Source organism: Propithecus coquereli, unplaced genomic scaffold (assembly GCF_000956105.1).
Source record: "Propithecus coquereli isolate 6110/MARCELLA unplaced genomic scaffold, Pcoq_1.0 Scaffold91, whole genome shotgun sequence".
NCBI classification, from domain to species: Eukaryota; Metazoa; Chordata; class Mammalia; order Primates; family Indriidae; genus Propithecus; species Propithecus coquereli.
In genome coordinates, this window is record NW_012155396.1 from 3,992,146 (window position 1) to 4,110,155 (window position 118,010).

The following is a 118,010-nucleotide window of genomic DNA, read 5'->3' on the forward strand; positions in this document are numbered from 1 at the left end:
CGATTCCTTAGAAGCACTTAATACTTTTTGTTTACAGTAGACTAAGTTGTTGCCTCAAAATCTACTTTTCTACTGCACCTTACTACATGGAGTCACTCTCTGTTCCCTTCTTAGGTACTCCATTTATTTCATACTACATCATGCTATACTTCCCTGATGGGATAGAGACTAGGTTGTCAGGAGTTTCCAGACAATAAGCCTACCTTTACCTTTGTGCCACCAGAACACAGTAGATTATTTCACTTCTCTTGACCGTCTCAACCTTTGGGCTTTGCAGGTGAGCTGCGGTCTCTGCGGGAGGAGATTTCCTTGTTAGAGCGCGAGAAAGAAAGTGAACTTAAGGAAATAGAACGGGAATTGCATTTGGCCCAGGCTGAGATCCTGACTCTGCGGCAAGCAGCCGAGGATTCCGCAACTGAACATGAGAGTGACATAGCATCCCTGCAGGAGGATCTCTGCCGGATGCAGAAGGAACTCGATGACATGGATCGCATTCGGGGAGATTACGAGATGGAGATCACCTCCCTCCGTGCAGAAATGGAAATGAAAATGTCTGAACAATCCAATAGTTTAAGTCTCTCAGATTTCTCTGGGTTGCAAGGTATGAGAACAAGCCCTCCTCCTTGTCTGTCAGTACTAAGTCAAGCAGAGGAGAGGAGTTAATATATAGGAAAATGGTAAAAGGTGGTATTAGACCATGAACTGGGAACCTCTAGAAAAAACCTGCATATTGAATTCGAGACTGTAAGGGAGAAAAACTTACCCAGATGTTATATAACCAGTAATGGTAGTGTAAGAAATAGCACCATGGAGATGTACTCTGGGAATTCTTCAGAAAGCCATTGGGTCTTTGTTGATTTGACTGGGAGAAAACCCTTCCTGGGAAAGTTTCCAGTTCTGGGATGGGTGTAGAGGGACCTGTCACCTTGGGAAACTCTTCCTGCTTCTCTGGTATCATGGCACTTTGCCTGGACCCACTTTATGGGGAGCCTCTGGTCCTGCTTCCCAGGTCCCAGATGCTAATTCCTAGGCTTCTTTAGCCCTCCCCAAAGTAGAAGCTTTAGGAGGCAACAAATCAGAACACAAGACAGCTGGAGAAGAAGAGAGGTTATTCCTGGTAATACATGAGGTATTCAAAAGCTTAGAGCCCTGCTTTCAGACAGTGAGTCTCCCGGCTAGTTGCTAGGATTCATGACATCAGAGAATTTGCCTTTATTCTGAGGCTAGATTTATGATCTGAGTATAATGGAGGCCCTATATTTGGCCAGGTCAAGCAGAGGCAATCAACAAGGAATCAAAGAACTGCAAGTTTTGCCAGCTGTGTCTAGCCTCTCAGAAGAGCCTTTGAACTGGTGGTGCTAGAAGGAGGAGGCTAGCACAGTGGGAAGGCTTGCCTGGAGCAAAACAGACCTAAGTTCAGGATCTCAGCTCACTAATTGGCAAGATAAACTTAGTCTCACTTTCCATATCTGGAGTATTGAATGAAAATTAGTAAAATCTTACAGATAGATAGGATCCTAGTACAGGAAAAGGATCTTAGGGAAAATGTAGAGAACTGTGGAGTTTATTTAATAATAATGTATCAAAGTTGATTTCTTACTCGTGATAGGTGCACCTGTTGTAATATAAGATGTTAACAATTGGGGAAACTGGATAAGAACTCTTCCAGGGAACTCTCTACTATCTTTGTAACTTTTGTTAAATCTAAAACTATTCTAAAATTAAAAGTTTATTTAAAGAAAAAAAACTTACAGGGCTATTTTCGGGATTAAATGAAATGTGAAGCATACTTGCACACTAACGAAATCTGAGGCTGAAACCGTCAAGTCTAATGCTTAGCGCATGGTTAGTTTTCATTAAAGATTAGTTTCCTTCCTTCCTTATATGGTAATCTGCAGTATTCTAAGGAGTTCTGCTTAGAATTAAGAGGAAACATTAGAAGTCACTTTCAGGGTGTTGAATCTTCCAGCAGGTAAGATAGGTCTTGTGTTCTAATCAGAGCAAGTTAACGTTCCTCAAATATCAGTAGAACTAGTATTCTAAGAGATGTGATTCTTAATCATAAAGAAACAAAACAGATATGGGTGTTTGTATCATCAGAGCATCAAAAAGTGTTGGTGATTGGTGCTTAGGGACATATGCTGGGGCATTTCAGCCAGATCTCTTCTAATGCGTGAGGATAATATGTGGATCTGGTTAGAACAGACTTTTCTATCAGCAGATAAAAGACCATTAGAATTCTTGACCACATCCAGGCCAATGTTTTCCATGTGATGATAAAGGAAGTAAAAGGAAACTCAAAATGCCTGGGTTGTTCCTAAAAGGCAGGAACTGGCAGTGTGACATCTGATAGTTCACATCTCTCAGCTTTTTGTACTAAAAGCATAACAGGAAGGTAATCATAAACAGTTAAATGAAAACTTTAAATACAGTAAACCAAAAAGTTAATTAAACCCTCAAAAGCTCAAGACCCTGCTTTGGTTGAGGCTTTGAAGATGAGCACCCAGGGCAAATCTGGGCAGATGAGAAGAAGGACAGCAATCTGAAAGAGGACAAAGACTTGTTGCACTGTGGAATTTTCTGGGCCCTGTATTCTAAGCCTCTGCATATGGTATCTCTTTTCTGTCTTCAGAAAAAGAGAAGCTATTCAGCCTTCTGCTCTCAGGTTTCTAGATAAAAATTGGGGGCTTGTCATCATTGTTTTCCTTCTGAGGGTCTCATCTCTCTCTGCTTGTCTTCTGCAGAAGAATTGCAGGAACTTCGAGAACGCTACCAATTCCTGAATGAGGAGTACCAGGCCCTGCAGGAAAGCAACAGTAGCCTCACAGGGCAGCTTGCAGATCTGGAGAGCGACAGGTACAGCCAGGATGCTAAATGGGGCTCCGTAGGACGTTTCCTTGCGTTGGACTTTCCTCTGAAGGCAGATGCCAGGGTAAAGAGTGTTCCTCTGCTCCCGGAGGCCCAGTCCTTTTCATGGTATCCAGAGGATACAGATACTGCCTAGAAGCAGACGTGGGCATCCGATCTAGTTGTCTTAGAACTACAGTGAGTGAGTTCTAAAGTTTAATTTTCTCCCATGCTAGGCATTGGCATCTGGTTTGCTCTGCACTAGAGTAGTTCAGAAGAGATTCCTTTGTTGTCCGCACAGATTTGATTCAGTGTAATGGCACAGTGCTTCCAGATTGGAGCTGGCTTGATGCCAGGCCCAGCCTCAAAACCAACTGGACTGGCACTCTTAGGGTCTCTCAGAGCCAAACACACCTTTGCAGACTGAGGTACTGGAGACTTTTTCTGCGATCTTCTAAACATGTTTATTTGAGAGGTGAATCGCAATAAAAGGCCCCTTACTATCTTTGGCCTAAAATGAAGGCATCAGGACTGAGCACACTTGGTTGGTAATACCAGGCAGAGCTCCTTCTCAGCATGGCTCTGGTGTTCCGGATTACAGGACACGAAGAGCAACAGAGAAGTGGCTGGAGTCCCAAACACTAAGGAGTATGATGTCAGCAGAGTCTCAGACTTCAGAAATGGATTTCCTAGAGCCTGATCCTGAAATGCAGTTGTTGCGACAGCAGCTCCTGGGAGCCGAAGAGCAGATGCATGACATGCAGAGCAAGGTAGGAGATAGAGCGAAGCACCTTTCTTTGTCTCTCCTGCACCTTGTCCTGGCCTGTGGTAGAAACATCTCCTTAGGCACAGAGCTGACAGAGGAGGCCTGCCCTGTGATAGGAGATAGTACTCGTGGGGCTTGCTTGTTTGCCTGATGTAATATTCCAAACAAAGGAATGCCATACTTTCCCCAAGCCTGTTCTTGGAGCGCATGTGATACCTGTAGTAAGTCAGCCTTCCTGTTCCATTTCCCACACAGTGTAAGAAACTGTGTTGTGAGTTGCAAGAGCTACAGCATCATCGCCAGGTCAGTGAGGAGGAGCAGAGGCGGCTGCAGAGGGAGCTCAAGTGCGCCCAGAATGAGGTGCTTCGGTTTCAGACTTCCCACAGCGTCATCCAGGTAAATCCTGCTGGGGGAGGCACGTGGGGAGGGCCGAAGGCCTCGTGGAGGCACTGCTCCCGGGGGGATGCTCTGCTGACTCTTACTCTACAACCAGGGGCACAGTCTACTGGAAACCAATTTAGAAGTCATATAGCACTGCATTCTAGAAACAGTAACCATTACTGAGTGTGCGTCTCACAGAAGAAACCAAACCATAGACCGTAATCCACAAGATGTCTGCTTCTGAAAAGGAACCAGGCTGATCTGTAGAGGGATATTCTGTTTCTTGAGAGTAACTGTTCTACTCACATCCTCCCCACCACAGAACGAGGAGCTGAAGACCAAACTCTGTACCCTGCAGAAAAAGTATGATGCTAGCCAGGATGAGCAGAATGAGCTCTTGAAGGTGCAACTACAACTTCAGACTGAGCTCCGGCAGCTCAAAGTCACAAAATCCACAGTCATAGAAAACCAAAGTGAGAAGGTAACAACAACCAGAGGTGAGGGGACAACTTAGGCGCTGAGAGCATCTGTCTGAGGTTTTGGGGGAAGGTGAATAAGACTAGCAAGTTAGATAACTCCAGCTACTACATAGGCAGCACCACAGATTGAGAACTCCAACTCCCCTCAAGTACTGCATTAGATGAGAGGACAACCGGTAAGTGAAGGGCAGGGAGAAGTAAATTCTTAGACTGTCGGTGTCTGACAGTGATTCAGGCAGAAGACTGAGTGGGCTAAGGAATCCAGAGGCACTGCCCAAAGCCCCCTCCACTGTAGGAATTACTGTGCCGGCTGCAGAAGATGCAGCTCCAGTACCAGAACATCATGTGCGAGAAGGAAAAGCTGCTGGAAGTGCAGCGGCAGCTGCAGGAGAAGCTGCAGTGCCATGAGGCAGAGCTGCAGCACTTTAGGGCCATGGTGGCCTGCTTCCAAGAGAGCAAAGAGAAGGTAAAAGATGCCCCAGGTGAGGGAGAATGTAGCCAGGCAGAATATTCTGTGCAGCTGAGTGCACAGAGGAGGAGTGGGAATGGTAGGAGTTCTTTGGAAGGGCTGGTGGTAAGGGGCCAAAGAGGTGCTTAGGAGAAAGGTGATCTCAGGGAGATACCGTGCTCTCAGCTTCCTTTTATTTTAAATCAGAAAAGCAGCCTATAAAAGGGAAGTCCTTTCCCCTACCCACCTCTCAAAAAATGAACCCCGAGAAGATCTGTGTTCCGAGCCTGTTGGGGATGGATCTATCTTGGGTAAATCTGTCTGGGATGAAATTGGGGCTGGGAAGGACAGGGGAAAATGGATCCCCTTAGCCCCTGTCTGGGAGAAGAGAATGCAGCAGCAGGGGCACCTGGGGTGACAGCTGGGCCTGCCTCCCCTGCCCAGAATGCAGAGATGCGTGCCCAGCTTCAGGAGATGAAGCGGCAGTACCAGGCCAGCAAGGAGGAGCTGGAGCAGCAGAAGCACATGTATGACCAGCTCCAGCAGGACCTCCTGCTCAGCCAGATGGAGCTGAAACAGCTCAAGACCACCCAGTCCCTTCCGGAGGACAAGGGGAAATGTGCTGATAAGGTAATTGTAATTCAGAGAGGTGAGAGCTCCTGGGCACTTGATCCGGAGAGAGGTGGTACAGAGGCAAAAGATGAAGTCACCTAACCGAAGGGCTTAATGGGCTTCTTAGGCAGGAAGTAGAGGCAAACCACATGCTATTAACTTTAAAACAGTTTGCCCTGACCTTGAGTTTGAGCCAGAGCCATAGCTTAGTAGGATCAGAACATCTGGATCCCAGTCTGAACACCTGAAGGTTTTACACATGATTCCATATGTGTGGACATTTATACATTGGTATAGAACTACTCATTTGTGGAGAAGAACATACACATAGGCCCATATACACAACTATTATTGTTAGAACTTGAGAGAGGGATCTACGGCCATACCACCCTGAACGCACCCGATCTCATCTGATCTTGGAAGCTAAGCAGGGTCAGGCCTACTTAGTACTTGGATGGGAGAGAGGGGCCATTTTTCTGTGGCAGATAGCAAATGCTCTTATAAGGATATAAGGTCTCATGCCCAGAGTGCTGATTGAGTAGTAGAAGGACATCAGCTTTTCCAGGATATATTCTGTGACTTTGGAGTAGTTAAATCCTCGAAGCTGGAATTGCACCATCTTTAAATTGAACAGATACTACTCTTACCTCATTTCCTTTTAGTAATAAATCCTGGTAGTGATAAATAAGGCCTTATTCCTTTTTCTTTTTACATAGTATGTAAAACACAAACTGTTGTCATATACCCTGTTGAGCACTTTCAGCTCCTGATTACTGATAGGAAGTGGAAAGGTGTTGAAGCATGTTGGAGAAAAGGCGTAAGAGTCTCAAAAGATGGTGGAACTGGTCACCTGCTGCTGGAATACTCAGTAGTTCCTGCCACGGCCAACAGCTGTGTGTCTCTAGGGAAAGGCCTTCAGCAGATAGAAGATTGGGAAGGTTATTTGGGTCACCTCAACAGTCTACTTGCTTTTCTGTGCCCAGGCTCACATTTCCCCCTTCCTCCACTCCCACTAAATTTGGGGATCTCGAGGATCCATGACTTTCTCATCACCTCTTCTCCCAGTGGAAGCAGCTCTGAGAAAGGAGAAGCAAGCTGGTGTACAGAGCCGGCTTTCTCTCTAGTCATAAAACAGCGTTGAGATTCATCTGCTATTAGAAGATTTGGGTTTTGGGGATCATGGGATGATTTAGTCTTCTCAACCCACACTCAGCAATAGCTCATACTTTTCTAAAGATTTTAAGAGATGATTAGGGTAACAAAAATGGGAAAAATTAGGATGAAATTAAGTTGTTATTGGTAAGGAGCACAATTAGGTCCAAAAACAACCGAGGTTAATGAGAGTAACAGGAGTTACCAGCAGGATAGGAAAACGGTGTGCCAAAGGAAAGGCCCAGAGAAAAGGAGGTGGGAAGTGCAAAGGGAGGGGCATTGACAGCACTCCCTCTCGAACTGCCCTCAGAAGGGAATGGGAGTAGAAATTTAGAGCATGGCCAACAACAGTCCAGAGCAACTGCTCTGAAAGAGCAGCCCGCTGGGCTTCCCCTTTCAGCATCTAGCGCTGGTCTGCCTGGGCAGTGTGGCTTGGGGTGATCAGTCCAAGGCCACCGAGAGACACCTTGGTGAATCATAAGAGGCAAGAGAGTGCAGAAGTGCTCTGTTAGCTACCTAGGAAGCTTTCCTTACAGAATAACCACCCCCTCCACACCCCGCCCCCACCCACAGTGTGACACACTGCTGTCCAGACTGACAGAATTGCAGGAGAAGTACCAGGCCAGCCAGAAGGAGATGGGGCAGCTGCAGATGGAGCAGTGTGAGCTCCTGGAGGATCAGAGGAGGTTGCAGGAGGAGCAGGGCCAGCTGCAAGAAGAGCTGCACAAGCTCACGTTCCCGATGCCCAAATGTGGTCTCTTCCATAAGGTAACCCCAGCCAGGGGTGGCTGCTAACTGGGGAAGCTTCTCTGAGGAGCTTCCCAGTGTGACTATACTGGGGACAAATAAAAGGGTGGGGATTGAACTTTGTCTTTTCCTAACCAGCCACTCCTTACTTTCTTACCAACTCCCCAAACCTAAAAGCTCTATAGAGCCAGTTAGGGTTTTTCTTATAAGGGCTTTAAAAAATCTTCAAATACATTTTATACTCTGGAATCTGTGCAGCATTTTATATTTAGATATTTAGTCCATCTAGAGAAAATGCACCTGTTAGCACTTTTAAACTAGAAGATACATCCAAATATAAGAGGTCGTTACCACTTAAGTAGTAGGTCTCCAGAGAAAGAGACCTCCCCCTCCCCCTTGTCCCCTCCCTCTCCTCCCCAGAAGGACTGTGCAAAGCCAACCCAGAGGTTCTTTAGGGACTTGTTCCCAGCAGGAGTGAGGCACGGCAGGAGGCAGGGTCTTTCTGTTTAACCACCACAATCCCTTGCCTCCTTCCTCCATGCCACCTCGCAGAGTCAGGAGCTACTTACAAAGTTACAAGACCTATGTGAACTGCAGCTGCTCTACCAAGGCATGCAGGATGAACAGAAGAAACTGGTACAGAACCAAGAATGTGTAGTAAAAGAACAATTAGAGGCACACGAAGAGCTGCGACGTTTTAAAGAGTCTTGTTTCCAGGAAGTGTTGGAGAATCCCAAGAATTCCAAAAGTGCTCAAAAGCCCTCAAAATCTGATGAGAACAAGGTAACCATAGCAAGAAGTAGGGATACAGTTCTCCTGAGCACAACAGCATCATGGGGAAACAGGGCTCACAGCAGGGTCAGAGTAAGGAAGGCCTGTTTGGCCAGGAGTAAGGATAAGGCTAAAGCCCTGCCCTTCACTAGCCATGACCACACACAAGCTTCATTAAGATGTGCTTCAGATACAGCTTGAGGACCTCGCCCAAATGCATGCCCAAGTGAAGCACAGTGAACACTTAGAGCTGGGATGACCCAGAAGTCTATAACCTCATCATTGGACTCGATCCCTTGAACATATCATATTCAGGATGTATAATATCAATTTAATGTTGGTTTTGATTCCTTTAGACTGACTCTAAACGTGTCATCCTTTTCTTTTGAGTGGAAAAGTATACTTCTCGTTTATCAAAATCTGTAATCTTTTGGTTTTCTATATTAGGCAAATGAGCCCATCCACTTCTAAGGGAAGAATTCCTAGCATATAGGGTTCTTGGTACTGATCACACTGTTTTCATTGGAACTTTGGTGGCAATAACAGAGCCAGGTCGGGGGGATTATACCAGAAAATCAACAGCCTCTTAAACACCAGCAAGGGCTTATGCAGATGAGGTGTCAGAGGTAGAGATTTCTAGCCTGTTTAGGGCTGGGGGATAAATTTGGTCTGAGGTCTTAGTGTGGGCAAGGAAGAGCAGATGGATGGTTTTAGTTTATGCTGAATCTGTTCATTCAGATCATAGCCTGAACAAGGAGAACCAGGGAATAGAAGTCCAAATTGTGAGAATTGATCATATTGCAGGGGCATCAGATATTCAGGCTGAAAGCCTGGGTAACAGAGACTGGGAACCAGGTATAAAATATTTCCTCAACTGATCAGATCTCATCCTGGACATCAGCAGCCAAGAAGCCAGGCCCAGAGGCCAGATTCAGAATTGGGACAGGAGATTCAGGGACTGGTAGTAAGACCTTAATTCCAAGTTCTTATCTTCCAAGGAAAGAATTCTTCATATGGCCACATTCAGGGGTAGGACTGATCTTAGAACCAGGAATGGGGAAGGGGATTGAGCCTAATGGTCAGGATAATGGGTACATCTGACTGAGAAGAGGGTAGGGTAGGGAGCGAGGGTGTTCTTAAAACCCACTCAGCACTGCTCCAAGGAGAGGGATGTACCAGAGTACAGAAATCAGCAGAAATGGGAGCCTGGAAATCAAATCCCCTGGGGAGATTTTCCCCAATGAGCAAGAAACTGACACATGCCACTTATCTATAGGCTAAGTCAAAGACATAGGCTGTGGTGAGGCTGAAGTGTAGGTGTGTGGTTCTCTCAGGTGTGCTCTCAGACAGCTGCACCAGGAGAGGTGCAGCTAGAAGGACTGAAATGTCTTAGAATAACGATAATGTCTCCCTACCCCTACCCTCAGCAGTCCAAGTTGCTCATCGAACAGATGCAGGCACTGCAGGTGCTGTACGACAACAGTCAGGCAGAGCAGGAGCTATTGCAGCAGGAGCAGGGGAGGCTCCTAGAGGAGCGGAAGAGGCTGCAGGCAGACTTGCAGCTCTGTCTGGAAGAAATGCAACTACTCCAACTCCAGTCCCCATCTATAAAAATGAGCCTCGAGTCCTACAAGAAGAGCTATGGTAGCATTGCCCCCAGCAGCGACAACGAGAGCTATCACAAGAGTTACGCCAGCAGCGCCAGCAACACCAGCACGCAGGAAAGCAACGAGAGCTTTCTCAAGAGCTATGACAGCAGCACCAGTGCCAGCGAGGCCTATGAAAAGAGTTACCGCAGCAGCTGCAGCAGCATTACCTATAAGAAGAGTTATGGCAGCACCAGTGGCTCTGACGTTTGTCACAAGAGTTATGTCAGTAGCAGCACTGATGATGAGCCCGCTGAGCCTGAAGACATGGAGGTAACAGTCACCAGATGACAGGTCAGGCAGGGGAAGATGGGCTTTTGTCTCTTTAAGAGAGAAATCACCAGGGGAAGAGCACAAGAAGCGAGGCGGGAATGGGGTCAGAGCTGACCTGGGGAGCCCCTGGAAGTAAGCCAGGCCCTCTCCCCATGGCAGCCCTGTCTCCCCTCAGCCCCTCTCATGTGGAGTGCCCCCATCTGGATGCAGGCCTCAGATTCAGCACTATTCATTAACACAGTCACGGTGCTCTTTTTAGGGAGAAATACAGTATTCCCCCTAGGCAGCTCCAGATCCTTGTGGCCATTGTTTGGTATCCTGGGAAGGGCCCAGCCAAGATAGTGGGGTAGAGGTCAGGTGCTTCTCGAGATGCCATCATTGCTTCCCCGCCCCCACAGCACTTTGAGGAAACGGTTGCCAAGGTGTTGACCAAGCTGCAGGCAGTGCAGGCCATGTACCAGGTGAGCCAGGAGGAGCACAGCCAGCTGCAAGAGCAGATGCAGAAGTTATTAGATAAACAGAAAAAGCTGAAGGTAGAGCTGGACGCCTGCGAAAAGGAATTCAAGGAGTGCATGGATTGCCTCGAGAAGCCCACAGCCCCCCAGAATGACAAGAATGAGGTAACTGCTGTTGGGGATGCACGCTCTCCTCTGGGAGCCCCTAGAGCCAGAGGAGCTCATGGCCATTTCAGAGAGGCTAAAGAGAGAGGGACAGAGGAGAGAGAGTGAATCTCCTAGGAGGCCGGGCAGTCTGCTCCATCACTGATGGACATTTCTTAGGCTGGAGTACATTTCCCAGGTGCCCGTGGTGCTGGGATTTACAGTCGTCAAGACTCTTCTCTTTGAATAAGTTTTCTCTCTTTGCCTTTGCCACTTCACTTCTCTCTTTTGCTTTGTGTCCTAAAGGACTCCTGTAGAGCTGTATATTTTCACTCGCCAATTTTCTTTTGTTATTTTGTGTGTATCTGTCTTGTCTCCCCAGCTAGATTGTAAGCACCTCAAGGACAGGGCCATGTCTCCTTTTTTGGTTCTCTTGTAGTGCCAAGAAGAGTGCTCTGCATCCACTGGGAGTAGGACAGAAGGCGTTGTCTCTGGCCAGGAGTAGCTCACAGGGCAGTGGGGGTCGCTGTGTGTGCATGGGGAGAGATTCAGAGAGCAGTGAACACGTGGGCCTAGGTGGACCAGTATTGGTACCTACTAAAGCACTGAGGGGTTCGTGCTGTGCTGCCATCAGCCAAGAAGACAAAACCAGACATTAGGGCACAGGGTTGTAGCGTGCCTCTGCTTCCAGGGGGAGGTGCAGGAGCCCAGCACACTCAGGAGTATGCGACACAGTTCCTTAAGTAATTGTCCCCATTAGGGAAATGGGTTGGATGAAGTAGGAGTTCCCATAAAAAGAATCATATAATGAATCCCTGAGGTTCAGAAGTGGTGGCAGCCCTATAGTTGTTCCCGAGACACATCACAGTAAAAAAACATAACAAATTATCATTTTTTTGATCCTGTTAGATGTAAATCATCAGGTACCTCAAGTTAGGGAGTTACTTGTAAAACTGTTTAAGAGGCTCAGTTTCCACAGTTTGATGATTTATTTCTTTATTGTCTGCTTCCCATGGGCTCTAGCAGGGAGATTTCTGAGGCAGTGACCCCCAAGCAGGGCCCAGGCTGGTGGCGTGGGCCCAGCTCTGGGTAACTGGCCCTCCACTGCCCACAGATCAAAGAGCTGCAGACCAGGCTGCGGGAGCTGCAGCTGCAGTACCAGGCTAGCATGGACGAGCAGGGGCGGCTCCTGGCAGTGCAGGAGCAGCTAGAGGGGCAGCTGCAGTGCTGCCAGGAAGAGCTCCGCCAGCTCAAGGAGAAGAAGCCCTCTGCTGCCAAAGAACCCCGGGGGAAGAATGTTCATAAGAATATGAACAAGAATGCCAACGGGGTTAAAATGAAAAAGGTGACCAAGCCATGCTCGGACAGTTCTGAGGGCAGCCTTGAGGCTGGAAAGGTGAGTGGTAACCTTAGAAGCCAGATAAGCAGAAAGGTGGAGGAGATCCTGGGAAGAAACATTGTCTCCACCACCCTTTCAGCCAGGTGAGGGATTTGTAGAAAAGCTTCTGGGATCTCGAAAGTGTCTACAGTAGTTTCATCTTAGTGGAAAGTTGATGCTCCCTTTCTCGTGAAGCTGTGAGGAGAGTTGGAATACAGACAGCTCCCGGCTGGAGGTGCAGCCCCAGAGGACCACAGCCCCTCGGGCTGAATGACTGCTTCAATCCGCCCAGCTCCGTTTTCCGGGGCCACTGTTCTTCCTGGGTTACATGCCCAAGAGAGGGACCCAAACAGATAAGAAGAGAGGAATTCATTCAAAGTAGTTGTATACTAATATGAGAAAGAGGATTGGGTAAAGAGAAGTCACCACAGGTGAGAGAAGGAACAGTCAAGGTGCGGGGCCCGAGAGCCTTAGCTCTGGGAGCTGTCTGACAGGGCTTACCGGCCAAATAGAGTACCGGTCCTGAGAGGCAAGGTGTGACTGTCCCTACATGCTCAGGGAGAATGGCCCGCAGTCTCAGAACGCGGTGCTGCATGCTTGCACGGTAACATGCTGGGAGTAGTTTTGTCATGAGAGTAGGAGTCTTCACAGGTAACCGCAGCCCCATCCTGCCCTACCCCACCCCGCAGAGTCTGGAGGTGGTACTGTACTACCAGGCCAGCCAGAGGGAGTTGGAAGAGCTAGAAAAAGAGGAGGAAAAGAAAGAGGAGATGGAAAAGAAAGGAGAGGAAAAGAAAAAGGAGATGGAGAAGGGAAAAAAGGAAGGAACAGAAGAGGGAACAAAGAAGTCCCGGGATGAACTAGCTACTGAGCCATCAGATCTTGGAAAAGTTAAGTCCACGGAAAATCAGGAGGAAGAATATGAAGAGTACAAAGACCAGGAAGATACAGAAGAAGACAACGAAGAGGAGGAGGATGACGATTCTTGCCCTGACACTCTTGAAGAAAACAACCCCCTCAAACTTTCTGAGAGCAAAAAGGTAACCATAGCCAAAGGCTAGATTAAGTGGGAAATGGGCTTGGGCTCAGGCACCCCAGTGTCAGGTGGCCCTGCCAAGAATGAACATGTGCAGGAGTAGAGGCCAGCAGGCTCTGGGGCATGACACGTGGGAGGTGGACGTGGAGAAGGGGTTGGAGAGAGCGGTCTTTGTGGGAAATGGCAGGCTGGGACCAATTTGTTGTGGAGCCATCTCACAAAGACCACCTTTTCTGGGAGCCAAGGTGGGCTCTTTGGAATCCTGTCTCCTTTCATTTACATAGTAGCCCTTGTTACCTTCCCTACGTCAAGAGGGTTTCCTCACTCTCCTTGGCACTGCACGAAGGACATTGACGATGTGAGGCCTTCTTCAGGGTGTTTTTCGGCCTGGGCAAGTCACTCAGTCCTGTTTTCCTATGGTGCCCTGTTAGGTTTAACCTTTGTTGTTGCTGTCAGGAGTGTGGGGAGGGGCATAATCTCTTCTTTGTAGGCTCATGTCACCCACTGGGTTCTGTATGTCACAGAACATGATGGAGCTGGGAGTGATCAGGAGCGATAGTCAAATATTTGACAGTCTGCGCAGCAGAGGTATTGGCTAGTCCAGGGAGACCAGCCCTAGCCCCTAACCCTTTAGTTGCTGGATCTTTGAGAGGTTGAGGTGGAGGTGTCCTGGGGGTATGCCGGGATGGCAGGGGTAGTTTACCGACTGCACAGAAGTAGTTCCATATTTTAACAACTGGTACATCTGTATGGGTATGTACCAGCTAAATTCTGCCATGGGCTTTTAACTGGGGGACCTGATTCCCTGAAGAGTTTGAGTACTTCCTAAGTCCTCAGTTTACAGTACAGGTTCTTTCTGTCCCTCTGAGGGAAAGACAATAAGTCTCTTGTAGGGGGATTACCCAGTCAACTGTAAGGGTATCTGGAATTTCCACAGTTCAGTCCACAGCACTGGCTAAGGATCCAGCATGCGGTTCTCTGCTAACCTGTGCCAGGAGACCATTACTTAGGATGTAAAAAGCAGGAGCGACTGCAGGTCCTTCCCCACTGTTAAAAGTCCTCAAACTCATCAGATTCCACCACGTGCTGGTGCAGAGAGCCTCATAGGTTACTTTACCTTGGGTGCCACATTTCTAAAGCCAGTCCTGATTTTTCTACCTCAAAGTTGAGTACGTTCTTTGTGTCTACATACAGAGATATCCCATTGCCACATCTTTTGCAGGTAGCTCTATGGGCATGTTACTGCATGCAAATTCAGTTTCTGTCTGGAAGATTGTTGCAGTGAAAGAACTAGCCCCTTTCCATTGTTAGCTTGTTTTCGTGCATTCTCTCTCACAGCTGCAGCATTAGACTCTTAGAGGATCACAGGGACCAGAGCCCAAAATACTAAGAAACTTGATGCACAGCAGAACAGAACAAGGGAGTTAACAAAGGGACAGGTGGCCTGGCGGAACACTGGCTCTTCTAGAGTGATCTAAGAAAAGTATTCGCCCTACTTCTCTAAGAATGCCATCTGCTCTCTGGAGCTTCACTTTTCCCGAGTACTGACCCACAGGAAAGGTCTAGATACAGATAAATCCTGCTTGACAAGATATGAGAGGTATATGACAAAACAGAAAACTGGACTCGCCACCTGATTTGGACCTAGCTGCTGCTTAACCCATTCAGTTTTGCAATTTCTGCAGGCTGCCAGTGGAAAGAACCAAGGTCCAGGCAGCAGAAAAGAAATGTTACTACTCTAGCTTACCTGTTTTTTAACCTCTTGATTCCTTTCTCTTTTCCCTTTGTTTTCTCATCTTCATTATCTGTTGGATTCATGTGTTTATGTCTCTCATCTCCTGGTCCTCCTTGTGCTTCTTTCTCATTTGATGTGTTGCAGCCACCCCCTACCCCCAACCCCCCCATCTTCTCCTTGCCTCTTGTAGGCCTGGTGGTCATATCGGCTTTGCTCTGGTGCTGGTGGGCTGAGACGTCGTCTTAACACAGGTACTGGTATTGCTTCCTCTCCTTATGAGGGACAGAGGGAGGGTGCAGGTGTCCTGGCCTCTCCTCTTTCCCTTTTCTCTCAGCTGGTTGCGTCTTGCCTTTGCCATTTTACAGTGAGTGATGCTCAGGCCTGAGTTTAGTCCTCACTTTTCCTTGGGCCACTGCAAAACCTGTAACATCTCTGAGCATGTCTTCATAATGCATAGGAAGTTGGAATGCTTACCAGAGACATGGTTTGAGTTTATGTCCTTGGCTGGGAATAACTTGGATAAGCCCAGCACTGTTGCAAGTGTCAAAGCTGCCTGACTCCTTCTGATGAGCCAATGTTTGTCTGCAACACTGGCCTGGGCTCTCTTTGTCTTTCTTTAACTGCAGACCCAAGTTCTCACTATTGTTGCTTCCCAGGATGGCAAAATAAGGAATCACTAACTCTCCTGTTGGGTGAGAGACGAGGTCTTAAGAGTTCTGATCCTTACAATCCTCCCAAGGACATTTGTATGAGGGCAACCTCAATCAGCCCTTCAACCTTGATGAAAATGGAGTTGAACCCCTACCACATTGTGCACTTTCTGTTGAAAAGTTCTCTGGTTTAGGACCTCTGGTTCCCAGAAAAGTCAAAACAAAATGCCAGGAAATATTTTATTAGTTCTCTGTTTATCTCTTTTGGGGCCAGATTACATTGTAATTGGCTTTCCAAGCTAGGTTTTCTGAAGTGAATGAGATATTGGTGAAAAGTTTCTACTAGCCAGAGATGTACGTGTTCTCAGGAAATCAAGACTGATACATTCCAGGCACTTTCCAGCTGGCCCCTGCCCATGTATTCTGGCCTGTCAACAGGATACCGAATTCAGGAGGCAGAATGTGGTCTCATTCCTAAGGGAGAACCCTAGGATCCCACCTGCCTTCTGGAACCCATAAGCTATTCTCTCTCATTCTGTTCTGGCTCCTTTCTCATCCTCTTCCTGCCACCTGCCCCATCGTCTCTTCTTTTCTCACATCCCTGTAAACGAAGTGTAGTCACTTTCATGCATAGGTTTAGAGTGACAGCTGAGGCATTTGTCGGTGGCACTTCTCACCATTTCCTTTTCTGTCCTCCCACCACCACCGCTTTTTTCCTCCTCTTCAACCCTTCTCCTTTCTTCCTTCTTTTAGGCATTCCAGTTACTCCCCGTGGACAGTCTTTCACTGCTCTGGTGCCCAGGGCCTCTCCCCATACCTGTTCCTCCCCTGTCCACTCCCAGACATCTTAAGTCCCTATGAGTGAGACCCAGAGCATTCGGCTGGGCCTGATCAAAGTGAGAGGGAAGAACTGCTGGTGAAAGGGCCTTTGGAGGAGCCTGTTATTCCAGAGCTCTTGTGGGCGCCGATATGCCACTCCCCACCCAGGAAACGAGGCAGCATAGGTATAGTGGAAAGTGTGGCTGACATGTGGTCAGAAGAACTTGGTTGAGTCTTTGTCTACTTACAGGCTTTGTTCCAGTGAGCAAAATGCATAATCTAAACTTTAGTGTCTTCAAATGTAAACAAAGGGTGATAAAACCTCTGCCCTCCTCACAGGGTTTTTGTGAGGATCAGATGAGTTAATGTATATGAAAGTGCTTTAATAAATTATAAAATACCACATAAATAGGCTGTGCACGGTGGCTCATGCTTGTAATCCTAAAAAACACTCTGGAAAGCCGAGGTGGGAGGATTGCTTGAGCTTAGGAGTTCAAGACCAGCCTGAGCAAGAGTGAAACCCATCTCTACTAAAAATAGAAAAATTAGCCAGGTGTCATGGCATATGCCTATAGTCCCGGCTACTTGGGAGGCCGAGGCAGGAGGATCTCTTGAGCTCAGGAATTTGAGGTTACAATGAGCTACAGTGACACCACCACACTCTATCCAGGGTGACAGAGTGAGACTTTGTCTCAAAAAAATAAATAAATAAAAATAATTAAATAAAATACCACATAAATAATAAATAGAGCATATACTTACATAATGTGTCCTATGTGCCAGGCACTGTTCTAATCAGTGTACATATGTTAACTAATTTAATCCTTGCAACAACCCTATGAGGAAGGGCATATTTTTATGCACTATTATCACTTTATATATGATTAATCTAAGGCATAGCTAGGTTAGGTAAAAGCCAGGATATTGTGAATCAGATTATAAAGACTTAATATTAGCAACAGATAAAATTCCAATCTTGTTTCTCCTTGTCATCTCTCCTGATTTTGAGCAATTTTCCATAGTTAGTTCCAAGGAATTAGAAAGACACCATACTTCTGTTTATGCAACCTCAGATCACATTAGCTCTTTTGGTAACTAATGTATATTGTTAACTTATTTCATTTATTGTTTATAAAACCCTTGTGCATATTACATATACTAAGCATCGTCTCCCCATTCTGTACTTACATTTGATTTTTATGGGTCCAAATGCAGAATTTTCCATTCTTCCCTATTAGATATAGTCTGTTGTTCTTACCTGTGAAGTTTTGTGTGTGTGTGTGTGTGTGTGTGTTAGTATGTGTGTGTTTTTATCTTGACCCTGTGGTTTCAAAATGTTCATTTCCCCTGCCAGCTGCACATCATCCTCAGAAGTGAAAAGCCTACCTTCATGTCTTCGTCCGAGTTACAAGTGAGGACCAAGCCTCTAGAGTATCGTCTCTCCAGGTTCTTTTATTCAGCTCATTGGTCATTTAATAAGCAGTCATACATCTAACTGTGCTGTCATCCTACTCTTATTTCTGCATATTATCTGTAAGGATATCATGGAAAATCTTGTCTATCAACTCAAGTCCAAAAACATGATTTTCTGATTTGTCACTTTGGTAACCCAGTCTAAAAGGAAAGCCTGACATGACTTAACCCTTTGGGACACCTACACCATCCCTTTCCTCATCCAGTCTAGAAGCTTGCCTCTGCCACACGTAAAGTGCGCCAGTTCCCATGTGTGGATTTGAGCTCTTTGCTTTTTTAAGAGCATCAGAGTGACATTTTTAGCATTGCACATCAGGATATAAACATTTGAGCATGTGAATATTTTTTCTAGCTCCCTTCTCAATTTATTTACATGAACTATTCTGTATATCCACCTCTGACATTGTTTTTCTTTCCATTTTATATCTTCTGTTCTTCTATGAAACTATTTCCACAAATTCAGGAGATTTTCTTTGGTCTTTATGGTTGACTTAAAATCCTCTTCTAGATTAATTATTCTCTGAGCAAATGTCTTCTTAGCATTAATGGACTAGCCTCCATTTTTACCTAAAACCATCCTTCTGTTACCTTATGCCATAGCTTATAACAAAATCCAAATTTTGCCTTTCAAGTAATACATAGAGTTAAAAAATAATAAAAATACGAACTATTTCCCCAAGTATGTATTTTCTTGTCTAAGATTTTCATATTCCCTAAAGGATGCTTTTTGGATATCCCCTCATGGTATCATTTGTTGTCCCACAAATCAGCAGAGTTCGCTAGTGGTCAGCAGTGTCGAGAAGCCTCAACACACTGTAGCATATGCACCAGGAAGTGAGCACACCTGGTGATTGGGGTGTTTTAGTGACCCAGGACCAGTGACAGGTTTCTTGGAATTTCCTTGAACCGACATCCTTCTATGCAAAAGGTTTGGCTGTCCAAGAACCTCCTATTTCCCTGCATCCCACGGTGCCCGTTCTTCACATCCCCCTCGGGCTTGTTCCCCCTTCCCATCCTCTTGACTCTTGAGTTCATTTCTCCTCTGTAAAGCTAATGAGGTGCTGCTTTCCCCAGAGGCCCAAACTTAGCGTCTTCTTTCCTGCTATGGCATTCAGTCTTTTCTCATTACAACCATTTGGAGAATCTTTGAAGTCTGGCCCCCCAGCTTGCTTCTACACCCAGGAGCTAGTATCGTCCTCATCCCGTGGGCAGCAATGGAGGCAGGAATACCGGCAGTCACCTAGCTGATGCACATGGTGTTGTGCTGCATGTCTAATGGTGCCAGGACTAAGAGAGCCCATTATCTCTACCGGTCACCCAGGAGATAAGAGTGACTGATCCATGATGTTCCTGGGGTGTCTCTCAGGCACCAGTAGGCAGGTGATTTCTGGCTTAGGGAAGGGTTCAGAAGGCTGGGCACTCACAGTTTTTCTTTGGTCCCCACAGAACATGTTTGGGTTATGGAAGCCTATGGTATTCTTGGCTATTGCAGCTGTGGCTCTGTATGTGTTACCCAACATGCGACCGCAGGAGTCAGAGTTCTGCCTCATGGAGTGATGGCAGACCTGGGCCAGCCGAGAGGGCAGATCCCCAGTGGCTACCACCCTCAGCTTTGGGCAGGACACACTGTGCCAGGACCCCCACCCCCCCCATATGTTCCATGTGTCCCCACCTCCTTAGCCTCAGTCACCCAGGCTGAAAAAGCTCGTGGGGAGCGGCTGGCTCCCATCTCCTGCTTTGTGTAAGAACCTGGGTTCCTTGTAATTAAATGTCAACCTAATTCCATGAGACTTTGTGGCTTTTTATTTGCTGAATGCCTCACAACACAACCAGAACAAAGCAGTTCCCGTTTAACCAAGTACCTCACATAAGGGTCTGGCTCCTAAATATGATTTCTTACCCTACAGATGACCTCAGAAATGAGGCTGGCTCCTTGTGCGGCCAGCTGAATCACAGATGGATTGGTCTGTGCCTCTTACCCCATATCTCAAGGAACTCTCCTGAGCATGGAAAAATGGAATGAACTGGATACCTTGGGGGAGGGGGGACAAAAGACCTCCCCTTAAGTTCTGTGCTTACACCTATCTGTATGAGAAGGATGCCCTATGAAGATCTGCACGTGAGCCTCTGTGGCTTAGTCCTTGTGACTTTTCAAGGGATCTGTCCTCAGAGATGATTTTTATTTAATCAGTCAGGGTCCTGGCAGTAAACAGGTGGCACACTCCAAGCTCTAACTGAAGAGAACTTAATGAAGGGACTATGTACAAAAGGCAGAGTTACAAGAACAAGCAAGGAATAGTGATGCGCCCAGGCACTGGCTGCAGTGGAAGCTGTTACCATCTCAGGCTGAAGGGAAAGGGGAGGAAGCCATGGGGGTTGCAGCCCCTGCCAGAACCATAATGAAGTGGGAAGTTCATTTTTTCCCCTGCCCTCTCCTCCCCGCTACCAGTCTCCTATTGGTACCTCTCCCTGGCTGAACCCAGCAGGGCCCCAGAGAGCAGAGGTGCCCAGGTGATGTAATTTTTCCAGGTCAGCCTCCTGGAGCTCAGAGCAGGACAGTGGCTTGAGAATGGATCTAGATGGGGACAGCAAAATGACTCAGATAACTTCTGTGTGCCCCTGTTTACCTTCATTGCTGTGGAATCCTTTGCGATTGGGTGTTCTCATCATGAGTGTTTAGTATGAAAGATGCCAAGTATGTTCCTCAACCACAGTGGACAGAATGGCCCCCATGACTACTGGTTTCCTTGGGACCCCTCTTACTGCCTCCTCCCCACCTGATGCCAAAGGGCTTTGTTTGTTCCATTCAACCAAACATCCAAAGCAACATGTGTGCAGAGTGTGTACTGTGGAGGCACTGCCAAGCACTGAATGAGTTCACTTCTTCCCCAGCCCTTTCCTCCTCCCTAGGGGGAGTAGTAAGGACATTTAGAATTAGGAGCTTTTCAAATTTTGTGCAGCCCAGAGAAGTGACAAAGCTGAACTGAGAGTCCACCTTAGCAGGCCTGGGTCAGTGCTGAAATTGTGACTAGCTCCCTATAAACATGGCTACAACCAGGCAAATTGAGGACAGTGCCACGTGTCCCCTTTACCTGTGTTGGTGACTACTTTTTGAAAAGAGTCCTGATTCAGGGTGGTCTAGCTCCTTGATATTCCATGTGGCCCATGGACCAGTGACATCAGCATCACTTGGGGCTTATTACAAAGGCGGAATCTCAGGCCCTAACCTAGACCTACTGTAACAGAATCTGCATTTTTAACAAGATCCGCCCCAGCTGGTTAGTAAGCACAATCAAATTTGAGAAGCACTGCCCTAGTCAATTAGGTTGTATGTTCTCAGTTGTAACCTAATTAACGAAATTCTTTCACAACCTACCTGGTGCCACTGGCCACTTGCTTTTGAGTATGGTGAGACCCTAGTATTTATCCACTTTACTTCAGCCACCAGTTGACTGAAGAACATATGCAGTAGAAAGGACTGGAAGATTACCTATAGCCAAGGGCTATGGTCTGACTGTATCCCCCCAAAATTTATATGTTGAAATCTTAATCCTCACGGTGATAATATTAGAAGGGGGGACTTTTGGGGGTGATTAGACCATGAGAGCAGAGGCCTCAGGAGTGAGATTACTGCCCTTGTAAAAGAGACCCCAGAGGGATCTCTCACTCCCTCTGCCATGGGGAGTTACAATGAGACAACAGCTGTCTATGAGAAAGTGAAGCCCCACCAGGCACAGAATCTGCAGGCTTCTTGATCTTGGCCTTCTCAGCCTCCAGAACTGTGAGAAATAAATTCCTGTTATTTATAAGCCACTCAGTCTATTGTATTTTGTTATAGCAGCCCAAATGGATGAAGACACCAAAGATCACTGGTTTAACTTGGAATTACAAGCCAAGGCCAGGTTCTGGCAGGGGACCTGAACCTAGAGCCTGGGTAATGGCAGGAATGTGGGTCTGCTCTTCCCCAGCCTTTTCACTTGGAACATAGAGCTCTTCCCTTTAAGACACTTGTCCCTCTCTGCTCATTTTAGAACAGCAATCCCCAACCTCTTTCCTTTTTGGCACCAGGGACCGATTTCATGGAAGGCAATTTTTCCATGGCCGGGTGAGGGGTGGAAGGGGTTGAGCTCAGGCGGTGATGCCAGCAATGGGGAGCAGCTATAAACACTGATGAAGCTTTGCTCTCCCACCCGCCCCTCACCTCCTACTCTGCAGCCCCCTGTTCCTAATTTTCATGGAAGACAATTTTTCCACAGAGCAGGGGGCAGGGGGTCAGGGGAGGTGGAGCTCAGGTGGTGATGCGTGGCCCAGTTCCTAACAGGCCACGGACTGATACTAAGGTGCAGCCTGTGGGTTAGAGACCACAGTTTTAGAACCTCATCTTCTTCATTTGGTTTGTGCCTCTGTCTTAGTGATACACTGTTACCAAAGTATACTAAAAAGGCTTTTTTTGTTGAATGTGAAACATTGACTTGAGCTAGCTTTAAAAAAAGCCAGGAGGGATTGATTTTAAATCTACTTGGGTGTTTCTTGGAAGCCACAGGCAGGCATGCACACAGGCCTTGGTACAGCTGGAACCAAGGACTCAAAACAACTTCAGGAGCCTCCATTTCTCCTCGTCACTGCCCTCCGCAAACTGCTTCTTCTCTGCTCTCTCCCTGCAGCCAGCCACTCTGCTTTCCCTTCCCAGGCCACAAGGTAGAGTAGCCACCACCTGCCACTCTTGTCAAGGACCAGCTGCCGTTGTGGGCAGGGTGGGTGGTTCACAGGTGCATCACAGGTACTGCTGGTTCTGCTCCTGGCAGGTGGAGTGTTCGGACACAGGGAAGGGGAGCGGGAGCAACGTGGAGATCCAGGCAGCGGTCTCTACAGGGCTGTGGACACGGAGCTTTGGGGAAGAGCCTCACTCACCAGAACCCACTCAGTACCCCAGATACCAGTAGAGGAAGCAAACTGACTGTTTTTGATCACTTATTAGATGCCAGGCACCATGCTAATCATCTTTCATGTTATTTCCTTTCATCTTCACACATTAAAAGAAAATCTCTATGAGGGTATTATTAACTCCATTTTACAGATGAGAAAACTGAGGCCAAAAAGAGTTACATTACCTGCCCAAAGTTACAGAGCCAGCAGTGGAGCAGCTGGAATTTATTCCATGGATCTTTCCACTCTAACACACTGTCCCTGGCACCTGGGTCAGAGCCACAGTCAGTGTCACTGATTGGTCAAACTGCCTGCTATGAGCCTGGCCAGTCCAGTATCATCACAGGTGACCGTGGAAATGTGTCCCTGGTTCCAGAAAAACAGGATTTTCAAACACTGCCCATTGGACCCTGTCACTTGCATTTGGCTCAGCCCAAGTTAAGTATGGCCAGTGTTGGTGGCTGATGAGCAGTGTCCCTTGGTGGGAGAGGCAGGGCCAGGTGAAGAGCCAGGCAACCTGGTCTCCTGAGAGAAGTCAGCGGGTGGTGAGTCAGGGGGCTATAAAAGGCCTGCAGCCCCAGCCAGCACTGCCCCAAATTCTCAGCTGATGAAACCCCCTGTAAGCCCCTCTCTGTGTCCCCACCTGGCTTGGGAAGGGACACGTAGGCTCTCCTCAGGGAGGGGGCCCTACTTGGCAGGCCCCGGGACCAGCATTGCGCACGGTCTGTTCCGGCCTGCCTGGCCGGGCCTGGGGCCTGGGCTCATGGGCTATATTGAGGGCTGAGTCACCAGCCTGCGCCTGGGTCAGGCTGACTGTGACTGGCTGCTGGGGCCTGAGTCAGGCCCCGATTTATCCTGGAGAGCAACAGGCTCGGGTTTCTGGGGGCGGTGGGGGTGAGGGGGCTGTTGGCACTCCGCACCGTTCTCTGCTGAGACCATTCACTTGCTCCCCTAGGGCCCGCACACTGGCCTCTCCTCTGCGGGAGCAGGACAATGAATCAAAGAGAATCAAAGAGGGAGAGCCAGGGAGACCATACTCAGGGTTCTTTCTCCACTTGCTGGCATCCCTCTGAACCCTCCCACCTTAAGAGGGGCCCTCAGCTAACTGGGGGACCTCAGATAACGCCCATAAAGCAGGACTGTGAGCCATTGGGGTTTGTACAGGGGCTGTCAGCTCTGAGCTAACCCACCTTACCCCTGTCCCTCCTCCCCAGCAGCTCAAAGAGAGGAATCCATCCCTTCTCAGATCCGGACTTCAGGTTCTTCCTCAGGGCTTCAGAGGCAATACTGCTGAACCCTGAGGTCCTGGCACCTCAGGTTGGCAGCCAGAAGTCTGCTATTTTATACGCACACACACACACATACATACACATGGAGCTCCCTTGTGAGACCCAGCTATGTGTCCCAGGAGCTGGGCATCTCTCCACAGGAGCACTCAGCCTGTCAAATACATGGACAGCACTAGGCCCTGATGGTGGTTCTGGCCATGGGATGGGGGTGACTTGGGGGGAATGAGAGTTCTAGAGACAGGGCGAGGGGGTTGCCAACAGGAGAGTGGAATTCCTGAGCACCTCGTCACAGGCAGCCGACAGAACATGAGCCGCAGGGCCCAAGCTATTTATACATCGCTGTCACTATCAAGGTCCCCAGAGCTCCCCCCACTCCCAGCCATGCACAGCAGGTCCCTTTTCTGCTTCTGGTCCCTTCTCTACTCCTCCCCCTCCCTACCTAAGGACCAGGCAATCTCATTAAATGAGAAAGGAAAGAAATTATTCATGCACCCCTGTCACTATAAGCACTGCCCCCCACAAAACACATAAGCTTCTTTCTCAGCTCCATAATGGGGACTACCCTCACTCGGCCCTTGGGAAGGGAGCCCCCAAAGGTGGTCGCTTTCCCTTCTTATCCCCCAGGCCTGGGGGAGAAGAGGAATAAGATAGAACGATTCCCCTAAAAGGTCCCAGAAGCTCCCCAAATGGCAATCATCGCATGGCTTGAGTTGCGGACTGGCTTGCAGAAACTTCTCAGGCTCACATATGGCCTCCTACCCAGCTCAGTTAAACTCACGGGGTCTAGACGGAAGGGAAAGCTGAGGAAGCATGGCCTATGGGGGGCGGGCAGGGTGGAGATACAGACACGTATGTTACAGAATTGCAAGACACATCTTCTCTTTATATAAATATATCCTGCAGCTCTTTCTCCTCATCTCAGGCCTGCTTGCCTGTTTGGGTGCCTCAGTTTCCCTGCTGTCCCCATCCCCCAGGCCTCCAGCTGCCTTTGGCATGCCCAGAGCCCAGTCCTGCCTAGGCGTCCTGACTGACTCCCTCCAGCCCTCCCTGACCACTCTGCCCTGGCCCTGCCCACCCGCCCCGGTCACGTTTCCCCCTGGCTGCTCTGGGCCCGGCTCTCCCTGATTCTGTCTGGCTAACCCATCCTTTCCCCGGGAGGATCCACCCTGTGGCCCAAATGGGCATGCTGCCCAGGGGGCTCCCTGGCACTACAGGCCAGAGTCCCTCCCTCCCCTCTCATCACCTTGGCTTAGTCAGACTTGGGGGGAACACATAGTGTGAGTCACTGGGTACCCTTTTCCTGAGCTCAGCTTCATTCTGAGGCAATGAGGCCAAATGGGCTGGTGACAGGGACACTGAGTCAGGGGCAGCAGACTTGGTCTTTCCCCTAGGACACTGGGTTTGGGCTCCGAATTAAGCTTTTCTACCTGTAAACTTGAGCAATGAGGGGAGGCAGCCTCCCCTTCAAGTCTTCTCCCTAATTGGCCTGGGCAATGTCCCTGCTTCCTCTCAGGCCATCTCTGCACAAGTGCACACACTTCCCTTCCCTGTCCACAGGTGGACAATACCCTGGGCTAGGAGCCAGGACTCTCAAGCCCTGTCAACAGCCCTGCCACTAACTCGTCCAGAAAATTCTGTCAACACCAGATCAGTGGGTTTAGCCCTAACCACTAGCCTCAGTTTCCCCATTTACCTCTTTAGTCCCTGCGGGGTGTGGAGGGAGCATATTGCAACCCCGACTGACAGTGCTTAGTTTTGGGGTGTTGGGCCCGGGCGGGCAACTGTCGCCCTCATCCCCCACCTTCCCGCGCCTCAGCACGGCCCCCCACCCCCTCGCTCCGCTCGGGCCGCGTGGGGGAGGGGCGGCGGGAGGCGGGGCCGTGCGGCTCTGCGCGGCCCCCACCCGCGGCCCGGGCGGCATTCCTGGGAGGCCGGCGCTCTGACGTGGACCCGGGGGCCGCGGGCGCGGCGGGGGGGCGGCGGCCCGGGGGCTTCTTAAACCCCCCGCCCCGGCCTGGCCCGCACTTCCCGAGCACCGCTCCGCCCCCGGAGGGAGACAGAGCCGAGGAGCCGAGCAGGCCCGCCGAGCCCCGCCGAGCCCCGCCAGCAGGGCGCGAGAGAAGTTGGACAGGAGCGCCGCGCAGCGCTGCGAGTCCCGCGGTCGCGCCCCGACAGCGCCCGACAGAACCCAGCCCGAGCCGCCCGCCGCCCGCCGCAGCCCGCGCCCCCGCCGGCATGATGAACAGCAGCGGCTACTCGGACGCCGCCGGCTTCGGCCTGGCGGACGAGGCGGACGAGATGCCGTCCACGGAGAAGGACCTGGCGGAGGACGCGCCGTGGAAGAAGATCCAGCAGAACACGTTCACGCGCTGGTGCAACGAGCACCTCAAGTGCGTGGGCAAGCGCCTGACCGACCTGCAGCGCGACCTCAGCGACGGGCTGCGCCTCATCGCGCTGCTGGAGGTGCTCAGCCAGAAGCGCATGTACCGCAAGTTCCACCCGCGCCCCAACTTCCGCCAGATGAAGCTGGAGAATGTGTCCGTGGCCCTCGAGTTCCTGGAGCGCGAGCACATCAAGCTCGTGTCCATCGGTCAGTGCGGGCGGTCAGGGCACGGGCGCGGCGCGGGAGAGGTGTCCCCTGCCCCAGGGGACACAGGTGCGGGGCGGGCGCGCGGGGAGCTGAGAGCTAGGGCTGAGAGTGGCCCACGGCACCCCCGACGCGGGCCACACGGGCGCTGCCTGTACACCCCTCTCGGGACAGCGAGCACCCCCTGGGGGACCAGACCTGACGGTGTCCGAGCCCTCCCGCTACAGCCTCCCCGCACCCTCTCACCCACCCGCTTCCTTCGGGCAAGCCCCCAGCCCATGCGTGAGGGGACGGGGCCAGTGTCAGTGAGTGATTCCTGGGGGCCTCTCCCCCAAGAGAAGCAAATGGCCCCCCAGCTCCCCAGCCCCTCCGCAGGCCAGGGGCGGGCTCGACACAGGTCCCAGCCACCCCGATCCACGGGCTCTGAGGCCGAGGGAGCTGGTGGCCGCAGCTCGCGAGGCCCTCTGCAGGCATGTGCTCAGCAGCTGGGTTCAGGCCCGGGCCGGGGCAGGCAGGGCCCAGCCTCAGAAACCTAAAAAGGCACTGAGCGAGCGCAGGGAGCCTTAACCCCTGCCTGTCCTCCTCGGCTTCAGCCTGCGGGGATGGGGCTCCCCACGTCCAGGCCCTGCCCCAGCCCACCCTCAAAGCCTGGGATTGGCTGCAGCTAACGGTCCTGGCGCAGGGAGGGAGGGGAAGGCCCGTGCAGGGGAGGAAGTCATTGAGTGTAACCAGATTTGGAAGGTGTGTAGTGCTGGGTGGGGGTGGGGAGGCACTCTGGGCTTGGGAGACGGGAACCAAGGGTGGGCTTGGAGTGGCTGGAGGCTGCCCTTCTCCTCGCAGCCATGTAGACCTCTCTCTTAAGAGCCCTGCTGGTATTTACAGGAAGGGGCCCTTTGGTCCCTGCACCCCATCACCTCAGGAGGGGAGTTTCACATGGGGCCAGGTGGGCCCCCACACGGGCTGTCCCAGAGACCTCTCCAGATAATGGGACGTCTGTCCGCCCCCACTGTCCCTCAGGGCCATCTCTAGGCCTCCTGAATTAGCAGCTGAGGTCAGTCCGGGGCCCTTTGCCCTGTCCAGTCCCCTCCCTAGGCCTTACCCCTCCTGGCCTGACACTGCCCCCCCAACTCCACCCGCCTGCCCTGGCCTGGAAATAGCCCTGCCTCCGTGACACAGCAGATGCCTCTGAGCTTTCCAGAAGGACAAGCCTGAGGGCAGGGGGTGGGGGAGGGTGCCGTGGTGTGTAGTGAGGCGGAGGGCCACCGAGGGGGTGGAAGTGGGGGGTCAGACAGGTCAGCCTGGAGTGGGGTGGGCATCGCCCGCACCTGGGATTGGGAAGGCCGGGCTGACTGTCCCAGGTGGGGTGGGGGAGGCCTCCTCTTCCCGTTGTTCCCTCCGGCTGTCAACCCCTCTCCAGGCCTCATCCTTCCTGAGCACACCTCTCCCCTCCCCCACGGTGGAGTCTGGCTCGGGCCCCCTTGGCTCAGCTGGAGGGGCCGGCTCAGAGCAGAGAGGAAGGAGCCAGAGCTGGTTTGGGGGTGGAGGGAAGCGCCCTGGTTCCCGCTGAGAGGAAGGGGAGCACAACCCCAGTCCCGCCAAGTGGCTCACTCATGCTGATGAGATAAGCTGTCAGCAATTTGGCTGCTAGGCCCCAGGCTGAGGGCTCCCCGCACCCCCAGTTAGTGGTGGGAAGGGGCTGTCCAGGGGGCCGCTCCCTGGGCATTGTCTTAGGACTGGGACTGAGCATCTGGACACCTGGTGGGGGGGTGGTGTCAAAAAGATTCCTCACTTCTCTTTCCAGAGGGAAGTCAGTGTCTGGGGTGGGAGCTGGGAGCTGAGAAGTCCCCCTGAAAGAGGGATCGTCAGCCCAGTTGAAGGAGCTGTGTGCCCTGCTTACCCTGACCGCCCCTGTCCTGTCCCCCACCACCCCCTCAGCCCCTCCAAACAAAGGGGCCTATGAGGCAGCTCTGTCCCGCAGCTGTTCCCCAGTTGCTATTCCTTCTCCTGGAGCCAACAGGGAGGGAGGGACTGGAGGGGGCAGCAGCTGTCCCGGCACCTCCCTAGGTCCAGCCTCTCTCCTCCCCCTCCACTTGAGGCTGGGGTGGCCTCAGGGACTAGCTGTCTGGCTCCTCCCACCCCTTTGGGGGTATCCCCAGGCAGGCCAAGAGGTGAGCCCAACATCCTCTGCTGGCCTCTGAAGGGGAGGAGGGAGAGGAGGGTCATTGCTCCCAGAATGGGGCCTGGGCCCCACTGCCCCCCTCCTGCCCCAAGCCTGGACCACTGGCTGGCTGGCCCAGGGCCAGCTGCTGGGGAGAAACGTCTCTCTCCAGCAGACATGAATGACCACCCCCGCAGCCTTAAGGCCTCCTTCCCAGAGGTCTGGCTCCAGTTTGCAAGAAGCACTTCTGAGTGTGTGTGAGCACTGAGGCTGTCAGGGCTGTGAGAGGCGTGAGGCACTGGGGCGTCCAGGCTGTGTGAAAGTGTTGTGGGCCTGTGTGTTTGAGAGAAAGCACGGGGAGGCAGGGAGTGAGTGTGTCATGGAACCCGAAAGCTGCCAAACCATTGTGCTGTAGTGGAGCCAGGGGAAAGGGGCGGGCTGGGAGCTGCTGGGGAAGGAAGGATGAATCAGTGTAGGGTGGGGGGGCCCAGGGGGCCAGAGCCCCAGCCAGAGGGACCAGGAGGCTGAGGTTCCCCTCCCTGGGCAGAAGGGAGGGAGGAGGATGCCTGGGGTTCCCCAGCCCTTGCTCTCCTAATACCCTTCCCAAGATCTGGGGAAGTAGGGGTAGGAAAAGCTGTGTAAGGGGGAGCTTCCAGCCCCACCCTCTCCTATCTCTTGGCAACCTCAGTAAACAAGACTCTTCCGCCCCCTCCAACCTCCTGAAAGCAAGTGCTCAGGGAAGCTGATGGATTTCAGGCCCGCGTTGCCTTTTACAAAGAAACTGGATTCTAAAGATCTGTCTACACACTAGGTCACCCTGGGCTCCTGGATATTTCTCTCTGACCGTTAAAGGGGAACTAGCCCCCAGAATCCCAGGGAAGCAGTTCTGGTCCAAAGTGTTCCTCAGGGAAGGTGATGGGTAGAGTGTGTCTTGGCTCCTGAGACTTGACTCCAGATGGCTGCCCTATCCCCTGGCTCCCGTGATTGCCCATCAGCGCCCAGCATTTGACAACATGACTTTAAGCCTTAACGGAGCATGTGCTGGACCCCCCACCCTCCCCCAGAACCCCTTGATTCCAAAAGCCCTTTATGGCATTTGGGATAGAATGTGGGTGGGACCTGGTTGGTCCTTCTCCTCTCCAACTTCAGTTTTAAAAATGTTCATTCATTCATCCAATGTTTATTGAAACCCTACTAAGTTCAAGTCCCTCAAGGTAGAAAGATAAAAACCCAGTATCTAGAGTGAAAGAAGCCAGACCAAAAAAAGTATACTGTATAATTGCATTTATATAAAACTCTAGAAAACAAACTAATCCATCGTGACAGAGAGCAGCTCAGTTGTTGCCTGGAAGGGGGGACAGGAACAGGCAGGAGGGAGGGCTTACAAAGGGGTATGTACAAGGACACTTTGGAGAGTGAGGAATAGTTTTGTATTTGTGGTGATGGCTTTGTGGATAGATCCACATTGTCAAAGCTTCTCAAACTGTACTCTCTAATATGTGCAGTTTGTAGTATGTCAAATATATCTCAATAAAACCGATCACAAAACAAAATAGCATCTTCCCCCAAGCGGCTTACAGCCCAGGAGGGCCAGACAAATACAGGATAACTGCATGGACAGGAGACAGACTCAAGTGCCATGGCGGAGGTGACAGTACCTGCCACGAGAACATAGAGAGAAGCAGCCTCCGGAAAGAGGGAGAGAATTTGGTAGGCAGAGAAGGGGTGGGCTCCAGGAGCAGGAGGCCTGTGCCCTGGGCCCCAGCAGGTGCCCCAGGAGTGGGGCAGGTGAGGGAGGGCACCCTGGGGCAAAGGGGTCTGGGCAGCAGAGGGTGGGGCCCCTGAGCCAGCTGTTCCCTCCTCTCTACAGACAGCAAGGCCATCGTGGATGGGAACCTGAAGCTGATCCTGGGCCTGATCTGGACGCTGATCCTGCACTACTCCATCTCCATGCCCATGTGGGAGGATGAGGACGATGAGGACGCCCGCAAACAGACACCCAAGCAGCGTCTGCTCGGCTGGATCCAGAACAAGGTGCCGCAGCTGCCCATCACCAACTTCAACCGCGACTGGCAGGACGGCAAAGCTCTGGGCGCCCTGGTGGACAACTGTGCCCCCGGTGAGTGGGCCAGCGGGCACATCGTGGAGCCCTTAGCCCAGAAGGATGGTGGGGACAGGCTGGGGGTGCCTAAGCTCGTGGTTGTCACCTACAGGGTCTGCCTCTCCTCCAGCCAAGAATCGCTGCTGGAGTCAGCCCTGCCTGAGGGTGTGCCCCATTCTGCAGGGGCAAGAAAAGATTTAAAACCCTTCCTTTTACAGACTAGGACACCAAGGGCCAGAGAGGGCCAGAGACTTATCCGGGAGCACACAGCTTATCTGTGGCGCTACTGCCCCTGGAGCCCGGGGCCTTGACTCGCTGCCCATGAACTTTCTGCCTCGCCACATGGCGCTGTTCCCGCGGGGCTGAGAGGAGGGCGCTGTGGCAGGCTGTAGCAAGAAGGCCAGGAGTCAGACCCAGAGAAGGCTCTTCTCTGTGGGACCCTGGGACAGATGTGAGGAGTTGAGGCCTAGGATGGTGTGGGCTGAGGCCAGTGTGGTACTGCTCGGCGGCAGGTGACCTGGCCCTGCCCTGGTCAGGTTGGGCAGCCCAGGGCTCATGAGAAAACTGAGGCATTTCAGGCTAGAGCCCTCCCCCACGGACAGCTTCCTTTCCGACCCTCTTCTCCTGAGAAGACAGGTCTTCCAGCCTGGGTTGGTCAGCCCTGCCCCGGGGAGCCATGGCCCCTTAGGAGAATCCTCCTCCACCCTGGGGTCAGCCACGGAGCAGGGGGTGGGAGGCGGGGGCAGGGCCGCCTGGGAAGCATTCCCAGCTGCTGAGCCCTTGCCCATAGCTGGTGTGGCTGCCAGCAGTGAGCTCAGCTGTTCCAGCCAGTCATGGATTCCAGCCTGTGAGCCGGCCCCCTCCCCGCAAATGTGCGTGGTCCCCTCCTCCAGCTCCAGCCTGGACCAAGCACCCCATCACCCCACATCCCTTCACAGGAGTGATCTGGGGCTGCCTCTGCATTGTTCCCGTGAGGAGGGCTGAGCTGCTGATGGTCTGGAGGAGAACTCATCCTCTCCCAACAGGCCCTTCCATGCCTCGGTTTCCCCAAGTGGGCAGTTAGGGAGGGAGAGCGAGTCTTGTGCCCTGAGGCTGGTGTGGGAAGTGCTTAGAGATCTAGGACTGCAGGGCAGCCGAGGAGACCTTCTAGGGGATGGGTCCAAGGCGAATGTGGGACAGGGACTCTGACCTTCCCCACCCACCCCTGAGGCGTCTAACGAGGCCACATAGGTCTGGAAGGAGGGTCCTCCAAGGGGCTGGCATCCAGGGTCTGTGCTGGGGCCTGGGCAGGCAGGAGGCTGCTGGTAGGGCTGGTGCCAGGCTGCGTCAGCTGGGGCAGAAAGGCCTCATTGTTGGTGGCAGGGAGGGCTGCCGTGCCTCTACATGGTGATGGGCATCCCAGCTGATGGGGGCACTGGGAACCTAGCTGGTCAGGGGCCTAGAGCTGGGTGGAAAGTGGGATGAAACCAGAGCTTCCCAGGGTGTTGCACGAACAAATGCTCTGCATTCTGGCTGGGGGCTCCCCCCTCACCGTCCTCTCCTTCTACCATCTCTCCAGGCCTCTGCCCTGACTGGGAGGCCTGGGACCCCAACCAGCCTGTGGAGAATGCCCGGGAGGCCATGCAGCAGGCCGACGACTGGCTCGGGGTGCCCCAGGTACACGCTGAGATGGGGCAGGGACAGGGGGCCACAAGGACCCCTGGCAGCATGCAGGTGAGAGCGGGCCTGCTGGGGAACGGGAGCACCAGGTAACACCATTCCTTTCCACGGCAGGTAATTGCTCCCGAGGAGATCGTGGACCCCAATGTGGACGAGCATTCTGTCATGACCTACCTGTCCCAGTTCCCCAAGGCTAAGCTCAAACCTGGTGCCCCTGTCCGCTCCAAGCAGCTGAACCCCAAGAAAGCCTTTGCCTATGGGCCAGGTATGTGTGTCCCCTGGTGGCCCTGCTGGGGCGGCTGGCACGTGTGGGATCTCCCTGAGTAACCTGGGCTCTGCTCCCGCCCCCCAGGCATCGAGCCCCAGGGCAACACCGTGCTGCAACCTGCCCACTTCACCGTGCAGACAGTGGACGCCGGCGTGGGTGAGGTGCTGGTCTACATCGAGGATCCTGAGGGCCACACCGAGGAGGTATGGGGAGGCCTCTGGGGACAAAGGGATTTGCTTGGGATTGGAATCAGAGAGCATGGGGCCAGCAACAGGAATGGCTTGGAGGTGGCTGCCAGAGCTACCCCATGCTGTAGAGTCTGGAGAAAGGGTCACTGTGGGCGACTGTGGGGTCAGGAGGAGCTGCAGCCACGATGGCTTCCAATCCTTTCCCTTCCCAACAGGCCAAGGTGGTTCCCAACAATGACAAGGACCGCACCTATGCCGTCTCCTACGTGCCGAAGGTCGCTGGGTTGCACAAGGTACCTCCCTGTGAGCCCCCTGCCCTCCTGCTGTGCACAGCCTTGGCTCTGGCTGAGTGGACCCCTCTCTCAGCCCACACCTCACCCCTGCCTGGTGCCCCAACCTCTCACCTCCTCGGCTCTCCACTCTCTCAGAACTGCTCACCCCTAGAAGCTAACCTTTGACCTCTGACCCTAGGTGACCGTGCTCTTTGCTGGCCAGAACATCGAACGCAGTCCCTTTGAGGTGAATGTGGGCATGGCCCTGGGAGATGCCAACAAGGTGTCAGCTCGTGGCCCTGGCCTGGAACCTGTGGGCAACGTGGCCAACAAACCCACCTACTTTGACATCTACACCGCGGGTAAGGACAGGCCCAGGGGGTATCAGGTGGGCAGCCTCTGACTGTGGCAGGTATGGGTGGGGGCTGGGGCTGAGGTCCCAGCCAGAGGGTGAGTGGTCTCAAGATGAAGGAGCCCTAAGCAGCTGTGTGTGTCCAGAGTGGCACTGATGGCCTTTGTCTGTGGCAGGGGCTGGTACTGGTGATGTTGCCGTGGTGATCGTGGATCCGCAAGGCCGGCGGGACACAGTGGAGGTGGCCCTGGAGGACAAGGGTGACAGCACATTCCGCTGCACATACAGGCCTGTGATGGAGGGGCCACACACGGTGCATGTGGCCTTTGCTGGTGCCCCCATCACCCGTAGTCCCTTCCCCGTCCATGTGTCGGAAGGTAAGGACCCTACACGGATCCCCACGATAGCCCTCACCAAAGCCAGGATGCAGAGAGAATTGCCCCCAAATTCTCTGAGGATTGATGGGAAATGAAGCACTAAATCCACTGGGGGTGCGGCTGGCGGAGGCCTCGGTGGGCGGGAGGAACAGCCGGGGTGAGGGGGTCTGGAGAGAGCTCCTCCTTATCACCCCCACCCCCAAGGTGACTGGAATCCATAGAGGGTCAGGAGACCACAGTGAAGGGTACTGGAGCAGGTGCCACCTTGGAAGGGTTGAGGGGAAGTGACAGGGCTACCAGGGTGGGGGCATATACAGTGAGCCCCTCACTCCACGCCCCAGGTGGTAACTCCCCCACTTGTTCTCTCCCTGCACTCAGTGCCGTCGTGCACCAGGCCGGGAGAGTGGCACCACGTTAGTACTCTCCAGTGGAGGCGGGGCCAGGCATGGCCATAGCTGACTGGCCCACCCTGTGCTGGGTGGCATGACCCAGGCCATGTGGAATTGCCCCATTCCGTGGCATTCCGTGGCAGGCCCTATGTTCCATGCCATTGTCTGTGTTCTGTGGCAGATCTAGTGTCTTTGCCACTTGCCTGATGATTTCTGTGATAAAATCTGGGTTCCGTGCCATCGCCTGTGTTCCGTGGCACGTCCTGGGTGGCGCCATGGCCTGTGTTCATGGTTGTCCTAGATTATGTGTCATTGCCTGTTTTGTGGCACCCTGTGGGTTCCATGCCATTTTATGGGTTCTGTGGCAGGCTGAGATTCTCATTCTTTTGCCTGAGTTCCATGGCAAGGTCAGGGCTCATTGTCACTGGCCATGTTCCTTGACAGACTGATTTCCATGCATTGCCTGTTCAATGGCAAGCTTCATGTTATATGGCATAGCTCTCGTTCCATGGCACTGCTGACTGTTCTGTGGCATGACTTAAATCCTATGGTTGCTCTGGCGGCTCTAAGAAGGCCCAGATGGTTGTAGGTGGATGACCTTGGGGGTGGATAAAGGGTCCTTCCCTGTCTCTCTGAGGCCCCTCCCAGCCCAGGCTCTGCCATGCGTTTCCCCAGCGGCACCGGCTCTGAGAGCCCAGCGAGAAGGCTTTCTCATAACCTGCCTGATCCGGGACCCATAGCCAGTTCTCCACAATAGTCCCAGTCGTGTTGGGGGCACGAGGGTCCCAGAGCAGGGCTGCAGGCCATGGCCTTGTACCTGTGAGGGGGTAGAAGGACTGAGCAGTGATGTTGGGAGCAAGTGTCGAGGGGCTGATGCTCTGTGCGGGCCCCCTGAGTACCCCCAACCTCCTCTGTCCTCCTCCCGCAGCCTGTAACCCCAATGCCTGCCGTGCCTCTGGGCGAGGCCTGCAGCCCAAGGGTGTGCGTGTGAAAGAGGTGGCTGACTTCAAGGTGTTCACCAAGGGCGCTGGCAGCGGGGAGCTCAAGGTCACAGTCAAGGGGCCGAGTGAGTAGCAGAGCCCAGGGCAGCGGGCAGGGGGCAGGGGGAGCAGGGAGGGAATGTGGCTGGTGGTTCTGAGCAGAAGCACCGTGGATCTCAGGTACACCGTCTCCTCTGTGCCTCAGTTTCTCAGTCTGCAAGCTGGGAATGATCCTCTCAGCCCTAAGTGCTACACTGGGCTGCCATGCACAGGGAAGACACACCCCTGCCCCGAGTTTCAGCACCGCCCACTAGTAGCACTGCCCTGAGCTGGGCCTGGGTCCGGGGCTCCTTGAGGGGATTGAGATGGGCCTTGCAGAATGCTGATCCCCCCACCTCTCCCCAGAGGGCACAGAGGAGCCAGTGAAGGTGCGGGAAGCTGGGGATGGTGTGTTCGAGTGCGAGTACTACCCTGTGGTGCCCGGGAAGTATGTAGTGACCATCACGTGGGGCGGCTATGCCATCCCTCGCAGGTAAGCACCTGTGCCCCCGATGCCCTCCTGTCTAGGCCGTCACAGGGAGAGAGGAGAGGAGGGGGTTGCCTGGGAACTGGAGGGACAAGGGGAGGGGCTGCCTCGGCAGAGGCACTTCCCGGCTTGGACACAAGGTCCTTCTCTGCCCAGTCCCTTCGAGGTGCAAGTGAGCCCAGAGGCAGGAGTACAGAAGGTACGGGCCTGGGGTCCTGGTTTGGAGACTGGCCAGGTGGGCAAGTCAGCCGACTTCGTGGTGGAGGCCATTGGCACGGAGGTGGGGACACTGGGTAAGTGGCTGGGTGGCCAAAGGTGGGAATGCTGTGGGGGAGGGGCATGGTGGCAGGACAGGGAGTGACTGAGGATGGGGGTGGGCATGCTGGGGAGTGTTGGGATGAGCAGGGCAGTGGCAAAGAGGGGTGGCTGTGGGGGGTAGGAGGGGGATGGGGACCTGCCTGCGTGTCCAAGCTGCCTCTTGTGCCCCCTGACCCTCCCCACCTTGCCCAGGCTTCTCCATCGAGGGGCCCTCGCAGGCCAAGATCGAGTGTGATGACAAGGGGGACGGCTCCTGCGATGTGCGGTACTGGCCCACGGAGCCTGGGGAGTACGCCGTGCACGTCATCTGTGACGATGAGGACATCCGTGACTCGCCCTTCATTGCCCACATCCAGCCAGCCCCACCCAACTGCTTCCCAGACAGGGTAGGGTCCCAGCTCCTGCACGCCGGCCCAGGAATGGGGTGCACTGGCCTCCTGCAGTCCCCAACCCAGCCCGCCGCTCTTGCCCCCACACAGGTGAAGGCCTTTGGGCCCGGCCTGGAGCCCACTGGCTGCATCGTGGACAAGCCTGCCGAGTTCACCATTGATGCCCGTGCGGCTGGCAAGGGAGACCTGAAGCTCTATGCCCAGGTGGGGCATGGCCCATTCTCTGCTGCCCTCACCACCCAAGGCAGGGACCCCAGGGGGGTGGGGCCAGGCTGGAGGCAGGAGCCTCCAGGAAGGAAGTTGTAGCATCACAGAAGTTCAGGCAAGACTGATTCCCATGGGCCCAAACATGCTATGGATATTTTAAATTTCGTATTTTCTTACTGATGATAGTCTTAAAAACGTGTTTTACCCAAAATTCCTTTTTATAGTGATAATGTGCAATTCAAAGATGATTTCATTGAATAAGACTGGTTTCCCAAGTCAGTTTCTCAGGCTAGAGGTTAATGAACATGTTCTTGAGGGTCCAAGAGGATGATTCTTCTTCAAAAGGCTCGTTATTCAATTTTAGGAACCTTGATTTGGCCCAGTCTCTCCCTGACCAAGGCCTTCCAGAGATGAGGAAACTTAGGCTGGGAGAGCGGGCCACAGAGGTGGCTCCCAGGGTGGGCTCTGGCCACCAGAGCATGTGGCACAAGGCTGGTGTGGCCGGATGTCAGTGGCAGGGGCGGGGCGACCGTGTTGGTGAAGGGAGGGAGGAGGCGCTGAGTTGGCCTGGAGCCAGCAGAGGGCACTCTGAGGAGGCCACAGCTGGGAACTTTCCTTGGACAATGCCCACAGGACGCGGACGGCTGCCCCATCGACATCAAGGTGATCCCCAATGGAGACGGCACCTTCCGCTGTTCCTATGTGCCCACCAAGCCCATCAAGCACACCATCATCATCTCCTGGGGAGGCGTCAACGTGCCCAAGAGCCCCTTCCGGGTGCGTCCTCCAAGCTTGCCCTGTGTCCACTGCTGCAGTCCGAGAGGGAGGGTGGACCCCCATGTGGAAGACGTTGGCTGTCCCTGGTCCCATGCCACTGCCACCCTCCCCACCTCAAGGGCCCCGGGAAGAGGCTAAGGCTGGGGCGGGTGGTGCTAGGGGCAGGAGGAGCCTTGAGGAAAGGCCCGTGCTGAGCATCGACCCGCCCACAGGTGAACGTGGGCGAGGGCAGTCACCCCGAGAGGGTGAAGGTGTATGGGCCAGGCGTGGAGAAGACCGGCCTCAAGGCCAACGAGCCCACCTACTTCACAGTGGACTGCAGCGAGGCAGGGCAAGGTGCGCAGCCACCGGAGCAGGGGGCGGGGGGGCTGGGTGGGGCCCCAGGTCAGGGGTTGTTGAGCCCCCACTCAAGGCCAGGTGCCTACCTCCCCTCAGGCGACGTGAGCATTGGCATCAAGTGCGCCCCCGGCGTGGTGGGCCCCGCAGAGGCTGACATCGACTTCGACATCATCAAGAATGACAACGACACCTTCACAGTCAAGTACACGCCCCCAGGGGCCGGCCGCTACACCATCATGGTGCTGTTTGCCAACCAGGTACCCCAGCCCCTCGGCTTTTGGTAGTCACGGCGACCTGCACTCCCAGGTCTAAGCAGGCAGCTGGAAGTGCGATTCCACAGACACAGGTGGAGTGCTTCCTGTGAGTGGGCAGGGTGCCTCACAGGAAACAAAGGGGGCTCTCTCGAGGCTTCCTGTGTCTACACGGGGTCCCTCGGGGATATCCTGACCCAGCAGCTAGCCCACAACAGGGGTGTGGTCCCCTCTGGAGAGCCCTGACCAAGCCTTTCCACGTCTAGGAGATCCCTGCCAGCCCCTTCCACATCAAGGTGGACCCGTCCCACGACGCCAGCAAGGTCAAGGCTGAGGGCCCTGGGCTGAACCGCACAGGTGAGCGTCCGGGCAGGGGCTGGGGCTGGCGTGAGGTGGGGGCTCAGTGGCTGGCAGGCCCTCACCACTGTCTCTGGGTGGGCTTCCCAGGTGTGGAAGTTGGAAAGCCCACTCACTTCACGGTGCTGACCAAGGGAGCCGGCAAGGCCAAGCTGGACGTGCAGTTTGCAGGGGCAGCCAAGGGCGAGGCTGTGCGGGACTTTGAAATCATAGACAACCACGACTACTCCTACACTGTCAAGTACACCGCCGTCCAGCAGGTGTGCTCTGCCCCCCCACACCCTTCTCCCATCCCAAAGGACCAATTCTGGGTCCTCGGCCCCGTCCCTGCCTCTATCCTCTCGCTGTGGATTTCTGAGCCTCAGAGTCCACGTCGGCCATGCCGATGTTGCCAGGCTGTGTGTTACACCCAGTTCTGGCCTACTGTTGTACCCAATAGGGCAACATGGCAGTGACAGTGACCTATGGTGGGGACCCTGTCCCTAAGAGCCCCTTTGTGGTGAATGTGGCACCCCCACTGGACCTCAGCAAAGTTAAAGTTCAAGGCCTCAACAGCAGTAAGTGGGGCAAGAGCCACCCTGGGAGTGAGGGGTGTTGGGGTGGAGTGGGCTGGAGTCTCTGCTCATGGTGTCACTTGCCCTCCACACAGAGGTGGCCGTGGGGCAGGAACAAGCATTCTCTGTGAACACGAGAGGGGCTGGAGGTCAGGGCCAGCTGGACGTGCGGATGACCTCCCCCTCTCGACGACCCATCCCCTGCAAGCTGGAGCCTGGGGGTGGAGCTGAAGCCCAGGCTGTGCGCTACATGCCCCCTGAGGAGGGGCCCTACAAGGTGGACATCACCTATGATGGTCACCCGGTGCCTGGCAGCCCCTTTGCCGTGGAGGGTGTCCTGCCCCCCGACCCCTCCAAGGTGAGAGAGAGGGGCTGTGGGAGCTGGGAGTTGGGGGCGTGTGGGGAAAATTGATGAGTCTTAGGGGCAGAGGCCAGAGGGACTTATGTGTCTGGAGTGGACACAGTCGAGGACCCACGGCCAAGGCCAGCCCCACCACAGGACCTGCCTTGGAGACAGCTTGGTTTTAAGAGCCTGGCCCCGGAATCAGACCTGGGCTTGAATCCCCAGCCCACCAACTGGGACGAATTACCTAATCTCTCTGCCTCCATGGCCTCAGCTGGAATTGTTATAAGTACTCAGTCCGCAGTAGCAGCTGCAGGTGAAGGTGCTTAGCTGGGTGGGCAGCCATGAAGGCTGGGCTTGGGAGAGGCTGGGTGCGGAGAACCCACATACCTGCTCCTCCCCCTAGGTCTGTGCTTACGGCCCTGGTCTCAAGGGTGGACTAGTAGGCACCCCTGCACCATTCTCCATCGACACCAAGGGGGCTGGCACAGGTGGCCTGGGGCTGACTGTGGAGGGACCCTGCGAGGCCAAGATTGAGTGCCAAGACAATGGGGACGGCTCCTGCGCTGTCAGCTACCTGCCCACGGAGCCCGGCGAGTACACCATCAACATCCTGTTTGCAACCCACATCCCGGGCTCGCCCTTCAAGGCCACCATCCGGCCCGTGTTCGATCCGAGCAAGGTGCGGGCCAGCGGGCCGGGCCTGGAGCGAGGCAAGGCTGGCGAGGCAGCCACCTTCACTGTGGACTGCTCGGAGGCGGGCGAGGCTGAGCTGACCATCGAAATCCTGTCGGATGCCGGCGTCAAGGCTGAGGTGCTGATCCACAACAACGCCGACGGCACCTACCACATCACCTACAGCCCCGCCTTCCCCGGCACCTACACCATTACCATCAAGTACGGCGGGCACCCCGTGCCCAAATTCCCCACCCGCGTCCACGTGCAGCCCGCCATCGATACCAGTGGTGTCAAGGTCTCAGGGCCCGGTGTGGAGCCTCATGGTGAGTGGACAGGAGGAGCCAGGAGGGGTCAAGTTGTGGGTCAGGGAGCTGGGTGGTCAGGAGGAGGGAGGGAGGCAGAGCCAAGGGCCGGGGGGAGCAACCTGGGGTGAAGGGCAGGCCCTCGGGGCAGCCCCGGAGTCCTTAGGAGCCCAGACACCTGAGAGAAGCAGCTGAGGGGAAGCTGGCTCAGAGATCGGCTCTGCTCTTACAGCACAATTGCATCTGTCCCTGGGCATTTTTATGGGGAGAGCCTTTCTCTCATCAGCTCAAGGGATCCCTAATCCAAAAAAGCTAAGAGCCCTGCTCTGGAGGGTGCGGAGGCAAAGCTTCGGGGTAGCGGGTGACAAGAGTCAGGAGATAGTATGTGTGAATGCGCCATCTGCTGGGAGCCAGACCCTGGGCTGGGCATGGGGTGGGGGCAGAGGACACAAGACCCGCCCCGCCCTCAGGGGCCCACAGCCTAGGGAGCGAGGTAAGGTCCTAGGAGACCACCTGGAGCTCGCAGCGGGGCAGAAAAGGGGCTGGGCTCGGCCTGGAGGAGCAGCCTGGGAGTCGCGCAGGGGAGGGGAGGAAGGGGGGCCTGTGTGGAGGCTGCCCCCAGCCCATGCTGACCACGCCCCTCTCGGGATCCAGGTGTCCTCCGGGAGGTGACCACCGAGTTCACTGTGGACGCAAGATCCCTAACAGCCACGGGTGGGAACCATGTGACGGCTCGCGTGCTCAACCCCTCGGGTGCCAAGACAGACACCTACGTGACAGACAATGGGGATGGCACCTACCGAGTGCAGTACACTGCCTATGAAGAGGGTGAGGGGCACAGCGATGACGCCATCTCGGGGCGGGCAGGGGAGGTGGGCGCCACACACCTCTGACTCCCTGTGGCTGGCTTCCAGGTGTGCACTTGGTGGAGGTGCTGTATGACGACGTTGCTGTGCCCAAGAGCCCCTTCCGAGTGGGCGTGACTGAGGGCTGTGACCCCAGCCGCGTGCGGGCCTTTGGGCCTGGCCTGGAGAGTGGCTTGGTCAACAAGGCCAACCGCTTCACTGTGGAGACCAGGTATCCTCCCCTTTCCTAACCTTGACCTGAAGCTGTGGCTACCCTGCTGCCAGCCAGCTTACCCTCCCCGTTTGTCCTTCTAGCTATCTGTGCCTTGGTCCCGCATCCTCTCTCAGGGTGATGCGGGAACACATCCCGACATGGTCCCTCCTCAGCCAGCCCCCAGTGGCCTGCCCTCCTTTTCCTTCCTATTCAGCTGCCCCTCCAACACCACCCCCACCCCCCGGTCCTAGCAGAGCTGATGGGGGTGTCATCTTGCAGGGGAGCCGGTACAGGGGGCCTGGGCCTAGCCATTGAGGGCCCCTCAGAAGCCAAGATGTCCTGCAAGGACAACAAGGATGGCAGCTGCACCGTGGAATACATCCCCTTCACCCCTGGAGACTACGACGTCAACATCACCTTCGGGGGGCGGCCCATCCCAGGTGTGTGTGGGGGGGGCATCAGGGAGGGTAAAGGAGGGCTGCAGGACACGTGCTCCCAGAGGGACACTGGAAGTCGGATGTGAAGATTCACAGAGGGGACCCCCTAGAGCAGGTTGGGGCGGGAGCCCAGGAGCAGGGAGGATGTGGAGGAGGCGGGCAGCAGGTGCTGCTGGTGTGACAGTCCCCGCCAGCTAATCCCCAGAAGCCCGACTCTGGCCTGGAGCGCCAGACCTTGGTCGTGCGGGTCTGCTCACTGTGGGTCCCTCACTCAGACAGTCCGGGCCCCTCAGAGCTCAGCGAGGACAGCCTGTGCCCTCCTGCAGGCTGTGCTGCTTGGACGTGTCATGTTTTCAAATACAGCATGACTTGGGCCTGCTGTGACTGGAAATTTTTTCCCCGTAACTTATCCAATTTTACATATTTTTTATTATATCAGCCACAATGGAAGAAGTACATTTTATTTTTTTTAAATAGTCCATTTTTAACATTTTATTAATTAGGGAGGTCTTCCTCCAGGCCCAAATGAATGAGATTTACCCAGCGTCAGTCTATGGTCAAGTTCATTTATTCTTGTTAACGTTTTCTTAGCAAGTTTCTAAGCATTTTCACGTGTTGGTCTGGCCTCCCTGTGGGCATTTCCAAGGCAGGGAAGGCCTCCTCCTCCTCCGTGGTGTCTCAGTGTCAGGGAGACCCTCCCGGGCAGGTGGGTAAACTGAGGTCATCCTTGCAGGGAGCCCGTTCCGGGTGCCGGTGAAGGATGTGGTAGACCCTGGGAAGGTGAAATGCTCGGGGCCAGGACTGGGAGCTGGTGTCAGGGCCCGGGTACCCCAGACCTTCACGGTGGACTGCAGTCAAGCTGGCCGGGCCCCCCTGCAGGTGGCCGTGCTGGGCCCCACAGGTACAGAATGGCTGGGATAGGGTGGAGCGGGGTGGGTGGGTATCAGGAGGCTCTGCTTACCCTGCTCCCCCTGCCTAGGTGTGGCCGAGCCCGTGGAGGTGCGGGACAAGGGCGATGGCACCCACACCGTCCACTATACCCCAGCCACTGACGGGCCCTACACAGTAGCTGTCAAGTATGCTGACCAAGAGGTGCCACGCAGGTGAGGACCCACCTTGGGCTCCTGTGCTGTGGCTGAGCTCTGGGGTGCTCCTACTTGGGCCATAACTGCAGGGCCACTGCCAGGCCCAGGGGAGAGTCCCCCTACCTGTCTGAGCTTGATCCCTCCGGCTGCCGCATCTTACCCTTCCCCAGGGCTCTGTGCCCGGGAGGCCACACCACCCCAGGGGCTTTTACACCAAAATTACCTCCTTAGGAAAAGCGCAGGAGGCCTGGGCGAGGGGACCCTCCGCTTTAAACAAACCACAGCACTTCCTGGGGAATGGAGAAGTGCTCAGGCTCTGTCGGGGGCTCCCAGGAAGGGGAGTGACCCTCCCCTGACACTCAGGATGTGATACAGCTTCCAGGAACTGGGCCCCCCTCCCTGCCCCACAGTCACTCCTCCTGCCCCTGTCTAGGGAGGACGTCAGGCCCAAAATGACTTGGAGCCCCCCACCCCTGACCCCCAGCCAACTGTCTACCCCTTCTTCCCCCCAAGCCCTTTCAAGATCAAGGTGCTTCCAGCCCATGACGCCAGCAAGGTGCGGGCCAGCGGCCCTGGCCTCAACGCCTCCGGCATCCCTGCCAGCCTGCCCGTGGAGTTCACCATCGACGCTCGGGACGCTGGAGAGGGGCTGCTCACCGTCCAGATCCTGGTGAGTCCCTGTGTAACCCCCCCGCCCCCGCTCAGGCTCCGGGCACAGTAGGCCTTGACCTCTGCTTCGCCCCCCAGGACCCTGAGGGTAAGCCCAAGAAGGCCAATATTCGAGACAATGGGGACGGCACGTACACTGTGTCCTACCTGCCGGACATGAGTGGCCGGTACACCATCACTATCAAGTACGGCGGTGATGAGATCCCTTACTCACCCTTCCGCATCCATGCCCTGCCCACGGGGGACGCCAGCAAGTGCCTTGTCACAGGTAGGTACCCCACTTCCCTGGCCCTGCCCGCCCCTAGCCAACCCCCAGCCCATCCTGAGCATGGCCCAGACTCACACTCTTCTCTCTTTCCAGTGTCCATTGGAGGCCACGGCCTGGGTGAGTGCCCTTCCCCTTCCCTTGCCGTGGGCCAGGGTGGCAGGGGCAGCTGGGAACTGAGACTGCTGGGCCTGGCCCCTGCAGCTGCCTGAGCAGGCTCTTCTGCATGGCAGGTGCCTGCCTGGGCCCCCGAATCCAGATCGGGCAGGAGACGGTGATCACTGTGGACGCCAAGGCAGCTGGCGAGGGGAAGGTGACCTGCACGGTGTCCACGCCGGATGGGGCGGAGCTCGACGTGGACGTGGTTGAGAACCATGATGGTACCTTTGACATTTACTACACAGCGCCCAAGCCCGGCAAGTACGTCATCACCATCCGCTTCGGAGGGGAGCACATCCCCAACAGCCCCTTCCACGTGCTGGTAAGTGCTGTGGCCACAACAGGACTAGACAGATGGGGGAGGTGGACCCACCCTTTACAGCTGCAGGAATCCCAGAAGCTGTCCCCAAGGAATCCCAAACCTATTGGACGGAGCCAGGGGCCATGGTGCTCCACAGTCAAGCCTTTGCTTCCCCATCGCCTCCCCAAGTGGGAGGAGAGCACAGCCCTACTGCTGGCTCGGTGGCCACGGCTCTCTCGAGGAACTGGTGTGTTCCTCTCTGACCCTCAGGCCCACTGTCCCTGGCTCCATTTCCCCAGAGGCGGCCCTGCAGGAGGATGAAGTCCTTCAGAGGATTGGGCACCTGAGATGTCCACCCAGGATTTCAGGTCCCTGGGCTATTCTCTGAGTCACTCCTGGTCCTGTGAGCCTGCCACACCACGCCCCCTGTGCCTTGCCTCCCCAGGCATGTGACCCCCTGCCCCATGTGGAGGAACCCTCTGAAGTGCTGCAGCTGCGCCAGCCCTACGCCCCTCCCCGGCCCGGCACCTGCCCCACACACTGGGTACTGCCGCCTCCCACTGGGCAGACCTCGACCTCCTCTTCTTCCTCCATTTCTTCCTTCTACCTTCTGCAGCCAGGGCTGGGGCATGGTTTGGGGGCCTCTTGGGGAGCAGGTGGGAGCCAGGCGGGGCAGACGGAACCACAGGTGGGCACAGGACCCTTTTCTTGGAGCTGCTGCACCTCTCCTGCCACTCTAGTTTCACCATTGACTATCTTGTTCTTTCCTCACTCTGACTTCAATCTTGGAGCAGGCCATGCTCCCAGGCCTTCCCCAGCTAATGACTGTTCCCTCTCGCCTGCCACAGGCCACAGAGGAGCCGGTGGTGCCCGTGGAGCCAATGGAGTCCATGCTGAGGCCCTTCAACCTGGTCATCCCCTTCGCCGTACAGAAAGGGGAGCTCACAGGTACGTTCCTGGGGCCCCAGGCATGCGGGCTCAGAGATCCTCTTCCGGGCCTAGCCCCTTGTCTTACAGAGGAAAACTGGGGCAGCAGCAGAACCACACAGGATAGCAGGAAGGTTGTAATAGGAAAAACTGGGGCCTCCCTAACTCTGTCTGCCCTGCAGGGGAGGTGCGGATGCCCTCCGGGAAGACGGCAAGACCCAACATCACAGACAACAAGGACGGCACCATCACGGTGAGGTACGCGCCCACGGAGAAAGGCCTGCACCAGATGGGGATCAAGTACGACGGCAACCACATCCCTGGTGAGTTTGGGGCCAGCAGGCTTGGGCTGCTGTGAAAGGAGCCAACAGGCTTCCAGCCTGCCTGCCTTCTTTCAACAAATATTTATTGAGCACCTGCTGTATACAGACACCATGTGAGGCCCTGGCGAGGCTTATGTCCTGTTGGGAGGCAGATGTCCTTCCAGGAGCCAGGTCCTCACAGCTCAGCAGGGAGGCTGCTGGAAGTTGCTGGGGGCCAAGGTGGGCTCAGGCAACCCCTGTCCCTCTGCTGACCCAGCCCCCTCTGTCTACCCTAGGGAGCCCCCTGCAGTTCTACGTGGATGCCATCAACAGCCGCCATGTCAGTGCCTACGGGCCAGGCCTGAGCCATGGCATGGTCAACAAGCCGGCCACCTTCACCATTGTCACCAAGGATGCTGGGGAAGGTGAAGGGTGCTGCAGGCAGGGGCTGGGGTGGGGTCAACCCAGGTACAGGGGCAAGGGCAGGACCTCTGATCTCAGCTCCATCTCCACCTACAGGGGGTCTGTCGCTGGCCGTGGAGGGCCCGTCCAAGGCAGAGATCACCTGCAAGGACAACAAGGATGGCACCTGCACTGTGTCCTACCTGCCCACAGCGCCTGGAGACTACAGCATCATCGTGCGCTTTGATGACAAGCATATCCCGGGCAGCCCCTTCACAGCCAAGATCACAGGTGAGGTGGACACACAGGCATGTGCAACCTACGAGAGACACAGATGCCCCCGACATGTGATGTATGCGCAAGCCCATCCTGGTTAAGTCGCTCAGAACATTAGGGCAGAGGCCCCTCGGGGTGGAGGAGGTCATTTTTGGATAAATGTAAGGAACACCCTGTTCTCCACAGCAGCTAAGAAACATTCAACACCCCCCGCGCCCCGCCCCCGTGCTTCAGAAGACATTATCTCATTTAGTCTTTGAAGTAACTCTTGAGACGTTAGGGCACTGATAACCCTTTTGGTAGATGAGGAAACCTGTCCCAGAGAGGTTAAGCACTTGATTAGCCAGCCAGGAAGGGTCTGTGTGGTCCAGGCTAGTGTTCTGTTTCCACACCACTGTGTGACTCAGGATTCAAAGACACAAAGCTTCCTGTAGGAATTTAGCCCACGAAGACTGAGGCAGCACGGTGAACTGGGGTGCGGGCCCATCGTGGTCTCTGGTAGCTATGGTGTGAATGCGCACTGTGCTTTTCTGGGCCTTGGGTCTCTGGGTGCCTGGGGGTGGTCCCCAGTCTCTGCTGAGTCCAGCAGGGTCTGCCTGGGAAGTTTCCTGAGCCCTGTAGGCAGGGCCTGCCTGGAATCACAACGGCCTGATGCCCTAACTCCCCCTCCAGGCGATGACTCCATGAGGACGTCACAGCTGAACGTGGGCACCTCCACCGACGTGTCGCTGAAGATTACCGAGAGTGATCTGAGCCAGCTGACAGCCAGCATCCGCGCCCCCTCGGGCAACGAGGAGCCTTGCCTGCTAAAGCGCCTGCCCAACCGGCACATCGGTGAGCATGGGGCCTCTCGGGTCTGGGCGTGGGGAGGCCCTGAAGAGAGGCTCTGCCTGCCTGATGCCCCCTCTCCACAGGGATCTCCTTCACCCCCAAGGAGGTTGGGGAGCACGTGGTGAGCGTGCGCAAGAGTGGCAAGCACGTCACCAACAGTCCCTTCAAGATCTTGGTGGGGCCCTCTGAGATCGGGGACGCCAGCAAGGTGCGGGTCTGGGGCAAGGGCCTGTCCGAGGGACACACCTTCCAGGTGGCAGAATTCATCGTGGACACTCGTAATGCAGGTACTTCTTGCCCCAGAGGCCTCCACTGCGCCGGTGCATTCTGTGGGCACTGACCTCCTTTCCTGCCCAGGAGCCTTTGGCCATACCCTCCTCCTGAACTTCCTGGCCCCGTCTCTGTTGGGATTCACATTCTGGGCCCCTCTGGGCGAAAGTGAATGTCCTCATGCCAGTTCTTTTACTTTTAAACTTGTCCCAGAGAGGCTAAGAAAATGAGTTCTGTCTTTCCCTTGCTCACTGGAATCCAAGAGGCCTACCTTAGGGAATTTTCCTGACAGCCTATCCCATGGCCCTCTGGGACGGTGCCTGGCTCCCTGCCAGCCCCCACTGAGGCGTTTTTGCTAGTGGTCACTGTACACATCAGAGGCCCATTCTTGGCGGAGCCTGCAGTTTGGGGAGAGAGCAGAGAGGCTTGGGTGGCACAGGACTAAGGGAGATGTGTCCCTCACTTGCCCCCAGGTTATGGGGGCTTGGGGCTGAGTATTGAAGGCCCTAGCAAGGTGGACATCAACTGCGAGGACATGGAGGATGGCACATGCAAAGTTACCTACTGCCCCACTGAGCCCGGCACCTACATCATCAACATCAAGTTTGCTGACAAGCACGTACCTGGTAAGTCTCTGGGCTGGGGCCCGGCAGGGAGTGGCCAAGAAGCTGGTAGTCCGAGGTGCCTGACCCACCCCTTACTGCCCCTACAGGAAGCCCCTTCACTGTGAAGGTTACCGGCGAGGGCCGCATGAAGGAAAGCATTACCCGGCGTAGACAGGCGCCTTCCATCGCCACCATCGGCAGCACCTGTGACCTCAACCTCAAGATCCCAGGTGTGCAGTGGGGAAGAGCTGGGGTAGGGCAGGGGAGAGGGCTGCCCTGCTGAGTCTGCCCCTGGGGTCTCTGTCCTGCTCACGAGTTCCTCACCTTCCTCCACTCACCCTGGCTTCCTCCGTCACACAGGGAACTGGTTCCAGATGGTATCTGCCCAGGAGCGCCTGACACGCACCTTTACACGCAGCAGCCACACGTACACCCGCACAGAGCGCACAGAGATCAGCAAGACCCGGGGTGGGGAGACCAAGCGTGAGGTGCGGGTGGAGGAGTCCACCCAGGTTGGCGGAGACCCCTTCCCTGCTGTCTTCGGGGATTTCCTGGGCCAGGAACGCCTGGGCTCCTTCGGCAGCATCACCCGGCAGCAGGAGGGTGAGCAGAGACAGCGCCGGCTGGGGCCTGGGTCCTCACAGGGAGGCAGGAGGGGAAGGTGCGGTTGGCCAGGCCCCAGCCAGCCAGGGCTGGTCTGAGCAGAGGAGGGGGTTTTACTTAGGACAGAGGGAAGGGCTGGGACCAGCAAGAGTGCCAGTGTCACCATGACATCCCCAACCCTACAGGTGAGGCCAGCTCTCAGGACATGACCGCGCAGGTGACCAGCCCGTCGGGCAAGATGGAAGCTGCAGAGATCATGGAGGGGGAGGACAGCGCATACAGTGTGCGCTTTGTGCCCCAGGAGATGGGGCCTCACACAGTCACTGTCAAGTACCGTGGCCAGCATGTGCCAGGCAGCCCCTTTCAGTTCACGGTGGGGCCACTGGGCGAAGGTGGTGCCCATAAGGTACGGGCCGGAGGCACGGGGCTGGAGCGAGGAGTGGCAGGAGTGCCAGGTGAGGGGCAGGTGGCCAGGAGGGGAGATGGGTCAGGGAAGCCTGCATGAGACCGATGGTGCTGAAGAGCCCTGCCTGCTTGCCTGTCTGCAGCCGAGTTCAGCATCTGGACCCGAGAAGCAGGTGCTGGGGGCCTGTCCATTGCTGTGGAGGGTCCCAGCAAGGCGGAGATTGCATTTGAGGATCGAAAAGATGGCTCCTGCGGTGTCTCCTATGTTGTCCAGGAACCAGGTAGGTGTCCACCTGGGGGAGGGGCTGGGCCTGCCTGCCCAGATTGGGCTCCTGCTCACTGGCAGGCAAAAGGTCCCTAGGGCTACAGAACTCCCCTCCCCCAGGACCCCTGCCCCTCCTCTGCCCCACAGCCCTGGCAGCATGTGTCTGTCTCCAGAGCTGAGCCCTGATCAGGTAGCCTCTCCAGGGACAAGGCCCGGTGGGGTGGTTCCATCCCAGGCAACCCCCACCCCAGGGGCTGTGCTTACTGGCATCCTTCCCCAGGTGACTATGAGGTCTCCATCAAGTTCAACGATGAGCACATCCCAGACAGCCCCTTTGTGGTGCCTGTGGCCTCCCTCTCGGATGATGCGCGCCGTCTCACGGTCACCAGCCTCCAGGTGTGTACCCAGGGTGGGTCCTTCTGCCATCTGAGAGATGGGCAGAAGTCAAAAACCATAGGCTTGTGGGGCCAGGGACTTAGCAGTGACCGTGGAAGGGCCAGTCAGAAGTCCCCTCTCCCCAGTGTCTGTACCGCATAAGGCAGGGCCCTTGGGGACAGTACGCTCTGTCCCTGGGGGCTTAACCCTGCACTCAGGCACTCCGTGCCTTGTTTCCACCTTTTACAGTTTTGTCTCCCTGTCCTTACTGCCACCTATCATTTCTTGTTCCACCTCCTTCTGAAAATTCTAAACTAACACTAGATGCCAAAATTATGGGAATGAAGCATAAACTCAATAGAAAATAGGAATGAGCTGTTTTGCAGAGCGTACCTGAGGGGCTTGTCTATGAGTGCACGCACATGGCCTTCAGAGCCTGGGCTGGTCCTCTTCAGGCCCTGGGGCCTGCCTTGCTTTCTCCTGTTGATTTCCAGAGAGATGGTACCTTTCTTTCACTCTCTCACAGAGAACGTACGCAAGGCAGGCTCTCAACAAGTCACACTGACACGTGCAAACTGAGGCTGCGTGCTCAGGGGACACACTGGAGCCTGCTATGAAAGGGGCACGGAGCTGGCCTTGTCCCAGACCCTTCCCCCTAACTTTCCAGCTGCTCCTCAGGGTGGTCACATCAGTCCCTGGAGAGCCCCTGTGCATCTCCTCCCCCAACTCCAGGACCAGGTTCCCCCCGCCAGACTCACCTTCCCCTCCCCCAGAGCCCTCACTCTGGTCTCCCCCATTGGCCCACCTCCTCCGGGAAGCCCTCCAGGCCAGGTGGCCACATGCTGCATCCCACATCGGAACACCTGAGGCCCACACAGCACTGTCAGGCACTGGCCCTCCACCGTCAGCCGGCTTTACATAGTGTCAGCCAGGACAGGGCACGTCATCTCTCATCCCCATGTGCCCAGCACAGCTAGGGTGCTGCCCCTCACAGCAAGTGGACACAGAGGGTCTCAGACCAGCTCCTGGCTCCTCCCTGCCCAGGTGTGCTGGCAGCCAGGGGCCGGGCTGGGGAAGGGGCAGTGGGAGCCTCTGGGCTGGGCTTACGGTGACAGCAGCGTGGTGCCCCACCAAGACCACTGCAGTCCCAACCCTCCCAGGAGTCTGAGCATCTCCGTGGCCTTTGCAGGAGACGGGGCTCAAGGTGAACCAGCCAGCGTCCTTTGCAGTGCAGCTGAATGGTGCACGGGGTGTGATCGATGCCAGGGTGCACACGCCTTCGGGAGCCGTGGAGGAGTGCTACGTCTCCGAGCTGGACAGTGGTGAGCTGGCCCTGCCCCTGCCCATCCCCTGCCACACCAGGACCTTCTGGGACGGGGATGGGGAGGATGGAGGCTCACCCACCAACCCTCTACCCACAGACAAGCATACCATCCGCTTCATCCCCCACGAGAATGGTGTCCATTCCATCGATGTCAAGTTCAACGGTGCCCACATCCCTGGAAGTCCCTTCAAGATCCGTGTTGGAGAGCAGAGCCAGGCTGGGGACCCAGGCTTGGTGTCAGCCTATGGTCCTGGGCTTGAGGGAGGCACTACTGGTGAGTGCCTGGAGGTGGGGAGCAGGGTGCCTTAGGGGGTGCTCAGCCACTAGTCCAGGACTACCTTGCTCTGGAGGCCAGGGCAGTACTCCTGAGCCCCGAAGTCCTGGCACAGGCTGCCTGGGGGAGCCGGGGGCCCGGTCTCACTCTGGGCCACAAGCTCTTGCTGCCTACAGCCTTGCTACCTCTGGCCCCCAGGCATGTCGTCAGAATTCATCGTGAATACCCTGAACGCGGGCTCAGGGGCCTTGTCCGTCACCATCGACGGCCCCTCCAAGGTGCAGCTGGACTGTCGGGAGTGTCCTGAGGGCCACGTGGTCACTTACACTCCCATGGCCCCTGGCAACTACCTCATTGCCATCAAGTATGGTGGCCCCCAGCACATCGTGGGCAGCCCCTTCAAGGCCAAGGTCACAGGTGAGTGCCAGGTGGGGGGAGGTCTGCCCAACCTGCAGCCCAGCTCGGATGGTTCCAGTGGCCACTTCCATCTGGGTCACAGTCTGTCCCCAAACATCGTGGCTGGGAATAGAGGTGGGCCTGGCCTTCCGCAGCACCCATCCTATGGAGTCGTGCAGGACCATTTTAAAAATCCAGTCCTTCCTCTTCGTCCTGGTCCCCCACTTGATTCAGCTCTTCCCGCAGGGGCTCCCAAGCTTTAGGTCCACTTCCTTCCCTCCTGGCCACCTGTGGTCCTCGCTTCCAAGAATAAATATTCCTGAGAGTAAATGCTTAGCAAGCTCCCCTTCTTCAGGCTGCTGGAAGGATGAGCCGGGCATGTGTTCCTTCCTAAGCAAGACCCTTGCCCTGCGAATTAGCTGAGCTCCCAGAGCCTGCAAGGATGAGGGACGGAGCCTCAGGGGCCAAGCCCTAAGCCAGGCAGGAACTGGAGCCGGCAGTGTGGGCCTGACTGGGAATGGGCTGTGCTGCCTGGGCGCCCCTGGAGGGAGGCGGGCAGTGAGTTCCACGGGGTGGCAGTCCCACAGGGTGGCAGTGCCACTGAGGGCCCACTGCAGGGGAAGGGCAGGAAGCCCATGTGACTGGGCTCATGGCCACCCGGATCTGCCCCTCAGGTCCCCGGCTGTCTGGAGGCCACAGCCTTCACGAAACATCCACGGTTCTGGTGGAGACTGTGACCAAGTCGTCCTCAAGCCGGGGCTCCAGCTACAGTTCCATCCCCAAGTTCTCCTCAGATGCCAGCAAGGTGGTGACACGGGGCCCCGGACTGTCCCAGGCCTTTGTGGGCCAGAAGAACTCCTTCACCGTCGACTGCAGCAAAGCAGGCAGGCTGGAGGGGGGAGGAGGGCACTGTCCCAGGGTGGGCTTGTCTGCAGGGACGAGGCAGGTGGGAGTGAAAAGCCACTGGGGGGCAGGGGTGGCCCTGTGTGAGCGCGACCCTCTGCCTCCCTCTCCAGGCACCAACATGATGATGGTGGGCGTGCATGGGCCCAAGACCCCCTGTGAGGAGGTGTACGTGAAGCACATGGGGAACCGGGTGTACAACGTCACCTACACTGTCAAGGAAAAAGGAGACTACATCCTCATTGTCAAGTGGGGCGACGAAAGCGTCCCTGGAAGCCCCTTCAAAGTCAACGTGCCCTGAATCCCAGAAGCGCCTCCCCCAGCCTCGGCCCCCACCTCCGGCCAAACACACACACTCACTCGCACACACAGACACGCCACACCCAGATGCACTCGTGCAGAGTCCCCACTACGAACACCTGCCCAGGGCTGAAGTGAATGGCACGGCCTCCCCTCCCCACCGTGCCCTCAGGGGTTGGAGGGCCTTGTCTGTCTCAGGGCAGTGTCCTCCTCCTGGAATGTGACAGGAGGGCAGATTAGGGCCAGGTTCAGGGGCTGGACGGGCCTGGGGGCCAGAGAAGCCCTGAGTTTTCAGGCGGGGCTGAGGCCACTAGGGGAGTATTGTGTTGGGGTGTCTGTGTGTGAGAGATCTCCCTCAAACTGTACTGCCTGCCCGTCGCCTGCCCCTGAGGACTCCTTGTGGCCCCTCTGGTGGCCACACCCCCAAAGTGTTAAGGACTTGGAGAAGCACAGTCAGAGAAGAAAACAGACCCAGAGCATGCGGCAGTGAGTGGCCTGTGGACTGGCCCGAGCAGTGTATACGCCACCCGAGCCAGGCTTCCTGGGGGACTAATTTTTTTTTTTTTTTTTTTTTTTTTTTACCATTGCACAGCTCTGCCCCACGAGGGGCCTTTTTTACACACTGCGAGGCCCAGCTTTCTGGGGGGACTTTTGCACATGTCATGCGGCTCAGCTGGGAGCCGCTTAGGTGGAAAACTCCAAATAAAGTGCGGCCTGTCGCAGAAGTTTGCCTGTTTCTTGTGAGTGTGCTCTCTCTGGCTGGCCGCCTTCTGGCCCATTAACACTAAATGAGACCCTGGGGAGGCAGAGGCTGTATGACTGTCCCCTGGAGGACTGACCCAGGCCTAGTGGAAGGGCCTGGGGCAGAGGTGGGGTCTGGGATGTTGGCAGAGTGCTTGAAAGAGCCAGGGGCGGGGGCTCAGGGGTTGGTCCTCAGACAGCTAGAGGGTTGGTGGATGGTAGAGGGGTGGACACCATGTTCTGCAAGACTGCCCTAGGACCAGAAGAGGGTCAGTTTCAGTGCAGCCTGACCTCAAGGATGTTTTTCAAATTAAGACCTTAAAACAGTGAGCACTGACTCAAACAAGAATGTTCCTCAACCAACAGGCAGGCAAAACTACCTGCAAACCGAGGAACCTCCCCTCCAGCCAGTTCCTGGGCCAACCTGGGCTGCTCTGTCCCCACCTTTAGCACTGATCTTACTCAGGGCCTCCCTTCCAAACTCCTGCACCAGCCTCTTAACTAGTCTCTCTGGCCCTCGCCAGACCCCTCCATTCCACCCTCCATGCTGCAGCTAGAAGGGGTCACATTAAAGCAATGCTGCCCCTCTCCAGTTAGGGTCCTCTGTGGCTCCATCCTGTTCCAGGCTAAAGTCTCCTCTCCCTAATGAGGCCTCCAAGGCCCCCAGGTTCAGATAGCAGCCGTCCCCACCCCTCCCCCATGTGATTTGGGCAGCGCGCCCACTCCCCATCACACCCTCCTCCTCCAACCCCTCTTCACCGCCTCTAGTGTCCGAGGCACCCATGCTTCAGTTTGGGCCTCTGCCCGGAAACACCCTTGCCTCTCCACCCTCAACTTTCCAGCTAACAGGAAGCTTTCCTGGACCTCTCCCTGCCCCTCTTGGACCAGTGCCCCCAGCTCCCATACGGCCCTGGGGCACATCTCTGGCTTCATTTACTATCCTGATCTGTGACCATGTATTCACCATTCCCCTACCAGACTGAGCTCCCTGACCCTGGGAGGCTAATATAGCTGTGAATGAATGAGCAACTGACTAGCCAGAGCAGGGCAAAGAAACATTTCCTTCAATTGATCACCCTAGACCCATCCCCGCATTTCAGCACATACTGTGGGTCCTCGCCACCCCTTCACCCAGCAGCCTATCTCACTCCTCCCTCACACCTCCCTGAACACCCCTCCTCTGCCCTCCCTCCCCCTTGCCTCAGATATGCCCAGTTTTCCCCAGTGGTTTGAAAGGGAAGAGAGAAGAGTGGCCCTTTCTCCTTCAACCTGGTTGTCTCACAGAGCTCACTCCCTTGGGAATGTTACTCCCATCCATCTGCCGCACAGGCTGGAAACCTAGCAGTTACCTGGGTCTCTCTCTACCTCACTCCCCCAACACATCTGATCCAAAAACCAGTTTTATCCATTCTGACTCTAATATCTCCCAGCTCCATCTGCTTCTCCACACTCCCCACTAGCCCTACCCGAGTTCCGGCCACCATCATCTCTCACTACAGTGGCACCCAGTTTGGTTTCTCCTCCTTCAGTCTTGCCTCTGCACATAACATAATCACAGTGACAACTCTAAAACATAAGTCTGGCAATGGCACCCTCTTGCTTGAAGTCCTTCAGTGGCTTCAAAATAACTTCATTCTCACGGTAACTTCTAGATTCTTTAACTTGAGGGCCCATATGCCCTCTAGTCACGAAGGCTTTGCATATGCTGTTCCTCCGCCCAGAACACCCTCTTGTCCTGTTTCCAACCACTTGATCTTCCTGGTCCCGCAGCCCTCAGCTTAGATGCCACGCAACCTTCTCGAGGAAGTGTTGAGCGGCCCCCTCCCCCTGGGTTACTTATCATGCACATGTGCTACACTTTAGCAGTTAACACGTGGCTTTGTAATTGCCTGTTCCCTTGACTCTACCTACTAGTCAGTATCATTAACTTGTTCATGCCTTTATAATTGAACAAATATGTATTGAGTAATTAACTACGTGTCTGTTAGGTTTGTTCTAGGTGGGAACCCAAAAAGTGTGTATACGACAGAATGTCCTAATTAATTGGCTTACATCAAATATTTCATTAAAAACAAAATAGAAAGTAACTTGTGAGTAACAGATGTAAAGAGGCAATGAGTGTGGGAATATATTTTTGGTAAGAAAGGATCTTGTATGGAACTTTTTGTTCTAAATGGTTATTTAAAAAATGGAAAAATTAGGACAAAACAAAGTTTTATACATGTTTGGTAAATGGTCTGTGCAGGTTGGAATAAAGTTTTATAAAGGGAATTTAAGAAGAAATTTAATATATGATAAAACAAAATTTTTTTTAAATATTAATTTGCTCTTATAAATATCTGCCCCAAGGCTGTGTGAAATCCCTAAAGTTCTAGTAAGCCTTGATATATTATCAATAACTATATATACTAAATTATGTGTCACAAAAATAACCAAATCTCCTTTACATCTGTAACCATGACTATTGTGAAATCTTTACCATCCACAGATGGTGGTTGTTTTGCTCCAATTCTTCCTACACAGCAGTTTACGATCAACTGCAGTCCAAGATTTGCTTCTTTGGAAAATGTCATGGAAAAAACTAAAAATTTTAAGACTTTTTAATACATTAATTCTCTTGTTTTGCTTTCCAAAGCCATTGAAGTAGTATTAAATAAATAACAGGGTTATCTCCAGGATTTAAACTATTAAATTCTACCTGGCCCAACCTTATTTATCCTCTCTAGGGCTAAGAGCTATTACAAAAGAGACAGGTGTATAAAATTGTAAAAACTGATTTCAGGAGATAAAAATTAGTAAATTTGTTTTGGTTCCCTGGTCTTTCTCCACTACCCCCATCTGGTGCCTACCTGCCAGCAGTAAAACTCACTGAACTGCTTCTTAAAAGGACCACAGCACTTACAGCCTACAGACTAGATTTTACTCAAGGATTTCCCAGAACAAATTAAACCTCCTTCAACCTTTTAAATAATTCTCACTGCTTCTGCCACCACAACTAAGCTTCTGGAAATCCCGTCTGAGAGTCATCTCTCAGGACTCAAAACTGTAGGCCCTCCAGAACCACCCACTGTGAGCTCCCTGAAAGTCCAGCCCATCATGGATACCAGGCTCTGATAAGATGCTGTGGTATATAAAGATCTCCGCCCGTTTTCCCAACTTCTGAGTTCATTTTACATAATAATTTAATTTTAACCACAAAAAAGGGAGACTGTTAGGGTGGCCTTAAATCTCCCAATTTTCTCATGACAGCTAAAGATCAATTCTGAACTCTCCCTACTCTTTACTATCTCTCTCCCAAACTAGCAGGCAACCTGCTAGGACTCTGTTTTCACAAACATCTAAAAAGAGCCCAGAAAAGAAGTGCAAATCTCTTTACATTTCCCCAGCTCACAGCTTTTAGAATTTGTTTTACAGCCCCAAGGTGTTCCTGAAAATCTCCAGGACAGACTGCAGGGGGGTGAACTCCAGGCCTTTGTTTCCTGCCTAAAACCAAATCTCAGGGGCAAAGATCACACACATCCCCTGTAATGGGCCTGACTGCATTTCAATGACCAAATCTCCAAGAATAGAAAAACAAGCAGTTAGAAAGGCAACGACGCCCACTTCCCAATCTTTCTAATTTGTACCCTTTTCCCACACCTTACCCTTTCTTTTCTTACATATATATATATATACACACACACACACACACACACACACACAAAGTGTGGAATGTTAGGTTTGTTCCAGGTGGGAACCCGAAAAGTATGTATAGGAGAGAATGTGGTTAATGCAAAACTTAGGCTTGAAAAACAATAGCCGCAGGGGTCTGGGGAGTCCCCAGACTTTGTAGATCTAACAGACAGCTGCAGCCAGCACTCCTTCCCCCTCCCTCCCTGATAGAGACGAAGGCTACCCTTCCCTAGCTCTCCTGATAAGGACGATGCCAGAGCAGAAGGATGAAGGTGACTGGGGCAAAGGGGTCATAGGAGTTGGTTGTTTGAAAAAGAATTTACCACAAACAGCTGTTCTGCCCACCGTTCTCTGCCATACGGGAACTGCACGTAGCAGGAAGCAATTCTTCACCTGCCAGTTTGGCCCCAAAACAAAGACCTGAACAAGGCACGTGGGAGGGCGTCGGCTATCCCCGTTTATAAAAACCCTCACTAGACCCCCTTCTGCGCTGACTCTCTTTTCGGACTCAGCCCACTAGAACCCAGGTGAATAAACCAGCCTTGTTGCTCCCACACAGCCTGTGTGTGAAATCTGTCCTTTGAGTCATTCACCCTTTCAGTGTCATAGTTACATACATACATATACAATACAGACCCGGACCTTGCCCTTGAGAGTAGGAACTGCGTCTTTTCTTCTCTGGGGCCTCAGCGTCTAAAACGTTTGTTGAACGAATGAATACCAGGGAGACGCCATGGTGCCGCACAGCCTTCTGGGAATCGTAGCTCCCGGTTCCGGCCTCTCTTTACGGCGCAGGCGTATTCAGATTATCGCCGCCTCGCTGTTAATGCGCATGTCCCGGGAGGCAGTGTGGGAGACCTGCGCATGCTCAAAAGGTGGGGGCGAGGTCGACTAGGCGACGCGCTGCGGGGCGGGGCTTTGGTGACTCCGGGGACTCAGAGTTGAGCTCTGCCTGGCTGCGGGGATGGCGGGGAGGGGAAAGCTAATCGCGGTGATCGGAGACGAGGACACGGTGACTGGTTTCCTACTGGGCGGCATAGGAGAGCTTAACAAGAACCGCCACCCTAATTTCCTGGTGGTAGAGAAGGATACAACCATCAATGAGATCGAAGACACTTTCCGGTACGGAAGCCCGGGAGGCCTGGACGGGCCCTTCTGCTGCCCGGTGGGAGCGCGGGGAGAGGGCGGAGGCGACCTGGGGACCGAGGTGTCAGACGCCCACGGGGGGATTGGGGCGGTCCTGGAAGTCAATCTGCCCTTCCGGAGCAGAGGCCCAACGTTCCATTTTGGAGCTTGGTGGGACCAGGGCTGTGTCAGGTTGATGAGCTCGCCCCTCACATGATCGTGTGTCAGTAAAGAAGGGGAACAGAGCTTGTGACGAGCGTCACCCCTCGGCCCGACCTGTCCCTGCGCATAGCTGGACGCCCAGAGTGCCCAGTCCTCGACGTTGGCCAGCCTCAGTGCCTCTTCAGGGGTTCCCTACGTAGAGCTCTTTTGCCAGGTGCGCCCTGAGGGAACTACACACTCGATTAGCACCAGTGGGCTCAGGCTTTCTTGTGTTGTATCTCCTTTAGAGGCTCACAACCGTCCTATAAGGGAGGGGTTATTTTTCTCACTTACAGGTGAGAAAATTAAAGCTCAGAGAGGTTAAGGCATGTACCCAAAGTCACACCATGCGGGAGAGGCAGAGCTAAGATTAGAACTCAGTCCCTACTCTTTCTGCCTCTCTTAAACCAGGTGCACACTCTGCTTGTGCCACTCTCCTCAGCCTGCCTTGGAATTTCCCTCTCATTTTCAGCACTGTAGGCAAAGCATCAGGACTGTGTCTGGCCTTCTCCTAAGACCTTGCCCTTCAAATCCTTACTTTCTGCCCTGGGTCAAGGGTGATAGCTCCAAAGTGTAGGTGCAGGCATGCCTGTAATGCAGGTGTCCTGGTGACTGGAATTGAGTATGCCAGCCTTTTATTCCTTCCTTAACCTCTTCTGTAGGGCCCCTGTGCCAAGTCTCAGGAATAAAACACTCTCACTTGTTTCCACCTAAACAGCCCAGCCCAGAGCTGCCGGCTGAGACTGGTTCCTGCTGCCTGGGGTATGATAGGCCCTGACCTGGGAGGCTGTTATCTGCTGATCTCTAAACTGTCTGGTAAAGTGACCCAGGTTGTCATGGGAGAAAGACAAATTTTACTTCAAAAATTTTCCATTTTTCCAACCAAAAGGGACATTAGAGATTATCAAGTCTGGCCTACCCTAATGCCTGGCATGGGGTAGGTGCTCAGTAAATAATTGTTTTTTTTTTTTTCACTTTGTTGCCCAGGCTGGAGTACAGTGGCTATTCACAGGTATAATTATAGCACACTGGCCTGGAACTCCTGGCCTCAAGCAATCCTCCAGCCTCGGTCTCCCAAATAGCTAGGACTACACCTGGCTCAGTAAATAGTTTTTTTGTTTTTGGTTTTGGTTTTTTTGGGTTTTTTGAGACAAAAAACCCCTGGCTAGAGTACAGTAGTATGATCATAGCTCACCGCAACCTTGAACTCCTGGGCTCAAGTGATCCTCCTGCCTCAGCCTCCCGAGTAGCTGGGACTTCAGGAGTGAACTGGACGTGCCCTGGACTCCCTTCTCCTCTCTCCCCACAGGCAGTTTCTAAACCGGGATGACATCGGCATCATCCTCATCAACCAGTACATTGCAGAGATGGTACGACACGCCCTCGATGCCCACCAGCGCTCCATTCCGGCCGTCCTGGAGATCCCATCCAAGGAGCACCCCTATGATGCCGCCAAGGACTCCATCCTGCGCAGGGCCAGGGGCATGTTCACTGCTGAAGATCTGCGCTAGGGAACTCCCCACAGCCCTTCAGCCCCTCCGTCATTTCCAGGCTTGCCATCAGCCCTCCTTTAAGTTTTGAGCCTCTGATTTCCAATTCCCTGCCCCTTCCCACTCTATCGAGAGGCTTGGTGAGGCACTTCTAGGTTGCTTGGGCTCTGCCATTAAAATCAAGGCTGGTGAGGGAACAGGAAGCCTGACCATCTCTCTCCACTACCTCTTCCCTGTGCTGTTACACAGTGTCATTGTCAATGTTAAATTAAAGTAATATTCTTTCTTCTCTCCAAACTGAGACTGGGTGCTGGGAAGGACTCGGGTGGGTTGAGGCTGTTGGGGGAGATTAGATTGGCAAGGATGGAAAAGTTTCTGCCAAAGACCCAGGCTTAGAGAGTTGGACCAGGAAGATTGTTCCAGGAGACCATAACTCAGGGACTGTTCCTGTGGATCAAAGAAGACCAGCTCTGCAGTGGAGGGATGGGAGGAAGCTTAAGTCCAGCCCCTGGGTCCCCCACCTCAGACTGCATTGGGCTGGGAAGGGACCTGACCCAACAGACAGAAGCAGGAAACACAGGAAACCTGGAAGGTTCTAGATCCAGCCTGAGTCCTGCAGGAGGTTTGGGGGCCAGGCTCCAGGCTGCCTCAGGAAGCCAGGCATGTGAGGTCTGCTAAGGGAATGGCAAGTAGAACCTGGCCCTGTGTGAGGTGAGGCTTGGTTGCCAGGTAACTGTCCCAGGGCAGCCACCCTGCTGTCTGAAGCACTCTGTTTACTGTGCTGAACCCTCAGCTGCAGCCACCCGGTACCGCTCCTTCCCTTGCCACCATGTTGAGGCAGCTCAACATGGACACACTGCGGCAAAACTTCTGGAAGGAGGAATATCTGAGGGAGAAGATGTTGCGCTGTGAATGGCACCGCAAGTATGGGTCGATGGTGAAGGCCAAGCAGAAGGCTAAGGCTGCAGCCCGCCTGCCCCTCCAGCTGCCCACCCTGTACCCCAAAGCCCCACGCTCACCCCCACCTGCCCCCCAAGCAGTCCCTTCTAAGGCCCCCAGCCCTGTCCCGGAGGCTCCTTTTCAGTCAGAAATGTACCCAGTCCTGCCTACCACCCGGGCCCTGCTGTATGAAGGCATCTCCCACGACCTCCAGGGGCGCTACCGCTACCTTAACACCCGAAAACTGGACATGCCAGAGACGCGCTACCTCTTCCCCATCACCACCAACTTCACATATGGCTGGCAGCTAGGTGAGCCCCGACTCCTGGAATTGGCCTCCTCACAGTCGAGGGCCCAGACCATAAGCATAAGATCAAGGAAATGTCCGAGAAAGATACATTTCCATGGAGCTCGAGAGTGACAGTGGGCAGGGAGGCTGGGGCATGTGCTTCTTTAAGTTGAGTTGTCAGGAAAGGCCTTTCTGAGCACCTAAAGGCTGAGCCAAGTGACAAGAAGGAGGGGTCTGGATTTTATTCCGTGTTGAGGAAGACAGTGGAGAGTTTTAAGCAACCTTTAAGAGTGACACTGATTGACTTTTTGAAAAAGTCACCCTGACCGTCCTGTAAGCAATGGCGTTTTCAGGTTAGACTGGGGTAGGACAGGGCTGGAGGGTGCACGTAGACAGGTCCACATCGGCTATGTTAAGCTTGAGGTGTAAGTCGGGCCCTCAGGAGCAGGTCAGAGCTGAAGGTGCACATTCGGAGGGCATTAGCATATGGGTGCTATTTAAAGGCCCGAGACTGGGCCAGGTCACCTGGGTAGCTCAAGTTGCTGGCAAATGTCAGGAGGGGAGGCAGGCAGGGGTTGGTGCTAGTAGGAAGGCTGTCCATCCGGCTGAGTCCAGGCCCTCAGCGGGAAGGGAGAGCAGCCTTGGCAGTGGAGTAGAGATGTGGAAAAGGAGTATGCCAGCAAGTGTTGCCAGCTTGCTGGGCAATGCTGCGTGTCCCTTTGCTATGTGTGCTCATGAATTTCCAGTGAACTCCAGCTGCTTGAGTGCCTGTGTGGAAAAGGTGGATAGTGGGAGGTGGTCAAGATTTTGCCCCCAAAATTCCCTCATTTCCCCGGGGATCCTGAGGGAGAAGTCAGGGCAGCAACTTTCTAACAAAAGCAGGAGCAAGCCCCAGAAGGGCTGCAGAAGATAGAAGGAAGCCCCATCTCTCCTGTCTGTTCCTGTGACAAGCAAGGCTGGGTGTCCTCATACCCCTGGTAGAGGATCCTGAAGCTAGGAGTGATGGGTAATGATGGCAGACAGCTGACTGTCATTCTGCTGTCACTGCTGTAGCCAGGCTTCCAGCCAACTGCCTGTATTCTCCCACAGCCCTCACACCTCAGAAGCGCTTTTTATTTCTTCCTATAAAGTGGCTACAACATGGGCAGATTCCTAGGGCTGTGCAGACACACAGGGTTCCCGAGCTCTGTTCTTTGTGTGTGCCTTCCCCAGGAACCCATTCCTGGCCTCTGACATCTTTTCCAGGCCCCCCAGTGAAGCAAGAACTGGTCTCCTGCAAGATGTGCCGCATTGACTCCTTCTTCCGCAAGAACGGGGCCTTCGCATTGCTTGACCCGCGGGACCTGGCCCTCTGACCTTGGCCCAGGTGGCGGGCTTGGGGGAGGGAAGCAGAAATAACAGGCCTCCTGTTGGGCGAAGCTTGTGTGTGTATCTGTGCTTCTCTGTTCTCCCAGGCCCCGGGGCTGCACTCAGGCCTTTCTGAAACTACCTCTGACCCACAGGTTGCCCTCTTGCTTTTTCCTTAACCCTGTCTCCTTTGAGGGCCCAGCAATGACCCGAGCGGGGGCAAGCGCTACCTTTCAGATGCAGGCTCCTCGGCACCAGGGGGCCACAGTAGCTGCTGGAAGTTCTGGGTGTTCCTGGGGAGAGAGTGGCCTGTCATCCCAGATGCCAGAGACAGGGGGCCCCTCCCACCACCCACTCCCTCCCTGTCGCCCCTCACCTGGCCCTGAGGGCCTGTAGCCGCCGGGTCCTCTCTCGGTGCATCTGGTCCAGCTGCTCCCGCAAGGCGCGCCGCCTCCCGGCCGGGTCCTCCTGCGATGTCCAGCGCTGAGCGCCTCTACCCAGACCCGCGCCCGCCTTCCCACGCCCGCCTGGGAGTCACTGCGCGAGTGCGGCGCGCGCGCTTCGAAGGGACCCGGGCAGGGTCCTTGGGACCCCACCGCCTTCTCCTGGAGGCCTTGCCTGTGGCGGGAGCTGAGCCGGGCTAGGCGGGAGCCCCAGGGGGTGGACCCGGCAGTGGCGGTTCCTGGCGATGCCGAGGCGTTCCAGTACCTGCGGAGGCGGCCGTCAGCCCCCGGCCGCCCTCGGCGCCCCGCCTGCCGCATGCAGGCCCCGGCCCCGGCCCCGGCCCATCCCGGCGTGGGAACGCACCCGGAGCCGCTGCTGTTCGCGGTCCCGCCGCCGCCGCCGCCTGGCCGCCCGGTGCAGCTCCAGCAGCCGCTGCAGAGCCTCCTGCTGCGCCGCGCTCGCGCCCGCCCGTGCTGTCCCCCTGCCCGCGGGCGCCGGCCACACGGCCTTCGAGGACTCAGGTCCCTCTGGGTCGCCCCTCCGCTCCCCAAGGGCGCCCCGGAGCCTCGCCTCGCCCACCTGCTGCGCCGCCTGGCCCTGGGCTCCCCCCGGGCCCTGCAGTGGGTGCGGGTCGCGGGCCAGCCCCTGGAGAGCCGCAGGGAGCGCCTGCTGCCCGGAGTCCCCTGGGCGTAGTGCCCCGGGCATCATGGCGCCGGGACCTGGAAGCCGCTGCCCGGCCGGGGGCCTCGGGCCCCGAGAAGTAGCCCACGCCCCGTCCCGGGCTACCTGCGGCTTTGCCGAATCTCGTCTCTGGCCCTCGGTCTTGCCCTGCATCAGCCGGGTGCTCCTTCCCCCGGGGCCTGGGCTGTTCCTTTCCCCAGGCTGCGGGATCTGTTCTCCCAGGCACCCGCAGAAGTCCCTCGGATCGCCCGGGGGGCCGCCTTCCTCCAGGGGCTGTACAGTCGCCTCTCCCCGAGCCACCTCCCAGGCTTGCGGGATCCTGCCTTCCACAGACCTAAGGATTTCCATTCCCTGACTCTGAGGACTCGCCTTTCTCTGGCACTTAGGCCTGTTTTCTCTTTGACTTCGAGCAGCCCCTTTATCCTCATCCTGGGCTGCGTCCCTGCTCTGACCGCGATGTGCCTTCCCTCTCTGACAGTGAGTAGCTTCTCTGTCCTCACCCTGGGAGGCTTCCCCCCTCTGAGCATCAGAGTCTGCCCCTCTCTGACTCTGAGGAGTGTCCCTCCCTGGCAGTTTCTGAAGTGCCACTCTCTCCTGGCCCAGGCTTGAGCCCAGCCCCTCGGGGGGATCTTGGGGTGCTGGCAGGTCCCAGGAAGGCAGGCCAGAGGGCACTGGAGCTCCAGGAGTAAGGGGCTCTCTCCCCTGTGGACTCCCAGATAGCAGCTGATGGGGCCTCTGCAGTTGACGGGGCGTCTGTGCTGCAGGCTCCATGCGGCTCCCCTCTTCCTTCTGGGCCAGGGAAGGAAGAGCACTTTGGGCCCAGGCTGGTGAGGGAATACTCACCAGGGCCACTTCCCCGGGGAACCTGTAGGCCCCAGTGGCTGGCCCTTGCCCGATTCCTGAATTTGTTAAGCCCGTTGTGTGTGGTGTGGAAGGTGCTTCCTCCACCTGGCCGGGAAGGTAGCCCCACCTCACCCAGCAGCCTCCTCCCAGACAGCCCACCCCTGCCACCTCCAACCTGAGAGGGCCCTTGCCAGGACCTTGAACTCTGAGCTTCTTGGCTCCCCAAAGCTCCTGCTGGTGATGGGGTTCAGCTCTTGTGAGGAACCTGAGGGAGAAAGACGAGTGTTGGGAGCCCTCTGCTCAGGCCCCAGCCCCCACACATCCCACCTGAACGGGAGCCAAGAAGCCTACGGAGTCCCCAGGGAATGGCGGGGGGGGGGGGCCCTGAGGGCGCTGTTTGAACTTCAAGGCTGTCACAGTTCATCATTCCACCTTTGTTGGCACAGCTGGCCTGCTTGTCAGGTGTGCCTGCCAACGGTGGACTCCATCTCCCACATCCCCCAGCCAAGGCAGACACCCAGAGGGACCTGCACAGCCTCTTCCTCAAGACCCACAGGAGGCCTCGGAGTGGGAAGGGCCCGTGTGCGGGGCTCCTAAGTCCCTCAGCATAGGGACACCCCCACTTTGTCCTGGTGTGCCCGTCAGGCCCAGAGAAGAAACCCACTGTACACGCCTTTCATTTTAGTGTTATTAAGGAAAATCTTCCTTAGGCTTTTGTTTGTTTCTAACGGCAAAATCAAATGAAATTCGAGAGACGAAATTTTAGGCCAGAGCCTGGCCTAAAAACTGCAAGTCTTCATAATTAACAAAAGAAATCTAAAAAAAGAGCTGATATGTTGCTGCTCCCCTGCAGCTGTGGAGGAAGGACAGTTGTTCTGCATCCATAAAACTAAAAAGAAACTGATTTCATAAGGTCTTAAATTGAGAACTTTCACAAGAATATTGCATCTCGTTCTTTTGTGCAATATACAGACGTGTGAATATTCATAACGGTGACCAAATGGGTACGCTCTCTGAACATAAATCTGTTTTTCGAAGAGTTTTTTGAACAAAGGAGTCTCCTAGGACTCCCAGGCCTTTAGAAGTGATTGCCATGAACTGTGAAAACAGCCTCCAACCCCCTCCCTCTGTAATTCTGATCTGTTGTCTTACTAGAGAATGTATTTCTCTGGCAATAATGTCATAATTGATAGCTCTGTCTTCTCAAGAGATAAAATACTAGTAAAAATTTCTCTGTCAATCAGAAATTAATCATCGGCACTTTTCTCTCATGTACATGAGGGAACAATTAAAAGCCTCTGGCTTTGCAAGATCTATTATTTAACAAATAATTTGAGAGTCTGTTTCATTTAAGTGAACAGGCCCAAGGCTCACAGCATCCATCCCACTGAATTCAAATTGCCTGTCGATGGTCATGTTCTCTCACCAGGCTGTGACCTGAAGGCAGGGACTGAGTCTCTCTTGCCCTTGGTGTATCCCCCTTGAGCCTGGCTCAAGGGTGGTAATCGGTGGCCTGGAGTTGCCAGTGATGGTCATTCCTGGAGTCTCTCCCCTGAGCCCCAGTTGAGTGTCAGAATCCTGCTGGACATAGTACGTGAGACAGCTGGGACCAACTAGGCGGAATTGAAACACAAAATACAACCTGCTTGCCATCTCCAGGTGCCCCTGGAGCTCAATAAAAAAGTGTGAGATGAAGAATGAGTTAAGAAGGTCTGAAGTCCTTGGACTTCAGGTGAGGACTTCCTGCCTCATGCCAGTGTGGTCTGGCTGCCCCAGTGCCAGGGGCCCCCTGCTCTCCCGGCTGCCCATCCCATCCCGTCCTGTCCCATCAACCAACATACCAGGTGTGGGCTCTGCAGCCCTGCCAGGGCTCTCCCCGCTTCGGTGCACATCACTCTTGGCTTCACCCAGATCTGGGGCTGACGATGGGTCCACCACCTGCCCCCTGCAGGAGTTCAAAGGCTGCCTCAGCTGCACGTCTAGCGGCCCAGTGCTCTGGAGGGGGGAGGGCACCCGCCTGCCAGTCTCCCTAGCACTCCCCCAGTGCCCAAACTCTGAGTCCCCGGTGGCCACCCCCAGAACCTGCTCCCATCACCAGATCCCAGGAGGTAGAATTTAGGGGTCTCCCTTTCCCAGGGTTCTGGGGCAACCGTGGGTACAACTGAGTGACAGCCTAGGAGGAGCCAGAGGCAAGAGGAGGGGGCACCAGGCAGGACTGCAGGAGGCGATGGGGAAAGGAGCTCTTGGCCACTTTGGCCACACAGAGGAATGGCAGGACTCCCTGGGAGAAAGACTCACCCCTCTGGGAGCTCATGGTTCTGGCTCAGGGAATCCTCAGCCTGGGGTGGAGGGTGCAGCCTGGAACTCTGGAAGGGTTAGGGGTGCCCGAGTCCACAGGGCACCATTGCCCAGTGTGGTCGCAGCCTCTAAGAAGGCCCCCGGTCAGCCATGCCTCCTGGTATTCATGCCCTCGTGTGACCCCCTTCCCTCCACGTGAAGAAGCTTGGAAACAGCTCCCACCTGCCCAGTGGAGCCCTCAGGTAAGATGGCAGTTCTGCCCAATGATGTTGGCTGGTCCCTGCCTTCGTGGTCGCCATGAACGCCCCCTCCTGCTACAGCTGGGGATGCCTTGGCCCAGAGAGGGCTACTAACCTCCCCAAAGTGACTCCGGCAGTTGGGGCTGAGCCGGGACATGCATTCCCAGGTCCCAGCTCTGCTCGGGGCCCAGTCACCACACAGCATCTCCCTCCCCGGGCATCAGTGCCTCGCCCTCTCAGCCCCTGCCAGGCCTCTCTCCTCCCATGCTGCAGCCACCCCGAAAGGCTTCCAGGTGTCACCACACAGTTGATTTGACCAAGACAGTTGTTAACTGTGAAATGATGAGAACAGCCTGCCCAGAACGGGCTTGCACCGTGTCCAGCCCTTTACTGGGACGAGTTCACTGGTCCTCCCAGCAGTCCTTGGGGAAAGATCTATTACCGTCCGCAATTTATAGCTGAGGAAAGGGGGGCTCGCAGTCCACAGGGAGCATCAGAGCAAGGCGTTGACCTGTCCATCTCCAAGGCCCCTGCTTCTCGCTCCTCCCACCTGCCCTCACCCCTGCAGGGCCCCAGTGTCCCGGTACCCTCTGCCTACCCCCGCCTGCTGTGCCCCCGCTCACCCACTCACCAGCTGCTCTGAGTCCCCACCCCTGCTACTCCACGCACGGGCACGCCGGGCCTGGCCCCGCAGACTGCAGAACTGGGCCCGGGATGGGGGCCAGAAGAGGTGCAGCCCAGCCCCCCTCAGCAGCTCCAAGTCCCACAGGAGCTGCAGGAAGATGGGGTGTCAGGGCATGAGGGGGGGCCCACCCTGGCCTCTGCCGCATCCCCTGGCCATCCCTACCTGCTCCTGTGCCTGCTGGCTCCGCTCCATCTCCAGCAGCACGGTGGGCAGCTCCAGCCCCGAGGGGCAGCCCCCGGCCTCTTGCACCTGGGGGCCGAGGTGGAGTCAGGCCCCCGCCTGCCTGTCCCCTCCCCTTCCAAGGCAGTGCCCCTCCCTCACCTTCCAAAGTGCAGCCCAGAGCTGGCCCAGGCCTGCAGGGCGCTGGAAGAGGTGCTGGAAGAGAGCCAAGGCCTGCCTGGGGTTGCAAGGGAGCCCCAAGCCCCCAGGCATGGCTGCCTGCGCCATGGAGCCTGGAGGGAGGTGGAGGACACAGAGCCCAGGACCAGGTGGAGGAGGGTTGAAGGCTCTGATCTCACTAATGCAGCACCCGACACCTGAGCCTGGGCCTGGGCTGCAGCCAAGCCTGACTCTGGCCTGACTCTGACACCGGTTTCTTGGCCATGGGGCGGCAGTGTGGAGTGAGGCATGTGACCCCCAAGAGAGGGGCGTGTGGGTGTGCCTGTCTGCAATCCCCACTGAGTAATGTCTGACATACGCCGTGCGTGCGGACACATGCATGCGAACTTTGCAGCTGCATCGTGCGGACACGTAACACGCCCAGTGAGGGCCGCAACCGCAGCTGCTACCAACAGCTCAGTAAGTGCCAAGACACTTCGTACATTCATCCTTCCTCGCAGCGACTCTGAAGCAGGTGCCATGGTCATCCCCATTTTACACTAGAGGAGACTGACTCAGTTACCTGCCCTAACATGTGGCAATGGTTCCCGCAGTGGGAGATGGGGGGACGTGGTACCCTCCGGGAGCACACGGGGCAGAGCCCATGCATCTCCAAGAGGCTCGTGTGAGCAGCGAGAGGCCAGGCCCTCCGAGTACCGCCCAGTGCTGTCCGCGCCGTCCACCTCCTGACTCTGTCCGTGGGTCACTGTTTATTCCTCCAAACATGCGACACACGTGTTACTATCATCTGCATGTTACACACGAGAGAAGTTTGCATAAACGCCTTCGACAGGCGGCCGTCAAAAGTGCGGTAATGCGGGTCTCCGAAGGCCATGCAGGAAGCCGGCCAGGGCAGACAGCAGGGCAGCAGCTGCCGGGACTCAAGGCAGGGGCCTCGTCCTGGCCTCAGCCCCAGGGCAGCACCGAGTGCAGCAGATGGCCTGCCACCTTTACACCCAGCACCGTCATGAGCAGATTCGCCTGCTCTGTCCCTGCTCCGTGACAGAATGGAGCAAACTCTCCTCTCAGGGCCCCAAGAGAGAACAGCCTGCACGAAAGACGCCTGAGCATGCTGGGCCGGTGACCGATGCTCCGTGGCGTCCTCTCCGGGTCACAGAGCCCTTCACTCCCTGTTGGAATATCGGAGTCCCAGCAATGAGAATGGAGTCCCCTGATCCCTAAAAGCCCTAAAACACCAAGTCCCTAAAACTCTGAGATCACACAGCTAGTACGTGGCAAAGAGAACTCAAATTCTGCACTTTTTCTATCTCAAAACTCGTGTTCTCGGGCACACTCAGTCCCCTCACCATGCGATACCCTGTGCCACCTAGGACTGCCGCCAGCAAGGAGGGTCTCACCAGATGCCCCTTGACCTTGGATTTTTCAGCTTCATGACTGTAAGAAATAAATTCTTTTTCTTTATAAGTTTTTTTTTAAAACCACCATGTTTTCTCCCCTACGATGAAGTCTTCGCAAACTGCACGAGTGTCGACGGCCCACACGCCCACCGGGGGGTGCTGCTGTGAGCACAGGCGGGTTTGCACATGTGTCGCATGTGTCTGTCTGGGGTTCTGAGGGTGTGTGTGTCTATGCGCACATGCACATGTCCACATTGCCTCATGGTCTATTGTCTCTCCTGCCCCCGCCCCTAGGCAGGAGTCCCTGCATCACCAGCTCTTAGAGTGGCCCAGGAGGCGCCCAAGCACTCAGTGCCACCAAACCAAGAGGAAAAGGGAGGCCACGTGCAGATTGAGCCCCTCTCCACCGCTCCTCAGCCCCTGAGGGATCCCACATGGATCCATGGGGGCTCCCACGTGAGGGCCATGGCCATGCCTGCTACACAGAGTGAACACAGGACTGGGACCAGGACACCTGGGTCCTTCTGCCTGTCGCAGGATTTCCCACACAGGGTTTCCCAGGGAGCAGCCAGTTGCGGCAGCCCAGGCATGCAGGCAAAGGAGTGAGCAAGGTCCTCTGATTCTGAGGACACTGACCACTGGACCCCAGGATCCAAGCAGCCCAGCCTCCATCCCAGCACCAGGAGGAAACACATACACACAAGGAAGCCTTCCACAGGCCCAGAGTTTACTGCTTGTGGCTCGACACAGCTGGGGTGTTTGAAGGGCCCAGGCACCCAGTGCCCAATGGGGCACTCTCTTCGCAGCCCTGACCAGGGTAGCAGCTGCTCGCCAAGGGGAGACTTCTGGCCTGATGAGTCCTGTTCAGGTGTCGTCTTGGCTCAGGGTGTCCCCTATGGTTCCCGGCTGGGGCTGGGCAGAGCGCTGAGTGGCTGGTCCCCAGTGATCAGGACTGGAGGGCAGGCCTCGGGTGGGATACAGTGGGCCTCATGCTCCACCAGGCCTGCGGGGCACTGGCAGCCGGGAACGCAGGGCCTCACACAGTGGGCAGCCAGCTCCCCCAGGGGGACGTGCAGGTTGAAGCAGGTGCGGGGACAGGGCGGGCCACACTCATCAAACACAAAGCCACGATCCAGGGGACAGCCCACCGCTGCAGGCAGAGTGGAAGGCAGAGTCACTGGGGCACCTGGACACTGCTCCAGTTGCTGTGCTCACCCCTTGGGGTACTCCCTGTGCCCACCCTGTCCAGACCTGAGCCCCCTGGGCTGCCCTTCCTGTCTGTGCAGCCCCCTGCCCCAACCTGCACCAGGCATCACCCCTCACCACAGAGCGTGGGCCCCCGCCAGGCAGGCGTCACTCCTGCCTGGCGACAGTGACTGGCATAGGCTTCCAGGGCATCACAGAGGCAGGCATCGGCTGAGGAGCCAGGGCCACAGGCACATAGGTCATACACACAGGCGGCAAAGAAGGGCTCTGCTGGCACCACAGCGTGGCAGCGACTGAATGGGGAGGACTTCAGCACCCCACACCGGGCATTGGCCTCACGCCTGGCACGGTAACCTGCTGTCCGGCATGGATCCACCTCTTGGCCCGCGGAACAGGGCCGGCTAGGGCCTGGCCCCTCTGGGACCTAGGGTGGAGAGTGCCCCTGATGTGACAGCACCTCTGGCAGCTGACCTTTGTGTGCTATGTTCTTCAAAGCACTTCCCACCCAATAGTTTCTTTTAGTCTCAAAAATCTGCCTACAAGAACAGCAAAGGAAGCATCACCTGCTTTCTCCTTGTTACTAGTTTACAGATGGACAGATTAAGGCCCAGAGTAGGTAAGTGACTTGACCAAGGTCACACAGCCAGTGAGTGGCTAAGCAGGGCTTGGGGTTTCAGGTGATGAGGCCTCTTTCAACAGCCTCCTTCAGCACCATGACAGGTAAGAAGCCCTCAAACCTCCCTGAAAGCCCAAAAGCCATCTTGTGTGACTCCTCAACTCCCTTTCCAGACCAGGGGCTGCTCTGAGACCCATGCTCAGCTATGCCTCCCACCCCCTAGCCCTGGTTCCTGTGCCACTCACCTGCCAGCTGTTCCCAAACGCAGCCTCCGTGGGCAGGAGCAGCCCCTCAGGGCCCTGCAAATCATCCTGGGCAAAGCCATTGAAGTTCCCACAGAGCCCACACGTCTGGCCCCGGTAGGAGCCGGGCACGCTCACCTCCACCTGGGACTGCCCATCCCACAGCACCTGTGCAGAGAGGCCTGGGACTGGGGCATGGGCAAGGATAGGGACCCCAAAAGCCCAGGGGCCATCACGGCCCCAGGCACTGTGTCAGCACGCTCTGCGCTATAGGGGAGGGGGATGAACGAGGGAGGCTCCCCTTGGAAGGCACCCTGTCCTGGCCAAGGGGCACATGCCGTGCCAGCCCTGGACAAAGACAGATGACAGGAGGAGCTCCCACAGCTCCTGCGCGAGGGCACATTCTCCTATCGGTGTCCCTGAACTGGGCCCCGGGTGAAATGCAAACTCTAGGGATTCCCTTTCTCTTGGGCATTCAGGCCTTACGCAGGACAAAGCACAATGAAAGTCTGGATTAGAAGTGTGGACAAGCCTTATTTTATGAATTTACAATTTCGTTCTTGCTCGGGGCAGGAAGGCAAATTACTCTTCCCCATGAGAGTTGGAAGGAACCTCAGACACCACCTAGGAGACCTTAATTGACATCCTCCCCACCCCCACTAACCCCTCCCCCATTTAACTGATGAGAAAACTGAGGCCCAGAGAAGGTTGGGACCTGCCTAAGAACCCCAGTGTGTGGGTGGCTGAGCCAGGATTAGAAACCAGGCTCAGAACTCCTCTGGCTGCCCCCCAGGTCTCTGCTCCCCGTCTTGGGAATCCAGCAGCACTCCCTCCCCTCCGTGCCTTCTTTTGGCCTGGGAGGTAGCTGGCACCCCCACTCCCTCTGTTTAGATACACAAGCCTAAACAGGACTGAGGTTTCCAGGCCCCCAGCTGCACCTGGAGCCCGGGCTGGGCATGCAGGATCACGGTGCGTCCCCGCAGCTCCACGTACAGCAGCGGCTCCTGCAGGAAGGGCAAGGCCACCCGGAGCCCATCCACCTGGAAGGAAAAGGGAGGCGGGAGGAGGGGCAACGTTGGGGTGGACGCGTCGACAGTGCAGGACCGACCTTTCCCCGGCACTGCTCACCGTGACCGCCTTGCCCTGCAACAGCCGCACCACCACGTCTCCCAGCAGCACCGCCACCTCCTGGGTCCAGGCCACACTGATCCGGCCTCGGTCATCGTTGGTCACATGCACGCTGCGTGCAGGAAAGGCCCAGGTGCCAGTGGTGAGCTGGGCCGGGTGTAGGGGTTAGGGAGGAGGGGATGGGGTGTGCACCTGAAGTCCCCGCCTTGGCAGTCCTTGGCCAGCACGTAGCTGCAGCTGCCCTGGAAGTGCACCAGGCGGCCGTCGAAGGTGCGGTAATGCGGGTCTCCGAAGGCCATGCAGGAAGCCGGCCGGGGCAGACAGCGGGGGCAGCAGCTGCCGGGACTCAGGGCAGGGGCCTCGTCCTGGCCTCAGCCCCAGACACCGTGAGACACACCGCTCTCCCTGCCAGGCCCTTCGCAGACCCTCCCGGACGACTGAGCATCGCCCAGGTGTCTTCAGGGGTCTGGGACTCCGGCTCCCAGGCTCCCTGCGAGCGGGGTCAGGGCACCACCTGGTGGTCGCGCCGGGAACAGCACCAGCTCCGGCCCCGATCGCTCACGGGTCGCTACGGAGCCCAGCCTCCCTCTCCCACGCCTGGTCCCGCGGGACGGCAGTGCCACGTGTCCTCCACCCCGCCCCCACACCTTAGACCACGGCACTCACGGGGCCACACGAGAGCAGCCGGCAGCGCTGGCTTTGGCAGCGCACAGTGCCGGCCACGCAGGAACAGCTGCTGCAGGCGTCCACCGCCCAGCGCTCCCCAGAGGCCACCTCTCGGCCCTGATGCACGCACGACTGGGTGGGGGCTGAGGGGACAGGAGACAGGGAGGGTCAGTTGCCCCCTACCACACTCCACGTCTGGCTTACCCCTCCCCCATGGTCCTGGCCCTAACCTTGGCATCGCTCACAGCAGCTGCCAGCCTGGGGCCCCTTCGCCCAGCCCTGGGGGCAGGAGAGGGCCCGGCACTCCTCCAGGTGGCACTCCACGTGGTCCCGCTGAGGACAGACATCATTGCTCTGGGATTTCCTGAGGTCCCTGGCCTCACACTCCTGGGGGCCTTCTGGGCGTGGTCTGAGGCAGCAGCCCCTTCTGCCCGCCCCAGTCCCACAAGAATACCCACTTAACGGTTCAGGCGGGGAGTGAAACCCAGCCCGCAGCTCCTGCGCCACACCGGCATGCCTCTGCCCCTCAAAGATCCCATATTTGCTGGTGGAGTGTTGGACGCTCCTCCCTTTGCCGTTTTATGAAGTCCTCCACCCTCCCACCCCCACCTCCAGCTCACACAGCAGGTGCAAGCAATGCAGGTGTTGCTAGGGCCCTGCCAGCTCTCACCATCTGCCACTCTCTGGCCATTAGCCTCCACCACGCATTCTAAGGAGGGCGAAATGGGATGGGCAGGCACTATCCTTCCAGCTGCACCCTCCCTCCCTGGAGCTCACCCTGAGCTTCACAGTAGGGAAGCACCTGCCCCATTCCCCTGGCACCCTGATGGTGCTGGCTTCTTCTCCCAGCATCCAGAGGGCCTTGCACCAGTGCTTGGGGTGTCTGCAGGGTCCTAGAAACCTGAAGAGCCAGAGCGTGGGACCCCCCCTCTGGGCCAGCTGACCTACTAGTATACCTGGGGTCCTGATACCCTTGACAAGCGTCAAGCCAGGCCTTGAGAATCCAGGCTTCATCCCTGCCTCCCTCTGCCTCTTGGGTCTCTTCTCCGCCCTGAAGAACAGCCCTCCATTCCTACCACAGAATGAAACCTGCATTCTGAGTGCCGACCTGGGACGCCCACGTGGCCCACGAATGCCTCCCCCTCCGGTCTCCCTCCTGAGCACTTACCCCGGCACATGGGGCAGCAGCTCCCAGGGGGGGTGTGGCGCTCCTGCAGGGGACAGCTGAGCTCAGGACAGGGCCGCTGAATGCAGAGCCATGTCAGGTCCTGTGAACACAGTAAGTGGAGAATAGCAGCTCTCCAGGAGGTGGTTGAGGGAGCAGGGCATGGCTGCAAGTAGGGCCCAGGTGGGATGCGACAGTCAGGACAAGTGGGTAAATGTCGGGGTGAGTGGAGAGCCCTGGAGCTGCTGCAAGAGATCAGCAGCAGCCAGAGCCCAAAGAGGAGGAAGAGGGAGCCCTGAGAGTCCCCAAGGCAGGAGGGCTCACCTGGCACTGGCACGTGTAGCAGGGGTCTGGCGGGACCAGCTCAGACCCCAGTGGGCCCTCTGAGCAGTTTCTCAGAGCCTCTGTGAAGACAAGAACCCAGAGCGGGGACAGAAAGAGGGGGCAGGGGTTGGAATCGCAGCTATCCCCACCCCCTGTGCCCTCAGACTTCTTGGGCCCAGGGCACATCCATATTCCCAGCACCTTGACCTTAGGGAGGAGAGGTCCTCTTTCCCTCCAGTTCAGCAAACAGAAGTTTAGACTTTTAAAAAGAAGCTTTGCTAAGCTACTGGGGGGGGGGGGCCTGGAAACGACAAAGTGTGGCTTCCTCGGCCTGAGGTCACTAAGAACGGCCAGGTGGCCTGGCCTGCTCTCCCTCCCACTTCCCGCAATAGAGTCTGGTAAAACAGCAGGAAGAGCCAGGTGTCCCAGGTTCTAATCCTGGCTCCAGCACTCAGTGCCTGGGCCAATTTGGGCAGATTAATCCACCTCTCTGAGCCTCCATATCTTCACCTGTAAAAATGGAATAACACTTACCTCACTGGGTAACTGTGAAAATTAAATGAGATTCTGTTTATTGAGAACACCAAGCACAGTGTGTGGCATGTATTAGGTGCTTAATAAATGTTAAAGTCTTCTTCCCTTCCCCGAAGCACATTCTAGCAAATGTTGATCACAGCAGCTCTCCCAGGGATGGTGGCAATGGCTGCACCGCATTACGAATATATTTAACACCACCGAGCTGGACACTTAAAAATGGCTAAAATAGTAAATTTTTACGTGTATTTTACTACAATAAAAATTTGAAAAAAAGGAGGATGAGAGTGCGGTTATCATCATACAAAGAATGTTTTTTATATGTGAGAACAACATTAGCCTGCAATGCAAAGTTAGGTGATTATTTCGATGCTGGTGTACGACTAGAAGCTGAAACAATTGCCTCCACAGCAAATGTGAAATGACGTGTTGGGTAAGCCACAAGTATTAAATACAGGAAACAGAAATTGGCTGTCTTTCCATATTTGTACTAAAAAAAATAGCTGTTTCTTTACTCCCTCCCCCCCCACCCCAATCTTAAATCTGTGTTCTAAAATATCAAGAATAGCTTCCCCGCCCTTGCGGCAGGGCCACTCCCGGCCATCTGGTCCTGACATCTCAGCACAACTGCCACCCTGCAGCGCCACCTGCTGGGCAAGATGCTCCACAAACTGCACCCACTTCGGGGAGGCAAGGGGTCCCTGCCTGTGTCCCCAGCTTCCCTCGGGACTGTGCAGGCCTCACCCGCGAGGGATGGGCTTCCAGAACAAGCCGCTGGAGTCAGGAAAGGGCTGGGGCTGGGGAGGAGAGCCGGCTGGGGGTGGCAGCCCCCCCACATATCTATCCCCACACCCCTGGACTCACGAGCACACGTGGGGCAGCAGTGCTGGGGGCCAGGGGGCACGAGCTGGCTTGGGGGGCAGCCCACCAGGCTGGGACACTGACGCCGGTGACAGCGAAGGCTGGGCGGCCCCTCAGGCTGCGGCTACAAGAATGAGTGAGCAGGGGTGGGTCTCGAGCCATGAACCCATGAACACCAAGAGCTGCCCCTTCCCTTCCCTGGGACTCAGGTCCCTCCAGCGGCCTATTGCACCCTCCCAGGATGCGCCTCAGTGTCGCCTAGACTTGCTCCTCACCCGGTGACTTAATCCCCAGAGACGATGTCCCCCTCTTTTCCCACTCACTGGGGCCTAAACCCTCATGTGCCCTTTGACCCTCCTGCACTGTCAGGCCATCCTGCCACATCCCGCTGACTACCCTGACCCATGGCGTCATTCACCTGCTCAAAACCCTTCCGTGGCTCACCCTTACCTTCCAAGTAGAATCTCCACAACGTGACCCCCACCTACACCACCCCATGCTCGGGCCAGGAGGGGCTGTCACCTGTGCCCTCGCACTCTGAACCCCTGCTCCACATCTAAACCCAGACCTCCTGGCCCTGCTGTCTCTGAGCCCCAAGTGCCCGCTCCACGCAGTGCCAGCGTGGCTGGGCCTCACCCCGCGCTGCCTGCCCCCTCCCCATGGCCCAGCCCCCAGCTGGGCGCTCCCCCTACCTCACAGATGCACACTTCACAGGGGTCCGCCCCAGGCTGGAAGCTCTCCCCGGGCTCATACTTCCGCCCCTCGTGCTCGCAGTCTCAGGGGTGGGGAGAGAGCAGAACAGGACCAGTGGCCATCAGGCTGGCACAATGCCTGGGTGGGGCCCTCCGCCCCAGCCTCCCCCTACCCTGGGGTATGTACAAGAATGGAGGCCACTTCTCCTGGACTCTGCCACCCAGTCCAGCTCTAAGGCAGGGACGTGTGGACCTGGGTGTGCCCTGCCCGCCCCAGGCTTCCAGTACCAGAGCATCGAGGGCAGCAGTCACCAGGCCCCTGATGGGGCTGGGCACAGAAGCTGACACACTGGACGCGGGCACAGGTGACAACGCCCTGGTGACATACGCAGGAGGAGCAGGGGCTGTCGGGGGGCACCCAGCTACTGCCTTCAGGGTGCTCGTCGCCATGAGCCAGACAGCCTGTGGGCCAAGGCGGGCAGGGGTGAGCCTGGAGCCTGAGATTGGACATCTGCCCTTGACCCCCCACCCTGGGTGGGCGCCAGGAGGGGGGTCTGTGGGATGTGGCAGGAAGGCGGCAGGGCGGAACTGTCTGTGGAGGGGAAAGACACTGGTTGGGGTCGGAACAGCTAGGTTCTAATCCCGTTCCATGCCTGCCTGCCTGCTAGACCAAGCCCCGGCAGCAGGCACTGTCCATGCTGCCCAGCGCCGGACACAAGACCTGGCCTGCAGCAGGCGTGGAATAAATGCCCGTGGAACGAATGAATGGCTCCATCACTAACCGCCTGCCCAAAGTAACTCAACGTTGCCAAGCCTCAGTCTCCTCAGCTGTTAAATCAGGATTTCATCTGTCCTGCTCCCCTCCCAGGGCAAGTGAGACGCTGAGATGGTTTTGTGGAAGTGACACCATGTGGGGGCGGTGTGCGGGGTGAGGGGCAGCAGGCGGCTGAGAAAGGCTCATGTTCTGGAGCCAGATGGCCTGCATCCCTTCTTGACTCTGCCGCCTTCTAGCTGAGTGACCATAGGCAAGTTACCTTCCCTCCCTGCATCTCTGTGTTCTCATCTGCAAAATGGAAGTGATAGCAGTACTTATCTGATGAGATTGTTGTGCTGATTACATGAGATGATACATGTAAAGTGCTTAGCTTGGGGCCCTGGCATGCTCTGTACTCACTGAATGTTAAGTATTATCGTTATGGATGGGGTGTGGTGAGGAAGAGGGGCAGCTTTGAAGGGACTCTAACCAGCACATGGGAGGGGGCTGGGCAGGGCAGGCGGGGCCGGGAGAAGTAGGAGAAGCTGAAGGCAGGCAGGGGTCAGGAAGGTCGGCAAAATCCGAGTGGGACATGGGGCCCTGGGTCTGAAGGGAGGGGCCACACGGGGGGGCGGGGTGTACCTCTGCAGCGAGGGCAGCAGTTCCCCTGCTCTGTGACCTGCAGCGGGCAGGGCAGGGGTGGGCACCGCAGCCGCACACAGCTGACCTGGCCGGCCTGCAGGAGAGGCAGATGCAGGTCAGTGGCTTGCCACCTAGCCCTGGGCCCAGAGACAATGGGGCCAGCCCTCGCCTCCCCCTCCCCTCCATACCTGACAGCGACACTGCTCACAGCTGCCTGCAGGTCCCTCGAACTCTTCCCCGTCCTGGTGCTCCCGGCCCTGAGAGAGGCAGCCTATGGGGGACAATCCTCCTAGGTGGTGGGGCTGACAGGCCTGGCAGGAAGGGAGGGAAGGAGGGAGGGAGAGGTGGCGAAGGGCTGGGGCTGGGGCACGTGGAAGGTAGCTCACTGTGGCACACAGGGCAGAAGCAGGGGCCTGGAGAGGGGTGGGGGCAGAGAGCTGGGGGACATGGCTTCTTCTGGCAGTGCATGGAACCTTCCTGGGGGAGAGAAGTCATGCTGCCACTTCCGATTCCCAAGTCACTCCATCACACCCTCAAACCAGGCTGCGCACTGCCCCAAGGTGGGCACACCTCCTGGGCCTGCCAGGCCCAAACCTCAGCTCCCTTAGCCCAGGAGGCCTGAACCCAGTCTTGTCCCACAAGATGTCACAGGCAGCATATACCGCTTGGGACCTGGGTGGAAGAGACAGCCCCATTCTGGCCAGAGAGGACGATCAAGAGATGAAAGGTTACCACATTCCCAAAGGGGCCACCTCACCTGGCAGGTACAGAGGGAGCAGGCAGGGTCAAGTGGGTCAGGGAGGGTCTCTCCGGGGGCAGCGGTGACGCCGTGGTACAGGCATCCTGGCAGAATGGGGAACGCAATAGAAGGGCCACCCTCAATGGAGCCCCCACTGTCACATACATACACAGCCATGCCTGGGGACCTCTGCCAAAGCTTAGGGAGTCAGAGATGGAGAGAGAAGCATGGCCTGGCGTGGCAGGGACAGTGAGGGCTGGGAGGAAAGGCAGCGGCCCAGACGGCAAATGAAGGGCAGCTCTCCAGGCAGCAAGAGTGGAAGGAGCAGCGGGGAGGACATGGGGCAGAGACTGCTGGGAACATACTATCCAGGTGGGCTGGTGTGGAGAGAGGAGAGGAAGGGAATGGGCACACCTGGAAACCCAGGCGAGGTGGGCCAAGCCAGGGAGGATGGTGCTGAGGAAGCCAGGAGAGGAAGGAGGTTACCACTCCAGATTGGCGACTCCAGGGCAAGGGGAGTCAGTGAACAGTTTTGAGTATGGGGACATCTTTTAGGAAGGTAGAGAGACAATTTAAGAGCAGGAAGATATGGAAACCAGAGGACCAGTTATTTGGTGAGGTGATAGCGGGGACAGACAAGGGCGTGGATGGGTGTGAGAGGAGTGGGGGTGGGAGCTGGGCAAAGACTAGGGTGTGTGTCTATCTCAAGGGTGGGCCGATGGGGAGCGGGAGGCCCCTGGGAGCCCCAGAAGGGGGACGGAAGGGGACGTGCAGCCCTACCCTGGCAGGTGGGGCAGCAGTGCCCAGACGGGGTGAGGGGGTGGCTGCAGCCCAGAGGCTCACAGGGCCTGTGGCTACAGGTCACAAAGCCTCCAAGGCAGGTACACAGGTTGCAGGGTTCTCGGGGATCCAGGAACTCCTGGCTGCTCAGGTAGGACTCCCCCAGGTACTCACAGCCTTCCAGAGAGGAGCCAGAGGCAGGGAGGAGGGGCAAAAAGGGAGGGACACAGTCATGGCTCTGAGCTGGGACCAGGCATGCCTCCACCACCTCAAAGGTCTAGCACCTGGCAGGAGGGGAGGGCACAGTCCAGGCCCAGGAGGCAAAGGAGTTTCAAGTGGGACAGGGTTTGCACTGGCTAAAGGGCAAACTTTCTCCCCTTCATCCTGCCAAAAAAATCTCCCTGTCCAATCTGTAGGAAGAAACCCACAAGGAATTTGTCCCCAGGCTTAAACACTCAGCAGGCCACTGCCAGAAGGCACCAATTTTCCCAACCCCAGGAGAGCTGGAGTCGTACCAGTGGACTTAGGTGGTGCAGACCCCAGGTATCCCCTTCCCAATGCTCCTTCAAGCCCTCTGATTAATCAAGGAGGGGCGGGGCCCGGGGTGGCGGCAGCTCTCTGACATTTGCTCACCTCTTTGTAAAAAAGAGAGGGCAAGCCTCAGGCGCAAAGCCTTGGCAGGCAAAAGTATATGACTAGAATTTAACAATATGTTTTTAATTGTATTCAATTTTATGGTAATCTGTTCCTGGCAAGTCTAATTTTCCATTTACAGTCTGACATAAAACTCTTTTCTAAATAAATTTAAATTAGCGAGTTAATTTGAAGAAAAATACTAAATGAATAAAATTACAGTTAGCAGAGTGTATATAGCAAATATTGCTAGACAGAACAAGTATGAGAGAAGACTGGGGAACTGGGGCTGGTCAACTCTCTTTTTACAGGAGTTAAAATTAGGCCTACAGAGGTTTTGTAACTTGCCAAAGGCCACACAGCCAAATAGCACCAGAGGCAGGAAAAAATCTAGACTTCAGTTCCAGGCTTTTTTCTTACTGTAATAAATATTTTAGATCCACTCTAGGGCAGTAAAGATGACTCTAACCCAGACCTCTTGTCACCCCACCCCTCAGTCCCCTGGCCCCTGACCCTCACCGTCACAGGATGGGCAGCAGTCGCCCCTGGTGGGGAAGGGGCACTGCGCGGGGGCACAAGCCCTGCGCTCGCAGCTCACGCCGCCCTCCCAGCAGAGGCAGACGTGGCACGCGGCGGCGGGCGAGGGGAAGCGCTCCCCGCTGGCAAACTCCTTCCCCCGGTACAGGCAGCCTGCGGACAAGGGAGGGGCTGGGGGGCCGTGGCGTGGCTCCCAGGCCCGGCTGAGGACACTGTCCCCGCATTTTCAATGAGAACCCCACGTGGGAGGGGCGGGCACGGAGGACGGGGGATCCCGGGCAGGGTGAGCGGGGACTGGGCAGGGGGCTCGGGGTGGGCGGGAGGGGCGCGGCGGGGCGATACCGTCGCAGGAGGGGCAGCAGGGCCCCTGGCGCGGGTGGGCGCAGGGCGCGGGCGGGCAGGGCAGCCTCTGGCAGGACACGGCGCCGTGGAGACAGAGACAGCGGCGGCAAGGGTCGCCGGACGGGGAGAAGTGCTCCTGGTGGCGGGCGGGGACCGCGCCACCCGGCCGCGGGCAGCTGGCGGCAGGAACGGCTGCGGGAGAGCTCGCGTCAAGGAGGCGCAGGAAGAGGCCACCAAGGGGGCTCCGGGGAGGAGCGGCCTGGCTCCGCCCGCCCGAGGGGGCGGCCCCTACCCGGGCACTGCGGGCAGCACTCTCCCGGCAGCAGGACCGGCTCGGGACAGGGCAGCGGCGGGCAGCGGCGGGCCAGGCACTGCGCGTTGCCGCTCTGCGGATGGACAGATGGACCACGCCAGGCCGGGTTGGTGGTGGGAGGCCCAGGAGACCACCCCTCCCACCCGCGTCTCGGTGGCCCTCTCCTGCCTCCCCCGGATTCCACCTCCACTTCCCTGGGCTCCTGCTGTCCAGTTCGCAGACTCACCAGACAGCGACACAGACGGCAGGGGTCAGTGGGGTGGGGGAAGTCCGCTCCGTTGGGGTACTCTTTCCCACCGAAGGCACAGCCTGGGGGAGGGGCAGCTGTGGGCCTGCAGAGAGCCACTCCCTCTCCCACCATGGCCAAGCTGCCATCCCGGGGCCAAGCCACCTCAGGGAGCCACCATCCCGTCCACCTCACCACTGCAGTCGTTCTGGCAGCAGGTCCCAGGCAGCGGGTGGGCACAGGGGGGCCTAGGGCAGGTGCGACGCTGGCAGTGGGCATGGCCGTCCTGGCACTGGCACTCTTGGCAGGGGTCTCCGGGGTGAGAGAACCTCTCGCCGTCCACAAACACCTGTTTCTCCAGGATGCAGTCTGGGCAAGGCCAGTGGGGGCAGGAATGGGTGCACAGCCTGACAGTCCCTCCACCCCGGGAGCCCAGAGACACTGTGAAAGTGTCCGATCGGAAGCTGTCCCTGCAGAGGGAGAGGAGGCGGGGCCTGTGCACACACGTGCGCAGGCGTGCACATGCTTCTAAGCTCATGCCTCTGTGTGTGCATTTGAGGCCATTCACCAGCAGGCAGGTGTGTGTTTCCGAAGGGAAACTGAAGAGTTTACACGTGTGTGTGCCTGTGTGTGTGACATATGGCCTGCACAGACTCCATTCGGGCAGGGATGTGTCCCATGCATCCAGCAGTCTCCTACATGGCAGGCTCAAACTCTGCTGCATGAAGCTGTGTTCTACAGGTAGATATGCGGTGTACGGGGCCAGGGGTGGGTATTGGAAGAGGAAACGGTGGATGGGAGGGGAGGGTGGTGTAGGAACACAAAGGGATAAACAAATCTCTGCTCTCCCACCCACAACCTGTGAGTTCCAGAGAGTTCTCAACTGTGTCATGCTGGATGACCCCCGACTCCCCCATCTTTATTTATTGGTGCAGAGATCAGTTGCCAGTGGGAACAGATTTACATAATAACAGGTAGTTCCTTTAGGTTTAAAGTGTCCCCAAAAGCTTCTAGAGATCCCTTAATTAACTCTATCTATGTGAGCAAATGGTTACAAAATCTTTCTAAGATAAACTTCTAAGTCCTAAGATAGAATTATCACTTAGCAGAAAGGCTAAACAGAAATACAGTGGCTCTATATTTCTTCATCTAGTGTTTTGTTGATTGAGACAAGTAGTCAGGAGTGAAGCAGGAACTGTCCCTTAGGCCAATTGTTTCTAGCCACAGGTGTCTGTCAGGGGTGGGCAGGCACTCTTTGATCAGTTCTCAGCCTGTGACCACATACTGAGCCTTGACCTACAGAGGCGTCAGGCATAAGCAGCCTTCAGGTCTGAGACAGCGTCGCCATGCAAACGCTGACCAGTGAGATGCCCTCCTCAGGTGAGGCAGCTTTTGATCTGTGAACTAACACGTTCACATATTCCTTCAAGGCAAAGCCCTGCAAAACTCCTGAAACCTTTTATGTCTCTTTATAGGCCAACAGTGTCAGACTGAAAATGATTCAGAAGGCCGCTGCTTTCTAAGGTACCTGTTGGCCCACAGGGCCATGGGGCAGCAGGGTCCCGAGCCACCCAGCACAGTAAACCATACCTGGGCACCTGGGGCAGCACTGGCCGGGTCCACTCTGGGGCCTGGCACAGGTCGTGGGAGGGCAGTCGACCAAGGAGCACCTCACAGTCCCATCCTGGAGCAGGGGAGACAGCAATGGGGGTGGGCCCAGGAGGGGCTCAGCAGGGCAGCAGCAAGCCTCGGGAGGTACCTCACAGCGGCAGGTGTGGCAAGGGCTGTCTGCGTCCGTGAAGTTCTGCCCATTGGCATACACTCTGCCGTGGTAGGTGCAGCTCTCACAGCTGGGACAGCAGGCACCTGGGTGAGGCAGGCCGGTCAGGGTGGGCCTGCAAAGCAGGGGAAGGAAGCCAGGATGGGCCAGAGCACTCACCAGGGGGCTGGGTGGGGTGCTGGCAGGGGGCTGGGGGGCAGAGCACAGCTCCACACATGGGCGCCCCATCTTGACAGGAGCAGGCGGTGCAGGGCTGACCATCAGGCTCCCACTGGACGCCCTCGGCAAACTCCTCTCCATCCAGCACGCAGGCTACAGTAAGAGGGGTGTCATAGGGCAACCGAACACCTCCCACCCATCCCTGTCCTTCCCAGACCATGGGGACCCTGGCTTCACCATCCCCGCCAGAGCCTCTGAACACGCTGCACAATGGCTAGTGGACTTAGCAGCCCCCTCCCCCTTACCGGGAAGGGACACCCCTCCACCCCCAGCCCCGTGGAGGCAGCGCTCTCCCCCGCAAACACACACACACCTGGGCAGAGCTGGGGGCCGGAGGCAGGCGGGGCACAGGGGGCGAGTGGGCACTCCTGCTCCTCACAGGACACCTCGCCAGCCTAGGAGGGAGACCCAATGAGAGACCCTCAAGGAACGGGCCAGATCTGGGCATGAGAAGGTGGGACTGCCTACCTGGCAGGAGCAGCGGACGCAGCGGCCACTCTCTTGGAGTCTGAAGGTCTCCTGGCTTTGATACTGGTGTCCCTGGTACTCACAGCCTGGATGGGAGCACAGGACAATGGGGGTACAGGGCTGGAGGCCGAGGGGGAGCCTCACGCCACCCCAAGGCCTCCCCGCAACCCTGACGAGGACCCATCCAAGTCCTCCAGGAGGCCCCACCAGTCCCCCCAACACATCACGGGGTGCAGCCTGCCACGGTGCTGTTTGCCACGAGAAGGTGAGGTGAGGACTCACCTGTGGGACAGGTGCTTAGGTCCAAGGGAAGCAACCCCCCACACCTGGAGACCCTCTCAGGCTGGTGCCTGCCCCTCCCGTGGTGACCCTGACCCCCACTCACCGTCACAGACTGGGCAGCACTGCCCAGGGATCCTGCCTGGGTGTCTGCAGGGCACGGGCGGGCAGGGCAGAGGCTCACACTGGACACTCCCGTTCTACGGGCAGTGGACAGTGAGACGCAGGCCGGGAAGCCACCCCCAGCCCCCGCCAGGCGGCCACACTCACAGCACAGCGGCAGTGGGAGCAGGGGTCCCCGGAGCCCACGGGCTCCCCGCTGCGGTGCTCCCGCCCGTTTAGGAAGCAGCCTGTTGGGAAGAGGTGCTTCAGGTGCTCCCCAGGGGCCCTCACTGCCCACCCCTGCCTTCATGGGAGACCCGAGCTGGGCACCCCTCAGCTCTCTGAGGTGCCAGGTTGCCCTCTGAGCTCAGGACGCTGCTCCACCCACGACTCACCATCACACACGGGGCAGCAGGTGCCCGGGAGGGGCCGGGCAGGATACGGGCACAGGCTGGTGCATTCCCGCTGGCGGCACTGGATGTGGCCCTCCTGGTGGGGGAAGGGGGGGGGCAGGTGAAGGGGTCATCAGGGCTCAGCCAAGGGGCAGAAACAGCGTTCGAATCCCAGCTATCCACTTATTAGATGTTACAGGTTGAATTGCATGCCCCCACAAATTCATATATTGAAGCCCTGACCCCCTAGGACCTCAGAATGTGACTTCATTTGGAAATAAGGTTGTTGCAGATGTAATTAGTTAAAATGAGGTCATACTGGACTAGGGTGGAGCCCTCATCCAATATGACTGGGTCCTTCTAAAAGGGGGAAATCTGGACACAGACACACACACACACACACACACACACACACACACAGGAAGGCAGAAATCTGAGTGTTGCAGAAGCCAAAAGATGCCAGCGATCGCCAGCACGCTGCCGGACACCAGGGCAAAGGCCTGCACCAGCCTCCCTCCCGGCCCTCGGAAGGAACCAGCTCTGTCAACAGCCTGATCTCAGACTTCTGGCCCCCAGAACTGGGAGATAATTGTTCCCAGAATTGGGAACAAGCCACTCCACGGTACTTCGTTACAGCAGCCCTAGGAAGCTAAACAGACCTATAGCCTAGCATGTCACTTCTGCTCGCTGTGGCTCAGTTTACTCATCTGAAAAATGTGGACAATGATAGACCTGCTCTTGTAGGCTTGTTACAGAAATGAAATGAAATAAGGTGTCTGGAAGTTGGTACTTAACACAGTGGCTGCTCCCCCATGGGCTGTCCCAAACAGACCCACCCCTCATATTTGCACCCACATTCCTGCCTCACCAGGGTCTTCTCAGGGGGACGGGGTGTCAGCGTGGACAGGGACGGGGAGGACATGGCTGCAGTGGGGTTGGGTGCCCCATGGCCCTCACAGCAGTGTCCTTAGTCCTTAGCAGGCTGTCGGGAAGCTCCAGGGCGCTGGCTTCAGCCCCCAGGAAGCACAGCCCTCCTCACGTGCCTGCCTGGACATCACGGCCCACATGGCCCTGCCTTCCTCTCCAGGCTTTGCCCTTCCTCGTCCCTGTACCTGGGCATCTTCCCCAGTGCTCCCTGCAAACCCTGCTTGCCCTCAACGGCCTAGGTAAGCACGACTCCGGTGAAGATGTAGTAGATCTGTGCCGCCTGATAGAAATACAATGCAGGCAACTTGTGCCATTTACTTTAGTAAAAAAAACCAGATGAAATTAAATTTTAACAATATATTTTGTTTGACCCAATGTATCGAAAATGTTATTTTGACATGTAATCAACATGGTAGATTCAGGAGATATTTTGCATTCCTTTTTTTGTAGTAAGTCCTTAAAATCCGACATGTATTTTACACTGATAGCACATCTCAGTTTGGACCGGCCACATTTCGAGAGCTCGGCAGCCACGTGCAGTCGTGGCTGCCGATCGCACAGCACAGCTCCAGGTACCGCGAGTCTGGCCGCGTTTCTCCCTCCCTGGAACTTTTGCCGCCCGTCCCATCCTGCCCTGCCTCTCTCCTCCTCCGGCTTGTGAGTGCCTACCGTGCCCAGGGCTGGGCATACAGTGCCCACCCTCACAGCACCCAGGACTAGGTGTCCTCCCTCTGGTCCCCTCCCAGTGCCTATGGCGTGAGTTCAGCGGAATGAAGGCATGAATACGGTGGGCCTGAGGGACCTGGGGGCGGGGGTAGACAGCCCAGCAGCAGCCTCGGAACTCACCAGGCACCGGCAGATCTGGCAGGGGTCCCCAGGTGCGGTCCACTCTTGGCCGTGCTCCCAGTGAGAGCCCCCTTCTGTGCAGCCTGGGGTTGGGGGGGGCAGAGAGGAGGCCTGGTGGGAACGGCCTGGACCCCAGCCTCAGCCCACCCCCACTGTCCTCCTTGGCTCTCTCCTGAGCCGAGACCAGATGGGGTCACACCCTGCCTAAACTCCTCTGTGGCTCCCACTGCCCCAGGCAGGGTGAGGCCCAAACTCCTTAGCCTGCCCTTTCCCAGTACATAGCACAGCCCACCTGCCCCACCTGTCTCTGGCCCCTGTCACCTCTCACTTTAAGCTTTGGCCATTCCATTCATGCCTCCTTGCGTCTTCCCACCTATCCCACCTAACACCACCCACCCCCACTGTGCCGGTTCTAAGCCTTTGCTTGGGCTGTTCCTTTTCCAGGAACGCCCTCCTCCTTCCCTGGCCCTTCACCCGGAGAACTGCTCTTCACCGGTAAGGGCCACCTCGGGAGCACTGTCCCCAAGGCTGCTTTCCCTGCTGTGCCCAAGCTGGATCGGGTCTCCTTCCTCTGAATCTCCCCTGTACCTGGCACCTGCTTCTATTCCAGCCTTTGCCATGTGACAGCATTTTGCACTCATGTGTGACTTAGTATCACACTCTAGTGGTCACCCATGAGGGCTGATCCGTGACTTATGTGTTTAGGGAGCACAAAGCAGATAACGAACATTTACTAAGTAGCACTGTGAGGTATAGGACACCATCACTCACCAGCACCTTACAAATGGGGAAACCAAGGCACAGAGTCACTTAGTTACACACAAGCACAAAGTGACACAGTGGCAAGGGCAGAATGTGAGCTCAGGTGTTCCGGCTCCAGCATAGGCCTAGAAGATGGACCAAACCCCATCAGGGGCCAGCAGGGTGGCTCTGGGGTTTGAGAAATGGTGTGAACAGCCACATGTGGCTCCACTAGGCAAAGGCCAGGGGCTCTCACCTTGGCAGGTTGGGCAGCAGTGCCCAGGCCTCAGGACTGGCTCAGGGCAGGGGCTGGGTGGGCACTTGATGGGCACGCAGTGAACCAGGCTCCTCTGTAATGCACCAGTGGCTGTGATGCCTGCAGGCCTGGCTCCCAGGGAGGGCATGGCAGGTAGGTGTTGGGTACCCTCGGAGGAGTGGGGCGCAGGGCAGAGATGGAGAGAGCGCCTCACTGGCACCAGCTCTCGGGAGGCATGTGAGGAGGCTGGAAGAGTGGCAGGCATGGCCCAGGGCAGAGCAGGGGTGTCCAAGCACGAGCGGGGCCTGGGCAGAGGTGGCAGGTGGACTCACCAGGCAGGAGCATTGGAGACAAGGGTTGGAGCTGGACGGGAAGTTGGCCCCTTCCTCATAAAGCTGCCCCTCATACTCACAGCCTAGGGAGGGTTGCCAGGATGACAGGAGGGTCACCAGAGAGCAGGGTGGGTGGACATTACCCGAGGGAAGGCATGACCCCAAGTAGGTACTGGACCCTCCGGGGCTGAGGCGATGGAGGGGCAGGGCAGAAGGTCACCTGGCCGGCAGATGGGGCAGCACTCCCCAGGTGGAGTATAGCTCTCCAGGCAGTTGAGCTCTGAGCATGAGGGCCCCTGGCACCGCACGGTCCCTGCCTGCGGGGCAGACACTGAGCCCTCCCACCCTTTCTCCCTCCCTCCCTCTCCATGGTCCAGATGCCCAGGCAGCAGCAGCAGCCCTGTCTCACTCCCAGACTGGGCTTGCACGGCCAGACCTGGCCTATGCCAAGCAGCAGGGACGTGGGTGGTGGCTAGGGCCAGCCCCTAATTCCCTTACCTGGCAGGTGCAGATGACACAGGGCTCCGGATGCCATGTTTCTCCAGCCCTGTGGCCCCCAGGGCAGCCTGCAAACCCAGGCCCAGGCCCCCAAGTGAGACTTGGTGCCAGATCAAAGGGGCACCATTCAGATGGCAGTCATGAGATTTTAATATTCATTATACTGCAACTCTCCAGCAGATGGCATTAAAGTGCCTGACTCCAACATAGTATATTTCCATTATTTTACAACAGATGGAAATAAAGTGTCTTCATGAGAGTGGTGCCTTTTTTATTTCGCCAAAGGCAACATACAGGCTAGCAGTGGCCCTGAGGCACCACGTGCCCAGAAAGCTGTGTGTGTGCCTTTCCTCTGAGCTCCGTCAGCTCCCAAGACTTCTCTGGTGCAGACTCCCAGGCTGCACTTCGAGACCTCACTGGTCTGAGTCCTGTCTCACCTTTCTCTCTACCAGCTGAGACTCCTTTCCGGGGGGGGGAGGGTTGCCGCATAAAATACAGGGCGTTCAGTTAAATTTGAATTTCAGATAAATAACGAATCAATTTTTAGTATAAGAATGTCCCAAATATTGCATGGGATATACTTATACTAAAACCTTATGCGTTGTTTATTTGAAATTTAAATTTAACAGGCATCCTGCACTTTTATCTGCCAAATCTGGCACCCCTAGCCCCCTGACTATGAGCGAGTAACAGCCCAGCTCAGCCATGGGCCCCTCTTCCTCCCAGCTCTCTCCACACCCCTGGCACCTCTGCCCTCCTATTTTCCCAACTTGGCCTCCACTATTCCATGGGATTGACCAGCCACCAGCTTCTGCCCATTCTTTAGAAACACCCCCCTTTCTAAAGCCCTCTGCCACCCCTGGCTCCATGCCTAGACAATGCTGTGCCAGCCCCCTAACTGGGCTCTCTGCATCTAGCCCATACCAGATAAATATTCCTAAAACACCTCTTCCACCACGCCATACTCTGGCTCTTCAGCCTTCAATGGCTCCCCATTGCTCACAGAAGAAAGCCCAAACTGCAAGACTTACTGCAGCCTGTTCCCACGGGCCTTCCCAGACTGACTTCCTGCAGCACACCTCTTGCCACCCTGTCCTTGTGCCCAGGGGGCCCTCAAGTATTCCTTCTCCTTCAGCTGGTGAAATTCCACTTTCTCTTGAAGATCAGCTCAAATGAGCCACTGTCTGTAGAGACACCCCGACCACCTGGATGGCCTTCCCTACCCTCCTGTCCCTCCTCTGGCAAAGCACGTACTCTACTGCCTTCTACACCTCCTCTTACTACAGTCATTGCATCTGAAATCTAGAGTTAGACTAGCTATAAATGTATCTTCTCAACTAGACTAGAAGCTCCCTGAGGGCAGGAGAAATCATGTGTCTATTTCCCTTGTAGTCTCTTTTTTTTTTAGAGTGCTGTGGCGTCAGCCTAGCTCACAGCAACCTCAAACTCCTGGGCTCAAGCGATCCTACTGCCTCAGCCTTCCGAGTAGTTGGGACTACAGGCATGCGCCACCATGCCCGGCTAATTTTATATATATATATTTTTAGTTGTCCAGATAATTTCTTTCTATTTTTTTTTAGTAGAGATGGGGGTCTTGCTCTTGCTCAGGCTGGTCTCGAACTCCTGAGCTCAAACGATCCGCCTGCCTCGGCCTCCCAGAGTGCTAGGATTACAGGTGTGAGCCACCATGCCCGGCCTCCTTTGTAGTCTCTGACTCAGTCCCAGGCCAGAGCCAGTGTCTGCTGAGTTGGGCGTGGGCTCTGAACTCCTAGGACTGCCGTCAGAGGCAGTGGGCAGGTGCCCCACACTTGCTCGCTCCCAGGTGGCAGACCATGGCTGTGGGTCCCCAGAGCGCGTGCAGGAGGTGGGGCGGGACTGGCAGGAGGCTGGACCTGGTTCACAGTGTGGGCAGCATGCTCCGGGCTCAGGGCAGGGTCCTCTTGGGCATGGCTTCTGGGTGCAGGCTATGGCTCCCTGCTGTGGGAAGCAGAGGAGGTGGCTGTACAGGCCTCAGAAGAGGTCAGGGCCTCCAGCGTCCAAGCCCCACCCAGGCTGGGACGTGTCAGAGCAGCCAGAGGATGAGTCGGTTCTGGGTTCATGGGCTACCCTCGGAGTAAGGGCAGAATACAGATGTCCTGCCTCTCCCCCCACCCTCCTTCATCTCCTGATGCCCTTGACCCCCGGAAACCATCTCTTCCAGTTGCCAACGAATTCCCTGGAGTGGAGAGAGCCTAGGAAGAGGACCGAGGGCTTTCTTGATGGAGGAGGGAGGAAGGAAAGGCAGGAAGAAGGTGGCCATGGAGCCAGTTGAGAGAGAACAGGCAGGCGGGGTGCTGAGGTAGACGACAGGGGCAGGGGAAGAGTGGGGACAGTGAGAGTCACACAGGTGAGGGAGTGATGTCCAAAGACAAGCAACTACGTCCTCTGCCCTCCATGCCACTGCTTGCCAGATCCAAATCAAGGGGTTTGGGCGCCCCCATAGCGTGCACGGGGGTGTCAGCTGAGGGCCATGGTGGCAAGGTGTGGGGGAGGGGCGGGTAGACCCATTACATGACGTCTAGCACACCAGGCTGTATCAACGGGTGAGGGAGACAGGCATGGGACATCCAGGTGGGTCACAGCAGCTCACCAGGCAGCGGCAGGTGGTGCAGGCGTCTGGGGAGAAGGTCTCCCCATTGCCATAGGTCTGACCACTGTGGCTGCAGCCTGAGGAGACAGTACTGTCATTCAGGCACCAAGAGTGCAGGCCCCGAGGTGGCCCCAGCCAGCGGATGGACTGGCACTTACCCCGGCAGTGGGGCAGGTGGGTCTGGGGGCCACAGCGCGCGGCCCCATCCTGGCAGGTGCAGGCCGTGCAGGCGTCAGGCTCCCAGCGGGCACCCTCAGGCCAGGCACGCCCCAGCCCCCAGCACTGAGGAGAGGCGGGGCGGCACTCGCAGGCCTCCAGCCGCTGCACCCTCGCCTTCAGGTCCTCATTCTGGGGGAGTAGGGCAGGGGGTGGCAGGCACTAGCTCAGCTTCCCCCACCATCTCCCACAGATGTGTGGGTGCAAAACTGAGGCAGGATGAGAAGGAAATCTGACAACTCCAGAGCAGAGGTGGGTCCCCCTCCATCAGAACCCAGCTCACGTGGGGGAGCAATGGGCCCCCAGGCCTCTCCTTTGGACAGAATGGGCACCCAACTCCCTGTCCCAACAGTTAAGGACTTCTTTACTCATCCAAACCTTTCCTTATCTATAATCGCTCTATAACATTTCCCAAACACGGGAAACAATATGAAAATCTGGGTGACAAAACAAATATCCTGGAGGTTCTTCATTTGTGTGAAAGAGTTGATGTTAAGAACTGTTCAGATAAGAGCCTCTCCATGTGCATTTAAAACAAAACGCTGTTTTAGGGCCCTGGGCCCCGCCCCAAGCCCCACCCCTTATCTCCTTCCTCCCCCTGCTCAAGCTGCTTCCATGGTACCTGCTGTCTGAGCTCCATCACCGCAGCCTCCAGCCGCCCAAGCCACTCTCGAAGGGGGTGCCCCTGCTCCTGGGGGCTGCCAGCAGGGGCTGAGGAGTGGGCAGGTGCCTGCTGCTGGTGGGTGTGGGTGTCAGCAGGCCTGGGGGGCTCCCTGGGGACGGCCCCACCTGAAGGGCACGGGAATCCCGTGTGAGCTTAAGGATGAAGGGCTGGCCAGGGTTCCTGGTTCTGTCCTCTGAACTACGTGGGGGAGGAGGGTCATCCTGTGCCCCCACCATGTCCACCTGCCCCCCACCATACAGGGAAGGAGATACGGTCTGTGGGGATGCAGCCATGAAAGCTGGGAGCAGGGGCATGGGAGGAGGAGGAGGAAGCCCTGAGTGGACAAAAGTGGCCCAGACCGGCTTTCTGTCCTTGTTAGGGTGAGCCCCAGGGCCCCCGACCCGCTGGGGACGCAGAGCAGCATCCAGACCAGGGTCCCCTGCAGCCTGCCCCGACTCTGTGAGGGTCCCCAGCCATGGCAGGGTGCATCAGGATCATCCATCCTCTTTTGGGCCAGGGACTTGGCCAGGGATGGCCTGGGGAGCTGACATGCCATGCTGGGAGGGCCCAGACGCCAGCACAGGCTGAAATGCAGGGGAGGGTGATAGACACGTGCAAGGTGGGGCCACATTAAGGTGCCCAGGCTGAGCTGAGGGTCTTTTCAGGGAGCACGTGAGTAGCCCCCACCCTCTACACCTGTCAGAATGGGCACCGCTTCCGGAGAATGTGCTCAGGGAGGGACAACTATTTCTTCTATTCCCATTCCCAAGCCTGACCACTGTTTTCCAGGCCTGGGGTGGAGGGTCCTGGTGGCCCCCATCTTGGGTGGGCTGGGTTCTAGAAAGCAGGACTTGGCTGCATTTCCTGAAGGGTCTGGGGAAAGTGCTGGCAATGTGCCCACTAGCTTTCAGCACACCAGGCGGAGGAAAGACAGCCTGTCCCTGGTTCTAGGTGACAATATGTCCAGGGAAGTGGGGAGCGGCGCCTCTGAGCACAGGCCTGGACTGGGCAAGGCCACTTTCACCTTCTCACTTTGATCCCTCTCTGTAGCCAGGAAAGTAAAGGCAGGAGGGGAACAGGCAGACAGGACCCCTCCCCCAAGTGGGGGTGGCCAGGGCAGGGAGGGCCTGGAGGAGGCGGGCGCACTGGGTCTTTCCCCACAGCAGCAGCTCATTAGTAAGGCTGGGCGTGGGGCGGCTGAAAGGTTTCTCACAGACACTAGGCCTGTGGGGCAGAACAGCGTCACCCACTCCGCTTGCCACTGCCACCACCAAGTGGGGAGGAGATTCTAGTCCAAAACCAAGCTTGCCCTCTTCCAAACCTGCCTTGCCCTGAGCTCCTGGGTTTGGTAATGCCATCCCGTTACCTAGTCACCTAAGCTAGAAATCTGGGGCTCAGCCCCGCTCTTTTGTACCCCTCCCAAATCCCATCAGTCTCTGGTCTCCCTCAGTTGTCCCCTAATGCATTTGTCCCTCTCCAATCGTCTCCCCACTGTCCCCATTCAGGAGACCCAGCCCCCTGCCTCCATCTGCACCTCTTCTCTCTGCCGACCTTTCTGCACAGCACAGCGGAGGCTCCCAGCAGCCACCGCCCTGCTGCACCCCACATCAGGGGTTCTAACCCCCAGGCGTCCAGCGGCATCCAAACCTCTGTGCCTGTCCCCATCTCCGTGCCTTGTGCAGCAATCCTGTCCCCTGGAACAGCACTCTGTCCTGGCACGGCTCCTGTGCCCAGCTCCCTCCCAACCGTGAGGAAAGCGGCCAGGGATGGGGTTTCAGCACCTGAAACCCTCTGCCCAGGCTAGACTCCCGCATCACCTCACCCGGCTCTCCCCGTGAGCCCTGCTCCCTGCCACCGCTCCAGTGCTGCTTAGGCAGACACAAGAAGGGGCAGGGGGAGGCTGGGGAGACCCACACACAGACAGAGCTCCCGAGATTGGCACAAACCTGGTTGCTCCCATGGAACGGTTCTGCTCCCCTCCCAGCGCCTGCACTCGCCCTCCGTGCCTGCCTGTCCCCTCAGGGAAGGGCCAGCCCAGAGACTCGAAGTCGGCTCCCACAGTGGGCCTCCTTATCCCCCCTTTCTCAAGACAAATAATTAACTTCAGACTCCCAGATGTCCGGGCAGCCTCTCTCTTCCCCCACTCCTGGCCGCAGGACTCCCTCCAGAGGCATAGCAGGGGCCCCCTCCCCGCCCTGCACCCCCACTCTGCCCAATCCACCTCCCCGACGGGGAGGACCAGCTGGCCTGGAGGGTGCGCGCGCCGCCCCCCCCCCCCGCGGCTGGAGAAGCAGCGCCCCCCCACCGACCGCCTGGCTGCTCAGACGGCCAGAGCAGGAGGTGGGGGCGCGCCTGGCCTCCCCAAGCCCTCGGCGCCCCGACTCACCTCCCGCGCCCACGGCCAGCGCCAGGGTCCCCAGCCGCAGGAGCAGGGGCAGCAGGGCCCCCGCCATGCTGGCTCCGCCTCGCTGTCTGTCGTCGCGGCTCGGCAGGCGCTGGGGAAGGCGGGGTGGGGAGCCACAGGCCGCTCCCACCCAGCCTTTGTTCAGGGAGGGCTCACCCCCCCTCCGCGCCCCCTCCCCCATGGGCACCGCCACCGCCCGGGGCGCCCGGCCTGACCCCAGAGGGCAGCCCCAGCCTCACAGGAAACCAGGCGGTGCGGCCCTTGTCTCCTGCGCAGGATCCAGGAGGAGACCCTGAAAATAAACCCAAGTCCACCACGCCTGGGCTCGGGGAAAGCCCCTCTCCCTGGCCCTGGGAACGCCTCTTTACAGGACAAGCAGACTGAGCTGGGTTCAAATCCCTGCTTGGCCAATTCCATGTGGCCTTAGATCACTAACCTCTCTCTGCCTCAGTTTACCTGTCTGTAAACTGGGATCCCATGCCTACTTTACAGACTTGTAGTGAGGATTAAATGAGATTATGTACACAAAGAAGTGATGGGAGTGGCAGACACTTGGTAAATACTCAGTAAATAATAATTAGTAACAGCAAGAGCTAATCCTGGTCTCCGAAATCAAGGACACCCAGTATATTCCTCTCTCTTCCTCTGAGTTTCTTTCCTGGACTCCACTCACCACCCCTACCCGCCCCAGCAGCCCCAGGCTTGACCCCAAACACCAAGGCCTCCCTTCCCAGACTGGTCCCAGCCCCGTTTTCCAGCTCCTGAGCTCAGGCCTGGCCTGTGGGGTGAGGCTGGGTAGGGGGCAGTGCTGGGCCCCGGGCTCAGCAGGCAGAGGAAGTGAGGGAAGCTGTCCACGTGGGCTGCAAGGCTGGGACGCTCCTCAGTGCAGCTGGGAAGCAAAGGGCTGCGGCCCCAAGCTCACAGGCAAAGAGGGACATCGAGGGCGGGGCTGTGAATCCTGCCAAGGCAGTCTCCCTCCCGGCCACAAAGACCAGAAATCGGAAGCCGCCACCTCCCCCCAGCCCAAGCAGGGACTAAAGTTCCCCCAGCCCACTCTCCTTGTATCTTAAGGCTTCAGTGAAGAGCAGTTTGCCCCAGGGGGAGGGAAGGCTGTGGTCAGCACTGGACCCTAGCCCCGGTGGCCTGGAGCTGGGTCACAGAGAGCGGAAAGCCAGGGCCAGCCGGCCTGAAAAGGAAGAGGAAGTGGCAGCGCTGTTCCCACCAGGTTTAAGGAAATGGTTTCTGATCGCTGGGTGCCTGGGCTAAGGCAAGCCCTCTGGGAGGCTGAGTGGAGAGGCTCAGAGCAGACTCCGCCCAGGGCTGCCGGGGCAGATCCTGGGTCTCACGCTTACTGCTCTGTGACCTCAGGCAAGTCATTTCACTTTCCCTGGCTAATTTTTCCTAGCTGTGACTGGGGTCTAACAGCACCCACCTCATAGTTTGTGAAGGTTAATGAAGTAATGCCAGGAGAGCACTCAACATGGGGCCCGGCACGGAAGTACCAGCACTTATTATTTCTCTTATGTGATCTCTAATCTTCACCCCAACCATGCACTGGGGGGTGGGGGGAGCCTGTGTCCTCTCAGGAATCTGATAGTATCAGGGTAAGGAGCTCAAAGTGACACCAGGAAGATGCCCAGGGCTTCCCTGGCCCCACAGCTCCCTGTCCACTCGTGTATGGCAGCCTCTGCCCACAGCCTGCCCCAGTCTGCCCTCGAGTCACATTCCAGGAGGAGGACACTGCCCTGAGACAGACAAGGCCCTCCAACCCCTGAGGGCACGGTGGGGACGGGAGGCCGTGCCATTCACTTCAGCCCCGGGCAGGTGTTCGTAGTGCGGACTCTGCACGAGTGCATCTGGGTGTGGCGCATTTGTGTGTGCGAGTGAGTGAGGGTGTTTGGCCGGAGGTGGGGGCCGAGGCTGGAGGAGGCGCTTCTGGAATTCAGGGCACGTTGACTTTGAAGGGGCTTCCAGGGACGCTTTCGTCGCCCCACTTGACGATGAGGATGTAGTCTCCTTTTTCCTTGACGGTGTAGGTGACGTTGTACACCCGGTTCCCCATGTGCTTCACATACACCTCCTCACAGGGGGTCTTGGGCCCATGCACGCCCACCATCATCATGTTGGTGCCTGGAGAGGGAGGCAGAGGGTCGCGCTCACACAGGGCCACCCCCGCCCCCCAATGGCTTTTCACTCCCACCTGCCTCGTCCCTGCAGACAAGCCCACCCTGGGACAGTGCCCTCCTCCCCCCTCCAGCCTGCCTGCTTTGCTGCAGTCAACGGTGAAGGAGTTCTTCTGGCCCACAAAGGCCTGGGACAGTCAGGGGCCCCGTGTCACCACCTTGCTGGCATCTGAGGAGAACTTGGGGATGGAACTGTAGCTGGAGCCCCGGCTTGAGGACGACTTGGTCACAGTCTCCACCAGAACCGTGGATGTTTCATGAAGGCTGTGGCCTCCAGACAGCCAGGGACCTGAGGGGCAGACCTCCCCCCACCTGGCACACACCTGTGACCTTGGCCTTGAAGTGGCTGGCTGCCCACCATGTGCTGGGGGCCACCGTACTTGATGGCAATGAGGTAGTTGTCAGGGACCATGGGAGTGTAAATGACCACGTGGCCCTCCGGACACTCCCGACAGTCCAGCTGCACGTGGGAGGGGCCGTCGATGGTGACACCCAAGTTCAGGGTGTTCACGATGAACAATGATGACACGCCTGGGGGCCAGAGGCAGCAAGGCTGTAGGCAGCAAGGGCTCGTGGCCCAGAGTGAGGCTGGCCCCAGCCTTCCCTGAGCAGCATCTGCCAGGACTTCAGGACTCAGGAGCACTGCCCCGGCCTCCAGAGCAAGGCAGTCCTGGACTAGCGGCTGAGCATCCCCCAAGGCACCCTGCTCCCCAGCTCCAGTGGACACCATTCTCGTGGGGGATGAAGCGGATGGTATGCTTGTCTGTGGGTAGAGGGTTGGTGGGTGAGCCTCCATCCTCCCCATCCCCGTCCCAGAAGGTCCTGGCATGGCAGGGGATGGGCAGGGGCAGGGCCAGCTCACCACTGTCCAGCTCGGAGACGTAGCACTCCTCCACAGCTCCCGAAGGCGTGTGCACCCTGGCATCGATCACACCCTGTGCACCATTCAGCTGCACCGCAAAGGACGCTGGCTGGGTCACCTTGAGCCCCATCTCCTGCAAAGGCCACCAAGATGCTCAGACTCCTGGGAGGGTTGGGACTCAGTGGTCTTGGTGGGGCGCCACGCTGCTGTCACCGTAAGCCCAGCTCCCACTACCCCTTCCCCAGCCCGGCCCCTGCCTGCCAGCACACCTGAGTAGAGAGGAGCCAGGAGCTGGTCCGAGACCCTCTGTGTCCACTTGCTGTGAGGGGCAGCACCCTAGCTGTGCTGGGCACATGGGGATGAGAGATGACGTGCCCTGTCCTGGCTGACACTGTGTAAAGTAGGCTGACGGTGGAGGGCCAGTGCCTGACAGTGCTGTGTGGGCCTCAGGTGTTCCGATGTGGGATGCAGCATGTGGCCACCTGGCCTGGAGGGCTTCCCAGAGGAGGTGGGCCAATGGGGAAGACCAGAGCGAGGGCTCTGGGGAAGGGGAAGGTGAGAGTGATGGGGGGAGCCCAGTCTTGGAGTAGGGAGAGGAGATGCACAAAAGCCTGCTGATGGGCTAATGCAACCCCACAGCTCCCCCCAGGGCACTGTGAGGTCCTGGGAGACAGGCCCCTGAGGAGCCACAACCCTGCGGGCACCGGGGAGCCCCTGGGGAGAAAGCTCCACAGCAGTACTAGGAGGAGCGGCTGAGCAGCAGGACCCCTGCAGCCACCTCCAGGCTCCCCTGGGTCACATGTCTGCCTGCAAATCCCACACCAGCTCAGGGAGAGGGCAAGGGCTTCCCTGCACCAGGCCTGACCCTAAATCCGCCCCCTCCAGTGAGCGGACCACACCCTGCGCCCTGCACCCTCCTGGTCCCGACAGGCTGCGGCTCTGGGGCAGCAGGTGCGGCAGCAAGAGGCAGCAAGAAGCCTCTCTCGCCTTGCTCCCAGGGGCAGGCTGGGGGAAGGCCGGGGGCACAGGGGGAAATCCCCAAAGTGGGGCCTTCAGCCTAGGAAGGTGCTTTCCAGGCCACCTGGACTCCTGCTACCAGCCCCTCGCCCCAGCGCCCCGGGCCCTTCAGCTAAGGGGGGCTGGACTCTGCCTCTGGCCGGGGCGGCCCCTCCTTAGGGCCACCAGCTTCCTCCATCGGCCCAGCCCGCGTCCTTTCTGGTCCTGCTCCCTGATCCCCGCCCTGGGCTGGCCCTCGCGGCCCCTCCTGCAGGCTCGCCTGGGACACCCAGCCCACACCTCCTGGGCCAGCCGCGGAGCCACCCTGGGGCGCTGGCTCAGGCTCTGCCTCTGGCCCGCTCCTCCGCTGGTGGCGCCCCCCCTGCCCCGGCCTGCTGTGCCCAGGGCGGCCACGAGGCCAGGAAAGTCCCCCACACCCACCCCTGCTCCCAGCACCCCTTCTGTCCCTCTCTGGGTCCCCAGACAAGGGCTGTGTGGGTCCTTGCTGTGTCCTCCCCCGCACCGCGGCCACACCAGTCTCACTTTTCCTGCATGTTTTGACTCTTCATTGTATCATTCTGAAGTTCGGGGACAGGACCTAAAGAAACTATCCCAGACAGTACTGCGCCCGGATCCTGCACTGTTAGAAGGACCAGCGTCTAGGGTTCTGGGCCGTGCACGAGCCAAAGACGGCGCCCCTGGCTGGCACCATCTTCCCACTAATCTCTGCCATTGGCCTTAAGATCCTGGGGGCATGAATGCTTTAAGCCTCTTCTTACCTGAAAGGGTGAGGGTGGCTGGGGCAGAGAGAGGGGGAACGCACTGAAAGGGGGGTTGGGGTCTCGCCCCTGGGTGGCCCAAGCCAGACTCCCACCCAGCACCGGGGCGCTCAGCATCCTTGGCGGTGGCAAGACAGAGGGAGGGAAGCCCCAGAACTGGTGTCCAGCAACGGTCTGGCTCTGGCCTCGGGGCTCCTGTGAGACGATGGGACACGGTGCCCGGCACCCCAAGCTGATTGGGGAGTGGGAGATGCCTTTGAGGCCACTGGGCCAGCGGGGGTGGGTGTGGGGGGCGCCCTGCAGTAGGCGCCCACTCGAGCTCGGGCTCTAGTGGAGTTGGACGGGGTCCTGCCCTGCCGCAGTCCCGTTTGCCGCTGGCAGGTGCCTTTCGGTGGGCGGGCGGGGAGGAAACGGTGGAGGCTGCAGAGGGGGGTTGGCAGTAGCTGGGCACCGGTCCTGCCACCCTTGGGGCGCATGGGGTGAGGGCGCGGACAGGAGCGCCCGGCGGCAGGGACCCAACTACCTGCCCGGGGCGCGCCCACATTGCTGCACCTGGGAGCACAGGCTGTGCTCTCCTGAGCTGTCCTGGGACATCCGCATCACCCGACTCCACCCCTGCCCTCAGGACAACCCCAGGGCAGGCACTGACCCAGCCACCGCAGACCTGAGGTGAGCATCTGCCCAGACTCAGGACCTCTGAAGACACACCAGATAGGGCGATGCCCACTGGGCTTCTTTAGCAACCTGGAACTGCGAAATAGGCACTGGACAGCCTCAACTCCCCTTCCCTGCCTGCACCCTTCGGAAGTTCTGGCACCTGGAAGAGATGGTTTCCAGGGGCCAAGGGCATCAGGAGATGAAGGAGGGCGGGGTAATGGTGGGACTTCTCTTTTCTGCCCTTACTCCGAGGGTAGCCAACAGGCCCATAGTCAACACATCCTCTGGCTGCTCTGACACGTCCCAGCCTGGGTGGGGCTTGGACGCTGGAGGCCCTGACCTCTTCTGAGGCCTGTGCAGCCACCTCCTCTGCTTCCCACAGCAGGGAGCCATAGCCTGCACCCAGAAGCCATGCCCAAGAGGACCCTGCCCTGAGCCCGGAGCATGCTGCCCACACTGCGAACCAGGTCAGCCTCCTGCCAGTCCCGCCCCACCTCCTACACGCACTCTGGGGACCCACAGCCATGGTCTGCCACCTGGGAGCGAGCGAGTGTGGGGCACCTGCCCACTGCCTCTGACAGCGGCTCTAGGAGTTCAGAGCCCACGCTCGACTCAGCAGACACTGGCTCTGGCCTGGGACTGAGTCAGAGACTACAGGGAAACACACACGATTTTTCCTGCCCTCAGAGAGCTTCTAGTCTAGTTGAGAAGATACATTTATAGCTAGTCTAACCCTAGATTTCAGATGCAATGACCGTAGTAAGAGGAGGTGTAGACGGCAGTAGAGTACGTGCTTTGCCAGAGGAGGGACAGGAGGGCAGGGAAGGCCATCCAGGTGGTCAGGGTGTCTCTACAGACAGTGGCTCATTTGAGCTGATCTTCAAGGGAAAGTGGGATTTTACCGGCCTAGGGAGAAGGAATACTTGAGGACCCCCTGGGCACAAGGACAGGGTGGCAAGAGGTGTGCTGCAGGAAGTCAGTCTGGGAAGGCCCATGGGAACAGGCTGCAGTAAGCCTTGCAGTTTGGGCTTTCTTCTGTGGGCAATGGGGAGCCACTGAAGACTGAAGAGCCAGAGTGTGGCGTGGTAGAAGAGGCATTTTAGGAATATTTGTCTGGTATGGGCTAGATGCAGAGAGCCCAGTTAGGGGACTGCCACAGCGTTGTCTAGGCATGGAGCCAGGGGTGGCAGAGGGCTTTAGAAAGGGGGGTGTTTCTAAAGAATGGGCAGGAGCTGGTGGCTGATCGATCCCATGGAATAGTGGAAGCCGAGTTGAGAAAGTAGGAGGGCAGAGGTGCCAGGGGTGTGGAGAGAGCTGGGATGAAGAGGGAGCCATGGCTGAGCTGGGGTGTTACTCGCTCATAGTCAGGGGGCTAGGGGTGCCAGATTTGGCAGATAAAAATGCAGGATGCCTGTTAAATTTAAATTTCAAATAAACAACATGTAAGGTATTTGTTTTTGTTTTTGTTTTTGTCTTTTCCCCATGCATAAGGTTTTAGTAGAAGCTCAAAGTCACAGTGGGAATAAGCCAGGAGTCTGGCTTCAATGCTGGGTCCTTAGCACCCTGGGGCCTGCCCAGGCCTGTCCACACTGACCTCTGGCCATGTAGCCTGGCCCATCCTTGGCATGACTCTTCTCAGCCTTGATAGAGGGAGCTCATGTGCCAGCAGCCTTCGGGATTATTCTTTCCTAGAGTCAAAAATTAAGAGCCGGTCAGGAGTTGCATCCTCATACCACTCCCTGGAAAGGTCGCCAGCAGCAGGAGCCCAAGCCTCCCGCCATCCCCGCTCCTGACTCTCAGCCCTTACTGCTTCGTACACCCTGCTCTGGCCGGCCCCACACCCCGCCCTGTCAGAGCTCCTGAGTATTGTGGGAGGACATCTCACCACTTGACAGACTGGTTTCACTACAGATTCATGGCCACAAACCTCAAGGAACACTCAACACCGCCAGAAATCCTAGTCCAATTCCCTGGCAAATTTATTTTCCCACTGCCTGAGAAGAACATTCCCTGCATTCCGGTGGTTCTGCCCCTTACCTGCTGTACAATCTTGGCAAGTTAGTGAACCTTCTAAATCTCAGATCCTCCCCATGAAAGGAGGATAATGAGAATAGCTCTGTCATAGCTCTCATTAGGGATTGTCTTAGCTTGGGTTCCCTGAAGGCGGAGCTGGTTTTGGACTATGATCCCAGGAGCCGGAGTGAGGGATGGGGAGGCTGAAGCAGGGAGGATGGGGTGCCAACATGGAGACGCATTATGGAACCGGCCACTGCCATGGGCGTCTGCGCAGCCGTTCCTGGAGGACTATCTGAGCCATATGAAAGCCGGACGGAAAGTAGAAGCACTCATCCATTGTCATGGGTGCCTCATGGGTCAGGGGTGGCCCCACAGGGCATTAGCTGCTCCCAGTTATGTGTGAGTGAGTGCCGGGGTGGGTCCCCGAGGGTGTTCAGTGCTGTGTATCAGAGAAATTCCAGGGAGAGAAGGGAGAGGTGTGCAGCCAGGGCCTGGGACACTGTCAGGATGCACCTGTGCAGAGCTGCCTGCAAACTGCGTGTACCTGGAACAGGTGTGTCTGAGAGGATTTGCACAAGAGGCGGCCAGTGCAAGGCATTCAGTGGGATAATGCACATAAAAAGCATTTTACAGCGCTCAGCGCGTTTTAAGCTCCTGCAATATATTGTTTTAATTGTCATATCACCTCCTTCTGAGACCCAAACTAAAAAGTCAATATTAACATTTTTTACCTGTAACACAAGGTAAAGAAGCTTCTGGGAAATTCATGCTATGAAAGGAAAGCCCAGGTCCCCGAGGAAAGGGTGTTATGTGGCCAGGAGTTTGAGTTCCACAGCTGAGAGTGATCACCGGGAGCCTGCTTTACGTGTGGCAGGTCCCGTGCCGGATACAGGGACACAGTGATGAATGAGACATGGTCCTGCCTGGAATATTCTGGGAAGTAAGATTCCTGTAAGATTCCTGGCAGAGGGAAGGGCATGGACACAGGACTCAGGTGCACACAAATGTCAGGCTTGGAATAAATGTCTGGTCTGTTTCTCTGCTGGGCCAGTGGACCCAGATGCCACCTTCCTAACCAGAAACAGCCCTTTTATTATTATTATTTATTTTCTTAAAGAAATGAAGTCTCACTTTTTTGCCCAGGCTGCCCTCAAACTCCTGGGCTCAAGCAATCCTCCCACCTTAGTCTCCCAAGTAGCTGGGACCACAGGCATGCGCCACCATGCCCAGCACAGCTCTTTCTTGAGAAGAGGAATACTTTCACTAGAAATAGAAAGAAGAAAGGAACAACTTGGCCCAGGCTTGCGTCCTTACTGGCCCGGGTGCCTCTGCGTGTTGACCGCTGTTGCCCTTACAGCAACGCGTGGGCGCCGGGGACCCAGGTGGGCGCAGTAGCAGGATGTGATGCTCCGGGGCAGCAGACTGGCCCCAGTTCAGAGTCAGTGAGTTCAGAATCCAGTTCCTGCTCCCCCAGTTACTGCCTGTGCTGGTCATTCTTCATTTTCCCCCGTCTCCTGTCCATCCTCTGTCCCTCTTGGTCCCCTACAGACCACATCGCTCTGAGCTTTCACGCCTTCCTGTTGGCTCAGCTGGTAAGAGGCACGGGCAGCGGCCAGAGGGCAGGGGAGGAGAATGGTCACGGCATTTCTTCCGGGGCCGCCTCCTGCTCTCCTGGGCTCCAGTGATAACACTGTCCTGTCCCCTTGCCCCCTCAGCCCAGGAGGTGACAGTGGCTTCCTGCTGTTTTTAGCCTGTGGGTGCCTCAGCATCCGTTGCTGGTCCTCTTAACCATGGCTGCAGATCTGTGAATACGACCTTCTTTAAATTCTCATTAGCTGAATCCTTTTGAGGGGAATTCTTTTCTCTCCCGGGTCCTTAGCTGATAGGCTAACCTTTACTGCGTACTACACCCAGTTATTTAACTTCCCTCGGCCAAAATCTTTCATCTGTAAAACGAACTAATACCTCCTACCTTATGCCGGGAAAATCCAACGAGGCACACACACCTGACATACTGACACCTACGTGGTGCCGGGCACACAGAGACCCCAACATGAGTGACTTCCCGTTCTTACCTCCTTCGGGTTGTACTGTCAACAGCAGCAGGCTGGTTTTCTCTCTGGATTTAGTGGCTAGAAGCAAAAGGTCACTGTGGGGAGGAAGAGAAGGATTAGCAAATGATTAGATTTTTCTACGTCATTTGATTTCTTTCAAAGCACAGCAGCTGTGACAGAAGAAATGAGCCGGCTGGCCAGGTGAGCAGCTGCGGCAGGTGGGGGCTGTGCTGTGCATCATCGACGTGAACCACGCCTGGCTGTGCCTCTCCCAGATTCAGACTAAGCAGCCTTCCAGGAGGGGTCTCCTTTGCCTGTCCTTAAAACACCCCCACGGGTCCACCTCACTGCGTTCCAGGCACAGCGCCCAGCTGCAGCGTGTCCGCTCAAGTACGAAATGTCAGTGACACCCCTGACCGGCACTGCCCTCAGGGTGGTACTCACAGCTGGGACCCGGTACTTCCTTGTCGGATGGAAGCTGCTGGGATTTTAGGAATGTGTGTGGGTTTTCATTTTGTTTCACTTCTGGTATGGAGCGACCGAGGCATTCAGACTGCGTATCTGAACCCACGTCAGAGCCACCTCTGGGGGTGGGCAGAAGGTTTCCAGGTGTTCACCAGGACCTCGAAGCCCGGGCGGAACTTGCCAGTAGAGACGCCCAATCAGCCTTGTGCCTGTTCACACCTGCAGCTTCTCCAATCTCTTTTGATTTTCTTTTCTCAAAGATCAACCCCTGGGGAGCCCATTAGTGCTTGGAGAAGCTAAGAGGCTGGGGGAAGAGGTGAGGGAGCTCGTGTGGCCCCCTGCCTGGGACTCCCTCTTCTTCTCATCCCTCAGCTTCAACAGTGCCTCCCCTGGCGCTCCGGTAGAAGGGCCTGCGAGTGTTCTAGAGCTGCACTGTCCAGTACAACGGCCATGTGAAGCTGTTGAGCACCTGTAATATGTCTAGTGCGGCTGAGCATCTGACATTTTCATTTTAATTACTTTTAATATAAGTAGCCACATATAGCTAGTGGCTACCATACTGGACAGCACATATTTAGACCATAAGGCAACTTTGTGTGAATCAGTAAGAGGTGTTGCTTCTCAAGACAGTTTATTTTCATCGACTGGGAAAGTTTTAGAATAGATCCGCAATGGCTGTGATGTGAACCAGGCTTCGAAGAGTTGTGCGGGCACAGTCCTACATCACAGCCCCCACTCTGGGTCCCCTCTCTCTGACCCCCTGCAGTGATGATGACCCCTGGGCCCGCAGTCCTCCGTGGGAGCCCCGCCCATGCTGGGTGCGTTGCATGGATAACCATAATTCCTGCTCACAGCTGCTCTATGATGCTGTGACGGTGCCCAGGAAACTAGGCGTTGGAGAATTTCAGCAGCTCAGCCAGAGCAGAGGAGCAGGCTCCCCTCCAGCTCTGCTGGCTCCAGACTTCACCACCACAGAGACCCCTGCCTGCTCCTCTCCCACCGCCCAGGGTTTAGACGCAAACAGGACCTTAGATACAGGCTGAGGGGATGCGGATGGCAGCTGCTTCTGCCACATAACACGGAGAAGGAGAGTCCGATATAAGGGGTAGAAGCTGGTGGAGCAAAACTACAGCTGGGGCCATCTCGGGGCACCAGATGTCCTGGCACCCAGTGGTGACCTCAGGCACCCCACCTTTTTTAGTAGCAGCTTTATTGAGATATAACTCACATACCATACAATTTGCTCATTTAAAGTGTGCAATTCACAGAGTTATACAACCCTCGCCGCAATCAACTTTAGAACAATCCATCACCCCCAAAAGAAATTCTATACTCTATCTTGAGCCCTAAGCAAACCATGAATGTACATATTTTTTCTCCATGGATTTGCCTGTTCTGAACATTTCATATAAATGGAATCACACAGGAGCTTCCAGGTGCTTGACTCGGGGAGGTGCTGGGAGGTGGAGCACCCAGAGGGGACATGGAGACTCCATGCCACCCTCCCACGCCCACCCATGCCTGGCCCTGTCCATCTCTTCATCTGGCTGTATGTCTGTATCCTTTGTAATATCCTTTGTAACAGCTGGTAAATAGCATGGAGTTTGTACCTGGAGGTGCAGCAGCCATCTTGTCACTATAAGGCAACCTTGAAGATGGAAGTCACGTGTGGAGACAGAAGAGAACAAAGACCAAAGTTGGCTTGGGCAGGGATGACACCTCCAGCTCCCAGATCAGCGCTTGACGGCTGCCATCCAAATTCATTTACATGAAAGGAAAACAAATCCTTGTTTTTTCAAATAAACAAATAAATAAATAAATGGAATCATACAACATGTGGTCCTTCACGCCTGATTTCTTTCACTTAATGTGTTTTTAAGATTCATCCATGTCGTAGCAGGTAGCAGTACTTCAGTGCTTTTTATTGACAACGAATATTCCATAGTATGTGCCATTTTATTTACCCATTCATCAGTTGATGGACATTTGGGTTGTGTCTACTTTTGAGGTATGGATAATGCTGCCGTGAACATTCATGTACAAGTTTTTGTGTGGACGTTTGCTTTAATTTCTTTTGGGTATAAAAAGAGGAGTAGAATTGTTGCATCATATAGTAAACTCCATTATTTTTTTTTTTTTGAGACAGAGTCTCACTCTGTTGCCCAGGCTGGAGTGCCGTGGCGTCAGCCTAGCTCACAGCAACCTCAGACTCCTGGGCTCCAGCGATCCTCCTGCCTCAGCCTCCTGAGTAGCTGGGACAACAGGCACATACCACAATGCCCAGCTACTTTTTGTAGTTTTGTAGAGACAGGGTCTTGCTCTTGCTCAGGCTGGTCTAGAAACTCCTGGCCTCAAGTGATCCTCCTGCCCCTGCCTCGCAGAGTGCCAGGATACAGGCATGAGCCCCTGCGCCTGGCTTATCTCTGCCTTTTGATTGGATTGTTTAATCCAGTCACGTCACTGATACACATAGTTGGATTTATATCCGGCATTTTACTTGTTTTCTAAATGTTGCGTGCCTTTTTTTTTGCTCTATTCCTCCTTTACTGTTTTCTTTTGCAATTGAATATTTTCTAGTATAACATTTTAATTCCTTTAATGATTTTTTTGAGTGATTTTTTTTAGTGGTTGCTCTAGGGCTCACCTGTGGACAGTGTCCCGTACTGTATTGCTGTCCGTCCAGGTGCGCTGTCCACAGGAAAGGCCCTGGGCAGAGGCTGTGGGCGGGAAAGCTGCCTGAGGGAGGATGATGGCCTTGGACAGACCAGCCCTAGGGAGCAGGACTGAGGCATGGAGATGGCCACAGGGGGCCCCAGTGAGCAATACAGAGGCTGTAGCTTTGATGGGACTTTTTGGGGCTTCGGCCCTGGGGATCACCTCAGATTTTATGAGTAGGGACAGATGTCCAGGCCCCGGGAAACACATGCCCTAAGGCCTGGGCCTGCCTTTTGTTGGGCTCCCCTGGCATCTGTCCCCGCTGCCCCAACCCACACCTCGAACACCTGCGAGTGTGGACCCCTTAGCTGTCCACATTCCCCATTGCCCCAGGGCCCAACAAGGCTGTGGGGGCGGAGTTCAGTGGGAATGGCAGCTGCCCCACCTTGCTTTGCACAGCCTAAAATTGGAGGCCTGAGCTGGAGCCAGCTAGAGGGCAGAGTAGGGCGTCTCAGTGTGGGGAGGCGTGGGAGGCAGAGGCCTGCTCAAGGCTGTGCCTTCTCTGTTCAGCCAGTGGCCCTGCTGGGAAAGTCCAGGATCCTTGTTGGAACCCCACTGTCAGCACATCTGGAAACCTTTGGAAATAGACCCAAGAGCAGGGAGCAAGTGGGCCGTGGGACAAGGCGAAGCCCCAGGGCCACCTACACCACCAGAGATCAGTCCCCTGGCAGGGATAGGGCCTCCTGCTGCTCACTCAGACCCCCACAGGGTCCCCACTAAGGGCTTTCGGGGCCAGAGGTCAGGCCCTGGCTGGAGGCGGGGTGCAGAGCTGAGACATGATGGGAGGGGGCTCTGCCCTTTAACCTTCACCCTGGCCCCTGCTCCTCGTGCCAGCTGGTGCTCAGCTTTCTGGCATTCACCGTGCAGTAGCAGAGGTTGCTATTTGCCAAGATCTGGTCCAGGGTAGATGTGGGGGCTGTGGTGTTTGAGGACCCATGGGAGCACACCCCCAGGAGGAGACCTGCCCTAGGACTCTGACCTCCTACCCTGGCCCTCAGCCCAATCCCAATGCTGGCCCCTGGATCCCAAAGATTCTGAGCCCCTGGCCAGGTGTTCCCCATGAGATTTGGGCCTCACCACCTTTCTGCCCCTGCACCCTTGTGCAGTCAAGGCTGGTGGCCCCACACTACTTCCACCAAGTCCCTGAGCGTCTTGGGAGAGGAGCAGGAGGGGTGATTTACAAGTAGACCAGGTCCCATGTTAGAGTGAAGTATGCGGGTCAAAGAACACACATGCACAGCTGTGCAGGTGCCTAGCACAGTGCCGGCCCCTCCCAGCCCTACCAGGGGCTAAGGGGAAAGTCTCCCACCCCCACCAGCTGCCACCAGCCCTACCTCCCAGGGCACTCTGAGAACATACACAGTCCCCAGGCCAGCCCCTCCCCTCCCACCAGGGGGCAAGAGATAGGAGGGCAAGGAACAGGACAGGGCATCTCTTCCCTCTGCCCCCAGCCATGGCCGCCGCTCCTAAAGGACAGCCCCCTGAAGCTGGGGATGGTTCCCCACTGACGGCAGGCCCTGGACGCTGGAAGTTCCACCCTGGCTTTTGTAATGCTGTCCACACCTCTGCGAATATTCCCTTCACTAAACCTTTCTCTATCCAAAGCCACCTGTCTCCTGCCAGGACCCTGACTCTCACCCAGAGCCACCTACACTGAAGGCAGGCCCTTGTCCTGGGTCCCTGCAGCTGTCAGGGAGCTTGGTGGACGTCACCAAACCCTTGGAGACAGTGCTTAGCCTCCCACGAGCTGTGGGGAAGTGAGGAGAGGGACCAGCAGGACAGCTGGGGATGGCTCAGAAGAGCCCGGCTGGAGAGTAGGTAGGGAGAAGACGAGCTGGGCACTGCCGCTGCCTCTTCAAAGCTCGCTCCTTCTTTCTCTTTCTCTCTTTCTTTCTTTCTGTCTTTCTTTCTTGACAGAGTCTTGCTCTGTCGCCCAGGCTAGAGTGCAGTGGTGTGATCACAGCTCACTGCAACCTCAGACTCCTGGGTTCAAGTGATCCTCCTGCCTCAGCCTCCCAAGTAGCTGGGACTAAAGGCACGGACCATTTGCTAATTTTTCTATTTTTAGTAGAGATGTGGTCTCACTCTTGCTCAGGCTGGTCTCAAACTCCTGACCTTAAGCAATCCTCCTGCCTCAGCCTCCCAGAGTGCTAGGATTGCAGGCACGAACCATGCCCCTGGCCTGGATCTATTTTTCTTTCTTTTTCTTTTCTAATTACTTAGAATTTTTATTTTAGACTAATTTAGAAGAGTTCCATAATACATATTTATCATATATGAATTCTTTGCTTGCATAAAAAGGAAAATAGAAATGAAATAAATTAGTTAAGCTTTTCTTAAAACTTTCTTGACATTTAGAATTTGAATCTCCTCAATCACTTTATAAAAATGTTTATTTATTTTTAATTTACACGCAGTAAAAGTCACTCTTTTTAGTGTGCAGTTCTATGAGTTTTGACAAAGACAGAGAGTCGTGTAACCACTAGCACAGTCGAGATACAGAACTGTTCCCATCACTTCATGTTGTCCCTTCCCCTGCATCCCAGCCCCTCTTCTGTGGTTTCTCCTGGGCCTTTTCCTAAGGTGAGGCAGCTGGGGCAGGCAGGCTCTCCTGGGGGCCACAATCATTCCCTGGGCACATGGGGACAACACCCAGGGCCTGAGTGAGTGAGGAAGGAGGCCGCCAGCAGCCAGCTCCTTTAACTCCTCCCCGCTGGGTCTGACCCAGTGGAGGGAGAGGAGTGTGTGTGTCCCAGGGGGCAGCTTGGGGTGGGGGTAGGAAGTGCTGGGCTGCCAGAGTGTGGGGACTGGCATGCCTCCTTGGCTCTGCCTGCCCCAGGGACTCAGGCCTGTCACAGAGAGGCAGCCGCCCAGAACCAACGGAAGGTAGGATGTTCTCAGGGGAGCAACCATTGCTCTATTTAGTACGATAACTTCTACTGTGTACCAGGTGCTGGGCAGGATGGGATCCCACCACTGTACGGCAGTGCATTGTTGCTAATGGTAAATCATAAATTCCATTTTACGAACGAGGACACCCAGACTCAGAGAGGTTGAACAACTTGTCCAAGGTCATCTGGCTAGAACTTGAACCCAGGTCTGTCTGGCTCCAAAGTGATAAAATGTCACTGATGGTTTAGTCTGGTTCGCAGCCCAGGGCCTCATTTTACTAGTTGCTGTGTGCCTCTGAATTAACTGATGGACCTTTCTGAACCCCAATGTCTTCATCTACAACATGAAGATAATACACACCCCTGCCTTGTGCAGGTATCATGAAAATCAAATATGACCCCAGTGTTTGGTGCAGAGAGGGTTGTTAAAGGCTGTATGGATTGAATTTATATGTTGAAGTCCTAACCCCAGGTACCTCGGAATGTGACTTTATTTGGAAATAGGGTGATAGCAGATGCAATCAGTGAAGTTGAGGTCATTAGGGCAGGCCCTACTCCAGCATGACTGATGTCCTTATAAAAAGGGGAAAGGTGGACACAGATGTGCACAGGGAGAAGCCGTGTGCAGATGAAGGCAGAGACCTGGGAGATGCTTCTACGAGCCAAGGAGCACCAAAGAAAACACTAAGAATACAAAGAAGTAAGCTGAGTGACCTGTGCAAGTTCACAAAGTTAGCAAGTGACTCGGTTTACTTTTTCTAAGTAGGCACGCCGTTGTATTAATAATAACACCTACCTCCTCATGGCTGGCCATGGCAAGTAAACGCAGTAACGTATGAAAAGCTGACAGCGTATCCAGGTCTCATCAGAACTGTCTTGTTGTATTCGCTTCTTCCATCAGCAGCCTGAGAGGGGGGCACCCCTGACTCTCCATAGCTTGCAACGTGCTGCTCATCTGTAAAGGGGCCCCGTGTCCTTACTCCCTCTTCCCTGACCCCGAACCTCAGCTCCGCAGTGAAGACACGGGACTGAGCACACCTCCTCTCTAGATGGCTCAGTTCCAGGTGGGACCCAGGATCCCCACACTCCCTGTCCCTTTGCCCAGCCCTTTGGGGCATGCCTATGAGTTGGGGGCCAGTGAAGGAGCAGGTGCCCCTTTCTTCTTGCCATCTCCCCCCGCACCTCCACTCCCCAGCAATGGCCCCCAGCTGTCGTGGTTTGTCAGTATCCTCGTGGCCTTGGAAGTGCTGCCCAGGAGAGAGGGGAAGAGCACAGGCCAAGAGAAAAGGGAGACTGGACTTCAAGACTGGCACAGGTCGCCAGCACCCTGGTGGCTGGCAACCTGTGGTGCCTGGTGGCACCCCCGTCTGCCTGGCACGGGTCTCTGGGTGGGCACCAGGGTTGCAGCTGGTTCCTGGCTTGGAGAACTGCTTAGCACCACGGTTCTGGGACACTGGCCTGGTAAGAACCCACCTCCAGAACCCCTCCAGTGAGGCCTGACACCTCCTCCTCCTTAGGAGGGCCCTGACCCACGGTCGTCCCTGGGGTGCTTTGGCCCCTAGGACTCTCCCCTCTCTTGACTTTCTGCCCCCAGCATCAGAGGCTACAAGAGCAGGAGAGAGGCTGGGGGGATGCCCCATCCAGATCCCCCCAGGCCTGACCCCACCGTGCCATGGTGTTGGTCCAGGGGTGACCAGCTGGCCAGAGCTGAACACCTGTCCCCACAGCTCTTGGCTATTAGCCCCCCAGGGCTCCCTGTCCCACCACACACCTGAAATTCTCTGCCCACAATCCCCCCCACACCCCACCCCTCAAGAGACCAGAGAGGGACAGCAGGACATCCCCTCCCATGGTTAAGTATTGAGAGGCCACATGGGAGGAATGTCATGCCCCTGACTCCTCCCATGATCTCACACTTCAACAACGATAGCCTGGAGTCTCAGGGCCATCCCTGGAGGAGTCCCCCAAGGGTGGCTCCATCATTGCCCCACCCCTCTGAGGCCCAGACGTGGGCTGAGGAGAGCCCTCACGCCTTTGGGCTGGCCCTGCCTCCTGGGTAGAAGGGAGTCTCTCCTCCTTTCCCACACAGAGCCCACCTCAGAGGGACAGCCATCCTGCCCCAAGGAGGGTCCCCAGCCTTGGTTCTAAGCTGCAGGGGCTCGAGATGGATTAAGCCTGGGGCCCGGGCCCCCCACACCCCACATCAAAGATGGGTGGGCCTCTTGTGTCTGGATGGGATACCTAGGGACTCTGAGCTTCAACCAAGTTCACCTTGGGACAAAAGGGGACACCACAGGTCCTCAGCTGGTTCCTGTGGGGCTGGGCTGGCATCTGTCCCAGCTGCAGGGGCCGGAAGGCTGGGGCTCCCTAGTGGACTTCTTCCTCCTCCTCTCCCCCTCGTGCAGGTGTGTAGTGCTCGGCAGCGACACAGGCAGAAGGCTGGAGGCCCTGACGCCTTCCGTGACAGGGCCCAGGCACGGGAGGGAAGTGGTTTGAGCGTAGTGCTGAGACAAGCAGGTTCAGGAGGCTTGAATAAGACAGTACAGCAGAGGAGGGGGTGTCTGGGGCAGTGTCCTGGTGTCGGCACCAGGGCGAGGAGGATGTTCACGCAGACTCAGGGGGCTGAGCTGGGAGAGGAACCTAGGGGAAGGTGAGATGTCGTCAGCACATGTATTGAAAGGAGATGGTGGGAAATGCAGGAAAGGGTGAAGCCCCAGGATCCGAGAGTGTAACCGAGAAAGAGGCAGGTGCAGGAGGTCAGCAGAGACCGGGGTTTGGGGGTGTTTCCGGGGACTGTGAGGCTTGCTTCAGCTGTGGGTCCGAGGCCCAGAGGAGGAGGTGAAGTCAGAACAGAGTCTGCAGAGGAGGGCAGGAGCCGGGCTGCAGGGCAGCAGGGACAGGAGAAGTGACCAGCCAGGAAAAGGGAAGCCACAAGTGTTCTCAGGGCCTGGGCGGGAGGCGGGTGTCCAGGGCAGCTTCCTCGACCTCAGGCCATGTGAAGAGAGGCAGAGCTGTAGACTGGGACTCAGGTCTAGAGGTGTCCGTGTGACAGTGCTGGCAGAGTGGGGGACTTCCAAGTCATGTCCCAGAAAGCTCTGAGGAGGCAGAAGTTAGTAAGAAACAGGAGGAAGGCCCAGCGGTGGTGTCCTGGGCGATGATCCTAATAACGCCATCGCTTCTACCGTCAGCAACTGCAGGAGCACTTTACAGACTGGAGCCGGGGGTCGTGCTAAGGCCTAAGTCAGGTTACTCCTGTCCCAGGCAGAGCCACAGCCTGGACGATGCCCCACAAGGCCTCATCCAATTTTGTTACTTAAGGATTTACTGTCTGTTTTACCCCAAAGGATGGAAACTCCGGAGGACAGAGGTTTTTAGACAAAGTAGAAATTGTTCACCGCTTTATCCTGGCGGGCACAAGGCACTTGGTAAGCATTTGTGGAATCTAGATCTCACAGTGGACCTGTCACACTGAGGCTACCATTCTCACTTTCAGACAGGAAATGGGGCTTCCAAGAGAGAAAATGGTTTGCTCAAGCGCAAGCAGGTCCCCAGTGGGAGAACTAGGCTTTGACTCAGCCCTGCTGACCTGAGAGCCTGGTGTCCAGCCACCAAGTTCTCAGAAACTTGGGGTATCTGAGAAAGAGGCCAGCCTCGGGAACCCCCAGAGCCCAGGCCTGAGGGGGTGGGAGTTTGGGAGACAAAGGCAGCTGTCATCTGCCCAGGTCTGCAATGAAGGGGCTGGCCCAGGGTTGGCAGGGGGCCTCTGTCCTCCCTCCCTCTCATTCACACTGGGTTTCAGTTCCCTCTGGTGACACGGCTTCCCTCCCTGCCCCGGCTCCACTTACACTCACACACCCTGGCTTCTACCCGAATCAAGGGAGATACCCCAGCCTGAGTAAGTACCAGCCCGGGACCATGCCACACCATTGGAAGTGGGAAGCCTGGGCACATCTCTGCCCAGGCTCCTGGGGCTCTGAGGGCCAAGCTTCCCTGCCCCCTACAGGCCCCTGCCACATCTGGGGAACTGGGAGTGAGCAAAGGGCTCAGGGTGGCCTCACTTCCCCTTTACTCTGCTCCTACCCACAAGGAAGCACCAGGAGGCTGGGGGACCCCTGGATCTGGGGGCTGCTCTCTGCCCTGGCGTGCTGCCTGCCCTCCCTCCCTGTGCTGTCTCTGGCCCAGGTTGGCTCTTGGCTCAAGTTCTCCAGGTCGGGGGAAAGTAGGATGGGAGCCAGGCTGAGCCCCTGCACAGCCCCTATCCCAGGAGCTCCACACCTATGCTGGGAGCCCCGGGGAGACATCAGGTTTGGGTCTGATGTTTAGAGATGAGGGAATGAGGTTCAAGGACCTATCTGAGGTTGCTTAGCTTGAAGGCAGCAGAGCTGATGCCAGCTCATGTGTCGCCCCTTCTGCACACAGGGAGCCCTTGCTGGTTCTTGAAGTTCAGAGACTCTAAGGGTGCGACCTTACCTGAGCAAGGTGGACAGTGGCGGGGGGGACAGGGTGCGGAATCCTAAGGTCTCATGGTCCCTCAGAGTGTGTGGGGGCATTTGACAATAAAAGAAGGCTCTTCTTGGCTATTGCTCCGATATATTTTCTGGATCAACATGGAATATTTTTCTATTAAATATACTGACCTCCAGTGAGAAAGGTCCCCATTTTGTGGGGTGCCACTTTCAATTAAATAGCAGTTTCATTTTTAAAGAAATATAAAACAGTCTACCCATCCACATTTTCCCCATGCATATTTTGAATTTTAAAAATGTGCTGTGAAATACTCAGCAGATACAAATACTAAAATACTTATACACAATAATATAGGGGCTACGAAGGAGGGGAGGAGGGGGAGATACAGAAGAGATGAAAAAAGACAACACACCAGTGTCTTTTCACCCTTCAAAGGTAAAGATCAACTCAGTAGAGGGGAGGGGAAGGTCAAAGTTCTGATTCATCAGCTAATACTACTGTATGTTAAAAATACACGGCTCTAAACTTTGAAGGGCAAATAGTGCTATGTAGAACTTACATGTTCTATTTGCTATCTAAAATTAAACAATTACCTTGGAGATTTTCTTCATTTAAAATATTTTTAATTAAAAATTGCTATAGAAAACGAACAATGAGAAGACAGGAGGAGTCCCTGAGTACGGATTCCAGTGGAAATCAGACATTAAAGTCACAAGGAAACCAATCCTCCTAGGAGGGGAAGTCAAGGCAGACTCTCCACGGAAGGTGATGGGGATATAGCAAATTTGAAGAGCAGGAGTTTCCAAGCGAGAATCTTCCAGGAGAAGTAACAGGACACGTGAAGGAGGAGGCCGGCAAGCAAGACCCCTTTGTGGAACGGAAACCGTTCAAAACGACAGGTGGACAGCCAAGGTAGCAGTGAGGGGGAGAAGAGGTGAGACTGGCGCCCACGCCCCACCCTAGGAGGATCGGAAGGCGACCGTGGAGGGGAGCTGGGGCAAAACAGGTCGGGGGTGAGGATGAGAAAGGCAAAGAGTGGCCCAGCGATCCCCGCAAGCACGTCAAGGAGGGCGTGTCCGGGTCCCAGTGCCAGCGACTGGGAGCTGGGGCTGGGGCCACCCTGGGAAGGCTGCGGGCCGGCGCTCAAGGGGCCTGGGGCGATCGGCCACACCGTGCCCTCATGCGTGTCTCGGCTGATGGCTTGCGTGCAGCCGACCTGGAGCTCCTGGGAGGCGCAGAGCTGGGGAAGCCTCTTGGCCCCACCGAGCACTGCACTGGGGGCTTGGGGAGTTGTCGAATGACTGTTTTACTGTTCCAGATTGCCGAAGGAGCCCAGTGGTCGGTCCAGGGCACCGCGCTATCTGGCGTCTCCCCCGAGGCCCTGGGCTGCTGCTTTGCTCAGCCCGGGTCCGCGGTCGCCGGGTCAGTGCGGGGCCCCGGGGTGGATCCGCGGGGCGGGGCGGGGCGCTGCAGGCACAAGGAGCTCGGCTGCCGCGGCCCGGGGGCGTGGGTGGCGAGATGCGGAAGTGCCGGGCGCCTGGCGGCCTGGCGGGAGGCGCAGCTCGGGGAGAGCGCAGCTCGGCCCCGCCGCCCGGCCCGTGCTCCCGGGCGCAGCCACGCGGGCGCACCGCGGACAGGTAGGTCCCGGCCGCCGCGCGCTCCTCTCCGAGGAACGGTGCCCGCTTACTGCCGACTCCTGTCCCCGACCTCGACCGTGCCCTGCGCCCCCGGGGCACCTGCCGATGGTTGGCGGGGGACTGGAGTAGGGCGGCGTCCGCGTCCAGCTCCGCCTGGCACCTGAGCTCGAGGATGGGGAGCGCCCGGGCAGTCTGGCTTGGGCCACCGAGGGGCGAGGCCCCATCCCCGCTTTCGGTGCTCTCTCCACCCCTCTTTCCCAGCCACCCTCACCCTTTCGGGTAAGAAGAGCTTCAAAGCATTCATGCCCCCAGGATCTTAAGGCCAATGGCAGAGATTAGTGGGAAGATGGTGCCAGCCAGGGGAGCCGTCTTTGGCTCGTGCACGGCGCAGAACCCTAGACGCTGGTCCTTCTAACAGTGCAGGATCCGGGCGCAGTACTGTCTGGGATAGTTTCTTTAGGTCCTGTCCCCGAACTTCAGAACGAAACAACGAAGAGTCAAAAGGTGCAGGAAAAGTGAGACTGGTGTGGCCGCGGTGCGGGGGAGGACACAGCGAGGACGAGCGCAGCCGGGTCTCCTGAACCTCGAGAGGGGCGGGAATGGTGCCGGGAGCAGGGGTGGGTGTGGGGGACTTTCCTGGCCTCGTGGCCGCCCTAGGCACAGCAGGCCGGGGCAGGGAGGGCGCCACCAGCGGAGGAGCGGACCAGAGGCAGAGCCTGAGCCAGCGCCCCAGGGTGGCTCCGCGGCTGGCCCAGGAGGTGCGGGCTGGGTGCCCCGGGCGAGCCTGCGGGAGCGGCCGCGAGGGCCAGCCCAGGGCGGGGATCAGGGAGCAGGACCAGAAAGGACGCGGGCTGGGCCAATGGAGGAAGCTGGTGGCCCTAAGGAGGGGCCGCCCCGGCCAGAGGCAGAGTCCAGCCCCCCTTAGCTGAAGGGCCCGGGGCGCTGGGGCGAGGGGCTGGTGGCAGGAGTCCAGGCGGCCTGGAAAGCACCTTCCTAGGCTGAAGGCCCCACTTTGGGGATTTCCCCCTGTGCCCCCGGCCTTCCCCCAGCCTGCCCCTGGGAGCAAGGCGAGAGAGGCTTCTTGCTGCCTCTTGCTGCCGCACCTGCTGCCCCAGAGCTGCAGCCTGTCGGGACCAGGAGGGTGCAGGGCGCAGGGTGTGGTCCGCTCACTGGAGGGGGCGGATTTAGGGTCAGGCCTGGTGCAGGGAAGGCCTTGCCCTCTCCCTGAGCTGGTGTGGGGTTTGCAGGCAGACATGTGACCCAGGGGAGCCTGGAGGTGGCTGCAGGGGTCCTGCTGCTCAGCCCCTCCTCCTAGTACTGCTGTGGAGCTTCCTCCCCAGGGGCTCCCCGGTGCCCGCAGGGTTGTGGCTCCTCAGGGGCCTGTCTCCTGGGACCTCAGCATGCCCTGGGGGGAGCTGTGGGCTCTCCTGACCCCAGCAGGGGTTCCAGGGCTGCCCTTCTGGATGCCTCATTGCCTGGCCTGCTTGTCCTCAGGTCCTCAGCAGCCCACACTCCTTTTGGCTTTTGGTGGAAATTGCTGGAGGACCTGTTGATTTTCCCCACTTTCCAGGGC

General features: G+C 56.6%; 5 protein-coding genes and 1 pseudogene across 6 annotated transcripts in view; 4 read left to right on the forward strand and 2 right to left on the reverse strand.

Moving 5' to 3' along the window:
- CCDC136 (coiled-coil domain containing 136) overlaps window positions 1–15,116 on the forward strand; it is a 23,745-nt gene extending 8,629 nt beyond the window's left edge. The window contains exons 4-17 of one of the 2 annotated variants that reach the window (XM_012664749.1): window positions 278–601; window positions 2,745–2,856; window positions 3,449–3,617; window positions 3,869–4,009; window positions 4,317–4,475; window positions 4,769–4,939; window positions 5,366–5,551; window positions 7,259–7,453; window positions 7,985–8,215; window positions 9,631–10,122; window positions 10,521–10,742; window positions 11,836–12,117; window positions 12,789–13,139; window positions 15,015–15,116. In XM_012664749.1, coding sequence (XP_012520203.1) covers window positions 278–601; window positions 2,745–2,856; window positions 3,449–3,617; window positions 3,869–4,009; window positions 4,317–4,475; window positions 4,769–4,939; window positions 5,366–5,551; window positions 7,259–7,453; window positions 7,985–8,215; window positions 9,631–10,122; window positions 10,521–10,742; window positions 11,836–12,117; window positions 12,789–13,139; window positions 15,015–15,116 — 3,137 coding nt within the window. The remainder of the gene's footprint in view (window positions 1–277; window positions 602–2,744; window positions 2,857–3,448; window positions 3,618–3,868; window positions 4,010–4,316; window positions 4,476–4,768; window positions 4,940–5,365; window positions 5,552–7,258; window positions 7,454–7,984; window positions 8,216–9,630; window positions 10,123–10,520; window positions 10,743–11,835; window positions 12,118–12,788; window positions 13,140–15,014) is intronic. The other variant, XM_012664750.1, reaches the window with a different exon arrangement.
- An 11,106-nt stretch (window positions 15,117–26,222) lies between these two features.
- Window positions 26,223–53,554, forward strand: FLNC (filamin C, gamma). The gene is made up of 48 exons (XM_012664778.1): window positions 26,223–26,617; window positions 30,643–30,891; window positions 32,432–32,529; window positions 32,647–32,797; window positions 32,885–33,003; window positions 33,204–33,281; window positions 33,460–33,622; window positions 33,789–33,989; window positions 35,307–35,444; window positions 35,764–35,890; window positions 36,041–36,177; window positions 36,395–36,588; window positions 36,682–36,795; window positions 37,432–37,575; window positions 37,788–37,911; window positions 38,011–38,171; window positions 38,432–38,522; window positions 38,613–38,782; window positions 38,962–39,079; window positions 39,172–39,434; window positions 39,826–40,420; window positions 41,054–41,227; window positions 41,314–41,476; window positions 41,738–41,898; window positions 42,629–42,796; window positions 42,875–42,998; window positions 43,494–43,650; window positions 43,728–43,917; window positions 44,011–44,034; window positions 44,148–44,395; window positions 44,820–44,918; window positions 45,223–45,322; window positions 45,484–45,624; window positions 45,900–46,028; window positions 46,123–46,296; window positions 46,954–47,115; window positions 47,196–47,399; window positions 47,856–48,008; window positions 48,095–48,217; window positions 48,348–48,590; window positions 48,776–49,045; window positions 49,139–49,276; window positions 49,541–49,656; window positions 50,825–50,957; window positions 51,057–51,233; window positions 51,432–51,650; window positions 52,304–52,513; window positions 52,646–53,554. The coding sequence occupies exons 1-48, from the start codon at window positions 26,263–26,265 to the stop codon at window positions 52,831–52,833; spliced, it is 8,178 nt and encodes a 2,725-aa protein (XP_012520232.1). The 5' UTR covers window positions 26,223–26,262; the 3' UTR covers window positions 52,834–53,554.
- Window positions 53,555–58,109: 4,555 nt separating this feature from the next.
- Window positions 58,110–60,358, forward strand: ATP6V1F (ATPase, H+ transporting, lysosomal 14kDa, V1 subunit F). Its single transcript, XM_012664779.1, has 2 exons — window positions 58,110–58,367; window positions 59,881–60,358. Exons 1-2 carry the CDS (start codon window positions 58,210–58,212, stop codon window positions 60,080–60,082), a joined length of 360 nt encoding a protein of 119 aa, XP_012520233.1. The 5' UTR covers window positions 58,110–58,209; the 3' UTR covers window positions 60,083–60,358.
- A 532-nt stretch (window positions 60,359–60,890) lies between these two features.
- Window positions 60,891–62,644, forward strand: LOC105826756. Its single transcript, XM_012664780.1, has 2 exons — window positions 60,891–61,311; window positions 62,535–62,644. Exons 1-2 carry the CDS (start codon window positions 60,891–60,893, stop codon window positions 62,642–62,644), a joined length of 531 nt encoding a protein of 176 aa, XP_012520234.1.
- Window positions 62,645–70,455: 7,811 nt separating this feature from the next.
- Window positions 70,456–94,764, reverse strand: KCP (kielin/chordin-like protein). Its single transcript, XM_012664735.1, has 36 exons — window positions 94,698–94,764; window positions 92,270–92,436; window positions 91,590–91,779; window positions 91,432–91,508; window positions 88,534–88,621; window positions 86,976–87,058; window positions 85,206–85,299; window positions 84,979–85,058; window positions 84,815–84,908; window positions 84,430–84,515; window positions 84,275–84,356; window positions 83,902–84,054; window positions 83,722–83,828; window positions 83,553–83,646; window positions 82,158–82,331; window positions 81,963–82,045; window positions 81,716–81,809; window positions 81,424–81,615; window positions 81,064–81,234; window positions 79,912–80,088; window positions 79,150–79,235; window positions 78,779–78,869; window positions 78,581–78,663; window positions 78,393–78,486; window positions 77,285–77,458; window positions 76,997–77,079; window positions 76,308–76,428; window positions 74,910–74,989; window positions 74,589–74,688; window positions 73,421–73,563; window positions 72,947–73,119; window positions 72,755–72,866; window positions 72,565–72,666; window positions 71,630–71,794; window positions 70,886–71,192; window positions 70,456–70,712 (listed from the first exon to the last, which is right to left on the reverse strand). The coding sequence occupies exons 1-36, from the start codon at window positions 94,762–94,764 to the stop codon at window positions 70,456–70,458; spliced, it is 4,524 nt and encodes a 1,507-aa protein (XP_012520189.1).
- A 1,887-nt stretch (window positions 94,765–96,651) lies between these two features.
- Window positions 96,652–97,325, reverse strand: LOC105826744 (annotated as a pseudogene).
- Between the last annotated feature and the right edge of the window lie 20,685 nt (window positions 97,326–118,010).

Excerpts from the sequence above, each read along its gene's own strand:
- FLNC (XM_012664778.1), top strand. The coding sequence starts at position 26,263 with ATGATGAACAGCAGCGGCTACTCGGACGCCGCCGGCTTCGGCCTGGCG. Across the intron at positions 33,990-35,306 it reads CCCCGTCCATGTGTCGGAAG|CCTGTAACCCCAATGCCTGC; the intron begins GTAAGGACCCTA and ends CTCCTCCCGCAG. Across the intron at positions 36,796-37,431 it reads ACCTGAAGCTCTATGCCCAG|GACGCGGACGGCTGCCCCAT; the intron begins GTGGGGCATGGC and ends CAATGCCCACAG.
- ATP6V1F (XM_012664779.1), top strand. The coding sequence starts at position 58,210 with ATGGCGGGGAGGGGAAAGCTAATCGCGGTGATCGGAGACGAGGACACG. Across the intron at positions 58,368-59,880 it reads GAGATCGAAGACACTTTCCG|GCAGTTTCTAAACCGGGATG; the intron begins GTACGGAAGCCC and ends CTCTCCCCACAG.
- LOC105826756 (XM_012664780.1), top strand. The coding sequence starts at position 60,891 with ATGTTGAGGCAGCTCAACATGGACACACTGCGGCAAAACTTCTGGAAG. Across the intron at positions 61,312-62,534 it reads CACATATGGCTGGCAGCTAG|GCCCCCCAGTGAAGCAAGAA; the intron begins GTGAGCCCCGAC and ends CATCTTTTCCAG.
- KCP (XM_012664735.1), bottom strand. The coding sequence starts at position 94,764 with ATGGCGGGGGCCCTGCTGCCCCTGCTCCTGCGGCTGGGGACCCTGGCG. Across the intron at positions 74,689-74,909 it reads GCTACACGTGCCAGTGCCAG|GACCTGACATGGCTCTGCAT; the intron begins GTGAGCCCTCCT and ends CTGTGTTCACAG. Across the intron at positions 73,564-74,588 it reads CTGCTGCCCCATGTGCCGGG|CCCCCACCCAGTCGTGCGTG; the intron begins GTAAGTGCTCAG and ends CTGTCCCCTCAG.